This window comes from Prinia subflava, chromosome 15 (genome assembly GCF_021018805.1).
Source record: "Prinia subflava isolate CZ2003 ecotype Zambia chromosome 15, Cam_Psub_1.2, whole genome shotgun sequence".
Classification (NCBI taxonomy): Eukaryota; Metazoa; Chordata; class Aves; order Passeriformes; family Cisticolidae; genus Prinia; species Prinia subflava.
Genome location: NC_086261.1, coordinates 11,583,153 through 11,725,886, shown reverse-complemented (window position 1 = coordinate 11,725,886; position 142,734 = coordinate 11,583,153). Strand labels below are relative to the sequence as shown.

Sequence of the window (142,734 nt, the reverse complement as noted above, 5' to 3'; positions counted from 1 at the left end):
CAGCTGGCAGGTCAGAGTATTCTCTGGAAAGCTGCAGGATCCTTGCCATGGCCCCTGCAATGCCCATCCCATTAGTGCGTCAGTACGAGCAGCAGAGTTTAGAGTTACGCAAGGTTCTGCTCCTGTCAGATCTGTCTAGGGGCTATCCGAGCTGTGCCTGGTCAGAAATCATCCATGAACTGCCAGTTCTAGGGATTTTGTTGGATCCAAAACCGGCCCTAAGGACCTGTATGGTTGGGTTGCAGTCACTGGATTTCTCACAGGCTCTCAGCTGTGCCACTGCTGAGCCACCAGAAAGGTGGCACAAGGTGGAACTTTCATTACACACAAGAGCAGCATTTTGCTTACCCACCTATGGGCAAGTGGAGGCTGCCCAGAGGGCAGTTCATGCCTGGCAAAGAGAATTATGAATTTGATTCTAGCAGCACTACAGAACCTGTTTGCCTAATCAGATGAAGGGTCACCCAAGTTACCAGAGGATCCAGAAACAGCAATTCCTGGCCTGTACCAGGAAATCTTCAGGGTGTGTTGTTGAGATGTGTTTCAGTCCTGCCAGGATGAACACCAGGTACAGAGTTCAGGTTGGAATGCCATGTGCCCTCCTGGGAGCACAGACAGATCCTGTGCTCCTGCTCCTGCCTTCCCAGCACAGGACACTCAGGGCAGGGCAGGGCTGCAGGACCAACTCCTTACATGCCTTCTGCACAGACAAAAGCAGAACATTACACAGGCTGCCCTCCAAGAAGGCACTCAAAAAAGAAAGGATTTTTTCCTCTGCACACTCAGAAATGAAGAGATTAAGTGAGAAATCCTGACTCAAGGAAAATGAGCAGGACTTTGCCACTGATTTCAACAGGCCCAGCTTTTCACACTGAGCCTGCTCTGCTGTTGAGTAAGGAGATAAGCTGCCAGCAGCAGTAGTGTGGCCTGGAAATCTGAAGGGGTTTATTGGCTGATTGCAGAAGCAGCAAATGCACAGCTCACCCACAGTGCAGAAGTCATTTGCCTGCTTTCCACTTTCAGGAAAGCTGAGGGTTCCGTGTTGTTTATTGTGCAATAGGAAGACATTCATAATCATGCCTGATGATGTTTAAGAATAGGGATAAAATTCTCTATTATCATGGATTATCAGTTTGTCAAAGGGTACCCTGGCAGACAGAAGCTTTACTGGGATGAGGTTTGCATTTCAATGAGCAACATGCATGGAGAGCTTTCAGCTCCTCTGCCATCAGATCCAGGCAGAAGCAGCTCTGAGCTGAAGCATCCTTCCAAGATGCCCTGCAGTCCTTAGAGAGGTCTGATTCCAACCAGGTCATGGTCAAGACTGTCAAGGCTGAAAATTAGAGACAACCTTAGCAGTAGAAGATGCTGTGCTGCAGGGTGAGTAATCAGGGGTTTAGAATAGCACACTGGAAAGACCATATTTCCTGCTGTTTATAAAATGCTGCAGAAATACAAACTGGAAGCACTGGAGTAATGATTAAACCTCAGACCCAAGGTGCTCAGATCCTTTCCTGAAGGAACAGTAGAAGCACCCAATCCATCTGTCTTGAAAAGACTTAGGGGCGTTGCTGGGAGTCAGAGGCAATCATGGCAGTATGAAACTTTGCACAGATCTGAACTTAAAACCAAGGCTCAGCATGACAAAGAGATTATCACCCCTTTGCATTTTGAAGTCTCTTTCTGCAAGCAGAGGAGCTGGAGACATCCCTCATCTCCCTTTACAAAAAATACTTATATTTCCCTGAAATATTGTGCATCAAAGAGTTTTTGATACAGTACCAAGTATCTGGAGAGTCACAATAGTCTCAAGAGCTGCTGAGCTGTGCATGTGGCTGAGGAAGCTCTGGGAGATGAAAGGCAAGCCACATCTCTGCTTTGGGCCTTATTTCTACAGTCCACAAGATTCACACAGGGGACAATGTTGGCTGCCTAAATTCTCATGGCCCCGAGGAGCTCCGTGCAGGAGCCGGCTGACAGGAAAATCAAATTCTCCTTGTGAACAGCACCAACCCTCTGCCACGCTTTAAAACAGACCTGAGATGCCAGCACCCACAGTGACAGAGTCACAAGACAAAACACCGGCTGTTCTCCGTTTGCTCAAGGAAGCAGCCACCAGCTTGTGTGGCTGTACGTGCAGGGAGCATCTGCTGTGTGCTGGGAGTGCCATCGGCTCGGGCACACACACACATTCACCAGCTACAGCCTCACACATAAACACAAGCTGCTGCTCAAGCGTAACGCTTGGCTGGGCTCCCTGCCACCTCTAAGGCACTGGAGTGCTTCAGAAACAAGTAGATTGCTGGAATAAAAGTAACCAGCCATTATTTCTTATCCCCATTTCTTGGGTAAAGGAAGTCAGTGTGTTGAACACACCATGAAGACCAGATTCCCTGAAGCAGAAAGGCAGCAGTACAGCCCTGGCTCCTCCTGCCTCATGTCAACCCTTTTTGGGGCAGTTTTGGCCCCTTTCTTCATGTGCAATCCCCCAAGGGCCTGGGGGACAGACTCTGGCTTCACACTTGAAGCCTGTTCTCTGCTTCTATAGCCCTTTGTAGTTCAGGCTGGATAACCCTTATTTCAGTTGTTCTATGCAGAATATGGTGTGGGAGGAGTGCTATTACTTTTGCATGGGTTTGCCATTATTATTTCTGCTGCTCTTCTGTGGTGTGGTCCACTACTTCCCTCAGCTATGTATAGAAAGCCCAGGTCCAGGATTCCAGCTGCAGCTGCAGCTCTGTTGCCCATGGTCAGAGGGGTGTTTGTGTGGCTCTCCCTGGCTGCACGGCTCTCTGAGCCTGTGACAGGGCCCTCGCACTGTCCCTGCTCTGAGAGATCAATGCACATTTCACTGCATCCAGGCCAGGCAAAGGCAGTCAGGACTCAGGAAGGGAAGAGCAAGGAGCACTCCCTGACTATACCCCCCTTTCTCTCTGTGTCTGTTTCTACATGGCAGGGGAAGAGGAGGCTGGAAAAGCATTTCCCTTTGTAAGTCACGGTGACCTGAAAGCGCTCCAGCAAGCTGAGCCCCGGCAGAGCTGCTGCAGCAGACAAAGAGCAGCAATGACTGTGGCTGCACACAATGATTGCAGGCAGCAGAGCCTGCACGCATTTGAAGACAAAACCCTAATAGACCCAGCACGCAGCGTGGGCTGACACAGCTGCCACCCTCTCGCTGTCCCTCTGCTCTCCACAGAAGTGCACAGTTTGTGCTGTGCTGTGAGGGCAGAGGGGATGTGCTGCTGGCTGGGTTGTCCCTTCCCTCTTTCCCTCACGGGGCTGAGCAGCCCCAGAGCAAAGGGCTGAGGTTTAACCTGCCCCTCTCCTCCTCCCCTCGCTGCCCTGGGGCAGGGGTTGCTCTCCCCAGTCATCATTCCTGGTTCAACACTGGTGCACTGCCAGCCTCCACAGATGGCCACGGAGCAGGGTTTTCAATACAAGAAACAGTTGAAACAACAAAAACCCTGCCGAGGCTGATTCAGCTCGTGAGCCTGCATCCCATTAAACAAGTAATTTTTTCCAGTTGTTCAGCACAGGAACCACATGGTCGGGTAAGGCTTCCCAGGCAGTGGCTGGCCACGCTGAATCAGCTCTCCCAGCCAGGCTGCTGGCAGCCAGCTTACTCCAAACTGGACCAAAGTTGCTCCTTCTACTCTAGGAATCAAGTCCTTGTGAAAACAAGTCCTCATGACAAGGACTTCCAGCCAACTGAATCCTGAAGTCGCCCTGGCAGTCCAGTTCCACCCCCTAGCAGCCCTCTCCAGGGCACGCTGCTGCCTTTCAATGCCCATGGAGACCTGCCCAGTGCCAAAAGGAGGGAGTTTCTTCACATCCCCAGCTGCCAGGCTCCAAACATGGTCTGGAAAACAACAGAGGCAGCTGTGAGGCTCTCTGGGGTCCAAGGGGCAGCACAGCTCCTGCACACCATCGTGCTCCAGAGCCAGGGCAGACACATTAACTCGCCTTTTCCCCCCCTACATCATGTCTTGGACTTTGATTGCCTCACAGACAACTTCACACAAATCTTGTCCTTTTGGGACACACTTAGTCATAGTACTAAAATATTTTCAAATGCTTGTAAAACCTACAGCTGGTGGAATAGCTCTGAAACAGTTTTTTCTCCTTGATGACTGCTGAGCTTTTTGCTGTCCATGAAGCCATGCAGGATCCAGCCAGGATGTGGTTTGTGCCATTCTGCATCTGTGTCACCCACAGAAGATGGTAGACAGAAACAGTCATCAGCTGGGAGATTTCAAGCAGAACTTTATAAGAAAGGAACATACTTTTTAAAGGAGGGTACATATCCCTAGGAATTCAAAGACCACAAAGTAAATTAGGAATTAAATTCCCATCCAAAAGGATAGATAATAGGAACTATAATAATAGGAAACTGCACTTTTCATGGACTGGCTGCCTTTGAAAATGTGTCCTTTAGTCATTTAGCTCAAGCCACAGTTGCTTTTAATTTAGCTTGGGAGGCTTTGACTCGCAATTACTGCTGCTGTACGTACTGCTCTCTGAAGTGAGGCACACTGAATTGTGCGTTTTAGTAACAATAGGATAAATATTAACTGGGTAACTGTTTTGCAATTGTTAAGCAAAGTCTAGAGATATGGGAGTTTGCCTAACAAAACTGCTCAGAGGAGTTTGCCATAGCCCTGGACATACTTTTACTTGAAAGTCATTACCAGATTGCACTGGAATCACATGAAGATGATGATGGTAGAATTACCAAACTGTTGGAGGATTTGACCTCTGAAGCAGACTGATGAATGGTTTTGGATTGAAAACGAAGGCTCCTCTGCCCTGTGTGAACACCTACTTGCTGGAAATATGAGGAGCCGTGTAACTGAGAGTGCCAAATCTGATAGGGATGGCAGAGCTGATCCAGAGACACAGACACATGCAGGGTCCTTCCTCTGCTCTGACACAGTTTCAAATGTTAACCGTGAAGCTCTGGATGACCCTTGGGTGTTGGGCCAACTGCTAACCTTTAGAGCAGCCCAAAATGTCCCTCTCATTTTCATGGGGCTCAGCCTCCACACCGATAGATTTCTGCTGCTTTTATTTTTCTATTTTCTTTCACATTTGAGAGTTATCCAAAGCACCCCTGTGACAAATGCTCCAGGCATTTCTGTACTGCTAACACAGCTCCTGAAATCACCAGCACTGGCCTGATGCTGCACTTCTGCCTGTGGGCTCAGGTGTTGTTGCCTTCCCTGGAAACTGTGCAGTACCCATGCCAGAGCAAAAAATTAAACACTGTGTTTGGGTGCATTTTGTTTTTGCCAGGTTATGATGTTTTGAATGTGGATAGTATCACATTACAGAACAGTGTCTGATCTAGATAATCTGAAGCCAGAGCAGTGCCAATCTTGCAGCCATCCATGTCAACATGCTTATTCATGTCTCCTGGGTTAGGGAATGAGGAACTTTCCCTTCAGCCTGAGGCTGGGCCAGAAATACCAAAGGGGGCAGGCAGAAACTGCAGTTATAAATGGAGACATCACAAAACCAGCCCTGCATAAAACCAAGATCATGCTCCAGGCTCGAGCTGGCTGCTGCACTTAGAATTACTGAATAAAGCAAGTACAAAATTTACCAATTTATCACTGGGAGATATTAGCCCTGCCACAAGCCATTACACAAAACTATAAAGTGTTACAGTATGTGGAGGACCATGACACAGTTTAAAAAAAAACCCCAACAAACCAAAACAGAGAAAGCCTCATCAAGTCATACACACCCAGGAGTTTTTACTGAAAGAAATTTAAAACCTGATTTTACCAATTGTCTGAAACAGGATAGGAAGTTTCTAGCCCTCATGAAAATTCACTTTTTTAATTTTAGCTATGAACTACATAACATTTAAACACTGATATAAAAAATGAATCATCTCAGATATTTTTCTTCCTTCAGACTAAGTATATATTTTGGAGATGGGCCATTGGCTATCCAGTAAACAGTGTGCTTCACTAAATGGCCCATTTCCTCAGCTAGACCATTTAGAGGAGATATTCATTTGCTTCCTGTAAGGAACACTTGTGGAAGAATTTTCCACTGTGAAGCAGGTCAAGAGCCAGCAAACAGCCCTGGAGCTCTGTGCAAAACCCACAGGGCAGAGCAAGTTAGAGAATGCTCACACTGAAGCAGCAGGAATGGGAAAGCTGGAATGGCAGAGCCTGCCCAGCACTGGCTGGATATGTTTTCCTTGACAGGAGGCAGTAGGAGAAGTGTAACAGAAAGGTGTTGAGAGAATCCTGTTTTTCCTAAAGCTCAGAGGCAGCAGACTGTGTAAAGTAGAGGCCCTGCTGTTCCACCAGGACAGCTCCTGCTGCTGCCTCCTCCCAGCAGGATCCCACGTCTGCTCACTCCGTGGGCCCTTTGCACCCCTCAGTTCCTGCAGGGTTAGGGTTAAAGAGAAAACAACAAAAAGACAACCTCAAATCCTTCCAGCTCTCGAGGTTACAGTGCTAGCGAGCAAGGACTCCCAGCACAAGAGCAACAGCCACAGTCCTCACAGCTCTGTAGGGAGAACCACCACTGTGGGTCAGGCTGGATCAGACCAGCAGCAAATCTACCCCAACCCTGTTCCTGACACAGGCCAGTACAGGACAGCAAGGACAGAGCAGGAGAAGAGGGTGAAAGCAGGAAGAATTCAGCAGCATTTTCTCCATTCCCTTGGATATGCTGGAGAAGACCAGGACTGGACCACAGAAGAAGGTACATGACAGGATTCTCTGCTGACACGACAAATCCTCCAGCTCCACTGTGCCCATATCCATTGTTCCCTTTGCCACAAGACAGCAAGACACCTGCAGCTCACTGTCCTTGTCCCCTGAAACCCTGGTGAGCCCTCAAATGTCCTGGATTTCCAGACATTCCAGATTCCCAACAAATGTGCAAAATGTCCAGTTTCCCCTTGGATAAGACTTGTAGGTGGAAGAAAGGACACATCTAGAGGGAGGTCCCCTGCCTAGAGCAGGGTGGAATTTTACTGTTAAACCTGACAGAAAAGTGCCCAGCAGACATTGAACAATATCACCTCTGAGCCCATTTATGGAAAAGTTTTGACAAAATGGTGATATAAGACAAGACTTCAGGCCAGTCTGAGGTGTAGGGAAAAGTGACAAGTGGGTGCTATTGTGACAAAGCTTAGGAACACTGTGAAATTCAATAGTACTCCTAAATTGCAGATGAAATTGGGCAATTACAGCTTTCTACTTTCAACCAAGGACTCTGTAGACTCTTCAGAGTGCTTTCTTCTGTCCCCAAAAATGCTCTTTGACTGCCATGGCCTCTGGTTTTCCTCCATAAGCTGATCTCATGCAAGCTGTAACCTCGCAGGGGTGGTGATGTGGTTAAACATAATGAAAAACAGGCACAGAAGTCTCTCACTGTGATCCTACTGGCATTTGGGTGAAGATGTCCATGCCAGCTCAGCTACTGACTGATGGGGATGCTAAAAAATAATATCTTCTAGAGTCTTTGGTGTGAGAAGGAGCTGCTAGGTACCTTTACTACATTTTGAAGGGATATATGCTAACTATTAAAGTCAAACCTTTTAAAAAAAAGTATCATTAAAGGAAGTAGATAAGCAGTCATTAATGGCAACCCCCATGGCAAGCAGTTAGAACTAGATGATCACTAAGGTGCCTTACAACCCAAACCATTCTAAGATTCTGTGAAAATAAACAAGAAGGATGCATTTTGAAAACTACTTGTATTCCACTGTAGTTGTTGTTGAACACCAGAGCTCTTCCACAGCTTTGTTGTCTCAAACCCAGTGAGGTAAAGGTTATGCTGTGCTATGTTTGTTCTTTGGGACATTTTACTTTCTTTGAAAGATATAATCTTGCATTCTTATGAGGTGTTACTTACTTAAGAGGAGAAAGCACACATAGTAGAGGCAGCCATGTGTTACAAATAATAAATAAAGGAAATAGAGCTGAAGTGTTAGCAAAGACTTTCAGTACTACAAGGAAAAGACTTTAAATATTGAAGTAATTTCTGAAAGGCTCCTAGAAGTATGCATATGGACAAGTCATTCAAGAATCTTATTCTCTGATTAGAATAAGATTTGGCTTCCTTAGATTTGGCTCCTAACCTCCTCTTCACTGTCTTTTCCAGGTATATTTTCCATGTAAAGTGTCTTTCTGAGCAGCGTGCTTCTGTATTTCTTTAAAAATAAACTTCAGGTAACCATTCAAAGCTTCTGAAAGATCTATGATTTGGAGATAATGCAGCTTTTTTGATCATCACAGGAACAGTTACAGTCAAAACAAAATAAAAACAGAGCCTACCAATGTCTGTTAGAAGTAAGATCCAGACTCACATTCACTGCACAAATGAGTTTTCTCTCTTTTTTATGCAGACTATTGTTGCCTAGTTTATTCACTCATATTGCCTTCTGGAAGAAGACTAATCTGAAATATTTCTACAAAAATGCAGTGTTTACATAGGGCTTCCTGGCCCAGTCTTTGAAGGCAGGGGATCCAGCTGGAAGTGTGCTGCCTGTGACATTTGCCATCCATGGGTTGAGAGCCCCATCAGTGACAGGAACCTGCAGCTCCCAGCATCTCAGCCCTGGCTGAGCTGAAGGGCTCTGGCAGAGCTTCAGAGCACTGTTCCAGCAGCTCTATAGCAAAACTAGCTAATTACCACAGGCTGCAGCCAAGATGGGCTCTCATGTATTATTATATTGTCAAGTAAGGAACCGTGGCATCCCTGAAGATCTGAAGAAATTCCCAAACTAATGACTGTTGTATATACCCTGTTACATAGCAGAACATTAAAACACTATGATATTTCAAAGCTGGGGGAAAAAAAGAATTTAAAAATAGAAAACCACTAAATACCTGACATCACAAAAATTCATTTTAACGGATCAAAAGCAGCTTTCAATTTGACACAATTTCACTGTCCTCCCACACACCCACCAAGCAGGAGCAGCCCCTCCACTGCCAGCCATTGCTCCAGATCCCATCCACCATTTCCCAGTCCCTTTGTCCCGTGGCCAAGGCCTGGCTGAGGGAACACAATGCCAGCTATGGGGTATAGCATTTACCCCAAGGTAATTCCCTTTAGGGATTTCTCACTGCAGCACCTGAGAACAGCACTGGGGGAAGACATTCTCATTTCAGCCCTGAACATGGACAATCCAGAATCAACCTTGAGCTGGCAATCTGGGTAATGACACAGCTCTGTGCAAGCACAGTCTCTCTGCTGCTCTGTCACCACTGAGCACACACAACACACACATCAGCAGGACCCAACAAATCCTTCCCATCAACGTGCCCCAAGTTTATGTGGTGATATCTGTTAGGGTACTGCTTCATAAGAACTGCTTCTGACAACCTCCTCACTGGGCAGTGCCATCCAGCCCACCAGGGAGCCCAGGAACCACTGCAATAACAGTGTCCCAGCATTAACAGAAGGAAACAGAGATAACAGAAACTCAATTTAGATAAAGTGATGCAACAAATTGCCATCAAACAGGGCCAGCACCTTTGTGTCTTGGTTCCTTGGTAAGTACTTCTAAACCAACATGTTCCTTGCCCTAATTTCCATCCCTCTGAAAATACTAATTTATTGTTGCTTTCAAATCAACTTTCATGTGAGATTTTGAAGTACTTTGCAATAATTCCTTGATGAAATTAATTTAATATGGTGCAAATCCTGAAGTATGCACCAGGATGCAGAGTGAGTTATCTGCCAGCATCTGAAAGCACCTAGCTCAGCACAACTTAAATTTGGACACATGCAGCTGGGCAGGCAGCACACAGCTGAGTGAAGGCTTCTGTGCAGCCAGCCTTAGAGGAGTGTAGAGCTGAAGCCATGGAGCCAGCTCATCCTGCAGGGGATGGAGAGGAAAATGCTGCCCAGGCCTGATGACCCAGAACTGCCTGGGAGAAGGCCAATGGTGCTACAGACACACAGGTTTCTTCTTGCTTTTTCAATTTCATTCACAAGGTTAAGGATGCTTGGTACTCACATTTACTGGGAGTATTGTCCAATTGCTCCTTACCCTAAGTGGTGAATCATTATTCTGTGAATCCAAATTAATCCTTCGTAGGAAGAAGCTGGAACAAGTTTCTTATACAAGGAACTTGTGTTGCTACTTGCATTTCATGTAAAATTGGGCAAATTTATTTCTGCTTTTAAAAAGAAACAGAAAATTCCCCATAGCCCCAGTCTAAAAGCAAAGCAATGCCAAATTAAAAATTTTCTGTGCAGATCAGGGAATCCCCATAAATTATTCTGCTGGAGATCAGAGTCATGGGTTTGCATAGAGACCCAGGAAAGTCACAGAGCTAGGAAGAAATACTCCCTCTTGCACTGGGAACAAATAACAAATACCGTCTACTGGTGCATATTTGTGAGCTGTGAGATGAAATGAGTCCTGAGGGACTGTGGGCCCACATTGAAGGTACCCTGTGGAGGAAGGGACTTGCAGCAGCATCTGCTCCTCTGGGGAGAAGAACAACTCACAGTACAACCATGTAATAACAGGTATTTCTTCGAGATTCCTTCAAAACAAACCAAATCCCTGACCAGGCTCAGACCTGCAGTGGAGAGCTCTGATCTCACCTGTGCATGCCAGAGCAGGCTGGGGCACAGACAGGGCACAGCTGGTTACAGCACAGTACCATGGAGGGGCAAAGCTTCTGCTGGGAGGAACTCCCAATGCTCCAGCTGCTTTCACGTGGCAAATACAGCACCAAGCCCTAGGACAATAGGAGATTAATTTACATCCTGACAGGCTGCAGCCAAGCAAGAAGGGCAGTGAAAGCAGGCAGAGGGAAGAGTTGCTCAAAGATGACTTGGAGATGGCTTGAAAGTCCAGAGAGAGCCTCACATAGAGTGGCCATTCCCATGAATGAGTGGCCATTCCCATCTGCACAGGGAACCCGAGGAGGAACAAACTCTGGGAGTTAACGGGGTACAGGGGTAAGGCAGAGAACTGAAACAAGCTGCCTACAGAGAAACCAGTCCACCCAATTAAAGCCCAGATGAAGCTAAGTCTTGATTTTAAACTAAGATTTACATCGCTTTTTCTCCCATGTTTCTGAACCTACAGAAATCTTACCCTATTGCGCTGTTATTTTTTTAATAAAGTGATTAATACAGCCTAGCTTGCCTGAAAGTAGGGAGACCAGTCCAGTTAATTCAGAGAACCGTGAAGGCTTGTGTGAGACCACATCACATCAGCATTTCTCTCTTCAATTCTCTCATGAAACACTGGAAAGCTGCATTTACTTTAACAGCCATGGGTGTTTATCTCGGTCACAGCTGTATCAGGTTGCTCAGGCCACAGGAGAGTGAGGGGAAGGCAACGTGATGCCTGGTGTCACATTGTGCTGCAGTTCAAAGGAAATCAACTTCTGTGCAGGAGAAAGCAATTAGCTGGGAACAATGTGGATATCTGCAGTGGCAGTGTGGGGTAGGAGCCTTGGGCTGCATCCAGTTGTGGCTGGGAGGGCTGACTGAGCAGGCTCCTGCTTGGCCAGCTAGGACAGCAAAAACAAACTGCCTCATTTTGTATTTTAACCCTCTCACATGTCTAAATGACATGTCTGCTCATCTCAGTTTTCTACTTAAACACAGTTAAAATAAGAAGAAAAAAGAAGTAAAACAGTTACCAGAAAAAAACCCATAGTGAATGAATCACAGTTGTCAGAGAATATTTTCAGGCACCAATTTAACTGGATGCAAAGACAAGTGCAAAAGCAGCAATCTCAAAATAGCAATGTTTTACAGGTCACGATGCAGAAGAGCTCACTTCCACGGCTGTCACCTCTCAGTGAAGCACAGCTGCTGGGGTTACAGCAGAAATTCACCTGCAGCAATGTAAGGACTTACCGTGGGTGAGGTGTGTGTGTTCATTTATCCAGCTCCCGTGGGCTGTGCTGCCCTGGTGAACTGGGGTGCTGTCTTACCTGCACTAACCGAGCTGGCTGAGGTATGCCTGACATACCTACCTGCCAGGCTCTACCTCTGCTGCTTTCCCAGAACACCAGTCCTTTTTTCCTTTTGCCTGCTCAGGCATGTTTTAAGCGATTTGCTGCATTTCACAGCACTTCAGATGGGTCTGTAACAGCAAAAGGAGGAACTTGAGTAATACCTGGGAGAAAAGACTACTCTGTAATCTCAGTGCAAAACTCCTTGCCTCATATATTATCTAAAAAGATTGTTCACAATGGAGGAGTCAGAGATGAAGCGATTTTCTGTTTCTTTCAATTTTTCTGAGGAGCTTCATGTGACTCCATCCCACAATGACAGTCTGTGCTCGCTGCTGCCTCGGAGCGCGTCATTCCCTCCCGACAGACTCAGTGTGACAGCAAGGGAGGCAGCACAAACCATATTTTAGAGAAAGGGAAACCAGAACATGGAGTCATAAGGTCTCTTCCCCAAGGCCATCTACTGAAACCAGTGGCTGCTCTCCTGGCAGGAGTGGAGCTCCCAGCACACGCTGTGTCCCGAAGACAACACAGGAAAGGCCGTGCAGACAGCCCTCCTCTCAGACTGGACAACTCCCTCAGGAAATGTTTTGCAGAAAGCCTCTCCCCTGTGCATTGTCCCTGAGGATGCTCCCCTGCAGATGGCTGCAGCAGGGAGCTGGGTGCCAGGGCTGGGCTCCTGAGCAGCACCGGCAGGGCCTGGGGCACAAGGCTGGCTTTGAACAGCGGGGCAAACACAAGCTCTGATTGTTCCTGCAGCACTGAGCAGGAAACCTCACTCTAGAGCCAGAAACAAGGCATTGAAGCACAGATTACAAAACCTGTTGCCACAGGAAAGGCCTCCAGCATGTGGTCCTCCAAGCAGTGATATGATTAGGGGGCTGTGAAACACTTGTCCGGGGCTGGTCTTTGTTAGAAAAGCTTGCAGGCCACATTTATAGCAGAACAGCTGCTGTAAGCTTTGAGAGTCCAGCTGCACACAGAAGTTAGAGCTATAAAGATATATACAGTAGCTCCAAACCCAATTCATTTTGACTGGAGGAGGTTGTGCAGCTGCAGTGGCACATCTGAGGGAGCCTCTGGAAAAGCTGATGGTTCTGCTGTCAAGGCAGGAGATGGAAGAAGGCATTTGCCCAAGCCCCTCCCAGGACCAGCCAAACACAAGTATACCAGTTCTCTACAGATGAGCAGCCAGAGAGGATTGGTGCTCTGTTGGTTTAAAACCACTTCTTCAGCTACACTGGTGCAAAGCTGTTTGCAGGTCAAGCCTCAGAAAAAATATTCCTAAAGTGCAGTTTCACCAGGAGAGCCAGAAGACTGGCATTAACTCGCTGCTCTCCCTTGCAAGGTGGTACTCCTAAACCCCTGAATCTCTGCTGCCTTATTTCTGCTATCAAGAGGTGCCAGGCAGCCCTTGGGGCACAGCCTGCAGCTCCTCCATGGCAGCTCCCCCAGAGGCAGCCAGGGCTGAGTGGCACCGTGCAGGCAGGGCTGGCACAGGACCTGCAGCTCTGCCCTGCAGCTCAGGTGCAGCCCAGAGCTGAAGAGGTCTCTGCAGGTGAGCTCTGCTGCCCCAGGCAGCTCCCTGGGGAGGGTGAACTCATCTAGACTCTGTCTGCCTCCACTGCCAGGATTTCTTCTAATCTCAAACATCTGAATACCTGTGTCAAGCACATATGCAAGACAACCAGCACCACGAGCAGCTGGTGCTGATGCCAAGGTCATCCCAAGCCACACGATTTACGTCTGTTAGCTAGAGAGCCTGCAGGTCATGTTTGCCTGGGGAAAAAGAGGCAAGAATGAGCATGCACTGCGGGAAGGATTGCTGACCTGGCAGAGAAGAAAGTGCAATTCAGTGCTAAAAATGATGGTAACACAAGGAGATCTTTGGAAAGGTCCTCCTGTTATGCCAGTGGGCACTGGAGAGGTGTCAAGAGACAGATTCCTGAAGGAGCAAAGCATGCCAGCACATTATAGAAGCTGATCCTGTGGGCACAAACACAGCTACTAAATGTAAAACGTTTGCAAAAATACAAGCTGTGGCCCCCAGGCTGCCCTAGCCAGGGTGTCACACAGCCACTGTTCTCAGGCTGGCTGTGTGCTGACAGCCTCAGCAGAGAGGTGACAGGTTAGGGACACCTGCCCCACCTGATGTGCCTGGGGAGAGAATTTCCCTGAAGCATCTTCTCAAACACTGAGGAATCTACAGCAACACACACCTCTGTGGGCTCCTGCTGAGGGTGGGGGAGGCTGAGGAGAGAAACCTCAGTGGAAAGATGTAACTTTCTGTGATTAGTAGCACTCTTAGTCCAAAAGCAAGAATAAACCTGGACTGGAATATCCCGTTGGACCACCATCTATCACCAGCAGCTCTCTGCACTGTTCTGTTCTTCAGGTCCCAATTCATCAGCTGAATTTACACCTTTACTGAGTCATTTTTTGCCCTTTACATAAGCCAGCACCAACTCCAGTGGCTCCTTGCTCTGAGGGAGAAGGCCTTTCTTTTTGTAAGACTCTGCACAACCCTTTCAAGGGCTCAAATAGGTCAGTGTTTTTCCTAAGCTCTAAACAGAAATGAAAACATAGACAAACTGCTATTTGCCCAGCTCTGCAAAACAAAACCTCCTTCAGCAGGGTATGATTTGTGGATTAAAGGTTTTTCCCTTGAGCTCAATGCAACCCAAAAATCTCTTCCGGCAGCTTATCACAATTTAGCTAACTCCAATCCTTAAAAGACTTCTCTATCTCAGCACACCAAGGAAGGTCTTTGTCAGGGACTTTCCAAGAGCCCTTGGCAAACCTGCTGCACACAGGCACAGAACAGGCTACTGAGCTTCACAGCACGCCTGAGATGCCAGAGAGGGAGAACTCAGGGGGCTGATGGCAGGAACAGAACAAGCCTGGGCATTATTTCACTTTGAAACCCTTTGCCTGCCATCTGGAAACTCACTGTGTTGTCCCAGAGGCATGGAAAACAGGGGGCTTCAGTCGGAGCATGCTGCTCCTCACACCCAGGCTTTGGAGAGTTGGCAGCAGCTCCCTTGGGTAGACTGGAACTGGTCAGGGAAAGAAAAATGACAGAAAACCACTCATAACATCTCTCCTGATTTCCAGCTGCTTCTTCACAGGCTACACTTCTTTTACTCTCCAAGACATGCATGCACACAAGACTAAAATGTGTGCTGTGAATTTGTTAGGACAAAGCAGACTCCAAGCCTGCAGTAATAAAAGACACAGACATTGCTATTAAACACTGCCACAGATTTTTTTGGTAACTTTTGTCCATTCACAATAGTGCCATTTCATAGCCCTCTTAAAGCCCAGAAAATATTATTATGATGTAATCTTACCAGTTCCACAAACAGAAATGAAAATGTCTGCAAGGCTGGATAGGCAAACAGAATATTTTCGTTATAATTAATCTAAAGAACAAGATAAACTCCACAACCAGCAGAAAACACATTCACATTAACTTACTTGCAGTGGAGCTACATATTGTTGAACAACCCAGAACTAGGAGCTTGAGTTCTATGAGAACATACCTATGGCTCCTTGAAAAAGCAGAATATCACATGAAAGTACTCATAGCACACACAGAGTTAACCTTCGTGTGCTGCCCTCTCAAACAGAACTGGTTTTGAGATGTATTTGTTTAAACAAGTTAAGAGAAATGTCAGAGGCCGTTTCACCAACAGCTCATGACGACAGCCTCCTTCCTCCTCTATCAGCAGAGAACAATCACACACTGGGCACCCAGGGCTTGCTGATGTTGAGTCAGAGCAGGAAAATCCATCCAGAAAATACATGCAAATGAAGGAAAGAAAAGTCAGGCTTTGTATTCGGTTTTCCCCCTCTTCCTCCTCTCTTCCCTCGAGGAGTGTGAGCCAAGCAGAGAGTGCCTGTCCTGCTCCTGCTGGAAGAGGCCCATGGCAGGATTTGGCACACGAGCAGCTCCCACGTGGGCACTGCTGGTAAATCGGATGTGTGGGCAAATCCCAGTGAAAGTTAATGGCTTCTGGTTATCTCGGGGCAGAAAACTGTTCTCCAGGAGTGGCAGGAAACTGTTTTCCAGGAGCATCAGGAAACAGCACAGCATTCCAAGGACGGGCTTGTGCATAAAGCACAAGGGCTTTTACATCTACTCCAACAGGAGTTTCCTATGACCACATGGACAAAGCATCCTGGTGCTTCCCTGCAGCCACAGGGGGCGTGGGAGGCTGTCTGCCTTCAGCCCACAAGGCTGGTTAGGTGTAGAGCACGCTAAGGGCCTGCAGAGAATTCAGTTTTCTTCCACTGCTTTCCACTTACACTGCCAGTGGCTTTGCTGTGCCATCCTTTCACAGATGGACCATTGCCTGTCACAGCACCTCTCCAGGCTGCAAATGGACAAACCACTCTCAGAGCACCACCAGCCTCCTCATTCTCTCCAGTTTTTAAGAGCAATGCTTACTCAAAACAAACTAACAAAAGAAACACTACTTTGGAAATTTCTGATTGCGTGGTTAACTTTTTATTTTCAGGACAGGATAAATACCAGGTGAGATGCAATGAGTTATTCTGATGCAGTACCATTTAACTTCTTTCAAAAGACTTAGCCATAAATAACTGAACCCTCCCACCTCTTCCAGGAACACCAGCATGGCTCAAGCCTCAAGAAAAGATGTCATGGGTAGGTCAGTGCTGAAGTCAGGAGAGTTCACCTCTTCTCATTAGAGAAAGTAGAGGGTTCTATTGAGTCAGTATAATCAGAGAAATCTATTAAAACATCTTTTTTCTCCCTGCCACTGCATGATTATCTCCTGTTAGTGTTTTTTATAGTCAATTCCTCTTTCCCATGTATTTTTTTTTAAACTTGCTCTCCTAAAATTATCACAGTTGCTTTTCTTTATGTACAGCTTGTACTCCAGAAGGGAACCAGAGGCTGAGCAAGCTATGTGTGACCCCATCTGTACCATGAACTGAGCCAGGACACTTTTCTCAGAACTGTGACCCCACCAAGATCCCTGGAACCCTGAGCTGCTTTTCTCTGCTGTGAGCACCAACCACCTTGCAGCTGAAGCCCCCTGAATTAGTGTCAGGGCAAGCAAGGGGAGATTTATTAACAAATGAATTCCTGCTGTTACAAACCACTCCCACTGCACTACCAAGGCTTTTAAGGGCTCATGACAGGATAAGCCACCTCCATTCCCAAGAGTGCAGTTGAAGGCTGGATTTTCATGATTGTTGAGCTTTTACTGCAGCTCCCATTAGCTGCAGCAGAAGCTGTGAGTGTTCAGCTCCTCCACAAGAGCAGTTTGATAGGGGAGGCAGGGTGCACACCCTGGCAGGAGGCTGCAGATGCAGTCAGTGAGCTCCAAACTCCCAATGTGAGGGGCAAGGGTGAATAAATGCCCAGGGAAACCCATCCCAAAGTATGGCCATGGGCCCTGAGCAGGGACAGGGACAGGCTGCACCTGCCAAGCAAGGTTTGATTCCAGTCCTTGCCCTTACCTGCAGCTCAGGGCAGCCAGGAGTGGGCAGGACACGCCAGGTCTGGGTGCTGTGGGACCTGTCTGATCACAGCCTGAGTCTGCACCGGTCCACAGCACAACTGGAGCAACAGGCTGATGTGCTTGTGAGCTCCTGAAACTCCACAGAAGCTGCAATTCCAGACCTAAATTTAATTGGCAAGAGGAAGATTTGATAGACATCTGCTTTCAGTTAGAAAGTGCTTTAGAGAGAGAACAAATACTTCAAAGTAACTCTCCTGCATCACCTACAGTTCCTCCTTCTTATCTAAATGCAATATCAGCAACCCAGCTATTGATGCTCCACAGGGGTTTAATTATTTGCAAGAAATGACTGTTTGCTGCAGCGAGCAGCCAGTGCTGGGTAAGGTCCTCTGGGATCCCACTACAGGCTGCTTTATGGCTTGACATCAGAAGAAAATCACCTGAAAATAAGTCTTCTTGTACATGATCAGATAAATGCACTTGTCAAGCACAAAGCTGAAAGCTCTTCAGTAAAGAAGAAGCAGTGTTATTTTTTTTTTTCAAATGCTGATACAAATTGTGAAGTCAAAATGAACTCATGAAGCACTTTTCAAGCTCTTGTGTCTGCCAGACTCATACAGACTTCTGTGGGAGGTCTGTTTTGAACAAGGCTATTTTCAGCTATCCACCTGGGGAAAGAAACCTCAACTAACCAATAAAAAATAAAAATTAAAAATTAAGATTTTGTCTCAGTGTAGTCTAGTCCTGGCATGTGATGCTGACTGATGTGTGATAAATTTTCCAGAGCTCAGCAGGTGTTTGGGGAGTGACTGCAGCCACCCATTCCACATAACAATACACAACCACAAGAGGAAGGTCTGAACCAGCAGGCAGGGGAACGAGCGTGTAGGAAGGGAGGTGTGAAGATCTATGATGACAAAAGATGAAACTTATGCCAAACGTGATTTACAGTAGAGAAACTGAGTTCTCTTTCTGGTGGGACTGGTCCCTGTCAGAATTCTCCTCCATCACGCTGACAGTGACACATTCTGAGATACCCTGGGACAGCTGTTGACCCCAGGAGCCTCAGGCCAGAACGCCCCTCACAGCACACTTGGTCCACTTACTTCTTCCACATTGTTGTACTACTTTTGGCAAAGGAAAGGGATTTTACTCCTTCTCTTTCAGAGTTCCTATTGTCACAGAGAAGCTGAAAATCAGCAGCAGAGTGATTGATGGCACAAATTCAAGCAGAACCAATTCTTTGCTGGTTGCATAGCCCAAACACTGACGACACAGGAGAAGGTTCAGCTCACTGCTGGGACTCAAACACCAAAGCATGCACAGCCCAGACCTGCTGGCTGTCAGATGTTTCAGAACCATGTACTAAATATAGTCATGACCCTAAATATACCCCATGGGCTGTCTGCAGAGAGGGGAACACTCTGTGTGCACCAGCCAGGCAGATCTGTGATAGTGCTGGTGTCATGTGCAGGATAACCAGCTCCTGCACAGCCTGCTGTGCTGCACAAACCCAACTTCAGAGTTAACCACAGGAGTGGTTAACTGGAGTGGTTAACAGGAGTTAGAGTAGCAAGGCTGCTGAGGGCTAACAAGCACAAACAAAAGGACATTAAGGACATAACCTGGGATCGAGTTACCAGGCAGAAAAAAGGATGGATACAGAGTCCCTGCACGCAGGCTGGCTGCCCCCTCGGAAAAGAAGGCAAGCACCATTCCCACAGCTCCTCCTGGGTCTCCTGGAGCTGCTCCCAACACCCAAGCAGAAGGGCTGGAGCAGCCCCGGCACAGCCCCACACTCCCAGGGCAGGGAGCCGGCTCCCCTCCTCCACGGGGGGATCCAGAGCAAATAAAACCCTCAACATTTCCCAGCAAGGCTTGCATGTACCAGCAACTTCATGGTCCAAGGAGCAGCACACTAACCTCAAAGCCTTTCCTGCAGAAGCTGGGGATGGTGGGTTTATGAAAGCTTGGTCCTTTCACTTTCTGTACAAGCTGGTTTTAATTCTTGCAAACTCTACCCACTGTGTTACTGAAATTGGAGCAGCCTGGTCCAGGAGAAGCACACGCTCAGCAGCACCAAGCCTTGCTCCTATAAAGGGAAAGAGCAAAACCAAATCAAACTCCTCTACTACAGAATGTTGCACTTTGTCTGTGTATAGATATTAAATATTTTGGAGTATGTCTCTTCAATTGGTGTGGGAAACTGGCAGTTGAAAAATACAATAATAATTTTATTCTTTTTAATCCTTAAATCTTGTGCTCTGCTCTATTTTCTAATACAAGGCAATAAGAAATTAGAAAAACCGCACCTCAAACAACCCAAAAGATCTGATGGGCGAGGCTTCTGCAAAGAAATCTGCAACAAAATGGTCTGGCCAGCCTGTACAAGGGCTGCCCTAGTTGCTGCCATGACTTGCACATACAAGGACTTTAAACCTGATTGCTACTGTAATGACAAATCATTGCCTAACTGAGGAGGCCTTGCAAACCAAGTACTATTGGCAAAGGGATCACCCCATACTGGTTTTTCAGTTCCCTGCTGATTTTTTCACTGCTGCAACTGCAGTCCCCAGAGAAGGACCAGAAACACCCCAAGGTAATGACCCAGCTAAACACGACTGTATTTATAGCACTCTTATTTCCCCTTTAGTACATTTCAGAGTACAGAGAGAGCAATCAGACCCCTCGAGGATTATATTCCAACATTTGTACTATAAATATTTATCTGACTGTCTTAATTTTAGCTTTACCTAGGTCTTTCAGGGACACAGAGTGGGCCTTAGCTTGGGAAAGCAGAGGAGCAGCACAACATGACCTTCTCGTGTTGCAGCAGTTTCCCCTTTCTCCCCCAGGCTGCGTTACCTGTGCACAGCCCCACAGTGTCACTGCTCTGCCCAGAACCAACCCCAGGACTCTCAGTCCCGGGGGACGCTGCACTTGCTGCTGAACTGAGTGACAGAGAAGGTTCCTTCTTACCTAAGACCCTTTGCCATGACACTAAAGACCTGGCACTGCCCAGACTGGTATCGCTCCAAAGAGGTAACTCATTTCTGCCCAGTGCAGAACATCCTTGTGAGAGAAAAATGTTCCTTCAGCTACTAAAATCAAAGAGAAATGAAATCCTGGTCACAGTCACATCTTGGTAGAGAACTGCAAGTCAGAATGACAGCAGACCTGCTGGAGCATGACTTGACTGTCTGCAGTGGTGCCTGCCTGGCTGCCTCACACCCTGTCCTGTAACCCACAGACCCACAAGCAGCTCCCTTCTCCAGCATGGCTTCTCACCAGATCCCCCTCAGGAGCCTCCAGCCCAGCTTACCTGGCGCACCTGTGCAGCAGGAAGGCCTGAGGGAAGGTGGCCCAGGTTTCTAGAACCATCTTTCCCCAAACAGGGGCAGCAGCTGCCCTCCCCGACTGGCACACTGAGCGCTGGCACCGTGTGCTCCTGCACTCCGTGCCTCCTGCTCTGTCCCAAGGCTTTGCTTTCAGGCAGCCCTTAGGGCTGGCAGAGACACTGCAGTTAAAGGCTGCTGTGAGCAGCCAGGGCAGCCAGAGGAGAATCCCTGCAGTGCCCCTGCCCTGGCTGCACAGCCAGGAGCAGAGAGGGAGCCCTGGCACTGTGGCTGGATGGGCACTCCCTGCGAAGGGGAAGGTCAGCAACAGCCCCAGAACAGCACCTGGGGCAGCAGGGATCAGCTCCAGCCCTGCTGAACCACCGTGGGGCTCAGCTAAGCACAGCCCCCTCAGCCATCTCTCCCAGGGCTGGTGTCACAGCTGCCCTCTGGATGGACTCTCCCTGCTGCAGTTCCCCAGCTTAGCTGGTCCCACTGCCCTGAGGATGCTGGGGCAGTTCAGCTTGGTCTCCTCAGCTGCTAACAACAAATTTACCCTAACAATGAACTTGTGACACGTATTTACACACTGCTTCACTGCCAGGAGGAAAGATCAAAGAGGAATGTGACAGACTGAAAAAGTAAGCCGTATTTAAACAGCCTCAGATCTGCATCCCTGTGCAGCGCTGCAAAGCTGCCCGTGGCAGCTGGATGAGGAAAAGAACACCAAATTAACTGAATCACTCATATTTGGCCATTACAGGCAATTCATCTCAGCAGAAAATGTAAATACACAAAGTAACCTGTGCCAAAAATACAGTTCCTCCTCTCCTCCCCCTGGTTTCAGGGTGGAGACAGATTCCTCAGACACACACTTGCAAGGCCAATGTTCTCTCTACTGCTTTACAATGTTATCAGGTGCTGAGGGACCATGCAGCTTGAGAATGAAGAAGCTTAGTTCAGGAACAAATTTTCCTCTGTTTAAATAGATTTTTTTTAAACTTATCTCCAGCTATTTCAGTACTCCCACTCACACTGTGGTCCCACAGATAGGTCAGTTACAAGAGGAAAAACCCAGGCTGCTGGAGCAGGAACAGTTTTGTCAAGTGGCTTTGGCTTGTTTTGTCAGAAGGTTTTGTTGCTAAAGAAAACATGGCACTGAGCTGCACCTTGAGTCACGTTTTGGTACACAAAATACTCCCACAGGCTGCAGCTCCCACTTGCTCTCCCTGCACAGGCCAATGATGCAGAGCTGGCTGACTCCCACTCCACAGGAGACACGTGAGGGGTGGTGACTGCAGGCACTGAGGTAAGCCAGGAGACATTTGGCTCTTGACTTGTGACTTTTAAATCCTTCCTTCTCCAGAAAATTTGCTGAATTCTCAGTGCTCAAGGTGGTATGAGCTGCACAAATTGCCACAGAAAATCTCACTGTGAGTCCCACCTACCCCAGGGATGGTAATTCTGAAGAAGGTAAAGTCCTGCCTGGTTAACCCCACCTGGGCAGCACAAGTGGCTGGCACCTCCTCACCTCACATTTGGCTGCTCCTTGGGCTGTCAGTGACTTTTGTAGGGCTTCACTAACTCAGGAACAGATCTATGCCTTAAAATTATTAATATTAAAAGCAAGTAAATAAAATGAGCTCTGTATTTCCTTTAAACGCAGAGCTGCAGAATCCCAGCGTGCAGGTGTGTCACCACAAGGGGAGGTTCACTCAGTTCCAGAGCCCAGGGCGAGAAGCCAAGGGTGGAGTGGAGGATATTGTCCCCAGAGCACCCACACCATGAGCCTACAGCCACAGGGTCCCTCTGCCAGGCCAGCCCTGTCCCGCTGGCACAGGCTCCGTGGCAGCAGCAAGGGGCAGGCTGAGCAGCAGGAGCTGCCTCACACCCCCAGAGCCTCCCAGGCAGGGCAGGGAGCAGAGCCCTCAGACTCAGCACATCCCAGACCCTTCAAGGGAGGGCTCCTCTCTTTGCTTCATTTTTCCCTGTGGAGCAGGTGGCCGTGGAAGTGAGGAGCATTAGGGGAGGGGATGCTCTTGATGGTGCCCCCCATCTCCTTACACCGACGGTGTCCTGCAGCACAGCCAGGATCACAGCTCCACAGGCTGCCTGCCACAGCTTCCGTGGATCTAAGGGGACAAACGTACCCTTAAGGGCTGTTTCAAACAGGATGCAAGAGTGGATTTATCTAAAATACCACAGAAAACAGAATTTCCACCAGACGCTGTGTGAGAGGCATCTCAACACCGAGGGAAGGGTGCTGGGCTGGCAGGGCAGGGGTTAATTGTCTGCTTTGGCCACTGACCCCAACAAGGCCTGGCTTAAAATACTGCAGAGGCTGCTGGAGAGGCTACTGGAGAGACAAGGCAGAGCCCCACAGACAAGGATGGGTGTGGGATGCCTGGGGAGAACAGCCTCCCTTCCAGCCCCTGGCTGGTGAGAAAACACATCTGCAATGCAAATTGACCGTGCACAGGCAAGTCACAGCCCCGGACAGGCTGGCAGGCCTGAGCTGCTCTCCCCTCTGGAAGGGAAACTGGGGCTCTCACCACTGATGGTCATACTGTAAATGCACTGCCAGCAGCCCACTAGCAGAGGAGGGATCAGCCAACTGTTTTAAATGCAATTAAAAAATGAAATAAAATTAAATAAAATGAGAAAAAATGAAATAAAATAAAATAAAATGAAAAACGAAAAAATAAAATAAAATAAAATAAAATAAAATAAAATAAAATATCCAAAGTCTTGGGCGTGCCCCTGTCACTCTCAGCCTGTCAACACCATAAAAAGATGTTTTGACATTGCATATCCACCATAAGTGGATTCTAGCCCTGTGGATGGGAAAAGTCTGCTCCTGTGGTGAGACCCACTCCAATCAGGCAGGTGACAGGAACAACCACAGGTGGAAGATAACAAAGGATCTTTCTTAGGTGCAGTTTTACACAGTGCCCTCAGTACTTGACACCTAAACCACCTATCTGTGTCCTAGAAGGTTTCTGCTTGTGCAGTGACCCTAAACATTAAGTGACTGATGCACCGGTCCAAAAACCAAAAAAATAACCAAACCCCGCAGGTCCTGATACAAATAGAAATGTGTCCCATCAGACAGCAACCCAACTCTCTGTAGAAAAGCATACAACACACGATCTCTCCAGCCACAGCAGAAGACCCAGTGCTGTTTGGTGCTGGCAGAGCTGTGTGCAGCCCTGTGCTGCTGCACAGCCTGATGCCACTCGCCCAGGGACCTGCTGGCCCCTGCTGCAGGCTCCTGCCACTGCCACCCCTCAGCCCCTGGGGTGTGCAAGCCCAGCTCTGGGCACACAGTTGGGTTACCTGAGGTCACCACCCAGGGCACCTTCAATTAATTATCTGTTGTACTGAAATAACTGCTGCAGCCTCGAACTCTGGGGCAAAAATGAAGGGTAACATCCTTAACACACAGAGCTAGCAGCCCTCAGAGGCTCTGTCTGGCCTCGCTCCCACTGGGAATTGTTTGAAGAAGACTTCAAGCCTTTACCAGACCTTCCAGACTTTCACCTCCCCTCTCGTATCTCCCACAAAGAGCACAGAAAACCTTTGTACCTGCACCAGAGGTGAGTGAAGCAGAAAAGCCCCCTCAGCAAGCTTGTGCACACCAACCTCCAAGTGGTCAAACACATTATGTGGTAAGAAACACCAACAGCCACTGAATAATGTATGTGGTGAGGTATTTTCAGAGCGTTTGATCTATTGGCTACCATTCCTTGTGCTGAATCAAGAGCCCCCACCAGAGCATCTGCTGCAGTGGAAACAAGCAGCGCTGTGGCAGGTGAGGGGACACATTTGCTGAATTAAAGGCTCGCTCCGCTGAGCCGTGGCGTGGAAATCCAGGCACAGCCTCCTCCAGCAGTGTCTGAGCACACACCCCTGTCCCTGCAGGGCTCCCATTAGCATAACCACGTGTGCAGCTATAAATCAAAATGAGGGAGAGCAGAGCAGCCTGGCAGAGGAGCGACAGAAAGAAAATTCTTTGCAGGCCATTTTGCAGAAGGTGGTGATTAACCATTGTCAGCTAAAAGCAGCAGAGAGAACAGCTCTGCTCTTCCCGGGGGAGAGAGAGGAGGCTGGGCAGAAACAAGGTGTTCAACTGTTCTTAAAACGGAAACAAACGTGACAGCATTGCTTTCTTCAGGTACTAAAACCTTTGCTAAATACACGCTTCATGTGTGAATTTACCACAAGCAGAATGAAGGTGCCAGTGCTGAGTCGTGTAGAGGAGTCAGAGGACACACAGGAGTCAGAGGCCACTGCACAGCTGCCCTGGAACCTCTCAAAGAGCTGCTCAAAGGCCACTCAAAGAGCTGCTGTGGCTCCAGGGCTGCCCACATCCACACAGGGTGGACTTTCCATGAGCCACCCCTCCACTTCAGGAAGCAGTGCCTTGGATTTGCCAAGGGCAAAATGATGAGGTTTTACTACAACCATTCTCCAGGGACACCCCTCGCTCCTACAAAACCAGAAATCCTTTCCTGCCACCACCTTTCTCTAAATGGCAGCTGGGAACCGCACTTCTGGTTGTACAGAGTTGGCAGATTTTCAGGAAAAGAAGGAAAACCAGCCACGAAGTGCTGCCATTGGTGACAACCTGATCAACATTGGGACTGGAAACTTCTCTTGCCAGTGGAAGAGCAGGCAGGGCACACAAGCCCCCGTGCTTGCACCCAACTCCATGGAAGCACCTGTGGGATCACCTGGGTGGATCTGCCAAGAAGCTGCCTCTGCTTGTTTCCCCAAAGGTGCGTGGCTCTGGAGCAGAGGAACCCCAGCGTGTGCTGGGACCCACAGCTCAGAATGTGCCTCCCCCTCGTGTCTGGTGTTACCAGTGCCCCACCAGTGCAGGTGGGAGTCTCACTGTCCCCCTGGCTCACGCTGAGGCGCATGGGGCCCAGAGAACACTGTGGCCCAGCAGGTTATTTTGGGGCTGTGAATCAGCCCGGCAGCGCCTGCCAGCGCGCATGACGAGGCAGCAGAGCTGCCAGCTGCCCTTCAGCTGCCCGAGCAACTCCTCTCTGCACAAACACTGCCACAACACCCACTCCCTGTGTGCCATCACAGATCTGACACTGCTCAGCGCTGCTGGTGAGCACAGGAATCATCCCAGAGCACAACAACAAAGTCACACGCAACAGGTTTAACCAAAGCTGCGCGTTTTCCTGATATGGAAACCAGGCACAAGAACCAAAGAGCTGCCCAATGACAGGAGTTTTGTGTGCTGCGCTCTTCTAATCCGTCCTGTTCCCTTCTGAAACCCTAAAACATGAACTGCAACGTGAACTGGTTACAGCTGGCCCACAGCAGCAATCTCAGCTTTTCACATCTAAGCTCTGCCAATGCATTATCAAGGTCACACTAAAGCACAAGGATATTTCATCTCCCACCTCCAAATGACCTCATGCAATGAGCAGCCTTGCTTCATCTTCACAAAACAGACTCCCCACATACAGACAGACAACAGGACTTTCAGCTGTAAGGCCTAAAGGCACATTTTTTTTCCTCAGAAGCAGGAATAATCCAAGGGTCTGTGCAAATGGGAGCTAACAAGCGCTTGGTGGTCCCCAGCTGAATGAGAGAGACCACCAGGTTAGGAAAATGCTCAAAAAGCAGCTATGTAAATTGCAGCCCTTCCTTGTTTACAAAAGGTAGAAAATGTACTGGCTGAAGCTATAGCAAAAGGTGAGCTGATACTCAGAAAACCTCTGGGAAACTGGAGACAGCTAAGCAGAGCAATCAGCACTGTGAAATCACAGGTCAACATCTGTCAGAAAAGCTTACATCAAGTTTATCCTGTCTCAGAGGACAGAGGTCCATGTGCAAACCTATTTTTCTGTGAACTTAAACCCACTGGTGTTTCATGCCAAGCAACCCAATGACCAAGGCACTCAGTACTCTGTGCTGCAGAGTTTGGGCTTTAGAGATTTGCTGCTCTCTATATCTCAGCAAACACTTCCCTGCTTTCTAAACCTTTAAAGGGTTTGCAAGGCAAGCTGCCGTGTAACACCAGTCCTGCCATGCCACACCAGGGCCCCAAGCTCCCCTCCCGAGCCTCAGAGAGCCTTCACACGCAGGTGTTGTGGGTTGAGGGCCCACTAGAATTATTTACCAGCAACTGTGTGCAAAACCAGCACAACAGGCTAAACCCAGCACTGTTCACAGCTCGCAGGACCCTTCCCACAAACCATCTTGGAGCAGAATAAAATTACACCTTGCCTGAGAAGCGCTGAACGCACCATAACTCAGCCAAACCCTTCAGACTGGAAACGCAGCCAGGCTGCAGGAGCAGCACAGGGCGAGCACACAGGCGCAGGTGGAAGGATGAGGCAGTGAGTCAAGGGAGGCAGGCACGTGTTGGAGCTGCACGGGCCGGGCTCCGCAGCTCCTGACCCAGCCGGGCTCCAGCAGCACCAGCCCGGGGCTGCGCCGCTCCCTCCGGAGCTGCCAGGGCACGGCCCTGGGGACAGGCAGCTGCCTCATGCCTGCCTTGCTGAATACAGATTTCTTTTTCTCAGCCTGAAATGCATTAGGACATCTTCTTCTTCTTCTTTTTTTTTTTTTTTAATGCAAGTTGTCGGTTTATTTTGCAGCCTTCTTTGTTGCCCATTTTAAAACACGTATATTTATATGGCTTGGAAAGAACCATCTGGAATAACGACTTGAAAAACACATCCTTCTGGCAGCCAACTTGTGTACTTCTGAGTGATTAAGGTGCTTATAAAAAGCTGGGGCATGCCTGGGGTTTTTTTAAATTTGTGAGTCCCCTCTTCATTAATTGCCACATTTCCCAAAGAGCAAGAAATAACATTCTGCCTCTCTGAGCCTTGGCTGCAGCAGCCCCCTGTGTGAGAGGCCAGGGTCTGACACACTCCAGGGGCAGGGACTCCGACCCCTCCTGCAGCTCTGCAGGCTCTGCCCCAGGGCAGTGGGAGCTGCACATTCAGACAGGCCCAGCTTCACCCAGCAGAGCCCCTCTGTGAGGTTAAACTCCTGCTAGGAGTTCTGCCCCTTCCCTGCTTCCAAAACAACAAGATTTTCCCCGCCCTATTTAATTTCAGATTTCCTTTAATCTTAAAGCTTTTCAGGTTTTTGAAACAATGTGGTGTAAGAAAAACCTAAAAGGTGGACATGTTCAAGAGCAAAGCCCTTCAAAAAGCCAATCTACCTAAAATCTCTAATAACTTTGGAAAGGCTACATACTCTTTTAAAATTTTACTGTCACAGTCTGCTGGGGGAAAAAAAAGAGTTTGCTCAGAGTTCAGCCCCACAGTATGCAATGCACCAGTCCCAAACCACTCCCAGAGATCCCTCACACAGCTCAAATGTGACACCCTGACTGTGGCAAGGCTGGAGATCTCATCTCTGGATCCCTGGCAATAGAGCTGATCTGCCAGCACGCCTTGGGTTGTGCAACAACAGAAACCTGTTTGGCCCAGAAGAGTCTGAAGAGATTTAATAAATTGTGAAAGGGAGGCAAGAAGGAAAACAAAAACAGAGCTAAAGAGAGGCTCAAAAGGAGTCCATGACACTCAAAATAATTTCCTTCCCTAAACAAGCTTCCTTCCAGCTTGTCTGGGAATCGTATTTCTGTGCAGGAAAGTGAGTGTCAGATGAAAACTGCTGTCATATCCCATGCTAAATCCAAACTGTGAACTGTCCCAAGCATCCAGGTCAGCATTCTCAACCTTTTCCAACTCACAGCCTCAATTCTTAACAGTAGCATGAGCTCATTTGCATTTCCAGCAGAAGCCTCTTCCCAGCCATCCAACTCCTCTTGTTCCATGGTGTGGATCTTGGTGTGGCAAGTAACTTCAGAGTCAGAAATCAGACTTAAAAATGCTGTTCAGTGTGACTTGTGCAGAGGTACAAGTATTTGTAAGGAGCACACTGTGATCACAATGCTTTGCACATTTATTTAATTCCTATCACGTAAATCCAGAATGCCCTTAATAAATGTCATTGCACATGTATTAAGGACATTTAAATGGCTTGAAAAATCTCAGATAATCCAGCTTACTCAAAAATTTTTCTGGCTAACTGAAGGGAAAGTTGTCCCAAGAAAAAACAGGAGCAGAGGTAAATAGCTGAGGAACACAGCAGCCCTGAAGTCCAGCGAAGTGCCAAAGTGACTCAAGTCTTCAAACTGGCATTCAGAAATTTATTTTCCCCAGTATCTAGCAATGTTGTGCTGTGGCAGGACTAATTCTTAGACAGACAACCGCATACATGGTGCTGCCTGCAGCTGCTCAAGTTCAGTGTTTGAGAAAGTCTGAGAGCCAGAATAATCCTATTTATTTCTGAGAGATCAAACAGGATTTGCAAAAGGGTAACATATCCACAGATTTGTGAAGTGTTCTCTGTTTAAATGTGGTCACTTTGCAATCATGTCCAGTAAGCATTTCCATCTGTAGATTTAAAGGAAGTTTTTAACCATCAGAGACATGAGAAGTGGAGAATACACATTCATAGATATGGATATATGTGAGAAAAACCTGGGTGTGGTATTCATAAAGCACCAATCTTGCCTTATCTACCCCTCATGACTTTTGACTCACTCATATGGGAAGGCTCTTCTGCTGTGAGTGAAGGGAACACACCAACAGCTCACAGCATCTCCTGAGCACAGAAAGAATCAACATTCTCTAGAAATCTACTTCCCTTTTCTTTGGGAGAAGGAACTGCAGGACACTATCAAAGCAGCAGTAGTTTAGAAAGATACAATCCAAGCTGATATTATCTACAATTCATTCATAATGAATCTAAAATGATGTCCAGATGCAAGTGCCCCACAACCAGCAGAGCCAGAGGGGAGCACTCTGCAGCTGCCTCGAGGGGCCACAGACACGAGGAAATGGGAGCCTGTGTCAGGGAGGCTCAGCTGGGACACTGGGAAAAGGTTCCTTATCCAGAGGGTGGCTGGGCACTGGAACAGGCTCCCTGGGGAAGTGGTCATGGCACAAGCCTGACAGAGTTCAAACTGTTTGAATGCTCTCAGTCCTGTGGTTGTTTTAAGCAGCCTGTGAGGAGCAGCGGGTTGGGCTCACTGATCCTTTTGCTCCCCTCCAGTCTGGGGTACCCTGTGATTCATTTGCCAAACCACACTCCAGCAACTCCCTGTTCTGAGGAGCTCCCCAGAGCTCACTGTCGGCAAGGGTCTGAACGAGGGCTTAGGTGTGAAACTTCCACGTCTTTGCTCTTAATTCTTTGTGTACTGACACTGCTGTGAAAACAGCAGGATCAATCACTCAGCTCACAACAGAAAAGCCTTCACCCAAGGCAACTCTGATCACACTGCTTCCAAAAGAAACTGCAGCCCCCTTAGCTGATGGGAAAACAGCTCAGTTTACAGCATCAAGCCCCTGATGTGAGCTGAAGGGCAGCAAGGAACCCTTCTGAAGGAGCTCTCTGCAACACTCTTGCTCTAAAAGCAAAAAAACAGCCATTTGCAAGTGAAGATCCTGGGAAAACATTACCTAACCAGTCACAGCAGACACAGACACAAACCTAATTATCAACCAGACAAGCACCATAAATAACCTAAATAGATGCACAGATGTTACCTCTGTGATAAGAGCAGGGGCAGTTCTGCAGCTCATTCAGTCACTACAGGACAACTCCTGAATATTCATTCCCCCGCCCCGTATTTTTTTCATCCCACTGGAATTAGGGATATTTAAAATCAGATGTGGCTATTTTAATACCCATCAAACACGGGTATTAAAATTTTATTCACAGCAACATCCTATCCAGCATGTCTGCAGTAAGGGCAGCCAGATCAAATTATCTGGCTGTCAAGATAAAAGTCAATATATTCCCTATGTATTCCCACTATCCATGAGTGCAGGAGAAGGAAGTGCCCTTGGGTTTATCTGAAGGTGTAATTCCATACTGGAATACTTTGGGTCAGAGGGTAGCAATGCCTTCAGGGTGCTGTGCTCAGCTGGGCTGCTCTTCCCTGACCTGGAGGCTACACAAACCCCCAGAACATCCCAGTGCCAGGGCTCCCTCCCTGTGGCATTCCCAGGCTCTGGCAGCACTGCTGAAACCTGCCCTGAGCTGTGCTGCTGCTTCCTGGCTTGTTTGGCAAACTCTTGGAAAGGTTTTTTCAATCCAGACCTGAAATGAACACAGACAGTGACCAGGCACAGCCTGTGACTGCACGCTGCACTGCGTGCTGAAATAAAGACCATTTTGTGCTGATAACTTCAGAGAACATCGAGTAATAAATTCCTGTACTCTTCACTGGAGATACTTGTCTTTCTTCCCAAGAAAGCTTCATTTGCACATCCTACTTAGGAAGGAGAAAACTTATTTCCTCAGGGAATCTGCCCCCCCTACCTGAGTAGGAGTATTTTGCTTTCACAGGCAGTGAGAGGTCAGGGCTGAGCTCTCTTGACACTGAATCTTTTACCAACCTACCATAAGAACTCACCAGGCACTAGAGCAGGCTTTATGCACCCTCATTCCATCAACAGGCAGACTGGGAGGCTGGGAAAAGGGAGAGCAAAAATTGTCTTCGAGTTAAATAAAACCATGCATTAGACCCACAGCTAAAAAAATACTGGGGATAAGGCTGAGTTCATTCGAGTGACTTTAATTACAAGATGATTGTTAAACCATTTTAAGCTGAGAAAACATGTTCTAAAAGTCCACATTGAAATAAGACTTTAAAAGAGCAATTTACAAAAGACGACAGTATAAAAAATGACTTCTTTTCATCTTCGTAATCCACAAAAACCCCTCATTTCTGGAAGCTAAAGTGGACCACTTACTTAGTAAAGGCTTAGTCAGCATCAAGCTGACGAAAGTGATTAAAACATTTTCACTCTTAGGAATGTAGTAAAAATAAAAATAGCCAACATTTCCATTAAACAGATATAAAAGTAAACACATTACCAGTGAAATGGTGCTGTGTTTCCATATGCCAAATTTGTTGTTTGAGGTATCTGAGAGGCTTTTACGTGAAAGTAGAGAATGTTATATCCATAGAGAATGAACCCCTTCCTGAACAGCTGTCCTGAGAAAGCTACCAGTGGAGAGCAGGTAACCTCATGTAAGGAACCAGTCTCCCAGCAGAGGTCTAAACTAAGAGGATTACAGGGTCAAAATTCCAGCAGCTGGAAGACTTTATCTGCACATTAAAGAGGCACAGAAACTCTCAGATAACTATTTAAGAAAAAAAAGAAAGTTTCTCAGGCACTCAGAGTTTCAAGCTGAAATTTTTCACTTTTTCTTACTTGCCGTCTCCACTGCAGGCAGCTGCTCAGCAGAATATATTAGGACAAGCAGAGCCCTGTGCTCTGCAGCCAGAACCCTCCTGTGCCTTCCAGACAGAAGTGGAGGTAGAGCATGGTGCAAACTGTCCTAGTTAAAGATGACAAAAGCAAGATGTCCAGGTTGAAAGCTCCAACTCAGAGGGCCAGGGAATGTCACAAGCAAAACACTCCCTATGAGGCACTTTCTCCCTTCTGTTTTAGGAAAAAGCCAAATTCAGTTTGGCAGGAGTGAGATGGGGACCAGTCCCTCTGCAAATAACCAGCTACTTTATTTCAGCTTATGTAACACAAATCCACATCATAAACTTTGCACAGTAGTTTTGCTTGTTTATAGAGTTCAGCTACTCCTGCTTCTCAACTTCAAGTCACTTTTAGGCTCTGCAGGACTGTGAGAAGTCAGCCAAAAAAGCAGCACAGGTAATGGATTAATGCTCTCTCACCAGGGAGAAAAACTGCATGTGGGTTCTTCATCTCTGAAAGAGGAGTGGGAAAGTTCTGTTATTTCTTCTACTGCTTTACAGCTGCTATTGCACCGTCAAATAAGGTGTTCACAGAAAGTGTAAACACAGCAATGGTTCTGTCCAGAATATTATCCTCCAGCAACGTCCCAGCTAAAGAAAACCATTTATAAATCCTACCAGAAACAAGAGGAAATGGCACCATAAGAACTACATGAGATTCTGAGACACTATGTCATGTTGCATTTTTTGCACTGATTCACTTCACCTTTTAAAGCAGACTTTCAGCTCTGCTGGCAGAAATGTCAGTTTTGTTGAAATAAGTGCTTTTACTCTGACATTTACATCATTAACACATGACTATCATTATTGGTGTTGTTATTATTATTACTGCTCAGGCAAGATGCAGATATTCATTCTGGACTTCAATGCATGAAAAGTAAATGTCTTCTGTGATCAGTTAACTGTGAAGTTCATACAGTTAAAATGATTTACTCAAACATGGCAAGAAATATTTTATTCAGCAAATGATACCAGCACAGCAACGTACTGTCCAGTAAACAGGAAATAAGGAATATCTAGGGAAGAAACAAAGTTATACTATACCACTGTATGTTCTCAGCAAGCTCCATCATCATACCCTTGTCAGGCAAACTTCTCATTTAAGCATTCCACAGAGATTAGCACGGCTTCTCCTAATCAACTCACTAAGTTACTGACCAATTCACTTGGTAACCAGCTACTACAGCTCCCAAAACCCAAATGCACTGTGATGATCCCTGGTGCCACATTTGCTGCAATGAGACAAAACTCTTAGTCAAAGGAAGTCAAAAAAACTTTATTCACACCAGAAACGCAGACTGAGGAATTTTCCTTTATCAAAATAAGCCCCTTATGGTTACTTACATCTGTGCTCTAACAGAACTGTACAATATATATAAACATATATATAGAAAAAACAACAACAAAAAAATCAACTGCTGGGCTTCCTTAATCATCATCTTCTTCCTCTTCATCACTGATCACGTATTTCTTAGGCTTCTTACTTGCTTTGTCATCATCATCTGCTTTTCTCTTTCCAGAAGGTTCACCTTCCTAAAGGCAAAAAAAAAAAAAAAAAAGACAAAAATAAACCACATTTCCAGCTAAAATAGAAGAAACACAGAACAACAAAAAGACCTCAAAGCCTTTCTTGCAAGAAAAGCAAAATTACTAGTTCCAGTTTTTGCATTCTGTGCTCCTGTGAAGCAGGGCTGGTTCTGGGCCAGTGCTCACCCTCACCCTGCACCCTCACCAGAGCAGGAGGGTGCAGGAAGCTGCAGCTCTGTCCACCCCTGCTCTGCCTGAGCATGGCATGCACAGAGCCTCTGCATTATCTGCATTTTCAGCATGTGCAGGGCACTCTCAGCAGGGCTCATGGACACCTCCTCGAATTTGCAGCCAATTTTCCAGCACACAGACACATTCCCTTCAGCTGCCCCTGCAGCTTTGCTGTTTTCCAATTATTTATACCTGTATGGCCTGAATCAGCTACTGAAAGAAAGAAGAAATTCAGGAAGTAGGCAGGCATTTTGTCCATTAGAAAGACAAAACTAAACTAACCACTCTCTGGTATAGAGAAAAAAAACATAGGAGGAATCACTGGCACTCAGAATCAACACCAGTTTACAGTCCAAGAAATGTAACAGTTTATGAGGCTTCAAAGAGCTGATTAAAGGAATTCAAAACACACTCAGTTAATTACCAGCTTACAAGCAATATCATAAAGACTTTTATAGGGTTGATGTTCAGTTTTGAGTTCATGGACTCAACAGGTTGATTTTTGCTCCATGTACATTTCCACCAGTTCAGTTTGAATCATCTTTTCTAAACAACATTTTAAATCACAAGTTGTTCATGCAAAACTCATCAATTGTGACATGAGGAACAAGTGGCAACTCAACTGTTGTTGAAAAATAAGAGCATCTTAAAAATACTCTCAGGTCTAAGTAGCCTCATCCTGTTATCCATTTGTTGGTTTTGGAAGTGTGGGTTTGGTTTTTTATTTTTTTAAAGCAAATTGCTTGGATTTTAAGGAGGAAAGATTGAGTTCTGGAACTTCAGAGTTTCAGAACTCTAAGCAACAATTATTTATCCAAAGGCATTTTATTCTATATGAAGTAAGTACCAGGAGAATTGAAGTTACAAAGGAATTTTAAGCATGGAAAACAGAAATTAACAGGGGTGGGAATCTCAATGATAGTTTCTTCCTCAGAACAAACATTCTCTTGTAATCTAGCTGGGCTATTGTTCAGTGAGTCATCTTCCTGTTCAGCAGAATATCCCCATCAACTGCAGCAACAGTGAAACTACTTGCTGTGTGGTGATAAAGTGTGTTATTAATTACAGACTGACACTTGCAGTAACGGTAACAAATTGTTATCAGCACGAAGATTTGTGTGTGCTGTTGCCTGTCAGCAGGTAAAGGCAGTGCACAAGGGAGGCAGAGCTCCGTGTGTGGTGTGCACTGAGCACTCCCCTGTGGGCCTGAGCACAGCGACTCGAGCACGGCCGGGGTTTCTGTGACACTGCAGCGCCACTGCGAGGCCCCGGAGCAGCACTGCCCTCCTGTCACCCTTTAAAATGGACGCTGCTGCTCCTCGAGCAGGAGGAGATGCTGCTGATTAGACCTTTCCTTCTGACAGAATGGAACTGCCAAGTCCTCACTCACATTGCTGGGTCATGAACTAACACATCTAGTGAGAGTCTTAAACTATTCAATTTCTACTAACAAATGCTCACAGGGCCCACAAAATTACAGTTTTGTCTACATGACTCACTGCAGCTTTTATATTTTCTGAAATATTAAACTTTCTTGATGCGTAATAAAAAGCCAGAATCTACATCTTTAGAAGACAAAATTAATTTTTACTTCCACTTCACATTACAACACCTATTAGTGCAAATAACTCAGCTGACTCTGTAGGAGCACTAAGAACCTGCATTCAGCATACAGAAAACACCCAAGGGGCTGGGGAGTGAGACTTCCCAGGGACTTTACAGGAAACACAAACAGAAATAAAAATGAGAGCAGCTTACTCCTTGTGTAACACTGCAGTGCTGTATCAGCAGTGACAGGACTTGAACTAAACCTCAAAGGCAATGTTCACAAAGACTCATTCAATAATACCCAGCAGTCATAAATTACAAACCAATAAAACACTTTTAGATTAGGAATCAGCACTACTGCTGCAGCTAACAGTTCATTTGATCAGGGCCCAGTGTTTCACATGGTACTGGGGTGATGGAAAATGTATGTTTAGCAATGGACAGTAATTCTCTTTAACTCAGTTTTTTAACTCTTCTATTTAAAAAGCAGAAATACCATGTGAAAATGCTTCTGCTATTTCCATAATAAACAGGAGAGGACCATGTAACTTAGGTAACACTGCACTAGGATTCCAATATTAAGCATTCTTACGCCTTGCATTAATTTTGGTAGTCATTTTACATAACTCTGCATAAATTTTTCCATCTTTAAATCAGCAATAACAATAGTGTCCTCCTTTGGGAATCACCCAGGTCTGTGAACTAATGCAGTGCATAAGAAATTGGTGATTAATTGCCATGGAAGGCATGCCAAGTCAAATAACAAATTCATCACAGCGTAAATGAAACCTCAGAAGTTTAAACACTAGATTTAGTGAAGGAAATGTTCCTCACTAAAAATGAACAGCTTTAGAACAAAGTCCTTCTCTTACCTCATCACTATTAAGTTTCTTTGCCTTGAGTAATCTTTGGGTTTTATCTTCATCTGAGCCTTCGTCACTGTCAGAAGAGTATATTCTAGCACGTTCCTCTGCACATTCCAGAAAAAAAATAAAAAGACAAATAGGTTTATCTGAAACTGGTGAGGAAAAGAAAATATTAAAAATGTCTTACATTTAGTGCCACAAAATGTTTACATTTTGTAACCTAAGTGCAGAGTGAACAAAATAAACTTATACAAACTGAATTAACAGCTCTTCACTTATCAAATGAACCGGCAAATCAGATGCTGCCTACCCAGGGCTCCCCTGTGCGATTGCCCTGTGTGAATGACGCAGCTCAGCTGCTGCTGAGGTCTGTGGTTACCTCTGATGCCCCCCTTGTATCTGTTCTTGATGGCTGCCAGGCTGATGGCGTCGTCGCCCTCGTCCTCCTCGTCGTAGCGGTCGGGCTCCAGGTAGCTGGCGCTCAGCCCGCGCTGGTGCTGCTTCTCGCGCATGCGGCGCTGCTGCGACTCCCTGCGGATGGACGCCCTCAGCCTCTCCTCTTCTTTCTGTGCAAACAAACAAGCACTGGACTGAGGGATAAAAAACCCCAAACCATCTCGGGAGCACCTCGTGTCCTACTGCAGCTCTTGAAATAATCTCACAAGGCTGTAAATCTTCTCCTTGTTTTGTCATCTGCAAGGTTAAGCAAGCCACACCCGTGGCTTGTAGCTCTTGCTTAAAACTCCATTACTGTTTTTCATAAATCACAGAATATTCAAAAATGTCCAGCTGTATTCCAGCTGTGATGATTTAGATTAAACCAGCAGATGAGAGGGTTCCATGCCACAATACCTTGATCATTTCTGTGCGCTGAGACTCTGGATCACGGCCTGCCATTGGCAAAATGCGAATTTTCTGGGTCTTTGAACATCTGTCTGCCAGAGACAGAGTCATCTTCCTGTGAGTGGCACTGTCTGTAGAGTGTGGCCTGGTAAAAAATTGCTAGAGGTTAAAAACTTCTTTAAGGAATGTACCCATTTTCAAAAGACAATGGTAGGGCCAGCACACTTGAGAATTCACAGACTCATCTGCACAAAAGTAAAACCATCGACCCTTTTTAAAAAGTATTTATGTGCCATGTACCAGCTACTGGAGACAAGAAGTAGTAAAATCACCAGTCCAGCCATTAACAGTTGGACTCAAAGACCTCTAAGGCTTTTTTTCACCCTTAATGATGCTACAATCCTGCAACCCGTGATCCTCATCAATCTAAACATCCATCCTCACAGTTCACATCAATATCTCACGAAGCAGTTGCCATCTTGATAGCAACTGTACCTCAGACAAAAGATTAATTTCAGGAAATAGTAGTATTTTTTCTGACTCAAATGAGGACTTGCATGTAAAAATGCAAATTAAAATATATATAGAAAAAACCTGTATGTAGCCTACATAATGCAGGAAATGGCACATTAACATTCCCATCTTAGACACCTAATGTAGGACAAATCTTACTGAAAAACTGAGTTTGGAAAATAGCACACTGTTACTAACCTGTGAAGCTCTGAAGCTTTAGAAGTGGCATATCTAATCTTTATATACTAGTTACAACACATAATTGCAAAAACAGTATCAACATTTGATATAGAACAGCAGTTTACCTGAAGGTTAACTTGGTCTTGAACACAGCCTGTCCCTGCAGGCCTGTCCCTTGTCTGATGAACAAATGATTGTGATCTCCCTGCAGCGGCGCCTTGTACACGTCAAAGACCTCATTGCCCAAGTGGAGGGACATGCTTAAAAGAGATTCCCACATCAGTTACTTGATAAAGCCACTGCAGTCTATTTTTCTGCCTCATTTATAAATGGAGAAAGCCTTCAAGTTTCCTTTTTGTATCTAGGCAATAATTACATTTCAATCTAAACTAAGCAGAGCATAAACCTTTCAAAGCACTGAGACTAAAATAATTCTGTGTCGTGCAGAACTGATGTCAAAGTTTGCTGACCTTCCAGTTTTGCATGCCACTGCAAGAACTGCATTACTTCAGTAACAAAGAGTGCAAACTGACCTCCCATCTGACCATTTAACTATCCGTGCATTGCTTTCCCTGATCTCATTGCCTTCCTCATCTCGCCGCATCCGCCACCGTATTGTGTTTTCTACCTGCAGGGGGAAAAAAACAAACTGTTTTTCTAGCTCATAAGGAATACTGTGGTAAAATATACTCTATGTAGGTCAAGAATTGCAGTTAGAAAGGCTTGATAATTTGAGGCATAACGCAAAGACATAAAGGTGGAAAGTATTGCTTTTATAGGTGAAATGCAGCTGTCAAGCTTTTTAAAAATTTATGACTAGGATAGATCAGCTTTCCTCAGTGCCCACACTTTCATATGCTGAAAACTCAAAACACCGTTTCAAAAGATCTGAAATAGACTTTGAAGGGAAGTGCCTAGGTGAGTGTAAAAGACAAAGGAAAATTAACATTATACCTTGAGTTTTAACCTAGTTCTACCCTCTTCATCAAGCATCTCCTCATCTTCAAATTCATCTTCATAATACTGGGGATCAAAAGGTCTGCAACAAATTTTACAACACATTCTTTATTCTTCTAAGAAAATTAGAAGAGTTGTGCAAGTTAACAGGTGCTTGAGAGGTTTATTCCCTACCCACAACAGCAGACCCTGCAGTGTGGGACAGCCCTTTCTGCAGCCAGGAAATTCACTGCACTAATTTCTGCCTGGGGGCCTGACCCAAGCGTCTCTGTACCATCAGCTACAGGGTAAAATTCACATCCTTGGAATGGTTCCAGCTGAAGGAAACAAGTCTGACTCAGAAAATTCTGTTTCCTTATATCAGCATGGTGAGGTCAGGGTTAAGCGTGGAACAACAAATATACAAGATCATACAGAGAAAATAAAATGAAAGAAATATCTTATAAATGAGGTGAAATGGGAGTTTTCTAAGAGCACAGTCTTTGTTGTTTTTTTCTGTTTGTTTTTATTTCAATCTCAAAACCAACCAAAGAGAAAGGAAGATGAGACTGTTTTTCCTCTCTTCCATCAAAAAATCCGATGACTGTGCTGGGAGTGAGTGGGGGGAACCCTTTCCTTAACCTCCCTCCTAAGAGTTCCCAGGCTGCTGCAAGGGGAGAGTGATAAACAGGCTCTGCTGCTGTACAATTCTATTTTCAGGGATCACCAGGACTTCTCTCAGTGGTAGCAGCCACCACCCAGCTTTTGAACAGCTCTCCCCTGACCCAGCCGGGAGCCCCGAGCCAGGAGAACAACAGAGCTGAGGTGTGACACCAACAGGGCTGACACTGCACCTGGGGACAGGCAAGAGAGCTGCTGAGGGCACTCACACCCAACAGCATCGTGCTGCAAGTGCTGCACGAGGCCTTTGGGGCCAAACCCAACGTCACAACTTTAACAAGTGATTTTGCTGCTCCTTATGCATTCCAGTAAATGTCATCAGTTTGGGTTAAGTGAATAGAAAATAAGTAACCAGTCTCTCCATAAATAGGACATGTAACATACACCAATAAAAAGGGCCTTATTCTAAAATTCAAAGTGATGTTTTTAATCACTGGAAAGTGCATACAGGTCATGTGCATTTGCCTTTCACATCTCTGAGAGCCTAAACTTTTGCTTACAATTTAACTTTTGCTTTCAATTAAACCACATTTTTTGTCTGGTTTTTACAGACAATAAGTTATTCAATCAAGCTGAAACCCAACTTCCTAATAAAATTACCTGCTTAGAAACAACAGCCATTACTATTGACTAATCATAACCCAAAATATGCATCTTAATGTCAACAACTTTAAATAGGGCAAACACATTTAACTGTATTACTAAACAAAAGCAATGTAGGGAAACACTAGAAGACTTTATCAGTTTTGTACTAAAAGTGTGATTACCTGGGCTCCACACTGAGGAAGTTGGGCAGCTTCACAAAATACAAATCATTGCCCAAGTCTGTGTTTACTTTTGGTATTTCCACCTCTATTCTGGTCTCTGGAATAGGCTCTTCTTCCTGCTGTTCTTGACTCAGTCCATTCTCATCCTAATGAAAAAAAAAAGAATAGGAGCATAAGTGAGAAAAATCTATCTGGCTACTGCTGCTCTAATAATTACATTTTATTAAAGAAAAGTCAGTCATTGGCACAGAGAGATCAGGAAGATCTGGATAAAATAATTCAGGCATTTTAACTGAAAGGAATTCAATTGTCATGTGGCACTTTAGGTGACTTCAAGCACCAGTGCAAACTCAAGAGACCAAAGACAATAAAGAACTGCAAAGGAGCCAACAGTTTTCAGCTTAGCACTGGAGACTGGGGGACACCTTCTGCAAGATTAAAGAAAGTATTTTTATTTATTATCAACAAAAGATGAAAAATTATCATAAAAATTGAAGTATTTCTCAAATAGCTACAATTAGGTACCAAGGACAGCTATGGCTTTGTAGCACTTGGTAGCAATCAAACTACTCTTTACATTTTTTTAAGTACAAGAAGTGGAGGAGAGATGGAGGAACGCAGATAAATCTGATATTGTTATGTATAAAATTGTAATAATTATTTCAGCTGGGACAAAATTAACTGTAATGCTATTTACTGTCACTACTCTTTTTTTCACTAGAATATTACCCAACTCAATTGGTGTTCTGCATTTCAAAGTGGAATGGCATGTTATTTATCTCAAAAGTCAAATCCACTCACAATGGGCTGTCCTGGGGTTGGTGGCTTGTCCTCTCCATCACTCCCTGAGGAAATGTCATCAGCACCTCCAAACAGATCCATGACATCTGCATGCTCTTTAGCAGAAAAATTACAGTTTTAAATCACACATACATGTGCACACAGCAAGGAAATCAAGTTGAAAAATAGCAACAGAAGAGTGTAAGATATTCAAGCAACTGAAGAGAATTAAAGAAATTTCATGATGCATTTTGGAGGTTTTACTTCTCAGAAAAAAAATGCCTTTTCCTCACCAGCTAAACCACCACAGAACACAGTACAAGTTCCCTGGGCTGCTCTGATTAAAGGAACCCTTTTTCAGTATCTTTCAGTAAAAATGCATGAAAGAACATTTGCAGAAGTTAAAACTTGACAGCGCTAACTGGAGAGGACCAGCATGTGCCTCCCACAGAGAATTCCTGACGTCTGCTCTGTCATTTCCATGGCACTGTACAACAAACACTATTCTATCAACAAATGCAATTCTATCAAGCCCTATGGCTGATGAATGCACGCTCAAGAGGAGGACTAAAGGACCCAAAATCCCCCAGAGCCCCCCACCATTTACCTTTCTGCCCCTCTGTGTCACTCTCTGCTTCTGAATCTGATGCAATTGGTTTCTTCCGCTTCATTCGCAGAACTTCGTCCTCGCTATCGCTGCCCCTTGCAGACTCTGCTAAGGAGCATAATGATTCTCAGCAAATTAAAAATTTTGGTCCACAAATCTTAAAATTCCTCTCTATTAATAAGCTCTAAAGGTGCTGCATAAAAAAAATTGCAAAGATGACTACAGTTAAAAGCTATGTAATTAATGGTTTTGCATTGAAGTTTCAATCTTTTCAGGCCAATGTACACAAAACAAAGAGAGACCAAACCAGCATCATTATTTTTGTATTCAGTCCTACCAGATTTGTGCTCTTGCTCCTCCTCATCGGAGTGCTGGGCCCTCTCCTCATCATCAGAGTTCTGAACCTTCTCCTCGTCAGACCGCTGGGCCCTTTCATCATCGTCAGAGTTCTGCATCTTCTCCTCATCTGAGGCCTGTGGCCTCTCCTCATCATCAGAGTTCTGCATTTTCTCTTCATCCGAGTTCTGGAGTCTTTCCTCATCGTCAGACACCTGTGGCCTTTCATCTTCATCCGAGTTCTGCACTTTCTCCTCATCGTCAGAGTTCTGCTGTCTCTCCTCATCGTCAGAGTTCTGCTGCCTCTCCTCATCGTCTGACTGATCACTCTTGTCCTCCTTGCCCCACTTCTCATCCTCTGAGGGCGCTTTCTCGGACCCCTCTCCCTCTGAGTGGTGGCTGCCCTCCTCGGAGCCGTGCTCGCGCTCGTCCTCGTCATCGTCGTGCGCGGCCTCGGATGCGCTGTGCTGCTCCCCGTCCGACTGCTCCCCGTCCTCGTGCTCCGAGGCCTCCGAGCGGTTGTAGGATCTCTCGGAGTGGTTGTCGCTCCCGGAGTGGTGGGACGCCCCTTCGTCCTCGCTGTCGTCTCCAAACAGCTCCTTGTTGCTGGGTTTTGCCGCCTCCCTGTCGTCGTCCTGGTCGCTGTCGCTGCCCGAAGCGTTGCTGCCAGAGCCGGCGTTCTCCTGGTCCGAATCCGAGTCAGAGCCAGAATCGGAATCTGCAAAACGAACATCACCCTCCCGGAGTCAGGATGGCCCTCTGAGGGTGCACAGGATGACGGGCAGTGCTTTAACAAACACTCTGAAAACTCAACCCAGCCCCGGAGAGAACCCACTGAGAACTGTAAGCAAGAGCAACAAAGCTACCGAGAACAGTAAAATAAAACGTCTGCTAATAAAAGCGCAGCCAAAGAAAGGCACAGTGGAAAATGATGGACATCGCAGTAAGTTTCAAACCATAAGCTGCAATCTAAGATTCCAAAACTGTAGAAAGAATACGGAATTACACAAAGGAAGATAACAATTGGACCAGTGAGGGCTTAAACAAGTAACTACATAGACGCAGCCTATAAGATCCTACAAATCCAAAACTGTCACTCCGTATTTAATCCAAATCATCTACCCAGGGAGGTTTATGACAATGGAGCTATTCCTCAGTTGCCGGTAAATGCGCTTTCCAACAGGAAATAAAAGAACACCTGCCTTGAAAAGTAATTTACAGGAACGCGGACAAGAATTTTGAAAACATCAGGGATTTAAACCAGATGTTGCACAGTTTCCAGAACTCATCTGCAGGTGAACAACCTCCCCTGCAGGCACCGACCCCCCGGTCCGCGGCTCCGCGCTGCTCGCCCCGCTCCCTCCCTCCCTGCCGCCCGCACTCGGGGGCCGCGGCAGAGGCGAGGCGGGGCGGGCGGCGCAGCCCGCGGCGGGGGCACCCCGGGCGGAGGGAGGAGGACAGAGAGAGAGAAGCGCCCCAGACCTTTGTGCTCGGGCTCCGAGTCCGCGTCGCTGCCGAACAGATCCGCCATGTCGGCCATGGCGGCAGCGCGGCCCCGCCGGCGCCGCGCAGTGACGTCACACTGCGCGCGGCCAGCGCGAGCGGCCCGGAGCCCGGCGGGGGCCGCTCCTAAAGGGGGCACCGCCTCTTAAAGGGGCCGCGCCCGCGGCCGTGAGGGGACATGGCCCGGCCGGGGAGCGGCACCGCAGGGACAGGGACAGGGGCGGCGCCAGGGCCGGGGCTGCCCGGCTGCACCTCCGCACCCTCCCGGCGGGGCTGCAGCGCTCCGCTCAAAGCAGGCGCCCTCCCGTCCCGGCGCCGCTCGCTCGGGCCCCACAGGTGCCGCTGTGGCGGCGCTGCTCCCGCGCTGTGACCGCCCCGCCCGGCGCTGAGGGGAGCCCGCCCCTCAGCGGCACCGCCTCCCTCCCTTCCCTGCTGGAGAAGGAAAGGTGCTGCTACAAACCCAAGGGTTTCAACCAAGTCAGCACACACTGAAAAGAGCAAACAAACAAAACCCCGAAGACACAACAAGAATACAGTACTTTAATCATCCAAAAATTGGTAACTGTTTTACAATCTGACAGCATATAGTGCTGATATGCTAAAATACTCAATACCTGTTTCCCCAATGGAAATTTAAATTGAACACTTGCTCGTTTGTAGCTTACAAACGCAGGATCACTCATGCTGTAGAGAGAATTAGGCTATTTCTTTAAAATACAAGAGTAAATAGGTAATTGCTCTGAAACACTGGTTATGTTTCCATGCTTAGCTTGGAACAAACAGAATCAACATATGCAGTCATTTGATTTCTGCATTAAGCAGGAAAAATAATCAGTAAGAAAACCGTATCTCCTTCGGAAAAAAGCCCTTGTGTTTATGGCAACCAAAGTAACACCACTGCTGCACTCACACTCAGTGAAGCCATACGCAGGATCTCCCCACACTCCATGGCATCACCTCACTCCGTTTGTCGAGACTCTTGAAGATTCCTGGCTACAGTCTGAATTTCTTCATTTATTCCAAAAAGGATACACACTGCAGGCACAGAAGTGATTGCTGTTAGCTGTTCCACGCACCATGCCAAAGGTCTTAAAACGATTTGGATGATTAAACCCTTTTGATTGAAAAAATCTGTTTTCCACGCCCGGCCTGTCAGTCACAAGCAGTCAAATTTTTAGCTGTTGTCTACAGACCTAAACCATTTATTGGAGTCCAATACAATAAATTTGTGACAAGACACCTAAGAGCTGCAACTTAATTGGCCCTGCCTTTGATTGGAATATACATAATTAAACAGCCAAACTTGATTTAGTAAAAGCAAGAAAGGGATTTGGGCTATTACGTCCCTAATCCAGCCTTTCAATTTTCTCCTTCATTTTTAAGTAGGAGATAATTGCCTAATCTTTTTAGGTAGTGATACAATAACTCATCATAGAATCCCAATACATGAACAGATTCTGTGAACATGCAGCCCTTCAACAAATGAAGGAAGACATTAGAGTCTGTTTTTTGACACAAAATTATTATGGTGCCTAGCAAATCAAAAGTAAAGTCCAGCTTTAGGCAACTCAGCACATGACATGCTTTGGCCATGTTTATACAGCAGTGTCTGTCTGTAAAAAGACACTTAACTGGTGACAGTATGCATATTGTATTAGAACTATTTCAAAGTTTATTTCAAAATCTAAAAAGTTCTTGAAAATTTACAAAAGCCCAAAGAAAAAAAAGCCCTTTTTGTTACTCATCAGAACACTTCTGATGTTTTTGTGAGGTTACAGTAAGTGTAGTCTTTGGTTTTAACTGAATTAATTCTAATTTCATTTTCAGAGCACATATTTATTTGTAATTCTAATAAAAGGCTGGTTTAGAAACAGGGGGAAAAAAGGTTCTTCCACAAGTATACACCAGTTATATACATCCTCACTGAAGGAACTATAGTTCAAAATTTTCTGTACAGTTGTAGTAAAATTTGAAGGCACCTCCAGAATAAAGTCTGTCTTAAGATCCAAACCAACATTTGCAGCAAATTCCAACGTGGGCACAGTGTCAGGGACTTGCTCTGTTTTTATAGTATATACAACTTGATGAAAAAATCTCAGTCCAGTATGTTTTCTATACATAAATTCTCACCACATTATGATCTTTGGACGAAAACAGTTGTCAGTTGAATTCTCTGTTGTTGTACATACAGCCAAGCTGGCCTGTAGAACATTTTTGTGATCTCAAAGCAAACTAGTACAAGACAGTCCAAACAGACCTACACCAAGAAGCTTCTAGGTTTTCATATTTCCAAGTGTACTGTGATTATGTACAGAAGGTAAAGTGATTCTTGTTGCCTTATTAGTTTGCTTATTGAGCTTTAAACACTTTAATAATGACTATGCCCTAGAGATTTGACACTACATATTGGTTAGTTTTTGCATGTCTTGGGTAGTGTTTCAACATCAACACCGATATAGAATGGAAAAACACTTTCTTGAAAGTGTTACTTCATTATTAAAAACTGTTAGATTTGTATGAAGCACAAGTAGCTTAATGTAATGCAACTTAGGTCAGTGGTTTTAGAGTTAAGGCTGCTTTTCCTATACAGTTATGCAGTATTTTGATTATGAATGTTTACTACTTCTAGAGCAATTGATACTTATGAATGTAGATAACAATTTTTAAACAAAGAATATAAACTAAATAATGGTGATGAACACATGAGATCAGTCTAAAAATGTATCCAATTTAGATATAGAGTAAGACACAGTTATGGGATCTTTTGAAAAAAACTTTAAGGATTTAGGTGTAACATAAAAACTCATTTTGCAAGGCTCCTATTGTTTTTTTCTTTTTCTGCAAGGCTTCCACTTTTGTATTGGTCCCTCTAATCTCTTGGGAGAAGTCCTTAGCCAATTTATTTCTGTTTGGCTTAAAAGGATGTCTTTGAACTGGATCACAGTATCAAGAACTAGTAAAAAACAAAACAGTAGAATTACAAATAACATTGCTGTGAAAGATTTCTCTTCAGTGCATATGAACAAAGCTGAACAGCTCTACATGAGTCCAGCTGCTGGGTGAAGAATCCCTTCTCACTAAGGCATTGTTATCAGGAATATACACACTCTTCCATGTAAATACACAGCCCCAGATTTTCTTACAAACATTTCAGTTGGGTCAGTATCTGCCCAATGATCTTAAAGGTCCTATTCTTTGACTACAGACAATTATACCATTGATTTTCAATTACATTTTTAAATTTTTACATTTAGGAAGCACAGCCAAAGTCTTGAAATACAAAAAAAGTTCTTAAAAAACCCGACCAAAACCTATGGTACAGAGACTGGCACAGTTACTGTGTCTCCATCCATCCCAAAACCGTGCTGCAAACCAGCAGATGATTTTACTGCTTTGCTTTAAAAGGAATGGGGTTTCCAGTCTTTTCCCTTCTAACCCAGGTCAACGTAGTCCACGATTGCCAAAGCCCACGGTGCTGCCCGTGCCCTCCACAGTTCTGGCAGCAGCTTTGCTAATTGTCCCCTTCAACCCTTCTCTTCCGCACTGCAACAAGAGAGGCAAAAAAGAGAAGTTTTGCTGTATTAGCATTTTGACTATTTTCTGTGTTTCTATAACATAAACAGTCACTTTGTCACATGATGTACCTCTAATTAAGGTAGCTAACACATAGCATTATACAGCATTTTAAACTGAGCTTATTGCCTTGTTCACAAACAGTTACAAATACTTCCAAGGAAGAACTTGTAGAAAACATTAATCATCTTATGTCTGATAAGCAGATTTAGCCAGAATTCTTTTTTTACAGTTTTTGCAGTTTTTTAGAGGTGAATTTAATTTACATGGTTTCAAAAGAAACACGAGTTTCACAGTATATCTAAGATAATTTATACACACACAGATGTTAAAATCAACAGCCTAAAGCTTTCCATTTGTTAATAGGAGCATTCAGTTGTCAAAAAATGCAAGAGCAATAACAATCTGTGAATAAAATAACTAAAAGGTCACATGCTATTAAGATTTGAGAATATGCAGTATTGATTGAAGGACTGGAGTTTTCCTCAACATTTGTATTACTTTTGATGTTTTCACACTATCAAATTACGTTTTCCTTTCCTGTGCAGACAAATCAAATGGCACTAAAGGTCTTATAGGACACGTAAAGGACAAAATATGAAGGACATCTCCATTTTGTTTAGAAATGTGAAGCAAGCACATCTATATAAGAAAGTGAATCTGTTCTCAAATCCACTCAATGGAAGGTAGGTGGCAGAAGTTAAGATCTGCTTTCATCAAACTGCAAGAACGGATGAAAAGAATTTCCAGCCCTACACTTCTCCAATCATGCAGTTAGAAGTACACAGACAAAGACCAGGAAAGTGGTACAACACAGGGTGAACAAACAAGCAAAAAGAAGATGTAGAGTGCCTTTTAGAAGGAACGTACAAAGAGAGAAATGAGAGACTTCGCACATCTCGGTCTGAGTGCTCAATACCCAAGTGGGTATTCACAGTAATCTCCTCTGTAGCTTCAGGGCTGGAGAGATGAAAAAGTATTTGCCGAAACTTTTACTCGCATACTCCAGACTAAGAAAGCAAAGGAAAATAGGCAAGATATCAATAGAAGCATAGATTTTGAACAGTCAAGCACTAATAAGAGAAGTAGTGAGAGGGGAAACCTTAGAAAGCTGTGAGACAGCTGAATTATGACAAAAACCCCAACTAGTTTAGAATCCCTTTTGAGAAACAGATATGCAGTGTCTGAGTGACTTTCTTATCTCTCTGTGCTCTATTCCAGTTACTCACCCATATTCTTCAGAGCTGTTCTCCTCTGCTTAAACTTTTATTCACAGGGGAATCAGATCTTTAAACCAAATTCCAGTTTCCTGTGTTATTCCCTCTAATATATTCCTTAACTACTGCTACTATTACTAAACTGCCTGGCCCCTTTTCACACTGATGAGAGGTCACCATAAAGCATCTAAAACCAGAAGACTTAATTAAATAAGATTTTTAAAATGCAGTTCTATTTGAATAGACGGACATTATTTTGTAGTTGAGTGCTTCAAGTATTTGTCATTATTATACAAATGATTGCTCTTCATGTGCTATGTAATTAACCAATTTTCTGCTGATTCATTTAATTAGGATTCTAACTGATGATCTCCAACAAACCTGACTGCAGCAAATAAAGATGCCACTGCTATCAGCTCACTGGTGCAGGAACAGAACCACCCAGGGAGGGATTTCCCAGTCCCAGCCTCTGTACATGATGGTATGCTCAGTTTCCTTGCTCAAGCACTCCCAGTGACACGGGGATACTGGCACTGAACTGGGCATCCTGCACTGTTAATTTCAAGTACTGCTTTTAAAGAAGAAGTTAATCTTATACAACTAAGTGATCAAAACTATTGTCTTCACTCCCTTTGCCACAACTCACATGAAATTTGAATGCTCTTGTTCTAGACTATGCTAAAAATCCTCTGCTCACATACCTGAACATCCCTGCAGTAAAACAGAAAACATCAAGCAACAACAAAAAAGTTGGAGGAAAGCAAAGGAGAAACCTGAAACTGATCTACCAATCTTGTGCTATCCTGGTTTTGTCAAGGGGAATAACCAGACACCTTTAAAGCCTGTGCCACACAGCCATTCAGTTAATTATGACAGGTCTTACCCAAATCATTGTTTTTTGTGATAGCTGCAGCTGCCCTGGCTCGAGGTCCCTGTTGTGTGAAATGGTATCCAAATTTGAGGATCTTGTTGTTTTCTTCAAGCATCTTGGCAATTTCTACTTCTGCAGCTGTGCCCAGCTGCTGCCTCTGTTAAAATAAAAGGTACACAAAGACAACAGAGCTTAGGTGTGTTCATCCTGAAAGAGATCAAAATACTTTCCCCGTATCAGTCAATAAACACTCAGCTTCATTCTAGTTAATCAAATAGGCAGAAGGTCCTAAAATATGTTTGTACACTTTAAAGCACAAGGAAGCACAGAGGTGACCAAGAATCAACCTCAGCTGGATGCTTCTGACAATCTTAAGGACAATTATTGATGGTGTTAAGATAATTAAACATAAAATATTTGAAGAGTTTATCACAAGCTGTCTTCTAAACGTATTCAGTCAATTAGGATTGGCTAGGTTTAGCTATGGTATCACCACCTCACTTACCTGATTATCAATTTTGATCTCTGTCAATGTTTCATTGTCTTTCAGTGCATCAACCAATGCCAGAATTCCAACTCCAGTGATGAAGTTTGATTCTATGTTCAAACTTTTTAATTTTGTGTTTACTCTCAGCATATCTGCAAGAGCCTTTGAATATAAGAAAGCATCATTAAACTTTTGAATTTTGCAGCACAGGACACAGCAATATCCACTTCCACTAACTAGTTCCACGGAAGCAGCAAGTTCAGAGATGCAACTTTGCAAGCTTTCACTCACTGAGACTGAGATGAGTCTTCAGCCAGGCATTATCTACATTCCCTTTTTAAATAGCATTCAGTCAAGAGAGAGCCTTTCTCTTGTTACAAACTAAAAAGCTACACAGAATATTAATTGTCTGAAATTAGCATATTGGACCAATTCCATTTTGTGAGCCTCCACAGCACACAGCAAGCAATGCTGGCTGCTAAGCAAAGGCCAAAGAAAGGGCGTTAGTCAACTGAGAGGAGAATTAGATATGGTTAATTTGCAAACAGGAGATCTGACTCTCAAAATGCTTTTGTCTACAGATTTGGTAGGAAGAGAGAAAATTCAAAGCTCTAAGCATAGTACCAGCATGTATATCTGATGTTATTTCAGAGAAAGGAAGAAAACAGGAATGGCTAACTGCAGAGTTTACTATCAGAAAAACTGTATCCTTTGCTTTTTTTTCTACCAAGTCCCAATACAAAAATACCCAACAAAACCACACCCGAGAAAAAAAGCCATTATAGATTTTTATTACATGTTTAAGTCCTGCTGAAAGGAAACTTTTTAATTGACCGAAATCCGAAGCTTTCAAATGCTTATTTAACAGTCTTTCAAACTAGTTGCTTTTTTTCTAATTTGAATTTAAAACAAGTGCAAAGGATTGTCCTGGCAAAACAATTAGTTTTGTTCTCTCACCTCTTTATTTGTAATTACATAAGGTACTACTTTAATTCAACATAGAAAAAAATGACCTGACAATAAATGATATTTAAGTTTCAATTGTATCAAGCTAGATACTTCGACTAATATTATGCTTCATGCACCAATATTTTAAGCCAATCTTTGGTAGCAGGGAGATAGAGAAACAGATATTTTACAGCTTCAACTAAAACTCTCGTTAGTTGAAAAATATTATGGGTGTTTTTAAGTCCTCAAATGTGCTTCTTGTAAATTAATTTTGAATAAATTATTGGCTGCTGGAATGAACAGCAGGAATTAAACAGGTAGGAAAGAAAGAAAAAAAGGAAGGAGGTTAGCAAAATGAAAAATCAGGGAAAGGGACTGGGAAAAAGAATTCTCCCCTACACATCTGAGGCATTGCTGCATATTAAGTTACTAGCAATCACTTACCAACTTAGATACAAGAAAGGTTTGTTAAAGAAAACATAATTTACAGTGTAGCAGAATAGACATACTTTCATCCCTGAACATTTAAACTGGATTAAATTCAATCCCTCACCATTGCCTTTCCATCCTACCTTCCCTTGCACCCCACTTAAATCCATTATCACGAGTACTTACAACAGCAACAGGGTCATTGCTTCGGGTGGCTGCCAGGCTAAAATTCTTCACATGTGTGTTGGTTTCTAAGGCTTTTGCAAATTCTTTCAGCGTTGGAATTGGTATGTTCTTGAATTAAAAATAGCATTTCACTCTCTTGAGATAGACAAGTTTATCCCCTCCCCTCAACCTCTCCCACTCAGTCTTTTTACAGCAAAATGCCCAATAATATTAACTCCACTGGCCTCCAGCAGTCTCACAGTGAAGTCCTACCCCAAGATGCAATGGCTGTAAGAGTCACCAATTCTATAAAGCAATCATTTTTACAGTATAGTAGCAACGAAGCTTAAAAGGACTAATTTTAAAGAATTAATTAGGGTAGCAAATGTCTCAGTTTATTGTATCAGAAACTTTGATTTGTTGCCTTTTTAGGCAGTTATTTTGGCTGGCATTTACTTGTTACACAATATTCTTAAAGCATGGATTTTATTTCCCCCCTTTAGTAAGGGGAACAAGCAGCCCTGGCTGCTGGCAAGGCTGTCCCTGGTGTCTGCACTGCAGGTCAGGGGCGCTGCAGTTCTGGTTTCTTTCAAGCAAATACACAAAAGCTTGTCACGTGTGAAAACACAACTGTTACACCTAGGAGCAGAAGCTGCCCTAACTTCCACCAGCCCTTTTGTACAAGAATCAGAAAGATGTCAGGCACAAATATCCCCTTGCTTGCAATACAGACTGAGAGCACATTGCGTCATCAAGGACAAAGGATTCAACAAAGTAATTAACTCTATGATAATGAACTGCTGGAACTGCTGCCAGCTTGGCAGCAACAGAAATCTGGGCTGGCAGTGGGAAAGTCTAAGACTTTTTAAATACACATTTGGCAAAAGAAACCAAGATGGCTTATTGGTTTAGCTGCAGGTTCTTACACACACTACAACATTCAGCAGAAAGATTGCTGTACTTAGAATAAGCTTATCATGCTCTCTTAGAGAGTTTTGCAGCTTGAAATGCCTTCTACTGAGAAAAACCAGCATATTTACTGCAGCCTTCAGGTAATTACCTTAATGTTATTTAGATTAACTTCAACAAGACGAGAATCATTATCTTTAATCCTTTGCAGCGTCTCCTCCACATTTGTGGGATTTGGTGGTTCATCAAAAACAGGCAACATTTTTTCACCTTTTACTATATCTGAAAAGTAAGGCATTTAAATGGAATCAAACAGGTTGCACACGTTCATTGTGAATAAATGATACACATACTAAATATTTACTGTATTTAAAGACCATTTCATCAGTCTTTAGATCTCTCCCCCTCCAAAAAAGCATACCATCCTCTCCTGACCATATTTTCATAAAGCTAAATTCTTTTGCAGAAGTCCTCACAGCCTTTTTTGCTTTTTTTCAGAAAGCACATATGAGTTGAATTACAAACACAAATATAATACCTAAGAACCAGCACACATAATGCATGCTTCTGCCTACTTTTGTCACCAAAAAGCAACTTAAATGCAGATGATATTTTATTGTACATGTATTTTAATTCCATTCTTGCCAGAACTCAATTAGCAATGTTACAGGATACACATTTCCAGACTAAGACTTAAGAGTCTAAAAGAATGTTGGTGCAACAGAAAACAGTGAATGCTGTAGTAACTGTGTGCAGTACAGAGAATTGAGTCTTCTAGCCCTTGTGTACACACTTACTTGAGAAGCTGTCTTTGTCAACCCCGTTACTGCTTCCTACTACATCACAGAACTGATTGTTTGTTATCAGGTTGGACATTCCCAGTATTGCTGAAAAAGGAGAAAAAGAAAAAAATAGTTTTTACTGTTACTGACTAATTCAGCTCTGTGCAGGGTTCCTTTAAATAACAAAACCTGATATTTGTACAATAGTTATCAGTACAAAAAGCCATGCAATATCTTAACCATTGGAAAAAGTAGAAAAAATAATTATTTATAGACATTTTAACTGACTTTCACATCTTAGAAAGCTCTCACCTCAGCAAGTTCAAGCAACATTAAAAAGTGCAGCTCAATCACAAAATGAAGCTTTAGGAATACAGGCACATACGAACACATTGTTATACATCTTTCTTGTCTAAATATGTCCCAACTCATTCATCCTTCAAAGAAACCTCACCTGCGAGGTCACCTAATTCTGTGTCTGTGGCACTCGTCAAGGCTTCCTCCAGTTCTGGATCAAGAGAGAATTTTTCTTCTGTGAAAGACTGTACAGGCTTTTGCTTGGGGATAAATATTTTCCCTGGAGTAAACAAAATGGAAAGTCTGATGTTATTTCACAGTTACGTATCTTTCAAATACTATGTACTTAAAGAATACATATTACATTTTGTGAATTCTAGGAGAACCACAGATAAGGGTTCTTCTGTTGTTGCAAGTCAGAGATGAGAAAAGAGCATAAACAGGAATAAATTTTTCAGGAGCCTGGATCATTATTCCAACCTTATTTGTTCCTCCTAAGGATTAGAAAGTAACATATAAACCTCCATTATACATTTTGAAGAGTCTAGAAAGAGTGTAAGAAAGATTTACTATCACTAGAGAATGCTGAGCTTCCTCTCAGGGGAAAAAGGGACCCAGGCAGAACTGGAATCTGAATGTGTCAGAGAAAGAATATCAAAAACTTATCTAAAATCACACACCTGACTATTCACTGCAGTTTTTACACCATACATGATATTTCTGATTTCAGATGTTAACCTCAGTTCTGAAGCAAAAAACCAAAGCTGCTTGAGAAAACCATGGTTTGTGAACAGCACAAAACTTGGTAACAGATTTCTCTGCCAGTGAAACTGTTTTCTAAAATGATACTAAGAAAGGCCATTGAAGATTCAATGGCAAAAGAACCAAGAATAATATTACATTCTGCATCAACTTTTTAGTTATTACAGGCAGGTAATGGGAAAACTTATTTTAGATGACATGAATTAGGCAAAGGTCTCTGCAGTTACCATAATTCCTGCATACACCTTTAGCTGGAAAGTTAGGGTAGGAAATCAGAATATGAGAAAGCCTTTCTAACAGTTCAGCTGTGAATGGTTTAGGACTGGTCCTTCAGAACAAAGGAGTCTTGCACTGGGTAAGAGCCAGCACAGGTAAGGGGTGCTTAGGTTCAGGACAAATTAACATGGCAAACAAAAGCTCTTGTACTGATGCATGTGAGAGAAACTGCTTGCAACTACACAACTGTGAATCAAATCTTAACAGCTATTTAAGGTTGAAGTTTTTCAAACTTTCCAAGCTGCCTGAGCTATCAGCAGAAAGAGCAATAGGAAAGGAGTTCCAACTCCCTTTTGTTATTTCCTGGGCTGGAAGTGGTGTTGATAATCATCCTCTGAAGTCTCTGTCTTAATTCAGGAGCCCACCCTCTCCCATATCCCTAGCTATAAAAAGTATTTCCACAGAGGAATCATCATCATCACAGTTACAGTGATAGTAGATGGAGTTTACAATCACTAAACCCAAAATTGTGTATTCCATATCTTCTCTAAATTCCAGTAGTTTGTGGTCATTTTCCTTTTAAAGAAAGTCAGTGCATTCCCACTAGCACAGATTACAGGGAAGCACATCAGGTTTTTCTCTGACAACACAGTCTGATGATCAAGAGCTGTTGCTAGCAACGTGGTATTTTTGTTCCTGGGTTGCTATCTCTTTGGAAACTTGTATAAATGGTCATTATCCATATTTAGAAGCAGAAAATAATCCTCCTTACATAACTGTATTGATTCCAAACAGTAGTTAAGTGCAGCTGACATGCATTACCACCCATACCTCAGCTTTGATGGACAGTGCAAAAGAAACTTTTGGTGATCCAGAATTAAAAGAAAACCTTCATAAATTGAAGGCTCACGTAGCAATTGTTTCTGGTTGTTTTGATATAAATGATGCATTACATTTCTATCATTTTATTTTACCAGCAACACCTACTGGAGAGAGATTAACCTTTAACTTAAACTGTAGTTTATAGAAGAGATGCAAGACTGTTTGGCAAGCTTTTCATTAATCCATTAAACACTCTGAGCAGCATACACATGATCTGAAGCCTTTCAGCAGCTCTGTTTGTGTTACTTTCCTTCAGTAATGTGGGCTAGTAAAAAGGTGAGGATTTTGGAGTACAAGGAAGGAAGACAGTGGGAATTGAGCAACTGAGCCTTTGTTCAGCCATCCTATTTGCAGCATCAGTGCAGCAGGAAGAGACCAAGAAAAAGAAATTGATCTCAATTAAAACCAACCTGGCGAAAATGTATTTTAGCCTAGTTCAGCCTTCTGTCTGGTTCATCCCACAGTGCCCACAAAAAAAGAACTACTTTTCCTGATGTTGCTTTTCAATAATTTTTAAATTCATCAGTTAGAAATGTCTGGTTCAAATATTTGCTTCCTAAGAGTAATACTAAACTTATCCATACGTGCCTGACTCTTTAGAAAACCTGAAGAGTGAGAAGTATAATCAGTTTTTAATAAAGCAAAAATGTTAAAAGCCACTGCCCTCCAGAAATGTTCACCGCAGCCAGCTCCAGTCACATGAGCTGGGCCAGGAGCAGTATTTGTTATAAGACTAGTCACACCCTTGTGTACATAATTTCTCATTCATGGCTTCATCTCACCCTAGACCAGAAATCAGAGGTTTACAATGCACATACAAAAGTAAGTCCTTCCCTACTTCTAGCAAGGAATTTACTTCCAGAAGGGTAGGACCCCTGTGTCTCTGGGGACAGTGATCTCACTCAAGGCCTGCTGCCAGTACAGTTCAGCAAGTCCCTTCCCCCTTCCTAATGCAAGCTTTAAATAAAACCAAAACCCACTACACATCTGCACAGCCCATGAGATGTGCAGCTTGCCTGGCCCTCAAGTGGAACATTTCCAAATAGTTGGGATTTGATTACATGAAGGAACATGACAGCTCCTTTTCAGCCAGCCAGGATACTGCAAAGATTCAGCTACACAACATGAAGAGGCAAATTTCAGGGACGCTCACATCATTTCTGTAATAATTATATAGGCAGGTGTTCCATGCCTTTAAGCTAACATTAGATGATGCACATCCAGGATTAAGTCACAGGCCTCCTCTGCTACAGAAGGAGCTTTCAGTTCCAAGTTGCACACAGTCGTATTCTCTACAGGCAGGAACACTGGATGGTGTTTATTGAAGTGCCCTGGGCATTTCCCACACACATTCACAGTACTTCAGGTGGGACTCAGTACCCTGCAGAAATCAGGACTGTTCAGAGGGGCCATGCCCTGCACACTGCTGGTACTATTCTCACACACCCCACACCAACAGGCAGTAGGCAGCCACGCCTTGCACAGCAGAAGGAAGTCTAAAATCTACTTTTGGGGCACTCCATTTGGGGAAACAAATCAAGTGCTACCTGAGAACAACCAAACCCAAGCTTTTCTCATCACTGACTTCATGAAGAAAAGTGAGCAACATCTGATGTATTCCTTACATCTTATGTTCCTTAACCTTTCAATAGTTTGGAAATTTATATAATCCACACTTCATCAATCTCCGGTTCTTACCATGTAACAGACTTAGGTTTATCAATTCACTTGTAAGCATAATTTAATTCTAATGTTTTTAATTCAACTTACAAGCGAGTTCCTCAATGTCTTAGTGCAGAAGCAGAGCTGTTATCTGTTATTACAGGCCACATAGCAGTGAATCAGGAAACTGTTTTGCATTAAGGCTGGAGCATCATGTTATTTTGTACTAGTGCTCTTGTATGGAGAATATCAATTTGACAAGCTGTTTCTGCAAAGCTCCTACAGGATATTAGCTTCACTTCACAACATGTAACACACTTCCTTTAAAGACTTTTAAGTGATTCAATGGCAAACAGAACACAGCATCCCAAATCCAGCTTCAACAGAAGGCAATGGTGATCTAGAGCAACAAGTGAGCAGGTGCCAACAAAAGAGCTTTAGCCAGGTGGCTTCAGTTTCAGTCTGTTTTCTGGGTGACAGAGAAGGGGAAAAACCAAACCAAGCCTAATGCAGAAGTTACATCAACTGCAAATCTACACAGAACAAACACACCCTGGCAGGAATGCAAAGGGAAGAGACAATTAGGAGAGTGCAAAGGCTAGAAATGCAAAGCTTAGTTTACACAATATTGTGCTAATGCCTTGCACTATACAGCACAAAGTACATTACTATCTCAGATATGTTTTTATCTCAGCTGCAATAATTCTCTTCTTCTGCTGTTCCAAGAGAAGGGAGAAGGAGGAGGAGCATTGGTCAGACTCGGTCAGATGAGTGGAACACACTTGAGGGCAACAGCCTTCAGTGCTGAAGCCTTGCTTTACTGTTTGGATGAGAGCTCCTTCTCCTTGCAGTACACCCTGTAAAATCTTTATGACATACACACATACACACATTGAGACAAAAGCTAGTTTTGTTGCAATTATTACCATATTGGTCTCATGAATCTCTTGAACAATGGTTTACTGTATGGTTCAGCACTTAATTGGAACAGAATGTGATTTAAATCATTAAATCATGTTTTAAAAGGAAGTACATTTTTAAGGATGCTTTTAGAAACAAAATCAAGGCACTGGGAAAATGGAACAGTCTATAATTTAGGGATTAAACTCCACATTTCTTTAGCACTGTTCATTTCACCACAGCAGGACACTTTACACTACTTCAGATCTTCCACATGCCATCGCACAAAACAAAAGAGGTTCCAAAGACCTGGAAAAATTACATCATCTACCACTGAAAGAGAAGCAACATTATTTTAATAACATGTTACCCCAAAATTAGGTACTTGGGCCATCTGGAAGAGAGTATTTTACTTCACACTCTAGTAGGAAAACAAGGTTACCAGAATCATTAGGAAGACAGGATATTTAGAATTAACCTAGGGTAAGCTTCTTTAATAAATCTGCAGACCAAATCACCATGCAGGACATCAGTTCTACTAAAACAGAAAAAGGAAAGAGAAGGGTAGATTTTTCTCTTCTTGCTCCACGAAATGAATAATTGAAACAAGTTAGAGCAATGAGACCAGCCAGGGACACAGAAATATTTTAGCAAATTCTGTCCCAAAAAAACCCAGCTGCAGCTCTAATTCATCTCTCTCCTCCCAAAACTTCAGGAACTGAAGGTTATATTTGTCACATTTCTCCTACATTAACAGGAGATTCAAGCAAGATTTTCACCTACCCTTATTCCACAACATGTTAGTGTTTCTCCATAACACGTATTTCTAGATGAAGTGAAAATTATAACCCAGCTTAGTTGTCTGCTGGTCTGTTTTAATATTCATGGAAAGCACATTAAGTACAAGCCCCCTGTAGAAAAAAAAAAAATCCTACACAAGTATTAAGTTGCACCTCATGCCCTTTCCAAGTTCTACATCTAGGTAAATATAATGATGAAGTTATTTACATTTGCCATTTTTGTGCAAAATGGTAACAAATGTGGCAGCAAGTCAAAGCTGAACTTTCATGAGGGGACAAGGTTATCCCTCACCTACTACAACAGGAGCTTGACCTTCTTGCCTCCTGCCCACTCAACAGAGCATCAGTTTGGACACTAAACATTGGTTTCCACATTTTTAGTTTTAATGAAAGTAATCTACATTTCATTTTTCATATTATTTTCTTTTCTCCTATAGCACAAAAATAAATGAAGTCACTAAGTTAGTAACTTAGTAAGAAGTTACTAAATATCAACTTTTTTTTTAACGAGATACAGGAAATTTTACAAACTACACTGGTATGACTCATTGCAACATGCAGACAGACTATTTAGTAATACTTTATTACATAAAGGAAATGACATTTGATCTTTCTTAACCCAGCTCTGCATTACAGCTGGACCCTTCTGTTTCTGTACAAGATTCTCACAGATTTTATCTACCCAAGCAAATATTTTATGTGTGCATGTAGACGTAAGCTGACTTCAGAGAGCCATCTATGTGAAAGAAGCACTAGCAGTCAGCAGAAAATGTAGTATTAGAGCACATCCTCCTCGCCCAGCTCACTCCTGAGGGAGCAGTGCACAGGGTGCAAGGGATTCCCCAATCACCTGTGAGCCCCAAATACACCAAACTCAGTCACCCTCAACCATCAGTCTGTCTCCCACACACACTGGCAAATGTGTCAGGAGAGCGGCAGAAGCCTGGCACAGCCAAACAGAACATGAACAGGTTCTTGGCAGCACAGAGGCACCATGAAGGCACTGCTGCCAGGGGTGCCTCTGCCTTCTACAGTCAGTGCATTGCACTGTCCTTACTTGGAACTCCTACAGGTTCAGTCACCAAACCCTGTTCTCCTGTCAGCAAAGGAGTGTCACAGTTATCTCTCAACACAAAGGGAGGTAACTACAAAATAGGGGAAAAAATGCTCCATGAAGGAAGTCCATGGTACACAGTGCAGCACACTGTAAAGTCACAATCTCTCTGTTGCTTCAAGAAAAAAAGGGAGGCACCAGCATTGCCAGGTAAAACTATCTGGCACAGGCAGAGAAAATGCAAATACCCCCAACAAAATTTTCACCAAACAGACCCCACAATCATATACACAAACTCAGTGGATGAATGAAGACTGAATTCTGAAATAGCAATGATTCACACCAGATAATTAAGTAGAATTAAAGGGTTTCAAACCCATAAGAAAAGAGGGGCCTTCTCATCTTGAGCGGCTGGAATACAACTTAGGGAACAATTTACTGAAGTATTAGTGCAGGTCTGCCCTGCTGCCAGGGAAGGTTCACATGAGCCAGGACTCACAAGCAGTGCTCAAACACTGTGGTGACAGCTAAAAGCTTTTTCCTACACATATGTGCCCTGCACAGGTCTGGGAATGTCTGTGCCTACCAACGGGGCTTTATAAGACACAATAAATTTGCAACTTCTGTTCTGGGTGAAAAAAAAAAAGGAGCTGTTCTTACAGTATTTAAGAAGCACATTCTTTTTCAATTTTCTTCTGAAAAGGAAAATACTTCCCATCAAGTCAATGAAAATACTAGACCCAAAGCAAAAACTTAAAATTCCAGGCTTTAATAATGTGTCCATGGTTTTCAGACCACAAACCACTGCCACATTTCAAAACCCGTGATGTTAACTATATAATTAGTTAGGAGTAACTGCAATCTTATTAAATCTTTCAATAAGGATGCTAGAAAAACACCATGACTGCATACACTACTTGTCTGGCCTTGTCAGCCTACATCATTCAACTGCTATTTCTCTAATCCAACACAGTGTTACAAAGGTTGCTGTCTGCGTTCAGCACAAGGCATAAGCCACAGGCACAATGACAGCATTTGTTGTTATTGACATAAATCAGAGTTAGCTCATACTTTGAGGATACCATGCCCATATGAACTTTGCAATCTATGATCAAATCTCTGAGTTTTATTTCCTTCCTGTGCTAGACACAAAGAGCACACCAGGCCCAGTGGCACAGATGCCTGAACAGGAAGCCTCCTTGCCCTGCACAGCAGCAGCCATTCAGAAATGCTGCGAGTTAAAAGCATTACAGCTGCCAGTGCTTCAATCAAATTTGGTTCATGGCAGTTCTGGCTCGTCCACTTCAGAAGTTCCACAAGCCCTTACACGGGGAAGGGTGGTGTTACCTTTCTTTTCCCTGGTGAAAGGCACATAGTCCTCCCTGTCCTTGTACTCCAGCGCCTGCTTCTCCAGGTACGCCAGGAGCCGCTCCCTGTCGAAGGGGCCCGAGGCCTTCTTGGCCGTCTGGTCCTTCTGCCTGAAGCCCGCAGGCAGCAGCGCGTTCTGCAAAACAAATGCAGCAAAGGACAGCTCAGAAAGTCTGCAGCAGCACCTGCTTGGATTCATTTCCCTCCTCCTCCCTCTCTGCAAGGTTCAGCTCTGATACATCATCTTCTGCAGGCAATCTTTGATCCCCTGCCAACTTCCTTTTTTTGGGGCAGGGAAGGACACAAGGTAATCTAGACATGGAGAATGTAATGAAAATATAGCACACTGCCCTCTCAGTAGATTGAAGCAATTCTTTAAGTACAATAGCTCCCAGCACTCAGTTTGCATTTCTTTGCTAGAATCAGCACTGTTTAAATGAGCACTACTAAATAAAACTCATTTATTTACAGTTTAAACATTCAGCAAGAGACTATTTCCTGTCACTTACATCCATGTGATTTTAAGTCGTTAAGACAACTGACTCTATCGTTATTTTAACACAGAGTATTTCTGGTTTTAACCTAACTCAAGGTGGGATGTTTCTTTGATAACATCAACATATTTCAATTAAAGAGAGAAAAAGAAGGATTATTAGTACAGAATGACCAAGAATGTACATGAATTCTGACTGCCATGAAAGACAACCAGTCCCTTTTGCTAGTTCTCCTCTGTTAAAATATAGTCAAAGGCATTTAAAATATCAGTACTATCTTGCAGTGCAACAAAATAGCTGATCATAGTAGTCTGAACCAATCCCTGAACATCAAGATTAAACTAATCCTGGTTTTATTGAAGCAAAACCAGAGAACCTGAGGTGAAAACACAAGTCTTGGAGTCTGATATTAGCTCCAATATCTGTAGAAGACAACTCAGCTCTTTGTAGCAGAAAGCTGAATTTTCCTTAATCAGTACCCCATGCTGACATAATTCAGGAGCTTAACAATCATTTGTCTTCTCTTCACAAAGTCAGCATGAGGACAGGAATAGATATAAGCTACCAGACACAGGGCCAGGAGTCATTAGGAGAGGTTGGCACCCTCCCACTCCCATCAAACTCCACAGCAGAAATAAAACAAACAGGGATGCAAAAGGGCTGTTAACCAGACAGCACTGGGAACAGGAAAGTTAAACAGGCCTTTCTAAATAAACTTTCTTTTCAAGAACACGAACAACAGCAATTCTTATTTATAAATAAATTCCAGAAATCTCCTCCCAACTATCCCTTCTTATGTTCTCCTTTACTGCAGTTGTGTCCACCTCACAAACAGGAAATAAGCATCACACACGCATATATATCTCTGAGATCATCAGCAGGCTATGAAACAAACTCTGCCCAAAAGTATATTGTACAAAGTCTCAATTTCTTTTAGACTAGTAATGGAACAAATGAAAAAAAAAAAAAACTTCTCTTGGCTAATGCCTACCTCGGGGTCAAGATCATCCAAAACAGTTTCCAGTTGTTTCAGTTCTTCTTCCGAAAGTTTGCCAAGAATTTCATCCTCATCGAGATCTTTGTACTTGTCCAAGTCCTTTCGAAATGGGAGCGTCATGGCTTGGCCAGTAGCAAGTTGCTCCAACACTTCAAAACCCAAGTCTTAACTCTTATCCAGATCTATGAAAACCTTTCAAAAAGAAATAAGCAGAGTTAAGGCAAATATCCCAAACACAAAGCACCTTCATCCTCCACGTGCATCTGTGAAAGGAAAGTTCTGTCACCCAGTATTGGTATCTGTTATTCTCCAGCTGACAAGGAGCACTGGGAAGCTGTGTTTCTTCACTGTCCCACCATGCCCTTGTCCACCAGTAATTAAGCTATATGTAATTAAGCTACATCTATTTTCAGCTCAAAGTCAATAGCCAGTCCTCTTGACAAGAACTCCAAAGCCATATTACCCACCGAGCATGGCAGGTTGGAGGGCAGGAGGGAGGAGACTCTACTATTTAATCCAATTTAATGCCTTCATTTTTTACATATAATGAAGCCAAAAGAAGAGTTAAGATGCGCCACATATATTGTTGCTACAGCAGTTCAAGGGCACTTAAGGATAACTTCACTATAAACAAGGTAATTGGTTATTACTGACTCATATCCCTGCATATTACCTACAGAGGAAACAAAGGAAGTTTGCCTCCAAGTTAATTATAGCACTACCATCGAAGCAACATTCTGTTCTGTCCAAGGAAAATTACAATAGCTTGATGAAAAACATAGGAAATACAGCTCCTAAGTGGCAGCAATCCAGTCAATCCTACTATCAGAAAAAAATTAAAATTAAAAAAAAATTAAGAATAAACTGTGTGACTGATCACTAAATATTATATCTAGAGAAAACCAGAGCCTTTCAAAATGTACTATAATAAAAGTCTATATAGCACTTCTCTCAGAAAAGGAGAGTGCAGGGAGTGTTTTCTCTAACACCCATAATTCTTGAGCATTTGTCTTGGAAAAAACAGTTAATCACAGCAGTGTTCAAGCAGACAAGTTGTTTCCTCTCATTTTTCTGAAAGAAGTTCTAGGATTCTCCTTTTGTTCAGCCCAACTCTTGCTTCAAGTTGACCACACAGACCAAAAAAAGGTAATTGTGATGACCCTCTGTAAGTAAGCAAGAGAGTCCATAAGATTTTTGGGAAGCAATGCTAAATATATACATCCCTGTTCATTAGTCTCCTTAAACCCTTTTTTTGGCTGTATAGAAATACTCAACACAGACCATACTCAGTAAAAATCACTCTTTTTCCAGTAGCCCCTATTCAAGGACAGATGCTCACACCACAAATACAAATGCATTACTTCAAATTTACACATACACTGTCCTTCAAAACCAGATCTATTTAGTCACTCTCTCTGAAGTAGCAGGAAAAGGCAGGCTGTATATACACACATGCTATAGCATGGAATCCTGCACACAGGATTCCTCCACCTCGGTTGTTTACATCCAGAAAGGTCTCCCTGGCTGCCACAGTTACATACGGTGACATTTTAATTCAGAGACATTAAACAGACATGAGCACACAGAGGTTCATCCACACATTCAGTCAAGTGTACCCGTAAAATTAATCTGGATTTAACAATTGCCTTTGCAAGAAAGGTGAATTTCCAGGTCCTATCAACATCTACACCTGAATGAGGAATATATTCAGCTATTTTCAGAATGTCTGCCTTTAAAAAAGTATTGCTGATATAAATACCAGAGCTTTATTGTGAACTACAGTTGACACTGATGGGACTGAAGCTGACCTTTGCAAAGTTCTCTCAAACATAAGGAGGAATTCTCTTTTTTGTGGTAAATTACATCAAAAGAGCTCTGTCTGTCCTCCTCTGAACTAAACCTAGTCATGCTGGAAGAGCCTCGACCTTTTGCAAGAGGCTACAGAGCTAAGGACATTCAAGTTATTGGCTGCAAAAAATGCACAGGGTAGCATACCTGTGTTTTCCTAAGTTCCAAAAGTAATTAAAGGAGTGACTCTGGCCTAGAGAACCACCTCCCACAGTTTTCATAGTCTGTGGTATTTGTTTCTCCAGGGGCAAGCAGCTGATGGACAATTAGCTGCTGCCACACAATCTGCATGTGAACTTCTCACTCCTGGAGCCTTAATGTTCTGCCCCTCCTTACAGTTCAAGCCATTACACAGGATCACAGGAGAAAAACATCTCCTGCAGCTGATCTCACATGGCTCTTCGTGACCAGGCTGTGCCATCCCAGTCCTACATCTAGACACTGCTATTTACCACATTTCTGCATGTCCATTTGCATTCAAATATTAAAAGGTGTATTTTTAACAGGTAATTATAAGGAGCAGAATGGTTAGCAAGCTGCAGAATAATGCTGCCCTTACTCTGAAAGAGAGTAGCACTGCATAACCATACATTATCTTCACATAGACTGTATTTCCTCTCCACTAATTGTCACAAAATGCTGTCATCCAGAATTAATTACTTTTTATTTACTGCATTGGGATGTTTTGTATTGGAAAACTACTCATCCTGTGTAATACATTAATTAATTTTCAGCTCACAGCCCTTAGTCTCACTCATTTGTATATGACCAAAGAAGTCATGTCAGATCCTCAGATACAGGGTTCACACACACAGACAAACACACACAAAAGTGAAAAATAAAGCAGCAGAACAAAAAACCAGAGTCTCTGTAACTGAGGCTTCACTTCAGCAAGAAGAGAATCACATGTGGCCTGGCAAATACAAATTTAAAGAGTTTTGGACATATTTTCTAATTCCTATCAGGGATATTTTTTTTTTAATATGAAAGCATCCTTAATGTGAGACACCTTTAAAATGCATGATGGTAGCACTGGTTAGCATGTCTGCAGTACACTGAGATTGCTTGGCAACGACTCTCAGAAACATTCCCTACAAAAGAAAACACAGCATATACAACACTTGCCTACAACATGCTAAAAATCAGGTTTTAAAACATAGTGTCAGGAATTCTCATTGCCTAAAAAGGGCATAAAGGCCAGCTGAAGCCCTAATCTAATCAAACAAGCCTTTCACCTCCCATTAAACACACTTAGTGCTCTATTTGCTTTCCATCACTCACTGCAGCAGTTCAGCATAGAGACATGCACAACAAACTACAAGCTTTTAGAAGGAGGAGTTATTTGGCCTGTGAATATTTGTAACACATTTTATGTATATATACATACATATATATATATGTGTGTGTGTGATCTTACTGCAAAGTCATGGGCAAAACTGTAACCAGCAATTTTGGCTTTGCAAATACTTTGCTTTTTTTTCATGAGCAGAGCTAGTTTACTTCTAAGCACCGTTCTTAGCTTTACCATGAAAACATTGCGTAAAGGTCCAAAGAGCTAATATTCTTTTTCAGATATATAACTATTACTATATATAACTATAACTATTATATATAACTGTAACTAACACCTCTTATACACAAGTCAAAATATTTTTCTCCCCTCCTCTCTGAAAGTATATTTTTAAATACCAAAAGATTCTAAAAATAGCAAGCTTCCAATTATCTTTCAAAAACTCCACCCCTTGCCCCCTCTGAAATTGTTATATTCAAGAGCACAGTTTCTTGGGATCCAAACAGGAGAAACTCTTTAGATATAACTTGCCCACAGGAAATGACAGTGTTGTTAAAGTCCACTGTAAATGGCTTCCATGACTTGGATTTTAAAATAGAAGCAACATCATGAAAACCAAACTGAGCTGGGTTCGGGCAGCACATTTGCAGAGTTCACTTTAATCTGGTGAGCCTGCTTTCCCCAGCCCCGGGGTGCAGGGGGTCTGCAGGGCTGTGCATTCCTGCACCCCTAGGAATGCTGACACCCCAGACCCTCCAGCTGCGTGGAGGAGCCTCATCTGAGCATTTCCCCAGGGAACCCCTACGATGGCAACAATTCTATTTTCCAGTGTGCAAGATCATACAGAACTGTTCATGAAGAATGTGCTGCACTTGAAAGAGCTATCTTCACTTACCAAAACAAGGAGAAAAATGAGTAAATATCAGTATTACCATAATCCCAGCAGGTTCCTAAGGATATTTTTGTAATGTCTTGTAAGTCTGCTGAAGAGCCCAGTGCTGCCTTTCTTAGCAGAAAGCTTTTGGAAACCCTCCTGAGGCTTCCAAACCCCCAGTCTGGGGCAGGGCACAGGATCGGGGCTGTCCTGCCCCGGGAACGAGCAGACATCCCCCAGCCCAGAGGCTCATAGAGCCAGCAGGTGGCAGTTCATCTTTGCCTACACTTCTCATCAGGGTAAACTGTGTTTTCCAGACAGGAAGACACAACTGTTCTGGGCTATTTCCCTAGAAAAGCAAGCCCAAGGCTTCATTCTGATCAAAGAGACAATTCGCTAAGCTTTATACATGGCAAACTGAGCTTCTCTAACTTCACGTTGGTCCACACAGTGACCCAGGGAGTGGAGGGGGACAGGCAGCTACTGCAGAGTAACTACACAGACCATGAGGATGCTTCCATAATGAAGGAAATCTGAACACATCAGTGTTTCCAGTTCCTGCAAGCTCCTTTCTGTATCAGAGGGCACCTGCAACCAAAGCCCACTTTGCTCTTTTATATATCCTGTGCACATTGACACAGATTGGGACACAGCCCTCTTGCAGACAGGGTGCTCCGAGTGATGGCTAAGCTGCCAAGTTGGCATTGTCCCATAAAAACTTACTCCTGTGTGCCTGCTCCTGAAAACTGGTCACCCACACTGCAGGGGCAGAGGGACATACCCAGTCAGCCCAGGCAAGGGCAAGGGGGACAGGCCAGGAGCCCCAAAGCTGGACCTGGCAAGCTGCACAGGGCATGCAAGTGGCAGCAGCTCAGTGCACCCACAACACTTCCAGGCACGCTCACCAAACTTGCTGCAGGGCAGGTGTTATGATCTCAAATAAATACAAGGCTGGGATAAGATAAAAACCCCAGGTGCCCTGAGAAGTTCTTCTGTCAGGAATCACCACTCCAGCTGTCCATTCTCTCTCCCAACATGCAGAAAGTTACTGACTGGCCAGGATGAGGGATGTTTAAGCATAAATTTTTTCATACAACACCAGAATGTTCTTCGATAGAAACCTGCTGCCCCTTAATATACAGTATCTGCTCCTGGAGGAACTGCCTGCTGGTGTTTTAGTCAAAAAGAAACAGCAGATGCAAGCTACCTACAGAACATTCAGTTATCTTTTATCATTGCAGAAAAGTGGCAAAACTTACAAGCCTGGAACAGAACAGTAGAAGAAATTTAATTCATTCCCATTCTATTACTTCAGGACAACTACTGAGTACAAGTCAGTTTCAAATCCTCCCTTACATCACTGGCTGCCTTTCAAGCTCTCTACACCTGACATCGTAGTTAAACTTTAGTTATGAGTTTTGATCCAATACATTACAGCAAATTTAAAGCACACAGCAACCTCCCTAGCACATCACTTATTTCAACACAACTTGCCCGTCCCCGCAGAGCGCCAGGTTCTCAGAAGAGGCCCCGAAGGCTCCGTGCGCAGCTCTCGGGACAAGCCCTGTGCAGGGGCCCAGGGGAGCTGCGGGAGCTGCCGGCCCGGTGTCGGTGCACGGAGCGCACCCCGCCCCGGAAAGGCATCCCTCCGTCACCGACTGCGGGGACCCGGGTGCAGGGCGAGCCGCGGAAAAAACATGCGGCAAACTGAAACAATCACGGGCACCAGCTCTACGGGCGAAGTTGCCAAAGTCTCCGTTTTCGGGATTCGCAGCAGAGCGGGCGCTGGCTGAACACCCACCCCAGCCCCGCACCGGGCGCGCTCCGCAGCCCCCCCGGCCCCTCAGCCCCGCGCCCGCCGCACGGGAGGCGGCCCGAGCAGGGCCCCGCTGTCGGGCCGACCGCCGCCCCGGCCCGACCTCCCCGCTCTCCGGCACCAGCGCGGCTTCGGCCCCCCGTGAGCCGCCGGGGTCCGGCCGGGTGGGCGTCAACCCAGCCCCGTCTTCCTCCTCCCGCCGGGCTCTCGCCGCGCCGAGGCGGCGGGCGGAGGGCTGTGCCCGCCGGAGCCCGCCCGGCCCCGCCCGACCCCCGGCCCGGTCCCGGCGCGCCGCCGCCGCTCCCCTCACCCGGGCGGCCGCCGGTCCGCGCTCGCCCAGCCCGACCAGCTCCGCCGCGCATGCGCCCCGCGCACGCCGGGAGGCACGGGCCCGCCCGGGCGCAGGCGCGGAGCAGGGCGGCGCCCCGGGAGCGGCGGGGCCTGGACGGGGCTGGCCCCGGCTCCGGTCCCGCTCCGGGCCCCGGTCCCGGCCCAAGTGCGGCCATGGAGGTGCCCAAGGCTAGGTTGGACGGGGCTCTGAGCAATCTAGGCTATAAAAGGTGCCCTTGTCCGGCAGGGCGTTGGATCGAGGGGATCTGTAGGGTCCCCTGTGAGCCCCACCGTGCCTGTGGTGCGTGTGGCAGCCCCTCCCGTGTGTGCTGCCAGCGGGGGCAAAGCGCCGGGGCCGCCCAACTCATGGGTGCCTTTTCGGCCCTCCACGGCCTTGCAGATCTCTCTTGCAGCTTCTTCCTTCCTTTGGCGCCTTCAGGGTCCTCGTCTTCACCTCTGCGCACATTTTGTTTCTTCTCTGCTCAGAACATGCAGCTTCCCGGTCGGGGCAGTCGGACGGGTCACGGCGCAGAGGAGTCCCGGGCCCCGTCACTCCGTGACACACAAAGGGAGCGCTTACGGGGACACAGCGGCTTCTCCCGGGATGAGCTGGGCCAGAGCTCCCTCAGCGCTTCTGCTGACACACAGCAGGTGGAATCCCAGCTCCAGAGTGCCCTATGTGCTGGTGTGTGCCTAATCAACAGGATTTGGTGGACATTTCTACTATCTACTGAACACTAGTACTAAACTAGTGTTAGTCACTAACAATATTCTGTATACAATTTTTTTAAGGTTTATAATGTGACTAGAAGATCTGGACAACAGTGGAAGTTCCACTGGTGCTGAAACAGTGCCCATGCACAGCAAGAGCAGGTGCAGCACGGAGCTCCTCACTGCTGGTCACTGAGCTGAGCACAACAGGAAAAAAAAGCCTCTGACATAATCCTAGACTGATTAAAATGTAATATATTTACTCTCTACAATGCTGATGTGGTAAAAATGAAGCATATTGGTTCAAAGTATATGGCTTGAGACAGAAGTAGCTTCCTGCCTAGGGAATTCACACAGGATGTAGACAGGAAGGATATTGTTGGTAAAGTAGATGATAACAAAAAGTGATGCCTGACCCTCTGTTCTATATATCGTTTATATCTTTTTATGTATGTTTTATATCTTATACATATTTTTTTTTTTTTTTGATGAGTGGCCAAACTCACGTGGAAACAAATTATGACTGAGGAAATCATATTTCTTCCAGTAGCAGCAAACAGGGACATGGTTCAGTCCTGGTTCTCTTGAGACACAACCCTAACACTTTGCCAGCTTTATGTTCTGATGCAAAGGGTTAAGACAAGCACATTCCCGTGAGTTTACACAGCCTTTGGTAGGAGGCCACAGGGGTAGGAGGCCACTACCTACATGTGTGTGGAAATTTTTCCCTTTTCTTGTGGATGCTGCCCTGTGGCCAGCCCAGGGCCCAGCTGCTGCCTGGAGACGAGCTCAAGCACCAACCATCAGAGTCACAATATTCTCAGCCCCATCTGCAGGAGCCCACACTGTCTGACATGCTCTGCCCAGCATCTGGGACCACCTCTGCCAGGGCTTTGTTTCTCAAGTAGACCATTAAGACAGTTTAGACATATCCCAAATGATGCAATTCCCTGGGGACTGACTGTAGGAAAGAAAAAAGTGATACAAGAAACAAACCCAGTGGATACTGGTCAGCTCCAGAAGGCCTTTGTCTGACCTTGGACCTCTGACTCCTTAAAGAGAGAAATTCAGTGCTGAAGAAGTTATTGTGCAGATCCATTCATTGAGAAGGAGGTGGAACAGAAAGGTCTTCACCATTCACAGACCCTGTAAAGAGAGGAGCATCTCTTGGATCCTATCTGAGGTGCAAACCACTTTGAATGGGACAATGTAAAAAAAGGTGGGGATTTTGCCAAAATCTCCTCGTTTTCATCCCAGAACATCTCAGCAGAGCTGGGGCAGGTGGAGGAGAACCACATCTCTGTGGATGGAGCAGAGTCACGTTGCCTTTACTCCAGGGTGTCTCCAGGGCAGTGTGACCCAACCTAAGGCACCTCTGAGCAGGCTGCCTGGAGCAGAGCAGGGATGCACAGCTCTGTAAGGGGGCACAGAAGATGGAGAGGTGCTGGGGTAGTACCCCAGGCTCAGTAGGGGTCATGGGGTGTCCTGTGGGCAATCCCTTCCACCTTTCAGCCTCCAGCCTGTCCCTGTTCCCCATGGCATGCCCGCAGGTGGGCCCCAGACTGCAAATACCCATTGGGTCTGTGTCTCACTTTCCACACCCACAAAATAAAAATTGTGGTTCTACTGGATATCTACTGCAAACTAACTGGTACAGATAAGATATTTATTCTTAGTGTTACCACCATGGCAAATGGAGTGTCTAAATTGAAATGCATTTATTCAGGATTTATGGTACTAAGGATGTAGAAGGGTTCACAGAACCTATTATCATCCTATCATCCTATTATCTATCAAAGCAATGCAACTAAAAAATTTCCAGCCTAAATAAAGTTGGGGATTGAGCAGCTGAAATGCTGCTGGCCAACATTTTAAGGCCTTAACCATCAAGGTCTTATGAACTGAGGCTGCTTACATAGACTGGTTTTCTTTCAAGGCCATTTCAGAAGTATCTCCCCAATTCAGTCATTTTACATGTGAGCAAGAGTCAATTTTTTTCTCTACTTTAGGTCTGAAATTTGCTGATCGGGAATTGAACCTGGGGGCTTTTATTTACAGGTCACTGAATTTGATCAACAGCTGGTCTTTAAGGGAAGAGATCAAAACATGCACAATACAGTAATCAAGTCCAGATGTTGTCTAGAAGACAAGCTCCAGTTCTAGCAGGAATTAATTAAGCAAAGTCTTACAAGCTGTGTCATAAGGAAACCAGATGAAAACAACTGCCCCTGTGTTTTTTTGTTTAAAAAATGCAACAAACATTTTGAAACAACTGACCGCATTTTGGCTACAAATAGTTCAGTGAAATAAAACTTGCTTTTGGGTGCCCCAGTTAATGATTTACTGGTACAACCTGCTGGCAGTAAGCCCAGTTTAGATAGTGTTGGAAAAATGCCAAACATCCACACTGCATTCACCACAGAGCCTGTGAAACAAACTGTCGCTGGGTGTAGGGAAGGCTGAGCCAGGAAATGCATTGTTTGGGATCCACAGGATCCCAGCTCTCAAAGGCATCCCCCAGAGAGGAGTAAACTTCTTTCCTAGAGTAGTCATCCCCTTATATGTTATATCCTTAGGGTGTTTACTCTGCCACTGCACTTCTTTCAACAGGTCAAGTATATAAATAAAAATAAAATTAAAAGGCTAGGTGGGCAAAATATTATGCAAAGGATCTGCCAGGGAAAGAAGGACTGCTTGGGAGCCTTTCCCTGCCCTCTCAGATGTGTCAGCCTGGGAAATCCCACACAGGGGAAATATGGTCAGTGTAGGTGGCCACAGCAATTTGATGTAAATGTATCACAGCAGGCATAGCCCATAAATGGGATCTCCTGTGGCCCAAACATGGGATAGAGCTCAGATTTGTGAATTGTATTGAATACATTTGTCTTTTAATGTTGCAGTTTGGGAAGAATGAAAGATTATCTAGTACATCTGCATTTAATCTATTCTGTGTAGGATTTTGTTGGTATGCCTCATGAATACAGGTGACCTGCACCTTTTCTTAAACAGAAACTGATCATATTTCTAATTTTTTAATTGCAAATTCCATGCATGAGGTATAAGGAAGAAAGAAACATGAAACCACAGCCAAAGAAGAGCAGAATCTTGACTTCAGCCAAACTCTATATCCCTTGCGGAGAATTGTTACATTTTTAACAGAAAGTAATAAGAAGTGAATTTGTCATCAGATATAAGGCATGCAGATGGGAAAGTCAGCATGGGAGGATTTCTTTTCCTTCATATCAACTGAGGAAGAGTTTCAACTTAATAAATACATTTTAAGGCGTGATGGGAAAATCTGAGTGAAAAAACTCGTAGGAGTTTATCAAAAAACAAACACCCCAGTGTTAACTTTCGCTCTGTGTAGATAGCATACATTTCCCTTTCCCAGTATTTGTATAATTATGAGTGACTCATTCAAGCCCTGATCCTACAGACCAAGATTAAATCCCAAAAGAGGGTTTAATCCATGTCAATAATTAAATCCACATTTCTGTCTCATGGCTGAATGAGACCCGTTTGCAGGGAAGCTTCAACACCACCGCCAAACCAAGAAATTGCTCATCAGCCTGAGCCACCAAGTTACAGAACAGAAGATTTCAAAGCAATTTGGTTCAGCTTCCCTGATGCTTCTGGGACTGAACAAATAAAACCACTGAAGCAAACTCTGTTTTCTTTGAATGCTTCAAGGCAGGGAAAGAAATGGAAAGACTGTGGAATAAATGGATTTGATTATTTTCCATTTCTGTTGATCTGATAACGTTTTAGATGTTTGGCAAAAAAAGCTTATGGCTGGATATTCCATTTTATGAGAAGTTTGAGGCAAGGAGGTTCCAAGCAGGTAACTGCAGCTTTGGAGGATTTTTCTACACTCTACACATTATTGTGGATACAGGTGTTTTCCTTAGCTGCAGTGGCAGAACACCCATGGTAACCCTTCAGCCCCTCGTATTAGCCTGAGCTTCCTTCTCTAAGTCTTGCTACAGATGCCTGAGGTATTTGGCAGGGTTTGGAGTTTCCTAGTTGTACTTTTTTTTCATAGGAAAATTCAACTCTAGTGCAGCATCTGCTTCTTAACAAGGCAATGTCTTCTTTTCCTGCCAATGTGAAAAGAACCTTAAAGACAACCCCATCACAGGAACAGCTTTTCTGCTGCTTGTGACTCATCACTTAGTGCTCAGAACCAAGGGCCTCTTTTCAACTAAATCACAACACCCAATGAAAGCATTCTGATAAATTAAATTACGGAAATGCTTAATTAAAAGAGGTTCACTCAAATAGCATTACATATAATTTCAGCCAATGGTTAACCTTAGTATGGAATAATAGAATAAATATAAACTGAATTGCCAACGCTAACAGAAGAACGGAAAAACATGAAAACGGTCTCAGAGGCCAGCACCGTGTACTCCAAAATTGGTTCCCTGGGGTGGCACATCTTGGTTCAGGGTGAGGGCCAGCAGGTTTCTGCCGCAGGACCTGTTTGGCTGGCTCGGTTTGCAGCGGGTGTTGAGAGGAGCAAACCGTGTCCTTCGGGACCAGCTGCCGACACGTGTGCCCCGAGCGGACCAGCACGGCTGCAGGGAGCGCGGGCAGCGCCGTGCCTGGGGCAGGGGCGGCGGCCGCGGCTGGCAGAGCACCCAAAGCACGGCGCAGTCTGTTTCCATGAGCCACGCGGGTGAGGGGCATGGCCGAGGCTGCATCATGCCAAGCCAAAGGCAACAGGGATAGTACGTGGTTAGGTGGGACCTCACCTGCAGACTTGGGGCAGACAGGAGCACAGAGGGCTGAGGGGAGCAGGGGGACCGGGAGGGTGCCTGGCCGGGGCGGGAGCGCCGCCGCTGCCGGTGCCGCTGCCGGAGCCGCCGCTGCCGTCGGGCCGGTGCCGGTGCCGGTGGCCCGGCCCTGGCGGCCGCCGGACTACGAGTCCCAGCGTGCCCGGCAGGCCGGGCCGCGCTGCGCAGCCGCCGCGCCGGGCACCCACCTGCAGCCGCCGGCGCTGGGCTCGGGGCGCGGAGGGGCGCAGGCGGCGCCGGGCTCGGGCGCGGAGCGGCGCAGGCGGCGGCGGCCAGGCCCGGGCCCGCGGCGGGGTAAGGCGGCGGCCGGGCCGGGCGGGACGCGGGGCGGCATCGCCCGCGGGGCTGCGCGGGGCTGCGCGCACTGCGGGGCGGGCGGGGCGGGGCGCGGCGGCTGCGGCGGAGCATCCCCGGCGCCGGGCGCGGATGCGGGGCGGCCCCGAGCCGAGCCCAGCCGCGCCCCGGGCTCGCCGCAGGAGCCGTGCGGGGCACGGCGGGTTCGGCCGGGCGGCCCCGCCACGCCCGCGCTCGGCGGCGAACGCGGCGCCTGCCCCGGCCGCCTCCGGCACCTCCGCAGCTTTGACAGGCGAGTGCGCGCCTTTCATCGCGGAGCGCTCGCACCTCCGGGTCACGCGTGGGAGGACAGAAATTAGATGGGGCAGTTGAATAAAATACGCGAAGGAGGTGTTTGTGTCAGTGATGATGAGCTGCCCCTCCCTGGAGATCCCTGCCTTTTGTATGTCACAGACGCAGCAGCACCGGCGGAGGGTGGTTCTGCTCCGCCGCCGGGCAGCGGCTCGGAACAAACGAACCAATGACAGGGGCAGGGATACAACCCTGCGTTAGGAAGTTTAGGAACATTTCAAGGTCCTGAGGAGCAAAGCGTACCCTCAAAACCTGTACATTAGCATTAAATATCACATACTGGCTGTTCTGTCATTTTTAATTAAAAATTATCAGGGTGCCCTAATTCAAGGGGATTTGCTTTAATGGAAACGATGGGGGAATTTCGTCTGCCAGAGTAAAAATCCACAACTGATCAATGAGAAACATGTAAAGATAACTGAGGACTATAAACACCAAAAAGTAAATGACAACTGGTTAGATTAACATTACAATCCTGAGCTTAGCAATGACATATACTTCTGAAAATAATTCTAACATTATTACTAAGGAGACAAATTCAGAAATGAATCAATATCAAATATAAATTTTAAAATAATTGGAAGAAGTAATTATATTGTTATACCATGAATGATACACTGTACAGATCTATGCTTTTGAAAGTGCTTAGTAGAGGAAACCATCAGGTTATTGAGTTGCTTATTTGTAGTAAATAGATGCAATCTTTCAATTTCTTACCATATAGAAGCTTTTCTTTACCTGATTATTCTCAGAAATTGTCCTTGAAACTTCCTCTGTTCTTTACTCTTGGAGAGAGGAACATGTAATGGGAAAGAAACCCCTGGGATGAGCTGGCCTAGTACTATAGACATCACATCCTCTAATTTTTTGCAAGGGATAGTTACTAGAAAACTGAACTCAGGCTCGGGGGTGCAGGGTGATGTCCCACTGAATTACACTGACAATATCACAGACCTTTCCATGTTATTCTGCACTCATTTGCTGCCTAACATCTACCTGCCTTTGTGCTGGTGCTTTGCACTGTGCACATCTTAACTGGTTTCCACTATTGAGATTTTTACCACTGGTAAGAAAAACGAAGACTTATGTGACTCATTTTAGTGGCTTCACCTACCTAAATTCTTCATGTGTCTTTTTTCCCATTTATCCAGCTTGGTTGTATGTCTGAACTCAGACAGTACCCTCTCTCACCTTGAAATCTAAATAATTTTGTTCAAAGTGCTGTGCTTTGCTGTCTGATTGCATACCTTTTCTTCCTTCTCTAAATTAATATAATTTCCAGTATTTTACAACTTCTGGCAAACAATGTTTATACCTTTCTGCTGTTAGTAATCTGTTTTAGGGGTTTTTTTTGGTAGTATTCCTATGTTATTGAGCCTCCTAGTTTGATGGCTTCCTGTAATTGAGGTGGCTGGGCAGGCTTTTGCACTGAGAGCCCTCAGGGCAGCATCCTGTAGCCACAGGTAATTGCACGTGGAAGGTTAATAGTGGGGTGAATGCCTATGCTCTGCTTACTGACCACAGCAGACAAGTGCAGTGGTGGCCTCTGTTTAACAGAGCGGTTTGGTCATCATTATTTGGTGCCCCAGAAATCTGTGAATGTAGTTTTTAAATCCTTCTTTCAAGGAGCACCTGGAACTGAGTGTCCAGCTGCTATGCTAAAATAGGGAAATCTGAGAACAGTGGTGACAAAAAGGTAGCACTTGGTTTGTTATCTGCTGGCAGCACAGGTGGAACAGTGCTCGAGTTTATGTTACTCAGTGTCCTTTTTTCCTATTGATGTTTCCAACATGTGGGAAACAAACACTGGTGTTGTGGTTTCCAGGGCTGGTCTGATCTATTTCGTTGTAAAAATAAAAAGTCAATTTCCAGGTAATTCCTTCTCCTGTTTGTTGTTTCAGCTGTTGGGATGTGCACATCCTGCATGGTTCCTGGCTTTGGCTTACTGATAAAATGCAAACAATGTTGGTAGTTATGATGTCTCCGTACATTGTAATGAGAAAAAGCAGCTTAGGAAAGATGCAAAAAGAGGTTTATTTAGAAGGTACCTAGCAGTGGTCACTATTCATGATCTCAGTTCTTCAGTCATTAGTACATGCTCTTACCCATCCTTTGGATTGATCTGCTGTGTTTTCCCTTGGAGTATGCTGTTCATTTCAAAGATCCATTTAAATGTACACGATGTCCATGGAAGAAGGGACCCACAGCCAAAGGAAAAGCTGTCCAATGCCTGACACTTGGAAGATGGTTCAGTTCCTGATCTTGCCACAGACTTCCCATTTGACCTTGTGCAAGGCATTTCTTTCTCCTGCCAGGGCAGTGGAGAGGCTCTCATGTGGCTGATGTGTTCAGGGCTCCACAGCAGCTGGTTCCATGCAAATAGGATTGGTCAAGGAGGATACCAGGACCTTTGCTTTGCCTTTGCTTTGCCTTTGCTTTGCCTTTGGTTTGCCTTTCCAAGTTTGCCTCTGTGCAAAGCTGCAGGTACTTCCTACCCCCGTGTGTGCTTTGCATTCGTGCTAGATGTGCTGATTGCAAGGACTACAGTTCTTTACACAACAAAGGGGACTCTGAACTGGATGAGGACACCTTGTAAACATCACAGCTATTCCTGTAATGTGCATGATCCGTGTTCCACTGAGGACCACAGAGCCATGGGCTGCTGTGTCACAGGGCTGGGGGATGTCAGCTCTGGGGCAGTGCTTTCCAGGGGCACAGATCTTTACCTGCTCAGGTAAATCAGCACCTCTCTGCTGCAACCCGCAGAGTCTGGTGGTTACTGAAGGTGGTTAAAATACCATTGGTGCCCACAGAAGATAATGAGGCCATTTTCTTCTGCTGGCTATCGAATGGGCACTTACCCAAGGGCCCATCAGTCAGCCACCACTGGTACAGCTCAGCAGCAGGGTGTTTCTGTTCACGTCAGAGTGAAGCACACGGATGACAAATTGTGGGTGGAGCTGCCACTTCATCGTCTGTTTTGCCTATATAAAAAGACTCTGTCCTCCACGATTCTCAGCCAAGCACTTCACACCGCCCTTGTTTCAGAGAGTGACTGTTATGTTTTTATCTTAGAAGAGCTAATTAACATTGCAAAGATTTTCAAACCATCCCTTAAGTTCTGTAAAGGGAAGAACCCTACCTGCCAGTTCTGCCAAGCTACCTGCTGCAATGAGCAGGATTGTTTCATTAGTTCATAACTGAACTTTCCCCATCTAGAAACAAAGGGGAATGTTCATCTGCAAGGGACAGGACAGACAAATAGGTCTCTGGTGTTTTCCTGTGCTTGATGCATCACTGAAATGTCAGACCTCCATGCACAATCCCACCAATGTCTGCAAGGCTTACATTTGTTCTGTCATCCTCTGCTTGGAGGTAGGAATTGAGTGATTTAAAGGTTGGATTTATTTAAGTAAGATTTAAATCATCTTATGGTCACTGTATAATTAATCATCATATGTTTGTCTGGAAACAATTCTAATGGTTATTATCTAAAAATATCATGATACCCAGAAACAAACTATAAATTCATCAGGCATTGTAAAGAAATGCTTCCTTTCCAGGACTCAGTTTCATGCTTTGAATGATTATGAGTAATACCACTAATGTTATTTTAGAAATAATCAGAAATTGGTCATTATGTAACATTCTGCATCAGTGGGAGAAGCATCAATGTTTCATCTTTCTTTAATCACCAGGGAAAAACCTTTCATATTATCTGAATCAGAGGGAGAACATCCCTTTATATCTTCTATAAAGAATGGTGCTTTCATATGGATAATTTTGCAGTATGAGTGGTGGTTATTTTTTTATAGAGGGCATGACTGAAGTCCCATTACAGTGAATTAATGTCTCACATTTTATTTGCATGGAAGTTATCAGTCCCCATTTGAGCAGCCAACTGTGATGTAAACTATAGAGCAGCATAAACATTACCAAGGTTCATAATGCCACATCCAATTATCAAGTGGAGTTTTTCATCACTGATTATCCTAAAAATTCAGGCATAGTCTAATATTAGGACAACATAATTGTTAATTATTCACTGCTATCTACATAGAACTAAACCAGTTGCTGGAAACAGAGCATGAAGTAACCCTACATTAGCTCTGGAGAAAAACAGCATTTAAATATTCAGAGATCTCCCTGTATACATCCCCCATATGGTCACGGTTAGAAAGTACATTGGTATATTTGTCCTGCCTTTTAAGTATAAAAATTACAAAGGAACCTTATTTATATGTCAGACAATGGAGTATTTCTAATTATTATGTTTTTTGAGTTTGAGCTTTTAGCAGTTCAGCTTTATTTTTCATAGACATTGCCAGACAGCAGAGATGTTCCCTGTCTGGCACTGGATTCTGAGTGCTGGTGGGGACACTCCCTTGCCTGGACAGCATGGGACAATCATCCTCCCTCTACTGAGCATCTGCTTGTGCTGCACAAACACGGCTCTTAATCATAATGGCCCCAATCCTATTTATTTGGTCCAGTATCAATTTAACTTGGGGTTAATTCCACCTGGTTTTTATTTTCATGTTTAGCTACAGGAGTCTATTTAAAGAAAGAGATTTTTTTTCCACACTTACAGATCAGTTTCACAACTATTTTTCAAAACACAAATATCCACCACTGTGGATACAGAGATAGTTTAAAATAGGTCATGCATCAGGATTTCCTTTCTAAAGATCAGTTGCCATGATTTGCAAAAATGAGAACAATTTCTCCAACCTGATTATAAAAAATACCTCGTTTTTTCAATAAAAATGCAAAGAACTGTCAATAGATTATTTCCCATTCATTGCATCTCTCTATACTTCATAATGCACATTGCCATGCAGCTTCAGTCTTAGCTTGTACACACTATCAAACCTGGAAATTCACATCCTCTGTATCACAGTATTGTCCTCTCTGCAGGACCCCAGAGGCAGATGTTTCTCTGAGTGTGTAGTCTGTGTTTCAGATAGCAGGAGTGACCTGAAGTGCCTTTGTAGCTGCTGGTCCACACAAGGTTCTACAATTCAGGTTTTCCAGCATTTCCTAAGGGATCCAAGCAAATGCAAGTGGGAGCCCTGTGACATTCAACATTAATTCAGCAGAGGAGTGATTCACTCTCAGAAAGAAACATCTGTATCAGCAGTAGATTACAACAATGTTATGGTATCAGCAGAAACCACAGCTTGGCTCCTCTAGAAAGCCCTTTCAGAAGTGTGTAAGCATAACAAAAAAGTACTTATGGAGCATGGCAAGGTACAGAGGGGTTATGTCACAGCAGGTGTTAACTGCACTGAGCAATAATGATTTTATGTAGGCTGACTAATGACACCCTTTTTCTCTTTGAAAACATGGTTTGAATCCTGATGTTGACAGGAATAGGTGAAAAGCTGCCCCAAATAAAACTGTGTGCATTTCTTTCTTTAGAAGGAATCAGAAATACAGCTATAGCAAGGGGTTCTTTGAAGCTCACTCTGAAACCTCTGTGCTCCACAAAGGTTTAAAAGTAGCACATGGGCAGCAGAAATGCCTCTGACAGTTCTGCCCCATCCAGAATAAGCACAGATCTCACCTGTTGGCCTTTGCTGTTTAACATGGGGGCTTAGGCCCATGAGATGCTGCACACTGAAACTCAGTGGGGAAAAATAAATGGGATTTGTGCTCCCCCATTCCTTAACCTCTTTCACTCTTCCCAGTAGGTCTGAAGGGAAACTGCACAGTGTTGTCTGTGGTCCCTCCTCCTGCTTCCCTCAGTGTCCCTAATGCAGTGTAACATCCAAGTGTGTTGCCTCGGGGGTCAGATTGGACATTCCCTTCTGCTGTGGGACACCTGAGCTGCTTTTGTGTGCTCAAAATGACAGCAGCAGGGAGCTCTGGGTTAGAGCTGCTTTTTTAACTAATGAAAGCTTTCATACAGTAATCATAACAAAGCAAATCCAGTGGATGTAGTATGCAAGAAGTAGTTGTGCGTGCTCAGGCTACAGTAAAGAGCTGCACAGACAGGATATGGCTCTGTTTACATACACAAAATTAACAGTATCAGATCCAATTAGGAAGGCAGAGATCCTTATCACCACATTAGACAGCAGTTTCTAGAGTGTGTGAATCAAGAGTTGAGCATTTCCTTCCCGGTCTGACAGATGCTGAACTGTTGAACTTGTTCCCTTGGTTTGTGATGCTGTGGCTGTGGTGAAAGGTCGATAGCATAAACCCAGGACATGAGCAATGGGTGTTCCAGCCCAGCCTGCAGCAGCCTGTGCAGCAGCGTGAAAGCTCCAGAAAAGCTTTTCTGCTTTCAGGGATTGTGGACAAAGAAATTCCCTAAGCAGTGCCTTCTGCTTTTGTTCAATCAAAAAAGAGTAGGATTCTGTTGTGAAAGGGAAAATGTTAAGGGAATCTCTGTTGCAAATGTGTGCAGGCAAGAAAAGCATGATTTCAGGCTCTTCCATGCACTATCAATGTAATAAGGGTTATTCAACACAGCTCTTCATGCTGTGAGAGAAGTTAGGCTGATACATCTGTAATACTTGGGTTTGAATTTCCCTTTGGGATATCCCTGCTAAACAGGATCAAACACCTTCTGTTTTTAATAATTAGAAGTCACAATATTGAGAGGTGTCACCTGTTCAGAGTGTCTGCTGGCACATCTTCCCTGCATGGCTGAGCACTTGGGCAGTTCACAAAGACTTTGGGGCTGTCTGGTGCACACAGTCATACCCTGCAGTGCCTCCCCCTGCACTGGAGCAGCTTTGCAGAGCCAGAGCAGCTCTCAGACCCATGGCCCTGCAGATCCCAGTGACACAATCCCTCCCTGGAACCCTGCAGTGCTGCACATCCCAGGCACAGGTCCTGCCACCAGGTGTCCTGCACAACTGCACTGCTGACCCTCAGCCAGGAAACTCCCTTGGGCTCTTACAAGTTGCTTTTTCCTACAATATTTAATTACCCTTGCCTTGGGATTACATTTCTGTCTTTTCCAGGGATGTGATTAAACTCTAATAAAATAACCATTTAAATAGTTTTAGAAAGCTGTAATCCCCTCAAAGAATTTTTTTAGCTCCGTTAATGACTGCCAGCTGAAATATTGTGTTTGTAATGAGTTTATCCAAAGGAACTTAGAGAAGGCACCTGATGCCTTAGTGTAGAATGTTGTACTGCAGCTCAGTTTGGTTTTACAGTTTAAACAAATGTACTTACCATTTTTAAATAAAATGCTTTCATTATTTAACAAACAATTTTGATTTAAAAGTGCATGGCTTAAACACATATCAAACTGGTGTTCTTAACCATGAAGTACACAAACACATTAGCTCTTTTGTACTGTTTTTGGCCAAAATATCCCCTACATTCATCTCATATGATGAAATTTTGGTATTATAAGAAAATTTCACAACAATTGTAACTTTGTGAAACATCAGATGTTGACTACCTCCCTACAACACACTCTTAATTTAAAGAATGACATCTGGAATGGCTTGATGATGATGTTGTGCTGGGAAAACTGCAGCCACAAACAGAACAGGAATAAGGAAAAAAAGAAAGTGTATAGGCAAAATAATGATTTTTCTTTATCTATAGGAATAGGATATTTAAATGTTTCAGGTTAAGCCTTAATGTGCCTTGGAGTAATCTTAGAATTCCAGGTATTTCAAATTTGTAAATCCACTGATTATTCCCTTCCCTTTCAATAGGTTGCTGATTTCTAGTCTTTTTGATCAATAGAAAAATGAGGTGTGTTTTAATATTTAGTATTGAAATAGTGAAACTAGTAAGTAGATGAAATCTTTTCATTTGGATTTGGAATAAAAGAAAAGCAAAAATCAGGCTCCCAGCTCATATGACAAGGAACAGAACCCACATGGATTTTATCAGCTTATGACAACTAAAAACCTGGCCAAAGGAAAATAGGTTTGGAGTTGATACGTATGTCAGTGGTAGGTGCCAGTTGGCTGGTTCAGCCAGAACTCTGAAATTTGTGAATGCAAAAACTCAGCTGTAAAACTGCAGAGATAACTGTGTCATTTGGAGAGTGCTGGTGCTGCTGTGGGAGCCTGGGCACACTTGGGAGGGCCTGGAGCACAATGAAAGTCCTCAGTTAATGGTGTTTCTGATCAGAAGTTAATTCTCTTTCACTCAATCCCTTTACAGGCTGATTCTGGTTCTAGAATTTGCTCTGGACAAGAAAAAAAAAGAGCAAGTAAAGACAGAGAGTCCTTTGTCATAGTGTCATATGACAGATAATATGACAATGACTGTTGTGGTCATGCAAATGAGATCTCCTTGTTCCCGGCCGGCTGGGATCATCCAACAAGGAATCATACTCAAATTTTAAAACTAGAAGAGTTTATGAAACACTAAATCCATATTTTTTCGTGACTGTTTTGAACTTCTGCAGGTCCCTCATGTCACAGACAATTACAGATAATATTTTGAGCTATAACTCAAAATATTATCTCCTCACTCCAAGAATTTTGATGCTAAGTGCTATCATTTGTATCCAAACATGCTGAAGTAACACTAACTACCAGTGTACCTGAAAGATGCTTAGGTAACCAGAATGTGCCAAAAAGCCAGCCAAGATGATGTGGGTTAGCTTTTAGCTGCCAGCAAAGCTGGGATAAAACAGAATACTTCAAGGCATAGCATTTTGGTTTTTGTTTGTCAGTGCTGGACTGTTGTCTGTGGCTCTACCACTTTGCTTCTGGCCAAAAGAGCAAACAGACACTGTTTCCAAGCAAATGAAATAAACCAGCTATATTTCTATGAAAAAGAAACAGTTGCTAGTATTTTCCTTATCTTTGTCTGGGAGCTGCTGTTTGCTGCTGTCCCCAAGAACCCGTCCTTGCTGTTCCCTGGCCACTGCTGCCCAGGACGTCTCACACCCCCTGTGCTGTGCCAGGACATCTTGCTGCTTTGTTTTCATTAGTGAGTGTCACTGTGACCCTCAGCACGTGGGCTTTCCAGGGCTCTCAGCTCGATGGAGATGCTCACAATGCTTTATTGTTAGCAGAGCCGAGGAGCTCAGTGCCCCTGGATGGTGCAAACCCTGAGCAGCAGCAGCAGCAGCAGTGCAGCAGGCAGCAGTGCAGCAGTGCAGCAGGAGCCATGTCTCTGCCCTTCAGGAAGGAGCTGGAGAAGTACAAGAATATCAACGAAGATGAAATACTCAGCAAGCTCTCAGAGGATGAACTGAAGCAGCTGGAGCATGTTCTGGATGACCTTGATCCAGAGGTTAGTGGTGATCATTGCAACGCTGCCTGTTAGAAATGCCACACACTGCAGCATTTTTATTTGTATTCTGGTACTGTATTATATATATCTATATGTTACATTTAAGTTATAATAACTCATATATAAATAATCTGTTACTGTAGGGACAGTGTACCCTAAGGTATGAGCAGCTCAGCTGCAGACATTTTGGTTGTATTCCTGCTGTGATGTGCTGCTTTTCTAAAAGTCACTGTGCTCTTGGCCTATCCCATGTCTATTTAGACATGAGCTTGTCTGCAATCTAAATCTTTAATCATGTTGGCACACTGCAACACAATGAGAAGCTTTTTATGGCTGCTATTTCTGAGCACAGCAAAAAACAAACATAACTTGTGTTTATGGAGATCAGGTCTTTTGAACTTCTGAAATCTGTTGACCATGTAGTTCAGCACATATATTTTTAGCTGAAGAGAACATATTTGGGCATGATCAAGAAAAATAGGATTCAGCTACATGATTCTCATTTTCCAGAGAGTAAGAATTGTTGAGATATTTGAAGATATTCTCACAAAGAATTTAAAGATCTCTGGTCTGAGAACCACTCAATCCTACAATAATGAGGCTACAGTCACAGGCATGCAGGGAATTGTGACTGTACCTACCCAAAAATATTCAAACTGTTGTAGGAGTTTGAAAACTGGCAGATAAAGTGTTCTGTCTGGAGGCAGAATGAATTTGGAGAAACACAATAGACTTACAGATTCTGGTTCTATAGCACCAATTTGCCTGGAAATTAAGGGGGGATTTACTGTGATCTCCCTTCATGTTTCCATTTCCCACACTACTGCCACTTCTGCATTTTCTGGTATTTTCAGGTATCTGGCATCTCAAATGGAGACACAGAAACCATTAAAAAAGCAACACCAACCAACCAAATTAATCAGACTGCGGTGCATAATCAGACTACTGCATGTAGTTAATGCTACAAATGTGCAGTGGACTTGGAGCACTCTGGGCACATTTGTGCATGCACAGATAAAATGACTGATGACTTGAGTTCACTGGATGTGGGATATTCCAGGGTATTTGCCATGGGTCAGATTTACTGTGCATGTTCTGGCCAGTGGGAAATGTTTCTGCAGTACTCTGATGCACCTTCAACAGGCTGGCTTTACTGCACATGTACTGCAAGGTTCACCTGCCTGTATTTCCTTCTGGGATTTCCTGCACTGAGATGTGGGGCCTTATGCATATTCCTGTTACAGGATGCAGATGAACTCACAGGATCCCACAGCTATGTGTTGAAAGTGGGAATTATCTGCTGGCTTCCTCATACTCTGAATAGCTGAACTCTACCTTATTCACCAGTCTCTTTAGTGCATGCCATTCATTTCTGAATTCTGAGAGACATCTGCTTTAGCATGAAAGGAATTTTTTTTTAGTGATGGAAAAATGGTGAGGAAAAAGAGTAAAGGAAATGTTCAGAAAATGTGTCCTGGTCTAAATACCTGGACTGCAAACTCTGATTATAATATATGTAACAAAGGACTCTGACCTTACTTAGTTCTTTGGTGCTCTGACTGTGGATATGGTTAATAGAAATATTAATGGGCAGTAAATCAAGAAGGCTGAATGATATACTGGGTTTCATGGTTACATCTAGATAATGTGTGTTACTGCTATCACCCAAGAGCATTATGCAAAGAATGATTTCACTCAAACACCAGCAACACTGAGCTGAGGTTTGGAGCCCTGTGTGGAGCTGTCCCCTCTCCTGTGTGTGCCCCTCTCTCTCACAGAACGCGCTGCTCCCGGCGGGATTTCGGCAGAAGGACCAGACCACCAAAGCTGCCACGGGCCCCTTCGACAGAGAGCGCCTGCTCTCCTACCTGGAGAAACAAGCCCTGGAGCACAAGGACAGAGAGGACTTTGTACCCTTCACAGGGGAAAAGAAAGGTACTGTCCATCCTCGGGTTGGCACTGGGTGCCAGGCTGCCTGGCTGTCCTGGAACCTGCTGGGACACAAGAGGGGAGGACACACTGCTGTCCTGGAACATGCTGGGACACAAGAAGGGAGGGACACGCTGCTGTCCTGGAACATGCTGGGACACAAGAGGGGAGGACACACTGCTGTACTGGAACGTGCTGGGACACAAGAAGGGAGGGACACACTGCTGTCCTGGAACGTGCTGGGACACAAGAGGGGAGGGACACACCGCTGTCATGTGGAACATGCTGGGACACAAGAGGGGAGGGACACACCGCTGTCATGTGGAACATGCTGGGACACAAGAGGGGAGGGACACACTGCTGTCCTGGAACATGCTGGGACACAAGAGGCTGTTACGGTGCAGGGTGAGGCTCAGCACTCAGACCTAGAGCTGCTGGAGCAGAAGGTGAGGGGGGTTTATCTGCTGCTGGTGTCTGTCTCTGCTCTGGGGTCCCAGTGGCAGCCCATGGTCTGTCCCAGTGGCAGCCCATGGCCTGTCCCAGTGGCAGCCCATGGTCTGTGGCAGGTTCATGGCCTGGGAACGTAGAGAACACAGCAGCAGCATCCAGCACAGGCCTCAGCAGCAGCTCCCTGGCCAGGCAGTGCCCCTGGGTGCACTCAAGCACAAAGGTGCCCTCACCAGGGACTGTTCCCTGTTAAGCATTAGGCCCATGCAGGGGTGTTTCGGGGGGAGGCGTTCAGGAGGAAACACATAAATGCCTTTCTGAGTCAATCTTGCCTACAACTGCTGTAAGGAACAGCTCAGGGAATACAGTTACAAAAAATAAGTCTTTTTGCACTTGTTTACTAGCACATCTGGCAATGCTATTCATGCAGACACTTTCCCTGCTACCCTTGTCCTACAGCTACAGGAAAAAAGGGGGAAAACAGGAAAACCTAATTCTAATAATTTAAACACTGGTAGGATAACCTCAGGGCAGGAACAGTCGTAATTTAAACAAACAATATTCCTTTAGCACCACTAGCTCCTTTTCCTTGTTTATAAAAAGTGGACAAAATGCTGGCCTTAGGCAACCCTTTCATTCAAGAAGGAACTTCCCATGTCTGGGTCCCTTTCTGGCCATGGAATGGATTTGCCATTATTTCAGTGGTATCTGCTTGAGGGAAAGCAAATACTTCAAGAAAGTCAAGGGCAGCATTTTTAACATTATGTGCCATTACCAAAGATGTAAAATGTTATTTATATAACATTTCAGAGGCCAGGAGTTGTTACTATCATTACATTGTGTTCTCAGTCTTTGAAACAATGATTCAGAAAAATGAGACATTTTTCAGCTAGATCTGATCGATGTGTCATTTTACCATGCAGAATATTCTTTAACCTACTTTTCCCTCCTCAAAACACCTACATGCTGCCCTTCACAGGGCTGTTTGTGAGCCCAGTGACACAGGGGCAGGGCAGTGGCCAAGCACACACTGTGCAGGAAGGAAAGCACTCTGCTGTGGTATGGATTTATTCCCAATTGTTTCCAGTCTCCTGCACACTGCTGTGTCAGAGCAGGACAGGTCACTGTGTGCAGGTCCCTAGATGTTTATACCAACACCCAGTCATGTCTCACATTACTGATATTTACAGACTTAAGGTTTGCATTTTTCAGTGTAGTTATATCTGAAATCTCCAAATAAGCCTGAAACATCAGTGCACAAAACCCAGCATTGTCTGGAATTGTACATGCCCATAGGACTGGCCCCTGGTCTGCACAAAATGAGTCCCTGTATTGTCCCTGACAGTGGTGCTGTATGGACTGGGCTGTTTATTCCATTTCAGTTTTCTTTTGATGAAGCTAAAGCAATATTATTCCTACACTTTCTTCCAGATGCCCTTAAAGTGTTTATTAGTGCTGCTTATTAGTTCCTGGTGTCTCTGGTGTGGAAATACCACTGCTTTGCAAACACAACCAGCCACACATTTCACTTCCCCCTGAGCACAGAGTGCATGCAGCCTTCCCAGAATTTAAAGCTGTTCTTAATTTGGCTTTTGATTCACTGTGTTCATTTACTTCAAAATTACAGTTTCAAGAATTATTACAATTATGAGGTAATGACAGCATTTTAGGCAAAGGGAATTATGTCCTTAATTTCCTCTGTTCTTTGTACAATACAAATTCATGACAAAATCCTCAGTATCAGCTTTAGCAGATTAAGTCAAATGAAAACAACCATGTGTTCTGTGATTTCTGCAGTCATTTTACAGTTATAATCTAAACACACAGAATTATACTGCATTTTCTTTGAAGCCAGAGGCCAAACATTATGAAAATACTCTTTGTTTCTTTGTTGGTTAGAAATAACTGAATTAATCCGAGATCTGATGAGGTCCAGTACCTTGACAATTGAGAACTGATGGGCTGCACAGTGTCATTTTTGTGCTGCTTTAAGGGAACTGGCTTTGAGAACAAAGTTGTTTATTTTGAGCTTGGCATATCCTGAATTGGTGCTGGAGTGTGAGTCCTGCTGCCCCTCTGTGGCTTGGCAGGAGATGTCCTACAGAAACAGCACCAGACTTCCAGCAATGCAGAAGTGAGCCTTATAAAACATAAAACTGAAATCTCCATCTGCCAAAGGCACTGAAACCCTCCCCTGGATTCTGTGATAATCCTGCTAATTGGGTGAATCTGGTGAAATGTGATGAATGTCGTACAAAGTCCACATGTGGCTATTCCTGGATCTTAGAATCCATGCTTGTAACTGCAGTGTTGCTGATTTTGACACTCTCATTTGAAAAACATACAGCAGGGTGGCTGTATTAAAATATAAATTGCTTGATTAACATTAGTAAGAAGATATTTCCCATGCAAGGAAACAAAGCAATCCTGAATGACATTTTCAAGGTGTGATACTACATGCTAAATTTAAAGTCACTTTAATTAGACAATAATTAGTATTCTTCCAAAGCTCAGAAATTAGTTCAGGAAAAAATAATTTAAATTTCTAAAATGTGTCCTCAGAAGAATTGTAAAGAAGGATATCTCTTGAGGAAAGTCTTATTTCTCACCTTCTGCATGTTGATGTCTCTGAGGTGTATTTCCAGACTGGTAAATATTTATATGATTATATTATACCGATTTCTGTTAAATTATTTCTTTACACTCTAGAAACACTGTAATGTAGCCATTCTGTAAACAATCCCAAATTAATTTGATGCTATTTCTGGTAGTTAAAAATTAAATTCTCAAGCAGCTCTGAAATGCATCCAGATGTTGGGAGATATTGATGCCAGTTTGCCGTTTGGTATTTATGACCAAAGAATATTTGTGTGTCAGTAGGATTAGAGTATGCCAAGTGTTGTTTGAACATTTGTCCGTGTTTTGTACTATGATATTTGTCTGCCACTGGGAAAGCATTATTTTTTTCAGGTTTAGGAAGTGGGATGCTTCTACTAAGTGTAAAGTGACATTTCTACCAGTTCTTACAGTTCTCTTACGAAGCTAAAACTTGGAAATTCCCTGATGAGCAGAAGAGAAGGTGGCATTTAAAATATCCTCCTTCCAGACTAGTCTGTGGTACATCATGATTTTTCATCTACTGCGACTGCCTCTCTTTTTTTTGTTGTTAATATTTTATTAGAGTTCTTGACCAAGAATACCAAGCAGCTGCTGAAGGACAAAATTCAGTTGCCTGTGTTGCTCTCTATAGGCTGAGCAACCATAAGGTTTTGATTGTCCTAGGAAACAAGCCAAAACAAATTCCAGAGCTGACAGGGATATCCAGAATGGTTAAAACACGGGAAGTGTTAAATATGAGCCCATGACAGGGGGGCTGATTACGCAGGGAATTGCCTTGTTTTGGATTGTAATTGTGGTTTCAGAGGTTGGAGATGTTTGGCAAAAACAATCAAACGTATGGAATGCATTAGGGTTTTGGCCCTCTGCCATATTGCAGCTTGGTAATGTACTTCATTAATTGCTGTACAAAAGGATTTAAGGCTGTATGGGACAGAGCTCAGATTGAGACCCGAGGTGAGCCCAAAGCAGGGCTGAAATGATCACAGGCACACACCCAAAGCTGGCCACTGAGAAATGTTTTCAGACTGCTTTAGCTCACTAATGCAAGTCAGGGCTGGGTACTTCACTGGAATGCCCCATTGTGTGGTTTGAAATGATCTGGTGGCTTTCAGGAACTCTTGTGCAACACAGATGTCTGAGTAATGAGCAGTGGAGGCACAGAGCAAGGGGGGATAACTGGGGCCATGGTGATGGGCAGTTTGTAAGTGTTTGTTTTGTGTATTTTGGATTTGTTCCTACTTAGGATAGATGTTCTAGAAATCCTTACACAGAACCTGTGATGGTCTCTGGAATTGCTTAGACTGACCCACTGCACTTAACACACAGCTGGGAGAAGTGTTATCAGACTTCCATCAATTCCATGTGAAGTATCACTTTCAAGTTCATGAATGACCCAGGAATAGAAAGAAAAGATGGGGAACAGAAGGGGCAGTGCAGGCACAAAGTATTCCAGAGCTCTGTCAGTGCTGCATTTCCTCTGCAGTCTGCACATCTGACCTCAGCTGAGGGCTGAGCCCTGCTGTGATACAGACAGAAACTTCTAACAGCATTTCTGCTTTATTGCAGGGCTTCTCTGAACTGTATGGTACTAATGAAACATAATTAAAAAAAGCTCTTCTGTTGTGAAAGGTCATTAGCTATGAAAGGTTGCTTTAAGGATTGCTATTTCAATCCTTCACCACTGTCCCTGTTTTCTACAAGGTCTTCTGCTCCTTGCCAAACCATTTCATTTTGGATCTGATCCAGTTCTCATCAAAGTCATGGAAAAACTCCAGTGGATCAGGCTATTATTATTTGTGGGTGGAAAGGGAAGAGGAACATGCTTGTATCTGATTAAATACTAACATTTTCAGCTGATTAATAAAAGGGAAAGGGAAGAAAGTACCAGAAAACTGTTTTCAGTTGCTCTGGCAGAGACCAGCTATGTTGCATGTGGTGCTGCACCAAGCAGAGTATCAATACACAGCACAGTAATAAGGACAGTCATTTTCAGAAGGTCAGAGTATTAGAGTAGATGCTAATGAGTTCCAATTCCACTGTGTCTAACAGGCTGCTTTCAAAAGTTAGGGTTTCGTATAGCACACAGTGTCTTTCTTGGATTGACATGGAAGTCATTTCACCCCAATGCTTAAATGGTTTGTTTAAATTTTTGCCACCTTTTTCCTGTTCTTTAGGGCTTAAGTTTAGAACTAATCTTTGTCTCTTAAGGCATTGAAAGCACTGCAGTTGCTGACAGTAATGCCTCTAGCCAGTGCCTCTCACTGCTTGCTTTCCTAAGACTCTTTTTTAGTTGCTCATGACTTTGCCAAACTTGCACAGTTCACAGTGAAATTTCCCATGCTGAGAGGCTGCCTCGAGTTGAATTTTTGGAAAGTGTCAGCAAAAAGGACTTAGCTGCTTCCAAGAACAAGATTAGGAGAAAACACATTGTTTTATCCATCCAGAGTAAATTTTTCCAGCTGTTTTTTTTTTATGACCTGCAGAGCCTCCATGCTTTGAAGAGAGGACTTGAAATGTATGCCCTTTGGAATCCCCAGGGAAATATACTCAAGTCTGGCATCCTCAAAATATTGTGATTTCTTGTACATGCAGTTCATTCTAGCCTTCTCCAAATGTTCCCCCTGCTGTGAGTGTTGGTCAGAGCTGTCCTGCCCGTGCAGGCAGCACGTGTGGCAGCACGGCAGTGCCCAGAGGCACCTGGCATGGCTGGGCTCCCGAATTCCTGAAATTCCTCATCTGAGAGGCCCCTGCCACACCAGGACCAAGGGCAGCGAGACTCCCCCTGCTCTGACAGAGCTTCCCTCCCTTTGTAAGGGCACTGTAAGGGAGGAAAAAGAGTAAAGAGTCACCAGACAGGCTGGGGCAGAGAGGGGGAGTGGGGGGTTTGAGGAGCTGTGTGAATATTCCAGGATAAAGGACTGGATGTGGCAGCTCTGGGAAAAGGAGCTGCAGAGAAGAGCAGTGGTAAGGAAGGGAGGGCAGAAGAGAGGGAGGTGATGGGAAAGGTCAGGACTCCAAGATTTTCAAATTGGAGTATGGGGAAGGCACAGTGGGCCATGAGGGAAGGAAAAGAGGAGAAGATGTGTTGGCTGGGAGAAAAGAGCCTAGAAAGGAACATAACTCATGTGGTATTCGGCCCTGACCACGTTTCAAGGGTCTTTGATGTCCAGAAGGACCTGAAGTGCAGTGATACAGTTTGAGTTTCTTCCTCCTCTGCCACCATCCACATCAGACATGAGAGCTTTCTGCTCGCTTGGTGGAGTGGGAAACCCAGGAGGGGACCCTGGAGGTGACCCAGGAGGTAACTCAGGAGGTAACTCAGGAGGTGACCCAGGAGGTGACTCAGGAGGTGACCCAGGAGGTAATGCAGAGGAGTGCCCTAGGGCTGCATCCTAACTTGTGATAATCCCATGTGAGGGTCTGAAGAAATTCTGGCCTTCCGTTTTAAAAACGTACAGGTTGGCTTTTGTTCGTTTTTGTTTGAGCAAGCACACTTTCCAGGGGAGTTCTTTGAAGGGTGTTGCTGCAGTGGCAGAATCACAGCCTGCTGATCAAAGTCAAGGATACTGGTGCAACTCAAGTTCACTTTTGTGTTTATGCACAATAGATTTAATAACTCTGGAATGCTTATCTTTGCAGCCTTCCTATTCCATTGTCATAATTTTTAAGGCATAGAATATGCTGACACTAATCCAAGAGCAACAGAACAGCAACAATTACAATACTGCATTTTTATTACTACTGGCGTTCAGCTTCACGCTTACTTGAACTTGGCCTGTTTTCTTCTCTATAACACAAATTGATTCTTGGTAAGAACTAATTTGGCTCTATTTTTATAGAATATTTGTAAGGAGGGGTTTAAGAATGCCTCAACAGAAAAGAATAGTGTAAAATGGAAAAAGTGAATCAGGTGCCTGTGATTTATGCAAGGCAGATTTCCAGGATTATTGAATTTCACTCCCAAGGTCAGTGTAGCATTCTGTAATTGAGAACAAACAGCCACTCCCTGTAGCCAGTGATTCATTGAGAAGTCAGTAGTAAGTGTAACCTGGTATTTTCTTGAAAGTACAATAATCTGGGCTACACTTTATAGGAAAAGAAAGTACATTATTGTTTTATAATTACAGCCAAAAATGCATTTGTATTATAAAATAGGGTAAATATCCTTTAAAATTTTGATGTTATTTAAAAGGAGATTTTTTTACAGCTAACATAAATGGGCTTATTTCCCATTGTTCTGTGTTTTATTGAGTTTTAGCTTGTACAGTTTTTACTTGTACAAGATGGGAATAAATACCAAGTGTGTACTAATACTAAAATAAAAATGGTGGCAATTTATATTTATTCATAAAAGTCAAATGATATGAGAAGGAAGGAATAGAGGAGACATACCAGAAATGCTGCTCCAAATGCAAACTATAAACAAAGGTGAAATCCTCAAAATGTTTTTAGATTGGACTTGCCACTGAAATCCTACCAACTGCACTACCCAAATTCGTTTTTCTTCCTCTCCTTATGTAACAATAAATACAAAACTCAGTTCAAGAAAATACACTTGAAGCAGTTCTCTGCTCAGTTAATAAATCCTCCTATAGATGTGCATATGGTAGTTAATTATTACTGTATAAGAGGGTGGGGTTCTCATTTCCTTGCTTTACTCTGACATTGCTTTAATGGGGGCATATGCACAATGCAGGAAAAGAGACCTGGCTGAGCCAAGTGACAAAATGACATCTATTGTTTCACGACTGTTCCAGTGAATTTCCTTTTTTATACAGAATTTGCTTTCCTTTTACCTTGGCCACATTTCTGTGTCTCTCTGTAGAGCTTTTCTCTGGATCTATATTCTCTCTGGCTATCAATGGATTTGTTTCCCCTGCCTCTTTTGAGGAAAACACGAACCATATTGGATTTCAGTTTCAATGGAAGTCTTGTTTTGCAGTGGGTGGGAAGGAGTAGGTCTGTGCTAAACTGAGCCAAGACAAAGCTCTGCTCACTGCACTCACACTCACAAAGGCCCTGCTTTGTAAGAGCTGCCTCAGTCATCATCCAGGGCACCCCAGACACTCACCCCAGCTTGGCCAAAAGAAGGGGAGAACTGCGGTGATGCCCACTTAAAATTTCACACTGAAAGAAAGCACTGGGGAGTCCACACACTTTGGATTTCTATGTTTGTGTAAAAATAAAATGATATTTTACTGCAATTGAATTTGGGTTTGCAGTTAAACAAAAAATATATTATTTTTATACAGAAATGTGATTATTTTTGTCTTGTTAACAACAAAGTAGCCCAAGTTACGTATAAACAGAACTTTTGTCATGTGTTTTTCACTGGTAGAAAGTTAAGCTATTACTATTAAGACAGCACAGAACATTAGCATATTCTGGAGACAAAAGATAACACAGCCAACATTAATTATACCACATAGAATAGAGTAATAATAAAGTACCTTCTAAAACATGGTGTGAATATAAAGAACACTAAGAGCAGCAGCCTTTCTTCATAAATCTCACTTTATAATAATAAAATGTCACTATTCCTCCAAGGCTTTTTCCAAATAATAAATTTTAAGTTGGACCATTGAATCAAGGAAGCCACAATCCATATTTTATTCTGTCAGAGTATTCCATGATGCACTGGATAATGAATTTGTAATGTACAGATGTGGGACTAGGAGACACCTCCTGAATCTTTAAACTCTGTCCTTCATTAAAGAGGGAAAACTGGTTGACAGCTATAAAGAGATACATGGTTTTGCAGCTGGTGGACAGGTAATAAATTCCTAATAACATGCTAAACAGAGAAGTTTTTCTGACCTCCATCTGCTGTGCTACAGCATCTCTTCACAGTGGAATGTTCTTATCTAGATAGCAGCAAAAAGAATATTTTTAAAACACCACTGGATGCCAGCAAGGCCCACATCCATTAAAGATATATATTACTATCTTTGACGTGACCTTGCCCCTTTAAATATTTCATATAACCAATGATAGAATTTTTTTTCTAAAACGTTTGCCAAGAATGCGTTAAATGAAACCATCATTGGGAATCACATATGGGCTTAACAAGATTTGGGCTGTTATCCAAGAATTACATATGCCTGAAACAAATGTTTAAAATTGTATTCCTATATATGTCAACTGGACAGAAAAGGTATGAACCTCTGCAGGTTTCCATTACCCCTTGATTTCTTGCTATGCATGACAGTTGACCTTCACATACCCAAAGTCTCAGAGAAGGACCAACCACATCACATGCTGTGTCCAGGTTAGTCCAAATTCAGGGTCCTGTGTCCCCTCACAGTGTGATGTGTGAAGGTTCAGAGTTGGGTCAGGATTTGTTAAAGTGTGGCTTGTGCTTGGCTGTGAGGAATCCCTTAGTGCCTGCTGGAGAGGCTTTGTCTTCAGCAGCTGTGCCCCTGTGGAGTTTGCTGCTACAGAGCAGGGCAATCAGTCAGGACAAAGATCAGCGAGATTCCCTCAGTATCTCAAACAACCTACATGAAACTCACGTGGAACCACCAGTGATCAGAAAGGAAAACTCTTTATGGGCAGTATTCCTCACTACTGATTGTTTACTGTGATATTCTGATTGATTTTGGTTTTCCAGCACAGTAATGAATTTTTTTCCCTTATGTCAAGCTGGCATTGAGTTAAGTCTTGGTCAGGGGTGTCTGGAAGCTGCCATCCAACACTCCAGGTGAGGTGGCAGCACAGACAGAGTCTGAAGTCTGACACCTGTGCTGCTGTTAAATCTGGGGAGCACCACTGCCCTGTCTTTGCAGAGCTTTTCTTACCCCAGATTTCCACTTGATCCTTGTTTGATGCTGCTGGGATGGCTCTCCTTAATTGCTGTCACCCAATGCAGTCACAGTTAAAATGTTCTTTTCACCCACCAAAGCCTTTTCTGAAAAGATTCCTTACTTAAAGTATCACATGGAAAATAAATCATACCATGATACTACTTTGACTTTCTACATAACTTTCTGTCCAGTTGCGTAATCAGAAGTGGTTTAGCCTTGGCAGAAGTATCTCCAAGGTAAATAATTTAAATTGTGTATCAATAAACCCTGTCAGTTTCAGAAATTTCCATTAAAATTTTTTTCTGAGCTTATTCAGTGACTTCAGTCATGGAAGCTGACAGCATAAAAATGGCTGTAGACAAGCTTGTAAAAAAGATATAAATGAATTGGAAATTACTGCATGAGGGAAAAATGAAGCCACAAAAAGATGACAGTATTGAAAAACCAGAGGCAAAGCATTTGTAATTCAGTACTAAATATCAGAATTACATTTATGAATGGTAACAATATGACTAATACAGTTGAACTATTTTACAAGGTCACAGGACTAGATGTAATGCTTCAAGCATTACATCTGAAGTGTACAAAGCTGCACAAAAAGAAAATTTAAAGCTGACAGTGGGCCAAAGCTGCCTGCACCAAAGATCATCCCAAGCTTCATTGCAACAGGATTAATTAAAGCCTGCTTGAGTAGTAGCTGTTAGGGACAAGGTGAGGGGAAGTGTCTCACAGTGGACAGTGGCCCATGGGGATTCACTCAGTTTTTGGACAGGGGCACTGTCTGTTGCCTGTGGCATCATCCAGTGCAGCACTGACTGCAGGGCTTGGTCAGGAGAGCTGAGTGGGAGAAAAGCCCAGCAGTGCTGGTGACTCAAGTGCAGCTCAGGCTCTGATTTAAAGGCCTCACTCCAAGCATTTGCACTTACATCATCCCAGTGCTGAGGTTCACCACCACAGCTGCCTGAAGGAGCAGTGGAATTGTTGTGTTGTTCCTGGGTTGATCCTGTGGTTTCCCCATTTCAGCAGACAGGCCAGTGACCTCAGTCTTGGGGGAACATTGCATGGAAACACATCTGCTAACCCAGAGGTATCAGCAGGATGCAGAGAGAGACAAACACGTCAGGAGTCTTTCTTGGGCGACATGTGGTTCAGTTCAGACTTTTCAGTCCTGCCCAAATGACCAGAAAAAGGCTATTAATGTGAATGATCATCAGGAGACACACAGGGAGAATACTCTGGAGGGGCTAGGAACTGAGTTACTGGAAGAGAACAGGCTTGCTGAGCTTTCAGGATCATCTATGGAAATTCATGAACTGGATAATTCTTGCAGTAGAATGGTTTTAACTGCTCCTAGAGCCTCATTTAAATATAAGGATGAAATTTCTGCAAGCTTTTTGTGTAGACCTGATTCTGCCTATTTAAGGACACAGTACCTTCAGAAAAATCCCAGCTGGGACTCCTCCTGAGAGCAAATTTCCTAAAATAACAATCACCACCACAGAGCAGTAATCTGCACCTTTTATTTTTAGACTTATTAAGATCCTGGTATGGAAGATAACATCAAGTAAGAAAGAGAAAAACATGCATGTGATATTATTTCCAAGCAGTTCCACAGTCACAGACCTATTCCTCTGCTGCCAGGAGGCAAAGAAGTTGTTACAATAATTCATTACTCACTCTGGCTTTTTTTCTTATCTTAGGAAAAATATTTATCCCTAAAGAAAAGCCTGTAGAAACCCGCACAGAAGAGAAAGTCACCCTGGATCCAGAACTAGAAGAGGCCCTGGCCAGTGCTTCAGATACCGAGCTCTATGACCTTGCAGGTTAGAAAATGTATAGATATGATCCTCCCACATGTCCAGCTCTTCTCTGCCCAGACTTGCCACCAGGAATGTCTCATGATGGCCCCTCAAGCCCCTGACAGGTGGCCAAGCCGTGGCCACTCGTTGCCCAAGATAATTGAAGTGTGACTCGACAACTGCTGCATTTCAGACTTCTCTTCTTAAAACTGATGTGCCAGGCCAGGGGGAGATGAACCAGCTCATGGGATTTGGGAAGGGCAGGGTGGACAGGGGGCTGCAGGCTGGGGTGCAGGCACTGTGATGGAAGTGACTGATCCTCCTGCATCACACTGTTTGTAGCACATACTGCTACCTCCTCCCAACTCTGACATCCCAAACAACCAGGTAAACTTGTCACATCATGCAGTGGATAAAGACCCTGAGTCCATGAGGACATTTGGAATTGAACCCCTTGAATGAGAAAATTGGTTGCCAGGTGATCAGGCCTGGCTATCTTCACCACTTCTGATTATTTCCCAAACTTACTAATATCGATGTGCTTCCATAAGAAACCCTGTTGGGAATGCCAATGCATTAAGCTCATCACATGTACAGTAAAATTTTCAGATACACCAAACAACAGAACATAAAATTAATAACAAGTGCAGGTTGTATATTAGGGAAGAACAGTGATTAGGAGTGTAGCATTGAAACAGTTTACCCAACGAGGTTGTGGGATTTCCATCCCTGGGTGTTTCAGGCTGCAGCCAGACAAAGCCTTGGCTGACCTCATTAATGCTGGCAGCACTCCTGCCCGAGGGAGGGGCTGGACAAGATGACCCACAGTGGTTCCTTCCAGCTGGCACTTCTGGGAGATGCATTCTACATTGACTCAATTGTTCAGAAATCTATATGGAAAGTGTCTGTATCTCCAGAATTTGGAGCCCAAAAGACTCTCCCTTCTAGCAGGCATGACGCACACAGTTAACATTTTATAAAGGGGGTTTTGTTTGGGGAACTGAACTGCAATTTGTAGTAGATACTTTCCTGCAGTCTGTGTTCCTGCCATTAACATTGTATCCTCTTGCTGGTGTTTACACATTTCAGCTGTTCTTGGAGTGCACAACATGGTCAACAACCCAAAATTTGATGAAGCAGGAGCCCGCGGTAAAGATGGAAAAGGAATCGTGAGAAGTAAGCAAGCAGATTTCTCTTGTGGGCTCATGTCATCTTTAGGGGCTTCTACACCTGTAGGTGGGGTCTAATTTAGTGTAACTGGGCCTTTGATTGATCTAATTAATCAGGAAAGGTGACTTTTTAAAAGTAAATACAATCTTAAAATTCATTATAACAACAACCATAGGATACAAACAGATCGTTCCTAAGGAAATTTGTTTTCCTAGAGAGCAGTATCTGGTTCTGCAGAGATGTTTGAAAGAGTGGGAGTATTTAAGAGGCCAAGACATAAATTTCCATTTCAGCTTAGGCAGCAGGCAGAAAACAGAGTGAGCTGTAGCTAAGAGTTGGCCACAGCTCAGGCCAGGCTTGCCCCAAGTACCTGCATTCACACAGCAGAAAAAGGACTTGTAACCACTGGGCTCAGATGTGGCAGAATCCCTGTCACAGTCCCAGCTGTGACCAGAGTCACCTTGAGCTGCATTCACAGGGAGGCAAAGACTGCGTGGATGTGCTTCTGCCCCAGGCACTCCCTCTGATCTCCCACCTCCACCTGGCTCCTGTGGCAGTGTGTGTAAAAATTCCATGTTCTGGGGTTCCCTAGGGACACAGGGAACGGAATCATTGTGGAAATCCCCCAGGAGAAACAGCTGTAGTTATTAAAAACAAATCCAGAAATGTTTGCACTAAATAAACAGACCTTTGGTGAATCAGATCTTAGCTCAGCTCCTCCCTGGATGGAGGGAGAAATGGGTGCATGTGAATTCCAAGCTTTTCTTGAGAGCTGCCAAGCCTTGATCCAGAGCTTGTCACCTCCAGGCCCTGGGATATCAAATGGGCTAAACTTTACTTTTTAAGACAAAACTATGGAATGCCCTTTCCTAGGGAAAAAGTACTAAAAAAATGTTTTCTTCTTCTAAGGCCATGAGAACAGCAGCTATCTTTACCAAGGGCTTTCCTTTCCATCTTCCATTGCTAAAGGGGAGGTAGGAAATAGGACACTGTGTCACTTCATTTTTCTCAGGATAAAGCTGCTCTGCAAGCCTTCCCAGTGGGGCCCTGCATGAGCTGCCATCCATCTCATAACAGGCAACTGCATGCATTACTAATCCTCATAGATTTCAGAATATTTTGGTTGTACTGAGTCAAAAAGTCAGCTATGTGAGTCAGCTAAACTATGCTCTGATCACAGACCTACAAACCAGACAATCACCATCCCATCACTGTATTCTTTGGTCCAAAAGCAACACCTTTCCTTAGCCAAGTGAAATGCTTCAGTAAAACATTGCTCATCAGTGTGGCAAAACAGCATCATGATTAAAGAAACAAGAAAAACTCATGGAAAGCAACAAGAAGTAGAAAATGAAAATTCCTCCCAGCTCTAGACTGAGTACACTGTGATGTCTAACCTGAGGGCAGGGTGCTTGTGTGTCCCCTGCTCCCAGTCTAGCAGGGTCTTTCCACATGTGCAAAGAATGCTTTGCTTTTTTTGTTCACTTTCTATCCTTGCATGCAAGGTGAATTCTCTAAATGTAGTTTTCATTTCCCGGCTCCCTAGGAAAGCTGAAGTGTTATTCAGGGATATGTGAGGTCTCTCAGGGAATTACTAAAATGAAAGTTTGGCATCAAAGGGAACAGAGTGAAAACCAGCCCAAGATTTGTCTATGACCTTCTCTACTATGAGTATGAGTTCTAAAAAAAGATGTGGTTTTCTTTTGGCCCATGATATGGCATGAACTTTTACCCATTGCAATGAACAGCAATGTGTACTACTCTAAGACTTGAGCACAAGTCTTCAAAATCTCTCGTGTCTGCAGCACAAAATGAAAGGATTCAAACATACTTGTGGCCAGCAACATATTCCTTTCTTACTTCTAGTGGCTTGGGTGGTCAGGGTTAATGAATTAATCTCCACAACTATTATATGTGTGGGAACTAGAAGTACTAATTGTGTTCTAAGCTATGATTTTTATGCATCTCTGAGAATGTTTATAGCTCATAGCTTCCAGCACTAAATACCATAGTTCTTTAGAACATGACTACTCAAAGATTTCATAAATCTTGGTGCTGGCAGACAGACTTATTTTTCATGCTTTGATAGTTTTATTATTTAGAAAGTGCAGATGTTGCAATTTTATGAGAGCTAATTGAATTTATAGTAAGGCTGATAGTATCAGCTGAGAGGAGGAAGCTGAGGGGCCTCCTGCTCATGGTGCTTTATGTAGCACAGTCTATTCATAGGTGCAGGGACATTTTCTAACTAATATAATGGGCAAGTTCTGAGCACACCTTTCTTTACAGATATTAGACAAAGTGCAAAGCAGCCCTTGCAGTGTACCACATCCCAAACAATAGCCCTCAAAGCTGCTTCGGCTCCAATTAATTGTACAGGGATTTGATATATAAAGGAGGAATTTGCCCATGATGATGCTGCCCAGCCTCCAGTGACAGCTCTGGGTGCACAGGGGGTGCAAAGGGCAAGGCAGGGATAATGGGGATCACACTCCTGCTTGCAGGTTTTGTGGTTCTCATAAACCCTTCCTGGATTGCTGCAGTACAAAGTTAAATGGGAATGGACCAGCCAGAGTGATGATGCCTGCTCCTCAGTTGACATTTCATGAGATTTTGTGTTGCAGATGTGGTGAAAGGTGAAAAGGTCAAGCCCATCTTTGAGGAGCCACCTAATCCAACCAATGTGGAAGCAAGTTTACAAAGGATAAAAGCAAATGATCCTAGTCTCACAGAAATTAATCTCAACAACATCAAGGTAGATGTTATGGTTTCGTTTATGTTATCATAGGAGGATTTAGTCAAATATTTCCAAAGCCTTGTGCCTTTTATCTCCAGACTTTGTCTCTCTTTACTGTTCAGAAAAAGCAGGACACTCAGGGAAGGGGTGGGGATAGGACTGTTGTAGAGGCTCCAAGGTCATCAATCCTGATACTGAATTAAATCCAACTAAAAGCCCAAGGGGTGACTCCCTCTGGCTGCCTTTCTCAGCAGATTGTAAATGGAGATATCTCATGGGTGCTGTGTAATCATCAGTGGCCAAATTCAATTAGCCCACCCAGGCAACTGGAGGAGGAGCTGGCACGTGGAGCCTGAACAGCTGGCAGAGGAACAGGACAGCAGCTCAGGGGTGGTGACCCCGTTCAGGCAGCGCAGCCCCGCACGGGCACCACCAGCCTGGGGGGCCCCTGTGCCCTGAGCACGCTCTGGACATTCTGACAACTCCTAAAAGCATCAGGGGGGTCTCACTTGCACAGACTCTGGTTGTTCATCAGTTTGGTAATAATTAAAATCAGCAGTGTGACTGGCTTTCCTAATTACTGGTTTGTCTTACCCTAGAATATTCCTATTCCGACACTGAAAGAATTTGCAAAAGCTCTGGAAACCAACACACATGTGAAGACATTCAGCCTTGCAGCTACTCGAAGCAATGACCCTGTAGCTATTGTAAGTTTTAACATTACTGGGAAAAAAAAACCACAACAAATTTTAAGCAGGTCCATGTCTGCTTTAGGATACATTCTTCATTTTCCCTTGCAGGAATTCCCTATGGCTATGCAAAGCAGAAATATGATCTCTTCTGATCTACCTCTATGTTCTTCTAAGCATATTTATGTTTTATTTCTTGCTGGTACTAAGCTCTGTTTCCTGTTATTCCCTGAAGCTTTCAAGATGTTATCTCATGTTCCCTCTTTTTGGCCCTTCAGGCATTTGCAGATATGTTGAAAGTGAACAAAACACTGAAGAGTCTGAATGTGGAATCCAACTTCATCACTGGGACAGGCATTTTGGCACTGATTGATGCACTGAAAAAGAATGAATCCCTAACAGAGATTAAAATTGACAACCAGGTAAAGAGAGACCACTGGGGAAGTTCACTTTTGTTTCTCTTTTATATGGATTCCCAGAGGGCTCTGCCTGGGGGCTCTGGCAGGGTCAAGGCAGCCTCTGTGGTTCAGTCATTCTGCAGCTCATGTCCCCAGCCAGTGCAACCAAAGAGTGGAAAACTTCTCAATAAAACTGCTCGAAGCCAAATACAAAACCCAGGGCAAAATCTCCAGGGATGAGATTCTCTTTGTAGTTTGCAGCCCAGTACTTAAATACAACCACTTATTTCTCTCTCATATAAAAACAAATGTTTCCTTTTCTTTTGGGGACACTTCACTCCATCGCCAACAGAGGCAGCAGCTTGGGACAGCTGTGGAGATGGAGATTGCCAAGATGCTGGAGGAGAACTCCAGGATTCTCAAGTTTGGATACCAGTTCACAAAACAAGGTCCAAGAACCAGGGTTGCAGCAGCTATCACTAAAAACAACGATCTGGGTAAGATGCCACCACATTTACTCATCATTTCTTTGTGTGAGCCAAGCCCTGACCTTCCAGGCACAACTCCCCCTGTCTGTGCATTCAGGTGGAATTTTCACTACAACATTCAAGTGCTCTGTGTGAGGGGAGATGCAAGGCTCCACAGGCCCTAGGGTAGACAACAGCAAAGATCTTACTGTGATTAGGAACCTCTATTTTTCTCTTGCTCCTTCTGGGAAGGGGAGCTATTTCAGCCTTTTCCATGGGGTGTTCTAAGTTTCTCACTGCTCTGTCAGCTGTTCTGGCCAGTAAATGAGGAGTCAAACCCATCCTGCTTTTTCAGAGGACACAGAAGTCCTGGCTTTGTTGTCCAGCCCATGATGGACCAGGCCTGCCCAGCCAAGGGAGCAAACCAGCCCCTCCTGCCTGTGTGACCAAGTCCAGGCAAAGACAATAAAACCCTGCAAGTGTCACCTGGGTGTGACATGCCCTGCCCTGTGTGCTCAGCACACAGAACACAGAGGAGATGACTGGGCAGAAGAAGTTTAGAATGAGAAGGGGGGAAAAATGAAACTTCGTGTTTTTAATCAGTTCTGCTTCAGACTGGGAACCATGATATCTTTGTGGATTTCAGCTTGGGTTCCTCTCTGTGGGAACTAAGATGAAAGTTGAGCTAAACCCTTTTTCTTTCATACATACTTTTGGGGGTTTGAAATCTTAATTTTTAGCAGTACCTAAGCATTCCAACTATATAAAACTTTTCCTAAAACTAGCAGTCCCAGAATGGTATTTGAAATATCCCATCTACAAAGAGAGAAAAAGTCTTTTCTCCCATTATTTTACCACTTGCCATTAGACTTATGTCCTAATCTCCATTTTCCTGTGTTTGTGTTGTTTGGTTTTGTTCAAGATTTTGTAGGGCAGAATTCCTAAAGGAATTCAATAAAATAAAATAAATGAACAAAACACAGAAAGCAGACACAAATGACTGATGCTACACTGCAGGCTTTGGAATAATGCAGTCTGTTTGCCAAAGAGGCGTGATGAAAAAAACCTCCTCTTAGTGAAGTAATGGGATGTTTAGCAATATATTGTTGTTATTGACTTTCTGTGGTGAAAAGCATTCATTCATCAAGTTCTACTGCTTTGTTCGGTGCTTCAGCTGTTCAGTATCAGGAACAGGACATGGCACGTTGACATAACACTAAATTTTGTATCACACAAATTGGAGAACCTCACAAATCTTACCTGGGCAGGTCAAAAAAGGCTCAATGCATTTTATTAGAATGTGGAGTAGCAAATGCTGCCCAACAAAACATGCTCTGTACCAGGAATAATGTATCTTAAGGGCTGCAAAAATTCACATGGGGCTGTTTGTCAAAATAGCACAAGGTTTACCACTCTGCTGTGCTAAATGGCAACTTCAACCTATGTGGTTTCCAGTGAAAAAGCAGAGCTAATTAATTGACTATCAGATGGCTGATGCAGTCAGAGGATGTGATGTTTAGACAGGTATTTAAAGGTCCAATATGATATTTTTTTGCCAATATTCACTGATATTGGTATTTAAGAGTGCTACAAATTATTTTCCAAAAAAAAATGAGTATTGCTTACCTACAGTATACACTGTGCAATTGCAGAAGTTATTAATTTTTGATGCCTAAAGCTTAAATAATCCAGAGTCATGCAGACTAGAGCAGACCAATATCAATTCAGCTGGAACACAGTGGCTTTTAAAAGAACAATAGAACTGTAATAAAATCTAAATGGAATCACTGGAAGGGAGTGCAAGATTTCTTTATCATCTAAAACCTTTAGCTCAGAATGTGATTTCTGTAGAAAATGTATTGATATGAACACTTGGTGAAATTCTACAGTCTGCGACACAAAAAAACGCGGTTTAGGTACAATTGTTTTGTTGAGCATTATGATCTATTAATTATGGTATTTGTGGGCATAATTCTCCCGACTCCATGCTCCTGGGAAGGGGGGGGTGTCTGTGGGGGAAGCCCTGGTGCTCTCAGGAAGGCAGTAACGCTCTCTTTCCTTGCTGTGCTCTGCAGTTCGGAAGAAGCGCGTGGAAGGCGAGCGGCAGTAGCCACAGCACCGAGGACACGACTGGAGGCCACCACCAGCTGCAGCCTCAGAGTGCTCACTGCTCACCAGGGAAGGCACTGGAAAACTGTTACCATGGGAGTTGCTGATTTCTGTTCATGTCTCCTTTTAACCTTGAAAACAGAGCCTGTTTGTTTTCGATTCTCACGGTTAATTTAATTCTTATGAGAAAGGTTCATAGTTGGTTTGATTTTAATGAGGAAAATGGTTTGCAGTATCTGAAGCCAATATGCAGCATCTTAACTGTGTTACTGAGCATAACATATAGTGACTCTGACCCTTATTTTAGACACTTTTTGATATATGAAAATATGACCTTGTATATGGATACGGGATTCTCTGCTGACAATAGAAGTTTTAGGGCCAAGTTCTGCAATGCCTTATGTCTGTGAATAATCCTTACCTGTGTGTAATGTCCTGCTGAACTGAACCCTGCAATGGGCTGCTCCCAGGAGTAGAACTAGTGATGCCAGTACAGGTTTGCAGGTTCACACCTTGAGCCTCTCCCCTGCAGCGGGGTCTGGGCAGCTGGAGCCACCTTGGAATGTTCCTGTGACCCTGCTGAGTCTCCACCCGCCCAGCTCCCGGTGCAGGGCCACGCCTAGACGTACAAACATTGTCAAAGCGTATTTGTTTACATAAGCTTAGCTTAGGTGGATCATTTTGCAATGTTACACTGATGTTTTTTATTCTCACTCCACATTGTAAAGTAATATTAGTGCTGCCAATCCTATAGACATTGAATGTTTTGAGGTTTTTTCTAGGCCAACAAGTTTTTGTTTGCTACTAGAATGCACAGTTTACAGCTAGTGATCTTAACCTAAACAAGTATTCTGAGCAATATTTGTTTTGCTTTGAGCCATGAGTTGGACTTTTTTTAGTTCTAGTATTTTTGTACATTTGTTAGCATTATAGGACTGTTCTCAGGACCTTTTAGATGAAGATTAATTAAATACTTAATCCAGAAGAGCCACTGTGCTACCAGAAAAGACTTTAAAGGGGTAGTTTTGACAGCTACATAACTGACATTTATATGCTGCAGTTGAGGTTTTCCCTGTATCACAAGGCACATGGGTATTTGTGCCAGTGTTTATCTGAATAAGGGCAGATTTAAGCACATGCACAAATGCTTTGCTAAACCATGGCCTTACCTTACGTGCTGGACATTATCTTAACCCAGTGGAAAACACTCACAGAGCAGCAGCTGACCCCAATGCTCAACAGCATTGAAACTTCAGTAAGAATTCAGTCTGATGTTCCATTTTGTGTATTTTACCATCTAGAACCACTCTCTACCACAGTTATATCACTGCCAACAGCTGACTGACAGCCAGAGGTTCATTTGGTGACACGTGCGCTTGCTGTGAGAGTGAAGGGACGCTCAGGTCAGTGTGCCACACACCCCGAGCTTTCAGGAAGTCACAGAAATGCTCCTGCATGGTGGGCAGTGCTGTTCCCTGGGCACCCTGGCCTCCCTGAGAGCAGGGATGGAGCTCTGCTCGCCTGGGCAGAGCTAGACAGCACAGTCACTGCAAGATGCTCCTGAGGCAGCAGCGGGGCATCCAGAGACCCGCGGGGCCCCGGAGCAGTCGGGGGATGCTTGGCACCCTTCCCTGAGCGATGTTCTCACCCTGCTGGGGTGTGAGCTAAGAGCATGAACCCTCCCTCTGTGCCTTCTATAAAGGAAATGAGTAGGTCCAAGGCAAAGCTCTTCCTGTTGGATACAGGTCTTTGTAGTGGGGTCCACAGTGAATAACACTCACTGAAATCCCACTTCAATTCTTGGCTAAAGTGGTCTGCTGAGCTGGGATATGAAGTGCAGTAGCCACAGTTTACTTCCCTGAGAGCTCCCAGTCTCTACAATTTCCACTTCCTCCCTTCCTCAGAATAAACTGAAACCTTTGCTTTGCAAGTAGCAAACAAAACACACAGGGAGTCTTGCTAGGGTTTTGCCTGGATCCATACAGGATTTGCTGTGAAAAACTTTGATATCCCATTTAAAAAAAAAGACAAGTTGTGTAATACAAGAGTCTCTACATGGGCTTAAATAGAATCCTTAAAAAACAATTGGATTACAAGGGGAATACTGGGCTTTGCACCATGCAGTTTAATGGGTGGGAACAATCCTCATCCACAAAGCCTAAAAATTATGTTACTGATAACCTTCAGAGACAGGGATCAGACTGCCCCTAATTTCTTGTTCTTTGATCCAACCAAGGGACTCCCAATTATCAACCAATTCTTTGAAGATTTTTAATGGTTATTTTTTTCTTTAAGGGTGGTACGTACCTGTGTTTAAGGGAGACAAGTGCAATCCATTTCTAGTCTTACTTGCCATTGCCAGTGTTGGTATTTGCATGCAGCAGTTTCACGAGGATGGGTTGGTCTGTAAGCACACACGTGCTTACACAGTCAGGTGGCTCCAGGCGTGTTTTGCAGCCCCAGTTTGCACCCCGGACCGAGGTACCTGGCTGGGGAAGCGCTGTGGGCTCTCCGTGCCTCCATCTGCCATGCCCTTTGCACAGCCGGGGTTCCTGTGCAGGGAGGAGCCTCGCCCTGGAGGGCCCATCTCAAACACCAGCCCCACCAGAGCTGTGCCCCAGACCCGGAGTCTGCCTCCTTCCAGCGTGTGCAAGGACAGCTCCCAATTCCTGGCTGTTTTCTCCAGGCAGCTGCTGCCAGCCCTGCAGGGGGCTCAGTGACCAGGGATGTCTTTGTCCTGCCTCTTCTGTGTGCTCCTTGATTGTCACCAGCCTTGAGTGTCACAGCTCACAAATTTCAACAATATAAAGATCTGTTGGATGCAACAAGAGCACACGATGATGCTTGGAGGCAGATTTTCATGCTAATGCAGGATTATTTAGCTGGTTAAAAATCTCTGCAACTAACAAGAAGGGAGGCAGGATGTGACGAGTTATTTCATATTCTACTTTCAGATAACATCTGGCATTGTCAATGCTGAATGGGGAACAGGGACAGAAGAGTCCTTTTTTCTTAAGCAAGCATTCAGGAGTAACTTTGTCTATTTTTGCACATTGCTTCTCGTGTTGACTGCTTCAGTTTGGTTTGTATTTTTTATACAGTTTTTTCATGGGAAAGCTCAACTTTGTGCATGTCCCAACATCCGTGTGGAGTGTAGCGTGCACTAAGGACCGTATGTGTACATGTGTAAATGACGATGTTATCTCTGGAACAAAAGTAATTGCATGCGCACAGTGGGGTGCATATTACTCAAGAGGAAGAGAATTACCACGCTATGTAACAGTGACTCCCCAGCATTGTGGTTTTTCTAAATAAACCTTCACAAAGATTTGGGTTTTGCAATTTTTCATGGGTTTGTGACTTGAATCAAGCCTTCCTTGGTGCTCTGACATCAGGTTAACCTGCTTTCTCCACTGCTGCTCTTGCAGCTTTCACTCTCCTGGGTTTCACCTTCTCTTCTCAGGTGGAGAGACGTGTATTTCCTGCCCTCTGTTCCTCACAGTGTCTCAGCGATTTCCATTTGGCACCTCATTAGAGTTTGACACCAAGACACACCGATTTCTTTCCCATTATCCGCAGCTCTAAGGTTCAAGGGGCTCAAGCGAATTGCGGAGTGCCTCAAGGCACGACTGAGTTAATGACATGGTTAACGTGGCCCTTAGAACCTGTGCTGCATGATAGAAGAGCTGCCAAATACACATAACTGCACAGTGCATAAGGACAATTGAAAAGGAAATGTCATCTCCCCACAGACAATTTGCTGTCCACAGTCCCAGAGAGCTTCACAGTTAACCCACAGAGAAACAAAACCTTTTCTCTACCTATTTTGACTGCCTTTACTTATGTCAGTACTTTAACTGTGAAATCTCACAGTACCTTTATTCTTTTCTTCTCAATGTAAATAAGTGGATAAGACTCTTCAGGAAAATGAGGAAATCTCATACTGAAAGAAGAAGGAGGTCCCAGTCCCAGTAAGTGGGTTTTCTTTTCTGGGATTTGCAGAGCCTAAATCAGAGGAGTGCTCATGGGAACTATGCAGCACAATTCCCAGATTCTCAGTCATCAGGGGATCGGAGAATACAACTGCAGAGAAGCTCACGAGGTCATGCACTCCATTTCCTATCTCCCAGATAGAGTTTTATTTCTACATAATTCGTAGCTTTTACAAAAAGACCAGTTTTGGTCCTGCATCCCATTCATTACAGGGGTTGTGTTCCATTCCCTTGGGATTTTGAATATAAATGCAGTACGTGCCAAAGAACACAGATACTGTATCCCACCTTATCACTCTGCACCTTCATTTTAGGAATCAGCTTCTTCCCTTGCACTCACTCTTTTCAGAATGGAAGTTTCATACACAGTTGAAAAATAATGACTTTACAAAGAGAGGATTGATAATATTCTTAGTCTCTAAGCATGTATCTTAATCTTTCTTATTCATATCATATCCTCTCCCAAGCCTGAGCAACTACTCAGGCAAAGCCCAGTGCTGCATATTCTGCCAGGAATGCCAGGTCATTTCCCCATGAATATGATATGAAGTGACAGCCTGAACTGCAGGGAGCTGCATTTCCCACTGCCCATCCATCCCCCGCTGCTGCCACACCGAAGGTCCCCTGCTTGTGTTCTTTTGATGCATCTACCCAAAAGTAAAATCTCAGTTTTGAATGAAACAGAGACTCCAGGGACTTTTAATACAACATCAAAGAATGGGGTGCAAGCTGACAATCTTGTGCCCTACTGCAGGAGCTCTGATCTCTTGGCTGGTGTGTTTCTCTTGCCACAGCCAGCAGCTCTGTGCTCTCTGCCCAGCACAAGCTGCTGCCAAACCTGCAGCAGGCTGGCACCCAAATGCAGCTCAAGGAGAGGAACCAGAGTACTCTGCTGGGGATGAGGCTGTTGGACAGGGACCACGAAACCATGCAGTTCTCAAATCAATGTTTTGGGTATTTTAATAGAGGACAGCATTTGCATGAAACCCAACAATCTGTTTCAGCCCAGCAAATCTCCTTCTGTCTGAATGGCACAGAGTGGTGGTCAACAGCCTTTGAGGCTTCCTGTTGGAAGAGGTGGCAGAGGGGCAAAACACCAGCAAAACTGTGTTCAGCTGGTTCCCAGCCACAGCAAAGTGCTTTAAATATTCATGCTTTTCTCTTCTATTCCCATAAAACAGATGAGCACAAACAAAAGCAGCACAAGGGGCCTCCCTTAATGAGGGTCTGTTTGTTTCTTATAGCCAGCTGCCTGACTTTATTGAATCTGACATTAGGTAGACTCATTCAGTGAGCAAGGGAGGAGAAAACAAGGCAGTCAGATAAAACAATTGCATGCATTGTTTCACAATCTTTCCTGATAATGACTGCATTGATAATAAATTGAGGAGAATCTGGAAGCAATAAGGGAAATTTTGGTTGGATGTTAGGAAAAAGCTTTTTATGGAAAGAGTGATAAAGCACTGGAACTGTCTGCCTGGGGAGGTGGTGGAGTCACCATCCCCTGGATGTGTTTAAAAAAGGATCGGATGTGGCACTCGGTGCCATGGTTTAGTTGAGGTGTTAGGGCATGGGTTGGACTCCACGATCTTAAAGGTCTCTTCCAACCTAGTGATTCTGTGATTCTGTAACATTTCCTAGTTGCAGAATTCTTTATTTCCCAGCTGTCACCACAGATGCAGGTCAACTAAAAGCTGCTTAGATCCCAATCTGTGTTGGTGAGCATTAAAGAATTCCCCAAGCCTGAGTATCTTGCATTAATTCTGCCACTTGTCCATGAAAAGGCTGTATGCTCATTGTTCATCCAAATCGGCCTTGAAAGCCTTCAGATGATGATGGTGGAGAAAGAGGTCACTGTGCCCAGTGTCTGGTGAACCCTGGCATTCATGGTTAGTTTGTGCTCAGCAATGCTGGCACCCTGCACACACTGTGCTCATCACCCACATGAACCAGACTGCCTGGAGATCTAATGTGGTTTTGTGTTACAGCAGTTCACGGACGCTGCACTCAGGAGCAGGAAAACAGAGCCATTGGCAGGAGCTGCTACAGAGGCTCCCCCCACCTTTGGCTGGTGGGCAGCAGTCACTCTGTTGTATCCCTGTACTTTTTTTTCCCTGCATGCTTTTAGGCTGCTTGAGGGGGAAAAAAAAGAAGAAAAAAACCCCACCAAAAACCGAAGTGTCAATAATGTGTTAACTCACTTGAAAATAAGAATAAGCCCTCAAAATAGTCTCCTTCAAATTTTGTTCTGCAGAACCAATTGCTCTGTGGCTGCTGCTGAAAGCTCCAGTTAAGCTCTCTCTGCCTCCACACTCCAAATGTGCTGGTTGATCCAGGTGAACTACTTGACATCTTAAATGCACCACAGAGAAGTTTATGGCATCTTTTCTGAGCCTGGAATAAAGTCAAGAGCACTTTTACTGAACCTGGGCCTGGCTACCACACATTTAAGTTGCCCTCCTTTTTTGCAGAGTACTGATCTCATATGCATTTGTGGAAAAAGCTAGAGTGCTTGACAGAAGGGAAATGGAAGTTTGATTGTCATGAGAGGACAGAAGCACTCAGCAGCTGTGACAAACCCAGCCAGCAGGAACATAAGTGGTTATGCCACCTGCCAAGAGCTGGGGTCCCTTCCAGCACTAGAGATTCATGGGGTTTGAAAGATCATTTCCATGATGAGAAAGACTGAAGGTTTAAACAAAGATATGTGATGACATTTAAATAAAAATGTAATTTCTTTCATTTCATACACATTTTTCATTAAAATGAGACAGCTATACTTAATATTTTCTAGATATTTCCTAATCTATTTCTGTACCAGTGAGAAAATCCAATTAAAAATATTATTTCCCTTCACTCTTCTGAAGCTCTCAAACTGACTCCATAATTAAATGAACAAGTCATAGCAAGTTACTTTTAATATTTGCACAATGGAAAGCACTGTTTCCAAGGAGAAGCAGCGTGATCCTGCATGCTGAGCAGTCAGCAGGGACTCCAGCCTGCACATAGCCGTGCTGGAGGGGCAGCAATCCCCAGAGACACTGCCTGAGCACCTCAGGCTGCTCCTGTGAAGGACTCACTGGGCTGTCTGGACAGCCTGGAGCCAGAACGAATCACTGCAAGAATATCCAAGGAGATCTGGGTGTTCAGGAGGAGACTTTCACAAGGTTTTTCTTGTTTGTCCACTGGTGTCCACAGACATTGCAGCTGTGCCACTCACAGCAGTGTCAGGTAACTCAAAGGCCAGGTGGGTACTTAAATCACCTGGTGGCACAGCACACAGCTTCACCTGTGAGTTGCTGTCAGTGCCTGCTGCTTTGAAATGACTTAGCGCTTTTCAATGATTCCATTTGGTTTCATTTTTCCATGAGAGGGACTATTGGGGCCACCTAGTCTGGCCTCTTTGTGTATATGATATCCATAAATTGCATGCCAGTACCCAGCCTATAATTTAATCAGGCCAAATACTTGCATCATATAGAATAAAAGAAAAATGTTGACACAAGAACTGTGCTCCAGAGAGTAAGTGATGCAATGGCAGGAATTAATTAGGTGTGACATATGCAGATATTTTCATGTGCTGAAGGTAAAAGCCACCTGCTACAGAGGAAGTGAAAAGCCTGATGTCTCCATCAGACAGATGAGTGGAGAGAGTCAGCTCAGAGTTGGTGATTAAGTTTACCTCTGGACACATGAGCAGTTTGGCACACAAGATCTGCCAGAGACACTAAAAAAGCATTGGCACCAACATTCTGCATGCTTTTCCGGATGTTCACATTGAGCCCAATCAATTGCTCTGCTTGGAACCTGACAAAGAAATCTCAGCAGGCTAATTTACTTGAAAATGTTTAAACCCATGCCAAGCTAATCAGCCCTCTGGATGACCCTTTGAACCTCCTTCCCCTGAACAAAACTGCCCTGATTTAAAGAAAAATTTGTCCCCAAAAGGTTTTAGATACCACAAGGGTACGTAGAAGGGGTGGCTATCAATGGCACTTGCCCTGTAACTGATACAGGTGATACAGGTGACATTTCAGTGTCTGGACCATCTTCAAATCCTAAATAAATCATAGTTTGCTGCATTTTGCCAAGCACTTTTGGTGTAAACGTTAAAAAGTACTGACACAAAGACTACTGCACATATCCTTCACACACTGCAGAGGTGGAAACTGAGGTACAGATACATTCAATGCTTTTCTTCCTCATTCACCCACCAAAATGTTAGAAATAGATGTCCCCTTGATATTCGTTGTAGGAGTTCCTACAGATCCTGATGCACTAGTCTGTCAATGAAGATTTATCTGCTAGCCATGCACTTGTTTTCCAGTGGAGCTCACTGGGGCTGCAGTAATGCTTCTTGCCCTCTGGCCTGAGTCACCAAAGCCATTGGGGAGCAGTGTCACCCTCTGTGCATGGGGACAGCCAGGCACCCCAGCACAGCAGAGGGGAGCATGAGGAGCATGACTCAGGCTGGAGCATCCAGGGGCAGTGATGCCATGGCAACTGTGCTTTAACCACTGGCTCGCTCAGACAAGGCAGCCTTTAATTAATGGCTTAATTCTCGTTCCCTCCTTTCTCCACACTCGTAATATTTACTGCACTGCCTAGGCAAGCCACTGGAACACTCCAAGCAGACAGCAAAGAGCAGAGACTCAGCTGCCCCAAACAAAAGGGAGAAAGCCCTGATCTCTGTGATGAATCAGGGCTGGGTGCAGCTGCTGGCTGCCTCAAGGAAGGGCAGTACCAAGGCAAGGGACACCAGCTGGGTCTGCCTGGAGCCTGTGTGCTCATCACTGGAAGAACTGAGATTCACTGCCAGTTCCTGCCAGCCTTAACACTGAGAAAGCCCCTTCAGCATCACAGCAAGGAAGCAAAACATGGCCTTGGAATTAGAAGCTCCCAAGGATGCCCTCATGCTGGCTGTGGGAGGAAGAGGCCAAGGTTTGTCCCCTCTCCTCTTAATGGGATGACTCAGACCTACAACAAACAGGATTAAGTCTTCTGGTAGATGGACAGCAGGCCAGTGACCTCTAGGAATCTGAAGTCTATAGGCTGGAAATCAGTTCAAAACTGAAGACACAGTTGGAAATGTTGAGGTTTTTCTACTGTTTCAGTATTAGGTGAAAGACTATAGTAGCAATCATTCAGGAAAAAAGGTTCAAAATCAAAGACAACAGGAAGGCTAACATGCATGCTGGTAATTTTTAGCACTGACACTTTTGAAAGCTTCCCCCCACCCCTACCCTACTCCTCAGATGCCATTAACCCTCTCAGAAGACACCCAGGGTTCAGGGTTCCTGATGAATTTGCCTTACAAGGGAAAAATTACTGCACTACCCAGAAGAAATTACTAAGGATAAGAGGTTTAAAAAGCTGAGGACTTATTTTGGCTCAAGGAGAAGCTGAACACATTTTTTTCTCTATAACAACATTTTCTCTTTAATCAGCTCTAGATAAAAACCTCTTTAAGTAAAGAGAAAAAACATGACTTACAAAATGTTCTCTCCTAAAAGAGGACAATTTCTTGTCCTGCACTTCATACCTGAGACACAGAGGGGTTTGCTGCTAACGAGGCAGAACTCACCTATTTACAGGGATTGTTCCCAGGATGACACAGGGAAGGGCAAACCTGCATTTCAAAATGACCAGTCCAGTTGTAATAAAGAACATGGAGCTTTTGTTGTTTTGACCTAATCCCATCTACACTTTCAAACTGGAAGGAGAAAAATGGTTTTAATTTGAACACACTTCAGACTGACTTGAAAGATTTATGTGTCACACCACAGACTGATTAGGGTTCATGCTCTTGTTAGGGGATGAAATAGTAAAACAGGCATAAACTATTTGTGGCCACAGACTGGCCTGAGTCTTCTGAAACTCAGTGTGGAACAGAAATTGCCATTCAAGAGCATCTACACTGCTCTGTGTAATGGCACAGCTGAAATAACAGCATCCTCATCCCCAAACCAGATGTAATCCCCCAAAACAAACCCACATGCAGGGAAGACTGAAATCTCTGTAAGAAAATGCTGCTACTCTGCCAAGATCTGGGTTTATGAGGATTAGAGAGCCTGAGAATACAGGCAACACAAAAGACCTACATGGATGTCATAGCTGATACACTAAAATGAAGGTAGATGAAATGAAGGTAGATTTTGTACACAGAGGATATGCTGGTAAGAAAGGTGGTGAGGAGAAATCCTCACTGGCAAAAACATTTGCCAAGATAATTCCCAGTTGGTCATTGCAGCTAGGAAATGGACTAAATTACCAGGATGGCACTAAATTACCAGGATGGCACTGAATTACCAGGATGGCACTGAATTACCAGGATGTTGTCCACAGGAAATAGGTTTTGGTGCAATCAGTTTTGGAAAAAGAAATTCAGTTCTGAGCTAATCCTCATAGGCTTCACCTTTGAAATGTTATCTCTGAGTACACATTCTACTTGACTTACTTGTGTATTAGCTGTAACATTCAACAACAGAAGCCTGCCTGTTTACAGGACCGGGTCAGGAGCTGGTCACAGGACTACAGGATGTTACAAAAGGGACATAGGGATATAATCCAAGGGAGGATGAGTAATGGTACCTGCTTCTTCGGATGTGCGTCAAAACCAACCATCATTAAGAGGTCTGGACTGTTAATCTTAAGATTTGCAATGCTGTTAGATTTTAAGTTATTCAGGGACACAGAGAGTTATGATTCATAAAAAGGCTTTTAAGAAGATGAGTCTAAGCCCTGCACTGGAACAGCTGATGTGGTGCTCTCACTCTGTAGCTTAGATAATCACTTGGGTCAATTAAAAGCTACAAAACTAGCACTAAAGATGCATGTGCATTTGTGATTTACAGAGCTTAGCAGCCTCAGCTGAGTGGGAGGCCCCAGTGTGCCATGCAAAGATCACATATCTAGCAAATACAGTTACTGTTGCAAAAAAGATTAGAAACTAAACCAGCAGGATTATTATTTCTATTTTAGAGTTCAAAATTACAAACACACATCTGGCTCCACTGCACCTAGAAGCCCAGCTGCATTTAACTTCATGTGTTCTGGTCTTTCCAGTGACCTCAAGCCCAGGTCCCTCTGACAGCCAGACTGGAACAGCCCAGGCATGACTGAGTGCCCAGGGACCCCACTCAGTCTCTGCAGCAGAACAAGGACTCCTCATCCCCTGGGCCTCCCCCCTCTGCTCTCCACAGAAATTCCTCTTTGTTTGCAAGTGTTTTCCCCAAGAAATCCCTTCTGGGTGACCAATACCAGCACAGCCTCTGAACTACAACTCATAAGCAGCTGCAGTCCTACTGGAGAGAAAGATCTGCCCAAAAGAACTTGAGTTTCTTGCTTCCACTTTTAGATTTAATGTAAATACCAAAGAAAAGCACCAAATCCTTTTAATCAAGAAGAAAGAAAAGGAAGTTTTTGAGTTTTTAAACAAAAGCTGAAAACTGCTGATTTTTTCAGGACACAAGGCACTGGAAAACATCATATGTGTCCATGGTTTGGTTATATAAGGAATTTAAAAAATCAGTAACTACAAATAGGCTTTTTTTTTTTTTTTTTTTTTTTTTTTTTTTTTGCAAAGTAGATAATTTTTGGACAGAAACATTGCAACTATTTCCAAAAGGTCCACAACTATAAGTGCTCTCTGACTCCTACTTTGAAAAAAAGTCTAATATCTGCAAACAACCATAGATTTAAAAGGTCACTGCATAATTCAATCTCAGTGATTAACATTTTCCTTTTAGTTATGACTACACTAAAATAATGATCTCAGTTCACAAGATGATTAAACACCTATTAATTTATTGCATTAAAACAGGCTGAGGAATCTTTGTGTAACCAAGCTAGCTGAAGTGTAGGTCATCTGCTTCAGGTGTCAATTCAAGGTACCAATTAAAACAAAAAAAAACTAGTTCTTTTTCAAACTCAGATTTTTTCCTACTCAAAACTGTGAAATAAGATTCCAATTTTAGTATCTACTTCAGAGCCAGCATCTCAAAATTACTGCTGAACATTATCCTGCTAATTTCAAGCATTCATTATTGCCCTAGGAGGCAGATAATTGTTTACTATGGAGAGTTCCCCTGCTGGTTGAGCCATTTGTACAAATATTCACCGTGATGAGTGACTGCATTTGATACATGAAAAGCCTGCAACTTCCCGAAAATCACATCCTCAGAGCCACTTGATACCCAGAGTTATGTCTTTCTGCAATAAACATGGCAGACTTCTTTGTTTTTTCTTGGATTTCATTTATTTCTCAGCACTAACTTGGACATGAATAGACACCTCCATCAAGCAAAAGAGCAACCAATCTGTAATATTCTACTCCAAAGAAGTTCTTTCTTTTCTTGCATTTTGTACTTTGCATTTCATACTAAGGCATTGCATGAGTGAGCAGAAATATACTGACAGTATGCAATGCTACTTTTAATGAAGGAAAATTAACCTATTACCCTGACAGACAATTAAACCAATAAGTAATGAAAGCAGATGGCAACTATGTCACATTGCTTAAGAGAGTAATATATTCAGTACTTCTCATTTCTCAATTCATGCATTAAATACTGCTGGTCAGCTTGCCGAGTTCAATCTGTGCCACTAAACACATGGAAGTGGGGACAGGAGGCAAGAAGTTCAGCCAGCTCTTCTTGCAGCTTCATGTTATCTCACATTATGCTGAAGGGGACAGAGGCAACAAAAGGGTCTGAATACTCATCCCACAGTGCCATCCTAATCCCTGGGGACCTATGCACAATGAGGCCCAAATCTTGATAATAACAATTATTTTTTTCTTTATAAAGTCCTTGGAGAGGCACAGGCACAGCTTTACAGAGACCTCTGGCTCCAGAGGGCTGCTCTGACAACTCCTGATGTGTGCTTGAAGTCCTTGAGCTTCTGCTCCCAGCTGTGGAGCCGTGCAGGTGAGTGAGCTTCATGTTTTGTACATACAAGGTCAAGACACAGCTCTGGATATATTTGCTCTTCTGATGGGATTCCTTTACCCCTTTTTTGTCTCCTTCACCTTTTCTTCCCTTTTTTTAATGTGGCATACTTCTCTAGCAAGCAAGGTACTGAGCAGCATGTAACAAACACAGCATTTAGTGGTGCCACGTTAGTGATCACACTGCATTTTGTAATGGAGAAAAGCAGCTTGGCAGCTGTAACCAGTGTAACAAACAAATATGCTGCAGGGTTTTATATGACTTTACAACAAAGTCAACCTTGAAATTAAATGCTAATTAATTCCCTGATTGCTCCCTAATGAAAAACCTACTTGGGATTCTCACCAGGAAGCAGCAGAAGATTGATCCTGAGAAACTGAGGATACCTTTTCAGGCTCTTCACATGCATGGAGTTAGGAAATGATCAGAGCATCTTGAAAGAATTGCTCAACAGGAAAGAAGATGTGAGGCAAGTTAGAGCAAATTTGTGTGACTAAGAACAGCACAGGTATTTGCATAAACTGTTTGGGCTCTTTCAGGTAATTGGCTCATTTGCCATCTTGAAAATATTTGTTCAGCTGCTACAACTGACAGGACTCTCACAGGACAAGGTAGGTCTCACATACAGCTCTGTGCAGGTGCATTAGCTGATGGCAGCAGTTTGTTCTGCAATTCTTCCACTCCATCACATTGATGGCCAGCAGCAGAGTTCATCTCAGGAAAGTGAAAATCCTGGTGCCAAGAAATAAAGCGACAGATTGGAATGGTCTATTTTAAAAAAGAGCTGCCATGTCTAGTTAGTATCATACAGAGATTCACTGCACAGTAACAAATGGATGTTGGACTGAGCTTGGAAACTAAAGCCAAAAGTATATGGAGTATTTCATCCAGAAAAAGGAAGAAAAAAATGCTTTTCTGCACTGAATTGCAGAGAGAAAACATTCCTATTTTACTGATGCTCTCCATTTTCCTCCCTTAAATTCATTTTGTTATGTTATTAAGGACACAGGACAAAATTTGAAATTCAAGGGAAGTAAAGAGGTTTTGATGTAAGCAGCAAGAAAACCAATGAGCCCCTATTCAATTCAGGTTTCACTCAAACAGATTAAATGTATCAAAATATATTCATGTTTATTATAAACAAATGTGAGATATAATGTCACCAGTACAGTCTAGATTAAAGAGAGAGTCTGCCTCATGCTGCAGTTCTGGCCAGTTAACTACCTTCATTTACAAGTCCAGTGAAAAGTAACTACCATTGTCCAGACCTCTATACACATACAGCCCAGGCACTGACATTAGCATCTCACCTATCTCTGGTTTAATATTAGACATAACAACTGCTGCAGGCACTCCAAGTGACGAACTTCCACTCTAGAATTAGCTGCCTGTAACATCAGCTTGAAAGTCTGGAGCTCATGTTTGAAAATTCAGAGCATGAACTAATATGTACCTGCTTTCTACTGGAATAGTCTGGGCATTTCCTTCCTATATTCTTCCCAGTGGTAACAATGCCCCAGACAGTCTTGCCAGACTTCACTGTGTTTTGATGGGATTTCAGAAGTGCTGGGTAAAAAAAAAGAAGATGTGCTAATATGATCATTTGAAAAACACACATTTCATGGCTAGCATCAGCATCATTCATTAAGGAGCTCTCAGCAACTAGAAATAGAGATGTAAATAATTTCTGAGAGAGCTTTTCAGTACAAGAACCCTTTAGCTGTGCCAAATCATCACGAGAATTATTTAACTGAGATATTTCATGCTGAGCCTCTCAGAGGCCTTCATATACTCATATATGCCATATATTCATACATGCCATGTATTCATACACACATAGGTAGAACTATTGCCAAGAACAACCACCCAAAGAGTGGTGAGGAAGAATGAGCTGGTCATTGCAGCAAGCACCTAAAAACCCAGTCCTGAAGGACTCTCTGGAAGGGACTCTGCATCTGAAATTATCTGACTTTCTGTCTTCACTTTATCTGAGTTCACAAACCATAGTGATGCTTGAACAAATAAGCCTATCCCTAATTAAGTGTGTTAATGCAGGAAGAAATTATATTTGCATATCGTGCAGGATGATAGACGTTTACAGTACATAGGAAAAGCACTACCTTCTGTCTTTACGAAAAGATGAGAACTTGAGAATATTCCCAATAGGACACACTTAGGTACTTGCCAAAGAGTTAATTACATACAGGTAGGATTATATATCCCTTTGGACAGTTGGTCTGCAGTGAAGCATGGAAACATGGACTGCTCTTCATATACCCAGGGAATGCTAAGAAAAAAGTCCTCCCAAAAAACACCTCTCCCTTTACATAAAAACCCTTCCTTGGTTTTGTTTTTGCTTTTTACCTTGCAGGTAAAACAAGTCACATGCTGACACAGTTTTCAGTGGCCTAGAAAAACAACCATCTGAGTAAAACCAGTACACTAAGCCATGACTTACTGGCTGAGGAGCCAGCGTCCTTATGCTTCCAGCAACACTGCTGCAAAGGCTGAACCCTCTGGCACAGAGACACAGACTAAAGCTCAAAGCAGTAATGCCTCAAGTTGCTTTACCACAAACCACCTTTATCCTTTTATTAACTCCTGATGTTGTATTCCAACCTATTACATTGTTGGGGTGCTCTGGAGCTCATTCAGGACCGTCATACAAAAACTTTGCTACCTGATATTCCCTCCTAAGACCCACAGAGCACAGTGGAGGCACTGCTTAGATAAGCTCAGAGATCCTTACCCTGTCACAGAAAAACACTCCTCTACAAACAGTTTCTATGTTAAAACCTTAAACTCATGTAAGGGAATGGTACAACAGATTGGAAGAAATAATCACCTAAATTAAATTTAGAGGGCTTGTGACCAGACAAACATATCAAAACATTACATTTCCTTCAGTACACAGAAAACATCGCAGTTCTCCATCTTCTTGTAAAAGCTGAGGACATTGTTGGTGTCAGGGAGTTCCAGCTGCTGTGCCATAGCATTGCTTGGAAGCTTCCAACAGGTTCCTGCACAGAGCAGGCTGAGCAGCTGCTTCTGCTGGATGCTGACTCTGGAGCCCTGTAGGGCTGGGGGCTACCCGGCCACCAAGAACATTCACCTCCCAAAGGGGCATCAGAATACGGGCCAGGCAGGAGGAACAGCGCGATCTCCCGTTGGGATCAATCAGCTGGTCGCCACTCGAGGGCAGCATTTCAGTAAAATAAAAAAAACATAGGAACAAAAATGAAGGACACCAAACTGCCGTGCTGTGTTAGCTCACCACGAGGATTTTGTTTGCAGTCTGATCTCCAAGGTTTCTGCAGCTATTTAAACAGGGTGGCAATATGAGCAGAGTACTGAAGTGTAAGCAGTGAAGGAACAGGAGGTCAATACCAGATAAATCTGAGCAGAGACTGTACAGGCTCTTTAGTTTACATATGGCTTAGCTACCTACAGGAAAAGCGGATGCACCCACATCCGAGTCTCCCACCCTCCTCCAATGGGAACAATTTATCCGAGAAAGGGAAAAAGTTTTCACTCAGAGCAGCCAACTCTCTTCGACTAGATCTGAGAAAGTCCTTGTACAATAGTGACTTTAAAAGCTAAGGAACAGCACCCAGTAACTATCAGGATGCAAAACTATGACCCACTTGGACCATCATCACCTTCTCACTTTCAATAATGCCACAGCACTTTTAAGGCCCGCTGCCCCAGGCGAGGAGCCTGGAATAAAAGGCATGAATGCCACTGGTTTTGTGCTCTACTTACACCAGCTTAAAATAGTCACAGGCCAAAAACATACTCCAGCTTTGAACACTGAATGACAACATGGGCTACAAGGCTAATTAGGTCAAATTAAAATATACCAACAGAAAGAAAATAAACACTGGTAAACTTTGGAAGGCAAAGAGAGCTCTTGGAATAGAAACTTGCTACACAGCTTCAAATACACCCATGTCATTATTTTACCTTCTTATTCCAGAGACATTTCCTTCATACAAGGACAGGCTGCACTCAGAGGAGTGTCACAAGGGCCACCACCTTCAGACCTCAGGTGCTGTAGTCTAAGGCAGGCTCTGCACTCAACAAAGACAGGTGATTTCAGAAGTGACTCACAGCACATCAATGAAGGTGCCATTAATATCCATACCACATCCAGCTTTACTGTGTTTTTTGTTATTTAATCAAAAGAGGCTGAGGTAGGGGTTAATTGCACTGAATTTGAATTCAGCAGGAAAGGAAGACACTGTTGTTAACTCAGCACCAGCAGGCTCAGCAGTGATGGCAGAGTGGGTAATGGTGAGGAACCTGCAGATGCAGCTGTAGCTGTGTTGTAGGTGCATGTGAACAGAAGAGGCCTATGGGAAGCAGCTGTTAGCATGGACAGCTCAGGCATTGTGAATAGAAACACACAGAAACCAAATTAAAAACATGTTGAAACTTGGAAGTATTCTGCAATGGCTGATTGGCAATTTGACATTCATTTCACTCCAGAAAGTGAAATCAAATATCCCCCCATGAGGTCCAGTGATAATGGAATGACTCAGGAGGTTCACTGTTCTTCACACACACTTACTTCCATGCTTTCAGCTCTATTTTTGCCCTCCTCCCCTTCCAAAATGGTCACGATGTACTGCCATCATCCTGCAGCAGGGCTTACATGGACAGCAACAGATTAGTAACATAAGGCAAGCAAGTCTCTGAGGCAGCTCGGGAGGTAAAAGGTGCTCTGCTAATGTCTCGTGTCACTAATGTGCTGCACAGGGCAAAAGGAAATGTGCTACTGAGGCTCTGTGAAGTCAGTCAACATTGAGCCACCTGCTAATCTCAGGTTGCATGTAATCAGCGAGGCATGAATTTAAAGAAGGCTCTAGCCTGACATTTTAGTTCTAAATTGAGTACACTTAATCCAGTAGTCATTGAAGGACAGCAGATACTGTCCCAGGGCACCTTCCTAACAATTGCTTCTTAATGCAGAACAGTGATTTATGAAGTTTATGTTGTTGAAGGATATATATGATGATGATGATGCTTGTGCTCCAAATGTTTCCCCCTTCTGTACTGTTGGCTTCACTGCCTGATAATTTATTAGCCAGAAAAAGCTGTAAACAGTTTGATTTCAAGGATTTTATGACTTCAAATAAAAAGCTGATAAACCATATAAGGGTAAAACCAAAATATGAGCTAAAAGAAAGCCTCAAGTCCAGAGACTGTTCCTGAAGAGCTGGTGGAGAGCTTGTCCCACACTCCTCCAAAGCACTGTCAGCACAAAGTCCCTCACACTGCACTGAGTACTGGCCCCATGTCCCAAGGGCTACTACAGCCACAGATGGTGTCCTCTTAGACAGGGATGTGCAGAACATGGGGATTCCATCCTACATATTCAGCCCACCTATTTTCAGTGAAAACAACTATGAAATTTCCAAGAACTGCCTGTCCTGTCAACATACAAAGGTAAAAAGCAAATATCAGTTAAAAGATGTAGTCAAGGATAGGCTGAGTGGTTTCACCACTCTCCAGCAGGTCACACCAAAAACCACACAGCTGGAGGAAACAGAACATATCTGTGATAGCAGAAGCCAGCCCTTGCCATGGGACCCAAACTGGTTTCATCCTTTCCTGTGCAAAATTGCTCCTACCAGAATGGGGCTTGCAATCCTCGCATCGCTAAGCAGCGGGTGATGGACTAGTGAAGCTGGAGACACTGAAGAATGAATAATCATGCACCACAGTCCAGCTTAGAAAAATATCCAGCCTCTGCAAATGGTAAGGAAGGGGAATTAATAAAACCTCACTAGAACTTTATACAAAGCCAACAAAGCTCAAAGAATGCAAACTCACAGCACATGATATTGGAACGTTGTCTTGTAACCTTAATACAGAAATCCACAGTAACCCCTGCTAAGAGCGTTAAATATTAATAATGGCTCCCAGCTGCTACTGCTACATAATGGGCTTATTTTGATGAGGAAGATGTGCCCAGCTTAAGTAATGTGCACCAGTTCAGATGATCCTACTTTCCTTCTGAAATTCATGCAAGACCCTCTCTCCTTGCTGCAATTAGTTGAAGAACCCAGGGCTATTATTCTTAAAAGGCAGGATTTGTCTCTGATCTTTGTCCTACATTACATTTTTTTTTGTCAGAGGTTGCAACACGAGCAGAGGTGGATGGTTTAGCTTGATACACGACCCATAACCAGAGGGCATCCTTCTTTTCCTCCGTACTGTCCTAATTAGTGTGAATCTGCCCACACAAATAGCCCACAAGGAGAGGGTTTTCATTGTTCTCTGTCCTACATCAGTGCAACTATTATAAATGGTAATGTTCCTGGCTTGCATCATCATAAACATCAAAGTTAGGAAATGCTCTGTTTCCTTTTATCCTTTACTAAGTAAGCTTGAGCTTCTTTACTGGCAAAGTAGGAGATGAATAGCTGACCACTAACAGAGTGATTAATTAGCCAGAAGGCATTCTCTTCTCTACTTTGCCATTAAATTATATGGCCACCTAGACTAGACTGAGTTGATACTGATTTCTGTTTTAGAGGATTGCTGACTGTAGTCTGCTAACCCCTATAATATTTTAAATAAATCATGATTACTCTGCACTTACTGATCTAGATATGAATGGTTTTCAATGATAAAATGGCAGCTAGATATCCAATACTAACTGGAAGTAACACAGACTTAAATACAGTTAGTTATTTAGAAGATTCATCATGAAGCATTACTAAAAAGAAAACCCTCATCCTCAGAAATTCAGAATGACAGAAGAGGCAGTAAGTTCCTAGACTTAATGATTCACTAGAACTACTATTAACTACTGCTGCATGAGTAAATACTGAAATATATGTTTTCTGGCCTTAACCAATTCCTGTCCAAAGATTTTATGTAAGAATGCAAAACTAATATTATCCAGGTCTGAACATGTCCCTGAGGAAAAAAATCTGGAAAGGGACTTCACCTTTTTCATATGCAGCTCTAAGTAAGCCTTAGGTCAGAAGACATTCCACTCATCTTGGCTGAGCTTTATGAATCCTTTAATTTCCAAAAGTGTGTTTCTAGCTCTATAGTTGCAGCAACAATTTCCCAAAGGTGAAATGAGTAATGCATGTAGCAATGTCTGCAGCCACCCTTGGGACAATGACTCTGAGGAGTGAACTCCTCTGTCCCACGTTAGTCCAATGAGTGTCGAGTCCAATCCCCAGATATGTGACTTCAGTGAGCAAGAAACGGGTCTGGACAAGTACAGCTCCATGAGACTGGGAGCTGCTGTGGGGAAAGAGATCACAGATGCAGGGACAAGGAAACAGCAAAGACAGAAGAGAACCAGGAGAAAGGAAGTGGAGTCAATAGTGCCATGAGGTTCCCTGAACAGAGAAGGTCATGATCAGACAGTAAATTCAAACTAATTGCCATGTAGCCCCTGCCCATCAGCAAATACCAACGGGCATCAATAACTGCTGATTCGGAGATTAGGAGGGGAACTGGGGAGCTGAGAATCCCAAGGCTACAGCAGGGACACTTTCTAATGTGGCAAGTTTGGTGTCCTGACACTGAATGCTCACACACTGAGGGGTAGGTAACCATTCCTTCTTTCTGTCTGTTAGAGGACCTCCACTTGTCTGGGGTCAGACACAATTGTTAAAAAATGAAGTGTCATTAGCAAGATCCTTCTAGTTTCTTCTGTAACTCTGAATGCAAATTAGAAGATACAGGTAAAAATGGGTTGCCTAAGTGAAGCTCTTGCTCAAATTTCTAAATTTTTGATTTAAAGGGTATTCACTTCATGTAGAAAAAAAAGGCAGTCAGCTAATCAGATCAAGTATCTTGGCAACATCCCAGATTCAAATGTTCCTCTGGCTATAATATGGATTTTGAGATAAGAAACAAACATTTCCATAAACTGCTGACACAAAGAAAGGACAATCCAGCAAGTCCAGAAGAAAAACCTCATCTACCTTTGAAAAGGTTTATTACCAAAATAAAGTTTTCAATATTAAAATATCTGTGGTATCTTTATACTACTGCAAAGAATGCTTCTGTTGTTCTCAGTCTTGACAGCTGGTTTAAAGTGTATTGCACACACTTTCCAGACAAGCAGAGCTTAAGATAAGATTAGAGGGAATAATATTGTCTAATATTAGTGTACTTGTCAAGCAGATTTCCAAACTAATTGATATTGCATGTTCAGCTCATTGTATCACTAATGTTAAACAACATTTCCATTTTCTTGACTTGCAGCTCCCCTTTACTAAAAGCCATTTTAGCTGAAGTAATTGGTCTGAGCAATTCCAGCTCTAGGCAGGCATCCAGATATTTGTAACTTCCATTAATCAGCCTGAAGAGGCTGAAACTGATCTATGGCTCCACACTGCACACACAGTAGACAATTTTAATAAATGCTGACCTGCAGTTCAGCTCTTTGCTAGGTGGGTCATGGCTGAAGCGCTGATGCAGTTCTGCAGATCAAAGTTGTTTCACAAGGACTTGAAAGCACTGAGATGTCACAATCTGGTGCTCACTTTCTCTAGCTGGTATAAACTCAACTGGACACCCCTGGGGGAGCCTCCAACTTCCCAAATATATTGTAGACTGCAAAAAAATTAAACTGAACCTTTTTTTGCCATCAGTTTATAGCCCCTTGTACTGCTCTAGTCTGTCTATGCATTGCTCACAGTCCCTCTGTTCAGGATTGTCACACTGGCTTCTCATGTGATGGTGAGGTGCTGATGTGTCAATCCTTATCAGCAACTTGTGCATCTTGCAGGACAACTTTTGTATTTTCCTAACTTACATCTGGAAACTCATGGTCAGATTAACAATGTTTATGAGATCTGTCTTGATTTTTGCACTATATTCCTTAAAGAGACTCCATGACCACCACTGAACATAATCTGAAAACTACAACTAGGTATTATGTCAGTTAATGGGGGCAGGGGGTGTTGTGGGTTGTTTGTTTGTTTGTTTGTTTGTTTTTCCAAATACTTGTGTGAACACATACTGGGCTGAGGAATGCTGAGGTTATGACATGCATGACTTTTTTGCTTAGGCTTAAGATAGAGATCTATCTTTCTAGGACTTCCCAGAAAAAAAAAGTAAAATTACACCACACTGGTGTTACACACACACACTTCCCAGAATCCCAGCTTGGTTGAGGTTGGACGTGACATTGGAGGGGCATCTTTTCCAACAGCCCTGCTCCAGCACAGGCACCTGGGGCAGGCTGCTCTGGACACATCTTGGTATTTTGGTACATATCATGTCTGTAAAGGATGCACCCATGTGCACCATCTATATATGACATACAGTTTTTGTTAGAAAGCTCCAATTTAGCAATAATGGATCAGCTTTTAAGCCCGTTGCCAGGTTTCTCGCTGTGAAGAACTCACTTAGAACACTGTCATTACAATTAATTTTAATATAGCGTGGTATTCCAATACCTGAAGGGAACTTATGTGGAAGATAGGGCAAGACTATCTGCCAAGAGCATGTAGTGACAAGACAATGGGGAATGGGTTCAAACTGTAAGAGGGTAAGCTTAGATTAGATACTAGAAAAACAATTTTTACTGTGAGGGTGGTGAGGCACTGGAACAGATTCCCAGGTAAGCTGTGGATGCTCCATCCCTGCAGGTGCTCAAGGCCAGGTTGGCTGGGGCTTTAATCAATGTGATCTAGTGCAAAGTATGCCTGCCATGGCAGGGGGCTGGAACTAGATCATCTTCAAGGCCCCTTCCAACCCAAACCATTCCAGGGATTCTAGGATTCTAAGTCACAACGTATTTTCCTCGAATGGATTTTCCCACGTCTGTTTCAATAGATCTGGCCTAATGAGACTTCCATATTAGTGCACTTATACCTCAAGTTACTCCTTTTTACACGCCCTTTGACGGACCGCACTACTGAGCCTGCAGCTGGCAGGGGCACTCGGTGCCAGCTCCTTCAGCGGCGCTCACACAGCAATAATGGTGCGTGCGGCACACGGCTCCTTCAGCGGCCCTCAGAGCAATAATGGTGCACGCAGCGCTGAGGCGGCACACGGCTCCTTCAGCAGCCCTCAGAGCAATAATGGTGCGCACAGCGCTGAGGCGGCACACGGCTCCTTCAGCAGCCCTCACAGCACTAATGGTGCGCACAGCGCTGAGGCGGCACACGGCTCCTTCAGCAGCCCTCAGAGCAATAATGGTACGCGCAGCGCTGAGGCGGCACACGGCTCCTTCAGCAGCCCTCACAGCACTAATGGTGCGCACAGCGCTGAGGCGGCACACGGCTCCTTCAGCAGCCCTCACAGCACTAATGGTGCGCACAGCGCTGAGGCGGCACACTCCGTTCCGTGCAGCCCCAGCGGAGCCGCTGCGGCGCGGCCCGGCCGGCGCAGGGCGGGCGCTCCCCGCGCATGCGGGCTCTCCGCGCCGGGCGGGGCTGCCGGGCCGAGCCGGGGCTTCCGCCGCGGCCGGGCCCGTGTCCGGCGCCGGTGCCGGGGCGATGCCCGGAGCGAGGCCCGGGGCGGCGGCGCGGGGCCGCGGGCGCTGAGCGGGCGGGAGCATGGCCGAGGCGCTGCGCCAGGAGCCGCCGGGCGGGCCCGAGTCGGAGGCCGAGCTGTCGCAGCGGCTCGCCCGCACCAAGGCCCGCTCGTACGGCAGCACGGCGAGCGTGGCCGCGCCGCTGGCCGAGCGCTACGTGGAGCACCGGCTGAGCGCCGGGGACACGCTGCAGGGCATCGCCCTCAAGTACGGCGTCACGGTAAGGGAGCACCGCCGGCGGGGCCGGGAGCGGCGCTTAGAGCTGGACACTGGCCTGGGTTGAAAGAGACCTTAAAGATCATCCAGTTCCAAACGCCCTGCCTTGGGCAGGGACACCTTCCGCTAGACCAGGTTGCTCAGAGCTCCATCCAGCCTTGCCTTGGACACCTCCAGGGATGGGGCAGCCACAATTGCCGTGGGCAGGCATTGCCTCCGCAGCCTGGCGGCTTCAGCCCCGGACAGCGGGGACAGGCGGGCCCAGAGCCGTGAGATGACAACAAGAAATTGTCCCTTAGGGCATTTCCCACACACAGCGGGCAGAGGAGAGTGTGGGTACGGTGTTAGTTTTAGTTTCAGTATTCAAAATGCTGACATCAGAAGTTATGGCCTGCCCAGAGGGATCGGAACGCAGCGCTGGTGGCAAAGGGCTGGAGCTGGCACTGCCCGGGACTGGCATGGGCTGGGTGCCTGGGGAAGGGACACACACCTGCTCCCACCCAGTAAACCTGTACTCACAGCTGTTCACCACCACACACTTCGGGTTAAAAAAGGAAATCTGTGTAATTAAACTTACCCTGAAAAGATGCATTATTTTGAGCTCAACACACAGGCTATGACAAGAAGAAAGAATTTCTTCCAGTAGCTTCAGGGCTAAACATTCTTCCATTGTGATCTGCCTAGCAGCCCAGAGGTGAGGCACACATACCACTAATTTGACAGCATTTCTGCTGTTCTGCTCACTTTCTAGGGAGAAAGAAGGTTTATTTCTGTAAAAAATGCTGCAAGGTTTATGCCAGCCTAATAAGACATGCAGAGTCCAATAAAGTCTGCCAGCAGGCCGTTCTACCACCATTCCAGATGGAGCAGGACTCACCTACCCTGCCTCATTCCCACTTATATGGCCCCATATTCCTATGTGCAGCTTCAGTAGTCCCAACACAGGAAATTGCTCAAGGCTGAGCAGCTGATAAGTGTGGCACTGGTGCAGTCAGTGCCACTTTGACATCACCTGCAAGCAGCATCTTCCAGTTGGGCTGTTTCTAGAAGAGCTAAAGTGTAGTCCCAAGCAATTAGATTCTGACTGGAGTGGCTTCTTTTCCTTCTCTTGGTCTGCAAGATCTAAAGCCTTCCATCACCAACAGTATTCATCCTTCATTGTGAAAAGGGTTGAAAGTCTATTTCTCTTCTCTTTTGAAGGATTACACCACTTCTGACTGATTCTTGTTGGCAGCAGGGTTAATGACACTGATCCACACTAAAGTAAACTTTTGCTCACTAAGAGGCCAAAGCAGTTCACTGGATATTAGATTTTTTTGCTTGTTTTTTGCAGGACATTCCATACAAAGTCTCTGGCCTAAAAGTTTTTGCCATGTTACTCTTCTTCAGAAGTGTGTTTCACTCCAATGAGTGAAAAATACAAACAAATCACTAAAATAGTAGTTTTCTAGAAGAAAGGCATTTCTAAGCAATTTACAACTCCCTTTCAGCTGAAGTGAAGTCATGAATCAATCCTGTACAAACAACTCTTAAGTTGTGAACCATAAACTTTGTTTATGAGTTTGGTGAGCTTTTGCTGTGCTAATGATGCAAAATATATATGTTGGGGCTTTTTCCCAACATCTCATTGGTTATTTGGTTTAATAAATGTTCTGCTTAAGAAGCCAGAGGTGCATCATTATAGACTGCAGCTGAGAGAGGTTAAACTGACATGAAATGCCCCTCGAGCAATGACAAATTCAGCAAAATCAGCCATTGTGTTTCTGTTTTAATGGGTTTCAGCCCAGGGTAGGAATGTATGGAAACATGTTTGCTTTTAGCAAAATGCAGACTGTTGTGTGTCCACACAATGACAAGGACTGACTTTCCCTGAAGAGTCCTTCTGTTTGTTTCCTGCATCATGTATTCTTGGCTGGAAGTGAGAGTTGTAATGGAAACATCAGAATTATCTTTGGCTGCCACTGCCTCCAGTATTACTGGGTTTAGAAGTTTCCCCTGTGGTTTTCCTCACTGGGAGTTGCTTTGTAGCCAGAGGCATCCTGTCCAGTGCCTGCCTTTGCATGACTTGGCGTGGAGAGTTCAAGATAGATAAAAATACCATGCTGGGGGAGAGGGATCAGTGTGGTTTGTTTGGCATCATCCTCTGCCCTTCACCCCATCCCCCAGATACTGTCTATTCATCTTTACAACTTGCATTTGCTGTATTTTCCTTTTGTGTAAAGTAACACTGGGAATTCACATTTATGGTTAGCCAATTTATTGTTCAGTCCAAGTGCTGGATCCCTTTTGAAGCAAGAAGGATGAGGACTATATTTCATTGTCAATAGTTTTGACTATTGACTAATAGTTTTGACTAATTAGTTCAGCACCAGTTTACAGCTTCAGTTAAAATATTAAGCATATGCTGAAGCATTTGCTCTTTCACTATGATAGATTTGTAGCTAACAGGCATTACTTCAGTATTTCTAAAAAGAAAACACTAAAAGAAGAAAACTCTTGTTAAATCCTGCTCTCCAAACACCTCTGAATGTAGAGTCACTCTGAGGTGTAAGAAACGCCCATATGAAGTAACCTGCTCAGAGCTGCTCAGGGCTGAGGGATGTTCTTTTTAGAATCAGGTACTTTCCTTTTTGTTATTCCTCAGTGCAGAGGTACAGACTTCCAAATGCTGTGAACTGGTATTTTAGGAAGAAATAACCAGAGGTAGAGTTACAGTGAAATAGGAGAGAAAATAGCAGTGCAGTGCATTATTTATCAGCTATTGAGGCATCACCTTCCAACTCCCCTGCAGCAGGATCTCAGGTTTCAGCCTCTGTATTGTATTTTTACAGAAAAGCTCCAGCTAGTATTTTAAACCTTTTAATACCCATCAAGACAGACAACTTATAGAGATTTTAACAATTGATATTTACACTGGGCCCGTTTGAAGTCTCATGACTGAGTCAGGTAAAGCTTCCTTTATGCCCTTCAGATAGTGCTCAGCTTGGGAGAGAACTTGCACCCTTGTACTCTTTGAGCCTTGCTAAAAATGGTTTCCAAGCTTTAAGAGCTGGAAGACGAATGGTCTTCTCTTGTCACACTGGATATTAGCTCTTCAGTTTTTAAATGGGATTATTAAACCTAAGCATTTCACCATTTTATCCATCTGCATCAACAGGTTGAATCGTCATGGTGTCTTTATCCCCCTTGTTTGGATTCTACATAATTTTTTACCAGAGAGTTCACCTACAGGAGCAGCTAGCAGTTCTGAGCCTTGTTTTAATATAAATCCAAATCAACAGTACTTTTGTGATAGAGATTTTGTTCTTTGGCAGGCTGTTCCTGTGAACCTGCATAGAGACTGCAAGACTGTTCAAGGAAAGCATCTTTAGGTAGTGCAAGACTTTGAAAAAGCAGGATTGTGGAGTCAAGTGCACATAAAGCTAGGATGTTAACAAGGCTGGAACAGAACATGCACTCTGAAATCACTTTGAATGCAAACAGATTCTTTCCTGAAATAATTGCTGCTGCAAAGAAAGTATAGATTTACTTTAACTAAAGGTTGTATACTGCTTCAGAAAATTAGTGCTTTATACTTCGCTAAAACCTAATGACTTACATTTTTTCTATCTTTTTCAGATGGAACAAATAAAGAGGGCAAATAAACTGTTCACTAATGACTGTATATTTCTGAGGAAAACCCTGAATATTCCGGTTATATCAGAGAAACCATTACTGTTCAATGGACTTAATTCACTGGAGTCTCCTGAGAACGAAGCTGTCGACAGCTCCCCTTCTTGTGATGAAGGACTAGTGGCAGCTCAGGAGGAAAGTAGTTCTTCTCCCAGTCCTCAGGAGCCTGACAATCAGCCCACTGCACCAGAAGAATTATCTGCCAAAGATTTCCTACAGAGATTGGACTTGCAGATTAAGTTATCCAAACAAGCAGCCAGAAAACTAAAAGATGACAGTGTCAGGTAAATGCCACTTTTGGTGTTAAGCAACTTAATTTCACCCTGAAGGTGTTGTAGTCTAAGCTGACTCCTCTTTGTGGGGTCTCAGAGAGCATCTTGGCTTTTATTGTCAACAGCAAGTGCCTGCTGTCCTCATGCACCAGGTACCTTCAGAGCACAGCTTTAGCAGGTGCCTTCCTATAGCAGTTAGAAAGGCTGCCTCACAACAGGTTATTTAGAGAACACAAATACTATTTCATACAAGCCAGAAGGCCAGAATTCTCCAAGATGTCTTGCTGTGTAAGTAGGCAGCTATTTAAGCAAAAACATAGGTTTTGGTAGAGTGCTAAGCAAAGGCCTCTGGGGAAGTTGAGTGTGTAGAGCAAGGCATGATTCTGTTACTCTTCTGTCCCAAGTTGCCTCATTGTGTAAATATTCTCCCTGACGCAGTTTCAGTTAAGCTTTCTTATCTCCTTTCCCTATGCAGTTCCCCCCTTTGTGGATCCACCTGTGCAGACTTCATCTTTTCTTCAGCATTTCCACAGCCAGGAGCTCTCACATGTTTACTCATAGAAAAACCAGCACTTTCTGACCTCTGTGCCACAATAGTGGCACATATCCCCTCACGTATATGGAGAGTACAGACTCAGAGCAAGAGTGGACTTGAGTAGAGTGTGTTCTCCATGTCCTCGGGACAAGCTTCCTCAGCTTGTTCACAATCAGTCTCTTGGGCTGGCTGTCTGCTTGTTTATTCCCTGCAGAAATCCCCTCAGTGGGGGATGCTGAGGTGGTCCTTATCACAATACAAGGTATGACTGCAGGGGACTGGTACTGCTTCTCTTACCAGAGAGCTGGAGGGAAGTTATGCCTGCAGATATTTGCTTTGCTTTTGCAAATTTGTTCAATGCAATACTTCCTCCACCATCTTTGCTCACTTCACATATTCTGATTTTGAGGTCAAGCAGAGGTAACCTTTCAGGACCAAATTTATTGAGTATTGAATTGCATAATTCCTTTAAACTAAGAAATTATTTCAGCAACTTTAAAACTTCATTCAGCAGACAAAAGTTTGAAGGAGAGCAGTATATTGTATTTGAACAAGCCTCCCTTGGAGAAATACCCCACATACAACTCTCCATTGCTAGGACACTGGTTTAGAGTCTCAGGGAAGGCTGGAATGCTTCCACATTGTTATCACACTTGTCAGTTACTTTTGAATTGGTTGCATGAAAGGAAAATAGCTGTTGGAACTCAGAACCTTCTCTGTGCAAACTCATCCACTTCCATTGTTGTATTTGAAGCAATGTAGAGCACCTATCAAAATGTGCTGCTGCTGGCTTTCAGATCGTTAGATGCATGTACCTGCCACAGAGTAGAGTAGGTGTTGACCCAGCAGTTAAACTGCATAACAGGAAACCACAGTCCCTGCCAGAGGAAGGCAATTATTTTAACATCCCTTCAACAAAATAACATACTAATTTAAAGAAGTAAATTCACTTAGACGTTGCTGCACCATGAGCAGAGCCAGTGGAAGTGACACTGCACAAATAGTACGCTGCTGCCACTAATACACATTTCCTATACAGCTTCAGTTACAAACTGGGAGATGGGGACCTGGAACCAAGTCATATCAAGAAATAATGTATAAATGTATACAGGAGGATGAGTTATTTTCCCACCTCCTGTTCAAATTTAGCAGGTAATTCTGTTAATTATGCATACAAGAGATTTTTGTTGGTCAGGATGTTACAGGAAGCATGAAGTACAAAGCTGCAAGCAGTCTGCTGAGCAGGATATTGCCCAAAGCTAAAGAGAAATAGCTTCCTGTGCATCTGATAGTCTTCTTAATGTTCCCTTCTACATCACTGCCCCTGGCTTTCAGTTATGGCTCACAAAAGCCATCCTTGCCTTGTGCTCTCTGACACAGTTGGAAAGGACAGACCCCTTTACAGTCTGGCAGGAAGAGGCAAAGGACCAAAGTCAATGTTTACTGTGCAGAGAACAGGAGGAGAGAGAGACCAGTGCCAAAAACCTCGGTGGTACTTTTCAGCTGTGTACCATCAATGGTATATCTGAGTCCAGGCTGGAAGTGGCAACATTCTTTACTGTGCTCCAGCAGCTCCCTAGAAGGCACCTGTTCTCCTTCCTGCCCGGTCCCTTGCTTGGAGCAGGAAGCCTTTGGAAATTGGACAGCCCTGTTAACAAACCAGCCTCATGAATAAGTTTTCTATTCTTAGATGAAAACCATTTATGAAATTAAAGTGCTGTTCCCAGCTGCTCTGGCCTGTATTCAGGTTGCCTCGTCAAGGCCTGTTTAGAATTTGATGTGCCAACACTGTCGAGTACTTCCGTGCCTGCTTGAGAGTAACAAAGGAGCAGCTGGAGTTTATCCACTGCCACCAAGAGGGACACTGGAACTCACAAAACTGCAAGCACAAGCAGACTATCAGTTCCTGAACTTAAAGAGCCATAACTTTTCACCACACCATAAGCCTGATTTGACAGATGGTGAGAACCACACCTACTAAATTGCTCTTTACTTTAGCCTCCTTTAAGTTGCCAAGAATGCGTGTGCACCTATGCACTGATTTGGATTAAACCACACATGGAAGCTTCATGGTCAGAAACTGTCCTGTTCTACAAAAGCACTTTAGAGTGCATCATATTGTTTAATCAGAACTCTTGGGGTCACTCCCTTAAGTGCTCTTAAAGGAATAAAGTTTAGGTACAAAAATTGGGGAACACATACTTGCAGATTCAGACTAGGTATTAAACTATAATAGCTGTGCAAGCAGATGAGCATAAAAGGTGATCCACTCAGTTTGTGCCAGCTGCCTTTCACTATAAGCACGTGGCTAGATCTACATGCAATAGTACTTTTACTAGAGTTTCATTGAGCAAGAAATCATGAGTTAATGAATCATAATTCGTGCATATTCACCCAAGATGCAGCTCAAGGCAATAAAGCCTTTTTGGTTTGAGGAATGTTTTTACAGTAGGGCAAAAGAAATGCAGAAGGATTAATACAGTTGCCTGTACTGTATGTTATTAATTCATTTATTTGTATATTAGGGAAGAATACTCATTATTAGTTGTATCCACACATGGAATAAAAGCAATTGTGATAGTTTAAGAAAATGTAGTGGTGCTTCACCTGGCCCAAAATGCTGTTACACTGAAACTGCAAATGACTTTAGTGATGCTTTTTGTATCAGATAGTTGAATATGAGATAGTTGAACACCGTAAGATAGACTTAAACCATATACTGTGCTTCTGGAACAGGCCACATCTTTCTGCCTTAGCGTGTCTGATTTTGAAAACCTTGTAACTGAACAACAGAGGCTCTCTAATGGTGATTCAAGCCAATATAACTGGTGTCAGCAGAGGAACAGAACCTTGTACTGTCATCTACTCTCTTGCCTTGGCCTGAACCTAGGAAAGAGTATGGTCTTGAAGCCTTCAAAACTCATAACTAATTGAGGTAATTTGCCCAGTAATTTTTCACCCTCATTGGCTATCAGCTGAGAAAAGAAATGCCCCAATAAAGGAGGAGAATCCTTTCAGACGTGCCAAAACTAACAGCTCAGATTGCTGCTTGTTTAATTGTGCATTCTAGAAGCATCCAAGCATTTGAGTGTACTTGCTCCGGTCGGGTGTCCTTGCTTTTACAGAAGTGGTTATTTGTGGCCTGATGCACACCACAGCTTGCAGGAGACTCCTTTCAGTTCCTGTAACCCGCTGGGAAAAGTGGCAGCAGCAAATGGGAGGAGACAGCACTGCAGGGTGTTGTAATGCTGGGCTGTTCCTTTTCCAGCCCCTGAAGGAGACTGCTGCTGGGACTTACCACTTTGCTATTTGAAGCATCTTAAAAGTGAAGTAAATTGTTCGGTCATTAAACATACACACACTGCCATGGTGGTGCTTGTGGGTCGCAGACCAGAGCTACTGCTATAGTTTTATTTCATATAAAGCTCAGTTTGTTTTTAAGCCACCAGAACAGACTTGTACTTGCTATGTATGGCTCTAAGATCCACAAGAGTATTATTCCCTGGTCGTTACCTGATTTGTGGTGGTGTTGCAGACCTCCCACTGCAGCTGGGACAGAAGAGCAGAAGCTGTCCGTGCTGAGCAGTTCCAAGCCTTGTCAGAAATGTACTTGCACATTACACCAGTCACTGCCTTGCTTCAGTGCCAGCATAGCAAGCTGCTTTATAGTTCTTGTGTCCCTGGCATGTAGAGAAGCCCCTCAAAGCTGGCCATAGCCCCAGGGCTGGCCTCTGCCCTCTGCTGCCAGCTGCCACATTTACCCAAGTGCACCTTGCACAAGGCAGGGGGGACAAACAGCCGAGACAACGGCTTTGGTACTTGGATGTCTGAAGACCTGTTAATATAGCAGCATTATTTCAGCTCCTCAGTTATCTATATTCACCCATAATTAACTCATTTCAGTCCAGTGCTTGGCTGTTGCCATGTCAGGATGAATGGTAGTCCTATAACGCTTTCAGGAAGAATGACTGAAAATCTGATTCTAGCAGCCTTTGGTTAGAAGTCTTTTTGCTGTAACTCTGCCACATTTTATTCTCTTAAAACAGGAAACGAAACTAAGCAGTACAAAGTAATTTCCAGTGTAGAGCATTGAAAATAAGTTTCTCCCCTACTGGAGTCTAAGCTCTGAAAAAAAAAGTTCTCCTTCATCCTCACACAAGCCAGCAGGAGATTGCCATTTGCAACTAAGTTCTGCACATGTGGCTACACCCATTGCTCCAGAAGGGCAGATGTCGGAGCTTCAGAGTGTACTTTTTGAAATATTTAGCTTTTGCCAGGTGTTATGGTTGAATTTTACAGTCCTGCAGTCCAGTCTTTCAAGCCTGGTGTGTTGATAGCTTTCAATTCTGAAAAAAAGCTTTAAAATGTCTTGAGAGAATTTATAAGTAAAAGTGGTTTAGTGCTTTTTCAACTAAACATGAGTTATTTGCTTTCTTTTTTTACTGTCATGCCACATACCATGGAAGGCTTCTGCAAATAATCCGTTATTAAAATTGTAGTATTCCATGGCAGTTTTGGATGCAGAACTGGATATAACAAAGGATACAATTTAAATGTGTAGAGATCATCTGCATCCTTAGTACTGGGTTGGTAGCATCATAATGTAAATAGGTGTAGATTTTTAAGGAAAGCTGAAAATCTCTTCCCGGTGCTATTGTAACCACACATCCCTGCAATAACAACCAGTTTCATCCCAAACTTGTTTTTTTGAGGTTTCTTTTTTTGGCAAGATTATTTTAAGGCAAAAAATGTATTATGCCTTTGGCTTAAGATGATAATTTCCTGGGAAGACAAGTGCAAGTTACTCCGCTGTTTGGTTGGTTTGTAGAGTTCTTCAATTCTTTTTTGGGATGTTACATGAAATTTAAATTTGAGATAAATAATCATGTTTATTAGGGAAAAGTCTTAATGGTTTTGATATTGAAATATTTACTTTTTACCTTATACCACTATTATTCTCTTTGGATAACTGTACCTTTGTATGAAGGTCCTCACAGTATTAAAAGTAATCCTTTCACAGTGTAGCAGCTGTAAAGTGCTTCTGTTCTTACCAAACCACTGAACTTGGCAGCAGCTTTAGGAACAAAACTTCGAAGCTACAGCAGTACAAAGCAGTGACCTTTGGGGAACTTGGCATCCTTGATTCAGTACTGGATGCTGCACTGCAATAGGTTTACATAACCCTCCTTTTTTAAAAGCAGTTTTGTCAGGTAAACGGCAAGCAGACTGATTTTCCTGAGGATGTTTTAAAAGCAACATTACTTTGCTTTATCCAGTTATTGCATTAACAATGGCACTTGGGAGCAACTGCTTTTTCCTGAGAAAATCCAAGTGATCAGTCCCAATAGGGATTGATGCAAGGGAGGTATACATCAGGAATAGCCTCACAGCAATGATGAACTGCTCCTGTGCTTGCTTCCTTTGGTCTGTCTGTCCCTCCTGCCATTCAAAATGCCGAAACAAATCTCTAACTAAACTTTACTTTTTTAGAAGAAGAAATTAAAAGCAACAGTGCAGGAACTCCAGCATGCCCTCCACCTTGTTAACCTTTAAGTTTTTCTTACTGATTTGATCAAGAATACTTTTTAAAATACATTCTGATGTTGTTGAACTTACACAGCTTTACTTGATTTCAGCATTATGTTCTCGACATCTCAGGAACTCCAGAGATGGGTAATTACAGTATTATGCTGCAAATACTCCTGTTAGGCAAGGCTGCCATTGCCTGTTTTGATCCACTGGGAAAACTGGGCACCTGTGGTTTCATTACAGTTTTACTGTAGAGACATGGTATGCTCCTGACCTGATGATTATGATCATTTTCTTTTTAGAGATGAGGAGAATGAGGAAGGTCCCTATGCAACTTCTTCGTATCACCGGTAGAAGACAGATGTGACGGCCTGAAAACTTTCCATGAAATCAGTTCTTACAGAACTAAACAGTCAATAATTCAAAACCCAAGTCTTTTGGACTCATCCTCTTGATGTACTTAAAAGAAGTCATGAATGGGTAATTGCACTGAAATTATGACCTCTTCTGCCTTCCATAGGTTAATGTCCTTATGCTATATCAATAAAAGGTTTAAGCCTTCCAAAACTAGCAATGGCCTTTTTACCCCTTCTGTGCAAACTGTAGCATGGTAGCAACTATATATCCCTGAGGTCACCTTTATGCAGGATGTTGATCTTTAGTAAAGATTTTGTAAATACTTGTTAAAGTGAAATTTGTTTTAAGTATTTAAAATATTAAATGAGTTTGCTTGTAAATGACAAATGATGAAAGTAATAGACATTGACTTACTCTGCAAACATAGGCAAGTTTGCTGTGAACGTTTTGTCTACTTCAGGGCTGCAGAACTTGCCTGTGAACCTTGTGTGTGTCTGTGTGTGGTTATGATGTATTCCTAGAAAGGGGAATTCAGCTTGTTTTCATTAGTTAAAGCCTTTTTGGTTAAAGAACTGTTTGCATATTGGATTTCTACTCATAAAAGGGACGAGTTATGCAAGAGTTTTTTTTGTGAGATACGACATTGGAAAATCAGATGTGTGTTCTTGTGTGCAGTTAAATTTTGTGTGGTTTTAATTTAATAAAATACAAAAAATACTGATGTGTGTGTTCATAACGAAGTCAGCTTGGTTCTAACCTGTTTTTTGGGAAGAATGGTTTGCCTAGTTTCACGAGCTATTAGATACTAATTTCAGGGTAAATAATGTCTTTACCTTTTCCATATAACTCACCCTCCTGAGTGAGACCTGCAAGAGCTGTCTGCCCTCATTGTGCAGTTGTTAAGATGAATAAGAGGCTCTTTGGCAAGCCTTCCCTGTTCTGAGAAGAGGTGCCAGTATTCAGGTCTGCAATCACGGTTGCACTGAAGTTAGGGTATTAACAACTTCTTGTTAAATATCCTGTATGTTTTCCTCAAGTATTCCATAAACTTCACAAAACTCTTGTCATTAAAGATTTGCTGGATCCCCACTGCACCAGATACACTTTCCTGTCTTTTAGCTCATCAGTATCAGTCCCTTGAAGCAAAACCTTTCTGCAGTATGTTAAGAGGGAAACAATATGAAGAGTTTCATTAATTTACTAAAACCAGAAATAAAAATTCAAAGCTCAGCAGGAATTGGTATTTCCCTAGAGCTGGCAGGAACTCAGAGCCAGCAGGCTCATTCAAATCAACTCTAGCTTGTCCTAAAGAGAAGGTCTGCAGTGGCACACAAATTAACAAGAACAGAAAAAGCTTAGAGTCGAGAAAAGGAAGTTCTGATTTTTCTTGGAGGGACCAGTGAATTAGTTACAGATCTTGTACCTGTCTTAAACTGGGATTATATCTATTTCTGGGTAGAAAAGGATTACATTTTTCTGTGGAATAATAAAATATAACGGGGCTTGTAGCTAGGGTTGCCTTTGGAATAGTTCATTCCGGCTTTTTAATGTTCTACTGAAATTAAATAACGAGAGAAGTTACAATTCATATGCAGGTTAAACACTTCTAGGAACTGCTTTGCTGTGCCTCTGCCAGCTCCTTGCACCCCATCCCTGCCAAGAGGCCCCCTCACCTCAGTGGGTGTCACACAGGGCACCCTGAGGCACCCTGGGCACCCTGGGCACCCTGGGCCTGCTCAGCCCCAGGACAACCGAGCAGGTGAGAGGAAACTGTGCCTGGAAATTGTCTGTAATACAGGCAGAGTGAGTCAAGGTGAGGCTTTACTATTAAAAGTGTTCTTAAGGCTCTGAAATAACTAATGTTTTAATGTCTTGCTTCACATTTTCACATTATTACTTAGCAAAGTAATGCATTTTCCTATATATTTTATGTATTTTTATTCATTACCATGTATATTTTGCTTCCCACTCTGCTTTTATTCTTCATACACTTGTAGTTTCATTCGTTGTTTACATATTTTTACCAGTCCTGCAAGGTGTGGTTTAGGGCTGGAATAGGGCAATGTCAGGCTGAAGTGAAGCAGATAAAATTCCATGTTTTGCACCTATTTTGTGCTGAGGAACCTGCATGTTTGAAGTTTTGTTTTTACATATTTCTTCAGTCAAAGTTTGAAAAGTCACAACCTGGGCAGGCTTGGACAAGGACCTTTTTAAGTGAAATAAATGGGACATACGTGGCAATGCATTTGGGACTGGGTCGCAGTGTGGCTGGAGGCTGCTAAAGCCCTGTGAATCCAGCTCACTCAGGTGCTGTAGCTGTGTAACCTCCTCCTGTGTCACCCCTGTGTCACCTCCTCCCCTTCCTGCACGGCAGGGAGCTGCTGTGCTCCCTAGTGCAGGACAGCCCCAAGAGCAGGGCAGCGCAGGGAAAAGATGCATTCTCCTTGGCACACAACAGCAGCCTTGTGCTGCTTCTTGTGCTTTAACCCCAGCTGGAACCCAGCCCCCCACACAGGGATGGGGCACAGCACCACAAGGGTGGAAGGCAGAGAACTCACGGGTAATGCAAAAGCTGGGCATGAAAGCAAAGGAAAGGAATTCATTCACCACTTCCCAAGGTCAGGCAGGTGTTCAGCCATCTCCACGGAAGCAGGGCTCCACCGTAAGTAAGGGTTATTTGGGAAAACAAAACAAACATCACTCTGAATACCCTGCCCCTTCCTCCTCCCTCCCCAGCTCTACACACCGAGCATGGCACCACAGCACCTGGGACATCCCCTGGCTCAGCTGGGATCAGCTCTCCTGCCTGGGTCCCCTCCCAGCTCCTTGTGCACCCCCGGCCTCCTCAGGGGTGGGGTGAGGAGCAGGAGAGGCCTTGGCCCTGTGCAAGCTCTGCTCAGCAGGAATTGAAATGTCTCTGTGTTATCAACACGTTTGTGTTTCCAACACAGATCCAAAGCATAGCCCTATATTGGCTACCGTGGAGAAAATAAAGTCTACCCCAGCCAAAAGCAGCACACTAATGTAGCTTGTAGTAAAGTGTTTAATAAAGTACAGTATCAGAAACAATAGTCTATTAGAAAAGCTCAAAAGGTGAATACCATCTATATTGTATTTATTACATTTTCAGTGATAATTTAGAAGTGAGGGATTTCTGGAAGATCCAGCAGAGATAGAAACAACACAGAAACGGATTTTTGTCAGTTTTAAAACAGAGATGTGCAGCTGTTGAAAATACCTTTCTCACCAGGAAGAAAGCAAGCACTATGATTTTCTAATTTGGCTAAACACACAGCAGTGCATGTCAAGTCCTAATGTGCTCCAAGTGTTCCCTGCAAAATAAGGACTGATGTGTGGTGCAGGTTGAAACTTGCGTCACTCGGTCTGATTTTATTTCGAGTAAGTCACAGCCCTTTAGGAATGCAGGGTGATTCATCAGGCTGGCTGTGTTCCACTGCCTGCTTCTGAAAGGTGTGATGTACTGATAGATGTTCACTCCATGTACCAGCAATGCAAGCAGGATTTGAAGCGTTCAAGTAACAAGTTTAGTGAGCTTGGGCAGGATGGAAAGTGAACTCAGTTTGAGGAGCCACAGCTGTGATTTCTGGTCTCTGTCAGAGGCTTGCTCTGTTCTCAGTACTCATCAGGCTGCTTCAGTTATCTCCATGTGTACCCCAGGGATGCACAGCAGTGGGGTAAGCACAGAGCATACTCTGAAATACAGTCAGGTTGTATTGTTGGGTT

General features: G+C 43.9%; 5 protein-coding genes and 1 long non-coding RNA gene across 14 annotated transcripts; 3 read left to right on the top strand and 3 right to left on the bottom strand.

The window, feature by feature from the left end:
• Nucleotides 1-16,462: 16,462 nt before the first annotated feature.
• LOC134558497 (uncharacterized) lies at nt 16,463-21,260 on the bottom strand. Of its 2 annotated transcripts, XR_010082363.1 has the most exons (4): nt 20,775-21,260; nt 20,432-20,553; nt 19,376-19,544; nt 16,463-17,613 (listed from the first exon to the last, which is right to left on the bottom strand). It is a non-coding gene; the product is annotated as an uncharacterized LOC134558497 (long non-coding RNA). The 2 variants fall into 2 exon arrangements; XR_010082362.1 differs by having other exon boundaries at nt 16,463-19,544.
• A 12,111-nt stretch (nt 21,261-33,371) lies between these two features.
• On the bottom strand, nt 33,372-43,570 carry LEO1 (LEO1 homolog, Paf1/RNA polymerase II complex component). Of its 2 annotated transcripts, none has more exons than XM_063412613.1 (12): nt 43,414-43,570; nt 41,933-42,649; nt 41,596-41,703; nt 41,010-41,104; nt 40,209-40,354; nt 38,779-38,863; nt 38,358-38,452; nt 37,950-38,084; nt 37,141-37,276; nt 36,668-36,854; nt 36,295-36,392; nt 33,372-33,649 (listed from the first exon to the last, which is right to left on the bottom strand). In XM_063412613.1, the coding sequence occupies exons 1-12, from the start codon at nt 43,469-43,471 to the stop codon at nt 33,545-33,547; spliced, it is 1,965 nt and encodes a 654-aa protein (XP_063268683.1). In that variant the 5' UTR covers nt 43,472-43,570; the 3' UTR covers nt 33,372-33,544. The 2 variants fall into 2 exon arrangements, with proteins under 2 accessions (XP_063268683.1, XP_063268684.1); XM_063412614.1 differs by having other exon boundaries at nt 41,596-41,700.
• A 382-nt stretch (nt 43,571-43,952) lies between these two features.
• Nucleotides 43,953-68,495, bottom strand: LOC134558762 (tropomodulin-3). The gene is made up of 10 exons (XM_063412954.1): nt 68,385-68,495; nt 62,242-62,438; nt 60,736-60,892; nt 53,270-53,392; nt 52,831-52,920; nt 52,185-52,315; nt 51,146-51,253; nt 49,601-49,744; nt 49,108-49,252; nt 43,953-46,977 (listed from the first exon to the last, which is right to left on the bottom strand). The coding sequence occupies exons 2-10, from the start codon at nt 62,365-62,367 to the stop codon at nt 46,946-46,948; spliced, it is 1,056 nt and encodes a 351-aa protein (XP_063269024.1). The 5' UTR covers nt 62,368-62,438; nt 68,385-68,495; the 3' UTR covers nt 43,953-46,945.
• LOC134558763 (ubiquitin-conjugating enzyme E2 Q1-like) lies at nt 68,407-69,539 on the top strand. Of its 5 annotated transcripts, none has more exons than XM_063412959.1 (3): nt 68,407-68,586; nt 68,893-69,091; nt 69,199-69,539. In XM_063412959.1, the coding sequence occupies exons 1-3, from the start codon at nt 68,437-68,439 to the stop codon at nt 69,204-69,206; spliced, it is 357 nt and encodes a 118-aa protein (XP_063269029.1). In that variant the 5' UTR covers nt 68,407-68,436; the 3' UTR covers nt 69,207-69,539. The 5 variants fall into 5 exon arrangements, 4 of the variants coding, with proteins under 4 accessions (XP_063269029.1, XP_063269027.1, XP_063269026.1 ...); XM_063412957.1 differs by having other exon boundaries at nt 68,407-68,600; nt 69,199-69,535; XM_063412956.1 differs by having other exon boundaries at nt 68,407-68,636; nt 69,199-69,528.
• Nucleotides 69,540-73,404: 3,865 nt separating this feature from the next.
• LOC134558761 (tropomodulin-2) lies at nt 73,405-108,276 on the top strand. Of its 3 annotated transcripts, none has more exons than XM_063412953.1 (10): nt 73,405-73,795; nt 83,563-83,783; nt 85,562-85,718; nt 97,282-97,404; nt 98,470-98,556; nt 101,175-101,305; nt 101,887-101,994; nt 102,255-102,398; nt 102,727-102,871; nt 104,917-108,276. In XM_063412953.1, the coding sequence occupies exons 1-10, from the start codon at nt 73,783-73,785 to the stop codon at nt 104,949-104,951; spliced, it is 1,164 nt and encodes a 387-aa protein (XP_063269023.1). In that variant the 5' UTR covers nt 73,405-73,782; the 3' UTR covers nt 104,952-108,276. The 3 variants fall into 3 exon arrangements, with proteins under 3 accessions (XP_063269023.1, XP_063269022.1, XP_063269021.1); XM_063412952.1 differs by lacking the exon at nt 73,405-73,795 and adding an exon at nt 73,992-74,207; XM_063412951.1 differs by lacking the exon at nt 73,405-73,795 and adding an exon at nt 73,992-74,207 and having other exon boundaries at nt 83,560-83,783.
• A 20,009-nt stretch (nt 108,277-128,285) lies between these two features.
• Nucleotides 128,286-139,711, top strand: LYSMD2 (LysM domain containing 2). Its single transcript, XM_063412657.1, has 3 exons — nt 128,286-128,629; nt 132,244-132,581; nt 138,936-139,711. The coding sequence occupies exons 1-3, from the start codon at nt 128,432-128,434 to the stop codon at nt 138,985-138,987; spliced, it is 588 nt and encodes a 195-aa protein (XP_063268727.1). The 5' UTR covers nt 128,286-128,431; the 3' UTR covers nt 138,988-139,711.
• The last annotated feature ends 3,023 nt before the right edge of the window (nt 139,712-142,734 follow it).

Bases quoted from the DNA above. Each gene is read 5' to 3' on its own strand.
- LEO1 (XM_063412613.1), bottom strand. From the start codon at position 43,471: ATGGCCGACATGGCGGATCTGTTCGGCAGCGACGCGGACTCGGAGCCC. The intron at 41,105-41,595 runs GTAAATGGTGGG...TTTCTGCTAAAG, and splicing joins TGACACAGAGGGGCAGAAAG to AGCATGCAGATGTCATGGAT. The intron at 37,277-37,949 runs GTAAACTGCTGT...ATTTTTTACCAG, and splicing joins AAGACCAAGTTAACCTTCAG to GCCACACTCTACAGACAGTG.
- LOC134558762 (XM_063412954.1), bottom strand. From the start codon at position 62,367: ATGACGCTCCCATTTCGAAAGGACTTGGACAAGTACAAAGATCTCGAT. The intron at 53,393-60,735 runs GTAACACCACCC...TGTTTACTCCAG, and splicing joins TTTCACCAGGGAAAAGAAAG to GGAAAATATTTATCCCCAAG. The intron at 49,745-51,145 runs GTAAGTACTCGT...TTATATTCAAAG, and splicing joins GCAATGACCCTGTTGCTGTT to GCTCTTGCAGATATGCTGAG.
- LOC134558763 (XM_063412955.1), top strand. From the start codon at position 68,437: ATGCGCCCCGCGCACGCCGGGAGGCACGGGCCCGCCCGGGCGCAGGCG.
- LOC134558761 (XM_063412953.1), top strand. The intron at 97,405-98,469 runs GTTAGAAAATGT...TACACATTTCAG, and splicing joins CGAGCTCTATGACCTTGCAG to CTGTTCTTGGAGTGCACAAC. The intron at 102,872-104,916 runs GTAAGATGCCAC...TGTGCTCTGCAG, and splicing joins CACTAAAAACAACGATCTGG to TTCGGAAGAAGCGCGTGGAA.
- LYSMD2 (XM_063412657.1), top strand. From the start codon at position 128,432: ATGGCCGAGGCGCTGCGCCAGGAGCCGCCGGGCGGGCCCGAGTCGGAG. The intron at 128,630-132,243 runs GTAAGGGAGCAC...TATCTTTTTCAG, and splicing joins CCCTCAAGTACGGCGTCACG to ATGGAACAAATAAAGAGGGC. The intron at 132,582-138,935 runs GTAAATGCCACT...TTTTCTTTTTAG, and splicing joins CTAAAAGATGACAGTGTCAG to AGATGAGGAGAATGAGGAAG.